General features: G+C 44.4%; 2 protein-coding genes and 1 long non-coding RNA gene across 3 annotated transcripts; 1 reads left to right on the forward strand and 2 right to left on the reverse strand.

Moving 5' to 3' along the window:
- Positions 1 to 1028: 1028 nt before the first annotated feature.
- On the reverse strand, positions 1029 to 3904 carry LOC123380925. Its single transcript, XR_006587351.1, has 2 exons — positions 3584 to 3904; positions 1029 to 1274 (listed from the first exon to the last, which is right to left on the reverse strand). It is a non-coding gene; the product is annotated as an uncharacterized LOC123380925 (long non-coding RNA).
- SLC18A2 (solute carrier family 18 member A2) lies at positions 2962 to 41879 on the forward strand. Its single transcript, XM_023240989.2, has 16 exons — positions 2962 to 3088; positions 3514 to 3649; positions 5321 to 5672; positions 14934 to 14992; positions 15277 to 15360; positions 15694 to 15786; positions 16571 to 16660; positions 16778 to 16821; positions 16894 to 16954; positions 19534 to 19629; positions 30252 to 30330; positions 30569 to 30620; positions 31541 to 31604; positions 33320 to 33439; positions 33581 to 33714; positions 39612 to 41879. Exons 2-16 carry the CDS (start codon positions 3529 to 3531, stop codon positions 39714 to 39716), a joined length of 1554 nt encoding a protein of 517 aa, XP_023096757.2. The 5' UTR covers positions 2962 to 3088; positions 3514 to 3528; the 3' UTR covers positions 39717 to 41879.
- A 540-nt stretch (positions 41880 to 42419) lies between these two features.
- Positions 42420 to 114842, reverse strand: PDZD8 (PDZ domain containing 8). The gene is made up of 5 exons (XM_004001358.6): positions 113784 to 114842; positions 89408 to 89533; positions 74986 to 75088; positions 50904 to 51066; positions 42420 to 47069 (listed from the first exon to the last, which is right to left on the reverse strand). Exons 1-5 carry the CDS (start codon positions 114656 to 114658, stop codon positions 44866 to 44868), a joined length of 3471 nt encoding a protein of 1156 aa, XP_004001407.4. The 5' UTR covers positions 114659 to 114842; the 3' UTR covers positions 42420 to 44865.
- Between the last annotated feature and the right edge of the window lie 29337 nt (positions 114843 to 144179).

Consider the following 144179-nt stretch of genomic DNA (forward strand, 5'->3'; position numbering starts at 1 on the left):
ACATGATATTAAAGGCGATTTGAAAAATGAGAAACTTATGGCCATAAAAATATTTTTAAACTTTTTTAAATTTGAGAGTGCATGCGAGCAGGGGAGAGAGGCAGAAGGGGAGAGAGAGAGAGGGAGAGAGAGAGGGCGAATCTTAAGCAGGCTCCGTGCTCAGCCCCCAGCCTGATGCAGGGCTCGATCCCACGACCCTGGGATCATGATCTGAGCTGAAATCAAGAGTCTGACACTCAACTGACTGAGCGACCCCGGTGCCCCCCCACAAATTTTTTAAAGCTAATGCATATTCATAATTTGTTACAGTTCATTTAATACACAAGGTAGTGAATTAAGACGTTAAGTGATAAAATCATTACAGTTGGATAAAATTCTGTTGAAATGGAATGAGATATTTGAAGGCATAAAGAATATAATGTAAATTTTTTGACTGTTGAAGGAAACTTCATTGTATTTTTAAATTTTTTTTTTTCAACGTTTATTTACTTTTGGGACAGAGAGAGACAGAGCATGAACGGGGGAGGGGCAGAGAGAGAGGGAGACACAGAATCGGAAACAGGCTCCAGGCTCTGAGCCATCAGCCCAGAGCCTGACGCGGGGCTCGAACTCACGGACCGCGAGATCGTGACCTGGCTGAAGTCGGACGCTCAACCAACTGCGCCACCCAGGCGCCCCGTGTATTTTCAAGTATAAAAGGTGGTTTTTGCATCCGTGTACCATTTATGCTTTATCGGGTACATTTAATTTTGTTTAATGTTTGTTTATTTTTGAGAGACAAAGAGAGCATGAGCAGGGGAGGGGCAGAGAGAAAGGGAGACACAGAATCGGAAGCAGACCCGAAGCAGGCTCCAGGCCCTGAGCTGTCAGCCCAGGGCCCGAGGTGGGGCTCAAACCCACGAACTGTGTGTGAGATCGTGACCTGAGCCGAAGTCGGACGCTAGACTGACCGAACCACCCAGGCGCCCCTTCCATCTGGTACATTTAAATGAGAGTTATGACGATTTATAAGGTCAATATACACAATATAACCCAAACCATTTAAATTTATTAAAAAAAAACATTTTAGATTCCAACTCAGATATGTGGTGGGGCATACATATTTTTAGAGGATTCTTTCGTGGGTATGCACAAAAGTTTGGAGACCCTGTTGTGCGCCTTGGTGTTGCAGGTGGGGTGGCTGAGATCGAAGGGAGGAAACACAGTAGCATTTTCCCCGGTTCCAGATGACTCCAGCCAGCTGGGCCGGAGTCGGTGTGCCCTCCTGTGTTCGCCTGTGTGGACGACACCGCCAGCGGAAGGTACAGGCACCCCCAGAACAGCGATTTTCCTCGCTTACACCATTACTGTCTCCCCAGCATCAACCATAGTGCCTGGCACGTAGTAAGTGCTCAATAAATACTTATCGGATGCATGAATGGCAGACGCACCAAGCTCTCCCTTTGTGCGGGGCCCTGCGTTCAGGGATTCCCATTTAATCTTCACCACACCCCTGCACCCGGCCCAGTTAGTGTCCCCATTTTAAAGGTGAGGAAACCGAGGCACAGAGAAGATAAATAACTTGCCCAAGGTCACCTATCAAGGAAGTAGCAGAATGGGAGCCGGGCATCCTTGTAAGAGCCCTTAACCGTGACACCTCAGATTCTCTGGGCTCTGAAACTCCAGGCGCTTTCCTGAGTGTGATACTCCATGAGCGTGATACCCTTCACAGCCCTCTCCGCGGCTCCCTGCCATCTGCTCTCTCCTCCTAAGTGGTTTTCCTTCTCTCTCTGTTTAATATTTAAGGTGACACATCCTGGGACATCCCGGAGTCCCCATGTTACTGACCTACTTACTTATCCAGCCATCTTTCTCACACATCAGGGGCAGCAGTGGGAAGCATGGGGGGGCGCGCGGAAGGGAGGAGGGGAGAGGGCGGGGAGCACCACTCATCACCCTCTGCTGTGAGCAGCCTCCAGCTGACAAGAAGCCAAGATTAATAAAACAAGGCCGGGCTCCGCTGCTAGGAGGCCGCAGCAGGGTAACATCGGTTCGAAGTGGCTTTCCAGGGAAACGGCTCCGGTTCCTCCCACCCCCCAGAAGGACCTCCAAAGGTCCAGCTACTTCAGGGGGACATCTGTTTGTTTCTCAAAGGTGGGTTCTTACCCCTGGCAAGTGAGGATTACAGCTGCCCATCACCCCCCAGCAGGCACCGTGCCTGTCTTGACCAGACTCCGCGGGCACCGTGCACAGTAGAGGACTGCAGCACACAGGGTCTGGGCCAGCTGCCTCCTCAGTCCTTTTACTGAGAGGCCTCGCAATTTCCTGGTCTCTAGTGTCCTCTGTCCAGGGTGACATACTCCTGGTGGCCCCAGAGGCCCAGCCTGCTGCTCCTACTTCCTGAGTCCTAGGCTCCAGGGCCCGGGGTCTTCACATCCTCCCAGTGGGGGGTGGGGTGGGGAGCGGTGACACTGGGAGGTGTCCCCTTTCTCCCTGTTTCCACATCTCCTACTCGAGGGTACCCAAAGGCTCACAGTGACACCCTGCATCCTGCTCCAGGGGTGGGCGAGCGCGGAGCCGCGGGCTGCTGAGTGGCTTCCCTCCCAGAGATCTGTCCCTGGCTCCCAACACCCTCTGACCCCCTTCCCTGGCACTCTCATCCATCAGCCTTCAGGTCCTCACGGCCAAGCTCAGGGGCACGAGGCTCAAAGAGCAGCTGCAGCCAGCCCCTACCTGGGACCAGGTGAAAGCACTCATCCCCGACTCCTCATCTTGGCCCCTGACCTTAACCCCAGGACTCTTGACGTCCCGCTGTGGGGGCCCTGACTTCTTCCCTTGGCGCCCCCCGGGCGGCTCCGGATGGGGCACCGTCGGTGGAGCCGGATGGGGCGCCGTCGGTCGGGGGCGGAGAGCCGGGTAGGCCAGCGCTGGTCCGGGCGGGGGGCTGAGGCCGGGGCTGGAAGGTGACGCCCTCCCGCCCCCGTCGGCCGTGACGTCAGAGCCGGACCGGCTAAAGCGAGCGGCGGCGGCGCGGGGCGCTGGGGTGGAGACCGCTACCCGGAGCCGCGCGGACGGACGGAGCCCACGGCGCAGGGCAGGCGACCCCGAGGTAACGCGGGACCCGGCGCGGGGACAGCGGGGCCCGGCGGAGGGCGGGGAAGAACCCCAGGGGCGGGAGGGTCTCCGTCTCCGGGGCGGCCGGGGGGGGGCGCCGGGGCGCAGGACGCACGGGGCGCGGGGGCCCGCGGCGCCTTCGGAGCGCTCGGTGGCAGGAGTGGGACCTCGAGGGCGGCGGAGAGCGGGACCGCCCCCCGCCGGCCCCGGGTTGGGGGGGCCCCGACGCCGCTCGCGGGCGGCCAGGATCCGGAGCGCAGGTGCCCCCCGAGAACGCGCCCGCCGCAGGTGAACCGAGGCTGGGACGCCCGTGCGCGCGGCCCCGGGACCGTTCCTTCCGCCCCGGTGAGGTCGGGGCGTTGCGGGCGCCGGGAGCCCCCGACGCCCGCCGCGGCCCCTCACCGCGCGCCGCGCCCGCAGCCCGGCCTCGGAGCCATGGCCCTGAGCGAGCTGGCGCTGCTCCGCCGGCTGCTGGAGAGCCGCCACTCACGGAAGCTCATCCTGTTCATCGTGTTCCTCGCGCTGCTGCTGGACAACATGCTGCTCACGGTCGTGGGTACGTTCGCACCGGCCGGCCCCGCTCCCCGGGTGCCCCTTCCCTGGGGGCTCCACCTACCCGAGCGCGCCCCCCGCGAAAGTTGCAGAACACGCTTTGCAAAAAAAAAATTCATCCCCTTCCACCCCCGAGTCTGCCGCGCTGGGCGACTCGCAGCCGCGTTTTGTGGCTTCGTTTTCCTGGTGGTCAGGTCAAAAAATGTGACATCTGTTAAGACCCAGAACTTGTGTTTCCTCCCGATAATTTCCTGCTTCCCGCCCCCCCCCCGCCCCCGCCCCCGCCCCCGCCCCCGCCCCCGCCTGCTTTGACCGCGATGAAAAAGATTTCTACTACGAACTGGCAATTCCCAGGGTTCCAGATCACGTTACAATAGTTACTATGCTAACCAGCAAGGTGGGCTGACAGTTTGGCTTAACATTTAAAGGAGCAAGTCAACCTCTCTCCCCGGAAAAAAGGAAGTGACATTTAAATATATTGTATCGGTGCATGGCTCGAGATGGAAACATTGTAGGACCTTTTCCAGAACAGTTTGAACGGTGTTGGTTTTAGTCTTTTTCCTGTAATGGATTTTTGAGAGGCGAATTAAAATCCAGGTCTCTTAATTAGCCCTCTTAACAGCAAAGCATTTGGTATGCTTTTCCTTAAAAATGCCCACAGTTTTAGGGGTGCCTGGGTGGCTCAGTCGGTTAAACATCTGACTTCAGCTCAGGTCATGATCTCATGGTGTATGAGTTCAAGCCCCCACATCGGGCTCTGTGCTGACAGCTCGAGCCTGGAGCCTGCTTGGGATTCTGTGTCTCCTCTCTCTCTGCCCCTACCCTGCTTGTGCTCTCTGTCTCTCATAAATGAATAAATGTTAAAAAAAAAAAAAATTAAATGCCCGCAGTTTTAATGAGTAATTCTTTTTTTAGTTTGTATTCTCTGGGTGGGTTATTTCCCTTCTCTCCTCTCATGGATTCCCACCTGCAGGATTATCGGGATTATCAGAGTGATAGGGCTCATCTGACTTCAGAACAGCCTTGCTTCTCCTTTGTGTTGAGTGCTCTGTCAGCAGGTGCCCACAGGTGCTTTAACATCCGTTTTTCTTTGCCTGGGTGGAAGTCTCCGGAATTTCTACATCTTCCGGGTTGGCCGAAAAATCGCAGACTCCCACTCAGGTAACAGAAAGATGAAGTGGGCCTGTCGCAGAATCTCCATATCGTTCCTTCTCCTGTGGGTTTGTTTTTCCCTGAGACACATAATGAAATTTAGGTTTCTGTTTCCTCGATTCATTCGTTTGAAGGTCTGAGTCCCTCCCTGAGGAGCTCTCGTTGATCCCAGGTCGGCCCTGAGCAGAATTCAGACCACATTTTCCTTTCCTAAAATATTCCTGTAAGGGAGCCCTGTCATGAGAAACCCCACAAAGGACAAGAATCCGGGGCAGGTCACTTCTGCACAGTCACCGGCCCTGAGGGCAGACGGAGCGCTCCCAGCCTCCCGGGGCTCTGCTCTCTCTGGCCAGAGCTCAGCGCTGTGAGATTATCCCGGGGTCCAGGCAGGGGTGTCGTCACAGGGGCAGACCTCTCTGGGCCTCGTTTGGCATTTGATGCGACTGTAGTTTTGCTGTCGTTTGTCCTGATGACAGGTGGTTTCCGTGCAGCCCTGACCTTCTTGTTCTGCTTTTGTCCCCAGTCCCTATCATCCCGAGTTACTTGTACAGCATTAATCACGAGAAAAATGCCTCAGAAGTCCAGACCGCCAAGCCAGTGCTCATGGCGTCTACCTCGGGCCGCTTCCAGAACATCTTCTCTTATTACGACAACACCACCGTGGTCACCGGGAATAGCACCGGAGAGCTACAGCGGGGGCCACCGCCTGCGGCCAGCACCCAGCACACGGTGACGAACACGTCCGCCGCGCCTTCTGACTGTCCCAGCGAAAACAAAGACCTCCTGAATGAAAACGTTCAAGTTGGCCTGCTGTTTGCCTCTAAAGCCACCATCCAGCTCCTCACCAACCCCTTCATAGGACTGTTGACCAACAGGTGGGTTGTTTTGGCCAAGGAGGCTTCTATTCACGTCCTTCCCAGGTCATTGCTCTTTGGGATTCTGTTGCTCCTTCATTTATCAGAGTGCGGAAAACCAGTGGTGGGCGAGCTGGGGGAAACCCGATCTCCTTCTTTGGGGTTTCTTTCCTTCATCGTGATTTCCCACGTGTTCAGCCTTTTTTGTTGCCCCCTCTCTTGCTCAGAAAGTAAGGAAATACTAAAACAGAATAAAGAGGCCCTCCCCGGGTGGGAGCACGTTGATTCCGTCCAAATGCCGTGTCGCGTTAGTACATTTGTCAGACTTGCCCTTGGGCGGCAGGAACTGACTCTGCAGCCGCCGTGGCATCGTCGTTGGGCTCCGTGTGTCACCCGCCTTCGTGTTTTCTTCTTCCTCTGGCCGTCCGCTTCCTTCTCGAAAGCCAAGGTGGTTTGCTCTAGTGCTGGTGTGGGGAAGGGTCAAGACGGCCAGGGAGAGAGTGGGGAAGACCAGTAATCCTGCTGCAAAGATGGACCCCTAAGCTCACGCCGAGGCCACAGCATGTAATGAGCCCCTTGCCGGTTACTCAGCTGTGTCCACACGCACAAAGAGGAGCGTATCGAGCCTGTTTTCTGGATCAGTCAAACCAGCCGCTAATGCCCCCAGATAATGCCCAAACTAGCTTTATTTTAATCTGGATGCTCTGGATGTTTTGGGGGGGGGGGGGACCCACCTCCTCTTGAATAATTGTTCCCGTCTCCACTGTCGGTGGCCATCCAGCAAGTATCCTTCCGCAGCCCAGCTGGCCTAGCTCTGCCTGGTACGGCAGGGGCTGGAAAGCACAGGGCAGGGCACTTGCAGAGAAAGGGAGAGGGCAATCCCTGAAGGGGTCAGCTGCGAAGAGGTGGTACAGTATGAGTGGTGGGGGCAGACCGCCATATAAACGTTGTAGCCTGAAAGGCAGAAATGCGAACCAACCAAGAAACAGTAGAGAGGGGAGTGCCTGGAATCCTACTTGTGACCCAGGCCCAGACGCATGAGCAGAGACCAAGGTGACAGCCGAAAAGAGAACGTAGAAGGGTGGGCTGAATAAGGAAGGCGGGGCAAGTGGGGGTGGGGCCGGGCAAGGCTGTAAGAGGCCCTGAGTGCCAGGCAGAGAGGAGGGGGTTTTGTTGGTGTGTGTGTGTGGGGGGGGGGGTGCACTTGAGAGCCACTAGAGGTTCCAAAGCCACGTTGGAGTCCGTGAACCCAGCACGGTTTTCAGTAGGTCAACCTGTGCAAGTGGGAATCAGGGCCATCCTTACGTTTCCTGGGCCTGGATTAGGGGGTGCGGGCCCAGTTCAGATACAAAGTGTTTCGAGATTGTAACAACAGAGCGTTAAAGCAAGCACGGGGCCCTTGGGAGAGCAGGGGCCAGCTCTGGGGCGGGGCAGAGGAGGTCTGCGGTGGTGCAGAGGCTTAGACAGCTCTGACCTCCCCCGCCCCACCTGCCGCCCCACCTGCCGCCCCCCCCCCCCCCCCCCCCCCCCCGGCACAGGCCACCCTCGGACACACACACAGGGTGCTGGTCACATACCCACGGCCATTTGGAAGGAAACACATTTTAAGCTTCCGTGGTTTGTTTCTCTGGACTGGGTAGTGCCATTGAATAAATTTGAACAGTCCCAAGCTGTGTCCAGCCCTCCTGTGTCCAGCAATAGTATGAATTTGCCACATAAAACATGCTGGGCAAATCCGCCTCCCAAGGACAGGTGCTCTGCGAGGCCACCCAGAAACACTGTCCGCCAGGTGCTGTTTCCCTCTGTTCTTCGGCAGGAAAACCAAACAGACCTCGGTAGTCGTGGGGTTGTTTTTCTTTCTTTCCTCAGCCCTTAAGAGTGCTTCTTTAACATGCATCCTGTGTAATTATAGAAAATGTCTCCGGGTTTTGTATTCCGAGAGAGCAAACAGCTCAAATCCTATATGAGGAAAATTGAGGACATGACTGTCATAATGTCTTGCCAATCACTTGGGCACGAATATTCTTAGCTGTACGGTGTAATGCAGTACTTAGAAACTCAGCCGAAATGGTGTGTTCCAGTCTTCCAAATGCAAATGTGAAAAGCTTTTTTAAAAACCCTATTCTTGTTCTTAATGCTTTGCTTATGCCATGGGGAAGAAGCTTGTTTAAAGCCGGTGAGACCGTTTGCCTATTAAATATTCCAAATGCTTTGATGTTGTAGCTACCCAAGACTCCTGTTTCAGGCTTTAAAAAAAAAAAAAGCCAAGAGAAACCTAATTGTGTTTTGTGATCTGTGAAATTCAGTCTATTCTTGTTTTTTATTTTATTTTATTTTTTCAATCTTTTAAAAAAATTTTTTTACATTTATTTTTGAGAAACAGCAAGACAAAGTGTGAGCGGGGGAGGGGCAGAGGGAGCAGGAGACACAGAATCAGAAGCAGGCTCCAGGCTCCCAGCTGTCAGCACAGAGCCCGACGCGGGGCTCGAACCCAGGAATCGTGAGATCATGACTCGAGCCGAAGTTGGACGCTCAACTGACTGACCCACCCAGGCATCCCATATTTCATTTTAGAGAGCAGGGGGGAGAGAGAATGTGCATGTTGTGAGCAGGGGAGTGCAGATGGAGAGACAGAATCTGAAGCAGGCTCCAGACCCAGTGTGGAGCCCGATGTGGAGTTTGCTCACACAACTGTGAGATCCTGACCTGAGAGGAAAGCCAGAGTTGGACACTCAACTGACTGAGCCTCCCAGGTGCCCCAGAGCGTGAGATGAGGAGAGGAGCAGAGGGAGACCGAGAGAGAGAGAGAGAGAGAGAGAGAGAGAGAGAGAGAGAGAGAGAGAGAGAATTTTAAGCAGGTTCCACGCTCAGTGCGGAGCCCAAGTGTGGGGCTCTATCTCATGACCCTGGGATCATGACCTGAGCCAAAATCAAGAGTCAGACCGTCAACTGACTGAGCCACCCAGGCGCCCCAATTCTATTCTTATGATGGGTAATCCACTTTGCAATTGAGCTAGACCAAAATTTTAATCCCTACCTGGTTCCCCGCCGCTACCCGGCAGATTTAAAATCCCTCCTGTAGCACTGCCTTGTAATGTGGAAATGCAGACAAATTGTCACATTGGTGTTGTAGCATGAACTCTGTTGTCCCTCCACAATGATCATGATTTGTGTATTTTCCAAGGATTTAGGGGACTTGCAGCAGTCTGGGCTCTCGGCAGCTCTGCTCAGGGGAGTGATGCATCCCGCTTTCCTTTACAGAACTTGCCCTTCTGAGCCGCCGCAAATAGTCTTTTGATGTAATTTGTGCCAATCGCATCTTCAATGACGAACGAGATGTGTGTGACTCACATTTTCGGCGTTGCAAACAAGTGTTTTTAAAACGGCACTTTACAGTTGGTTGATGTGTTTCTGATTAAAGAAGGAGGAGTTAAAAAGACGGGGCATCAGAGCCTGAAGAGGAGGCTGAGTGAGGGCTTTGGGGCCAGTCCTGCCACCTTCTAGGCGGAGGAGTTTGCCGCATGGGAAGAGAAAGGGACTGCCCCTGGCGACAGACAGCAGGACTAAAGCCAGTGTCCAGACTCTGTCTGGGTGACTTCCTTCCTCCCTATTCTTTCCACCTGCTTAAGTGTTGTAGTTTTGACATGGAGCTACTCAGAATCAACAGTGCAAGTCAAAAATCTGTTCTTCTTGTATCCGTTTGGGCTCTCTCTGATTGTACCAGGCCGAGCTAGTGAAAGCCCAAATAGTTGTTGATTGCTACTTTGAATCAGCAGGCAGGGAGTTTAGAAACAGACCAGCCTGCTTTTTTGGACGGGCACCCTCCCTCATGTCTCCAGCCCCAGAAAAATATCTTTTTCCAGCCCCTGGTATGATCTGGCCCAGCTTGCCACCCTCTGCAGCGCTTCTGACAGAGGGGAAAAGACGTCCCCAAAGACTGGGGGAGCTACCGAGAGGCTCGGCTGAAGGCCACTCCTCTCTAGAGCCTCGTGCTGCAAGCGGGACCCCCTCATCACATGCGTCCCAGCCCGGACCCTCCTATTCGTGGTCAAGAGGCCGTTGCACGAGTGGCTTTTATGGGTGGGTGATGCAAGAAGCAAGCTGCCGGTCTGTTGTTTGACATACTGGGTAAGAGCTCTCGTTCCAAACCCTGCAAGTAAGAAATGACAATCCGTGAGAGATGTTTTGAGTGTTCATTGGGCTGCCTGTATGGACACAGGCAATTCTTGATTTCACTTGGTCTCAGGTACCGCGGTTTTACTCTAAAACACGTGACCAGAGACGGAGCCAACTTGATTTTGGCGAGTGTAGCGATCCCATATCCAACAACACACTTTGCAAAGCCTGCAGGTGCCTTGGTTGACTTGATTTTTATTTAATTAATTCATTAATTTAGAGGCTCATGTGACTTATTTTATAATTCCGGTCTACTCATTTCACGATTGCCGCTGTGTGTTAAGAGATCTCTTACCGTCTGTCCCGCGAGTGGATTTCAGGGGTACGCAGACCTAGGCGGGGATTCAGGCAGGTCAACGATGTTAAAAGCACCTTTACGTATCTCTCCGTAAACCTGCCTAAGAATGTGGCCCTGTGGTCTTCACTTGTTTAACATGGGGCTTCTACAGTAGTTGCCTTTTGAGAACCAAAAGCTATTCCGGACGCGCTGGCCCCAGGGCTGGGGAAAGAGTTAACCGCGGGTGCTGGGGGACAGCTCCCTCGGCTTCCTCCTTAGCTTGTCATTGTCTCCGCGGTCTGCTTTTTATCAAGCGAGCATCAGTGGCTTAATTTATTTCCATAGTTACCTAGTATATTTGAGAGCCCGTTATTTCTCGTCACAAATCTTAGCTAACATCTGAATGACAAGAAGGAAGCCACAGGGCATGAAGTCTCTACAGAACGTTCGGTGTAATGGTTTTTTTTTTTTTTTTTTTTTTCTTTAGCCTCAGCCAGTTGGTCTGAAGTGAGCTTTGTGGGAATGAGCAGTGACCTTTTCAGTTTCTCCGTGGACGGGGAAACCAGCCCTTCTGGAAAGGGCTCTCCCATCCTAGATGTTGTTAGGATGGTGTTGTTAGGATATCTTGGCGTCTCCAGCTCAGAGAAGCAGCCAGTGGAATCAGGTGTTTCTAACGGGAGCAGAGCCGCCCCCCCCTCCCCAACTTGTTCCCTGTGTCAGGGAACAGGGGTCCTACCCACGGAAGTAAGAAGTCCGTGGCTCACGTAACTCCCTGCCTGCACCCAATAGCTGAAAAAGACAGACCTAAGGACTAAACCTAAGAATGTTGTTTAACTTACGAATGACAGTCAGCTTCCTGGTACATCTTAGCACATGAATCATTCCATTTACTAACGTTCACCTCCTGTACCGCCTCTCAGAAGGTAATCAAGAAGGGAGATGCCTCCTCTCGTCCCTTCTGGATCCCCCACTTTGTGTCCTTGCTGTTGTCCTTTCCCAGGGCAGAGGGAGCCTGGGTTTTAACAGGCCTGAGAATGGAGCTCTGCAGTAGGCTCTATGGCAAAGATAAACTAATTATTAAAGACAAAAGTATTGATTTTCGGTGACGATTTAGGGAATATGGAGTTTCTCCACTGGTGTGTAGGTATATATAACGATCATAACTTTTATCGCTTGGCACTTTTGTCTAGGGATTCGATACCTGACTTTTTGTCTTGTTCCAATTAGATTAACTGCTCCCTGATGCTCTATCGAGGATGACCGTGGGCTGGGATGACGCATAAGGGGATAGTAACGGGATATTTCGTTAAAGGTTTGCTGCCTCAGATCTAGCTCTGCTTAGCACGGGGACGACAGGCTGACTCAGATGTTTATGACTAATGTCAGCCGAGTCTCTGTCCACTTAGGAGACATCGTGGGGGAAGAGAAAGGGCGCTGGTGATCTGCCCATCTCTCAGGGACCCTGGGGCATTAGACAACTTTCCTTCGGAGGTGGGTGTTCAGGGAGCCAGAAGAATTTGAGGGTGGGGGAGTCCGGGATCTGCCCGTTGCACCGTCTTGCCTTGAGGCTGAGCCCCGGGGAAAGGTGCTTCCGGCGGCATGCACAGCGGTCGGCTTGCGCTGCGACCGTGGCCGAACCACTGGATCTCTGAACCTCTGCTTTCTCATCCAGCATGAGGGTTTGGACTGGCCAGCCTTTGAGTTTGCCATCTGGTTATTCCATACATGCTTTATTAAAATCCGCCCCCCCCACAACAGTAGCTGTGGTGTTTTTATTTATTTTTAATTTTTATTTTATTAAATTTTTTTTAACGTTTATTTATTTTTGAGACAGAGAGAGACAGAGCATGAGCAGGGGAGGGTCAGAGAGAGAGGGAGACACAGAATCTGAAACAGGCTCCGGGTTCTGAGCAGTCAGCACAGAGCCCGACGCGGGGCTTGAACTCGTGAACCGCGAGATCATGACCTGAGCCGAAGTCGGACCCTTAACCCACTGAGCCACCCAGGCACCCCAGCTGCGGTGTTTTTAAAGAAAACACAGCACCTAGGCTTGGTAGAAAGAATCCTAAGTAAGCACATGTCTCTGTGGGTACAGAGCCAGCTGGTGTTAAATGAAACGTGGACCATCCATTCTCACTGGGTGGGGAGCCTGTGCTCTTGTATCGGGCACCCCCACCAAAGCGTGTGCTGGCAGGAGCCGGCACACCCTAGGCACTCAAGATATGCCCATTACCCTGAATCGGGGGGGCACGTTACATAAGTTTCCTAGCCCTCATTGTAGCCATCCAAAAAATGGGGATAATGCCACGACCTCACGGAGCTGCGGTGGGAATCACGAGTGACCCGCTCACTAGCCCCCTACTTACGGTCTTGGGGAATGCCAGAGTCTCCTGGTAAGAGGAAGCTACTCCAGATGTGTCCTGCCAGGTGACCTTGGCCAGTTGATCAGGCTGCAGACTGAGCATAGTTTCACTGGTATTCCAACAGCTTTGACAAAATACTGTTTTCCAAGTAGTATGTTGGAAGGGGGTGAGAAGCCTTTTATTCCAGGGCCGCTACAAATATTGCCATATTCCAGTCCCCCACCCGCACCCCCAAGATGTGCAGGAGCTGTGGAGAAGAATAAACTGCTCGTGGGTTCTCCTCGCTGAGTCGCCTGGAAGTTTCTTTGTTCAGCCCCCGGTAGCGCTGTGGAGGACGTGGTGTTGTGAATGGGGTTCTTTTGCCCGACTGAATAAAGAGCACAGACCAGTCGGCTGCAGGTTAGTCCAGATTAGAGAAGCTACCGTTTGAAGGCGATCTGAACTGCGGTTCAACCCTGGTATCTTTCCTGGTTTGCCTGATGGGCTCCGAGCCCCGACTGGTGAATTACAAGTTCACCTCAGGTCATTGTGGGGGAATTTATGCAGGGGATTGTGAAGGGAGAGCTGTCTGGGAATCTGGCATGATTTCCATTTGCTACTTGTATTTTTGCTACTTAGTTTCTGAAGTGCAGGGAGCAGGACTAGGATCTTTTAGAAAGGTTCTATTTAAAGCCGTATTTGTCCTTCTGGGGAGGGGCGGTGAAGTGTGTAGGAAAGAGCCCTGGACTGTGCAGGATGACCGCAAGTGAAATTAGCCCTAGGACATTTGACAAGTCCCTTTTTTGTGCCTCAGTTTTCTCATCTGTAAAGTGGGGAGGTGGTCGTCTGCCCTTACCAAAATCCTTGAGCTGAAGGGTGTAAGTACTTGGAGAATTGAATGTAACTTTATTTTTTGAAAAACGTTTTTAAAGTTTATTTGAGAGAGAGAGAGCGGGTGAGCGCCTGAGCAGGGGAAGGGAAGAGAGAGAATCCCAAGCAGGCTCCATGCTGTCAGTGTAGAGCCTGATGTGGGGCTTGATCTCACGAACCTTGAGATCACGACCTGAGCTGAAACCAAGAGTCGGACGCTTCACCAACTGAGCCGCCCAGGCGCCCGCAGTGCGATTTTAAAAGAAGGTATTGTCTCCGTGATTTTTCAGTTGAGCCTGGAATGCAAGAGCCCTTCCAGGCTGAGTGACTGGGACTCAAGACTTCCTTGGTCCTCATTTGGTTCCTTCCGTGACCCACAGGGTCTGGGGCTGGAGGAAAATGAAGCCTGGAGAGGCTCTGGGTTGACACGCACCAGCTGGAAGGCGGTAACTCAGCTGGTGTCCGCCCCCTCCCTCCCAGGGTCCTAGGGGCCAGGAGGCCGCCTTCGCTCTCCTGTCCCGTCTGTACGTCAGGAGCCAAGCAGCCCGCCTATTGTGCGGGAACAGAGAGGAAAGAAGGAAGAGCAGAGGGAAGGGAGGAAACAGTTTCTGAAGCACCTTCTGTGTCCCAGGTGCCTGGTAGCAGTTTATCATCCACATCTCCTTGTTCCCTCACTCCGGTGCTGGGAGGTGGCCAGTGGTCTCTCCATGGGGCTGAGGGAGGCTTGCTTGGCTTATGTGTCCGGCCAGGGGTACGACGCCCAGAAGGCCAGGGTCTCCCCATCAACCCCGTCCACCTGATGGCCGAGCCCTGTACGCACAGCGGCTCTTTTTTTTTTTTTTCAATTTTTTTTTTATTTTTTTATTTTTTTGGGACAGAGAGAGACAGAGCATGAACGGGGGAGGGGCAGAGAGAGAGGGAGACACAGAATCGGAAACAGGCTCCAGGCTCTGAGCCATCAGCCCAGAGCCTGACGTGGGGTTCGAACTCACGGACCACGAGATCGTGACCTGGCCGAAGTCGGACGCTCAACCGACTGCGCCACCCAGGCGCCCCACACAGCGGCTCTTTCAGAGCGGTTGCGATGTTGAATTTTTGCGCTGGCCGCAAGGCCCATTTTTCTAGGCTGGCCTCGTTGGGGTCAGAGTGAAGACAGACTTGAAGACTTCCTTGCACCCTGATGCTCTCCAATATAGTGGAGATCATCCCTGCTGCCATTTGAATCATTTGATGACCTTTTACCAGAATCATTTGATTGCCTTTGTCCCTTTGGAGAAGTGCTAGCAAGGACCGTAATGAAAGATTAAAAAAAAAAAAAAATGATGGAAATGGGGACTGTGTATTTTAGACGTGTTCTGGATTACTTGCCAATACTGTGTTAACATTTATCCCAGAGAAACCTCTGTGCAGACTGGCAGTGCTTGAATGGATTCACGTTGCTCCAAGACAGTCAAACACAAAAAGGTCACACAGGAAGCCCCGAGTACATGAATTTTTAGAAAAGTCTACCAAGCCCTTATCCGCCTGACCCCAAAGGGTAGGCAGGAGAGGCTCCGCCTAAAGCCTTAAAAAAATACAAAGCCGTCACCAAATGCTCCCCGTGGTTCTGTTTTGCAGAATTGGCTACCCAATTCCAATGTTTGCGGGATTCTGCATCATGTTCGTGTCCACCATTAGTAAGTGTCTGATGTTTGCCTTTGGCCTGGGGGTCATGGGATGGGCTCTGAGGACCACACACGGGGAATTGAGGACACAGCCCTGGGGTGGGGGGTTTGTGCGTTGGTAAAGGTTGCAGAAGGGTGGGGGGGGGGCGATAGAGCTGTTGGTGGTACAGAAGCACGGTGTGGTTAGCGTGGAGATGCGCCGTCGGGGTAAGGGATGGCTTCCGAGGGCCCACGTGAGCAGGGCGGCCACGGCCCCAGGCTGGCACTGATGCGTGGCCGGGCCCGTCCCTCGGCAGTGTTCGCCTTCTCCAGCAGCTACGCCTTCCTGCTGATCGCCAGGTCGCTGCAGGGCATCGGGTCCTCCTGCTCGTCTGTAGCCGGTAGGTTGCAAATACCTGAGGCAGCCGTTCCCTGGGGGGGGGGGGGGGTCAGTCCATTGAGGAGGCCGCCAACCTTGCCCTGGCTGGCCAGCCCCTTGTAGAATTAGCTGGAATAATGTGGGGAATCGAGGTGTCAGTCGTGGTGCCTGGGGAGGGGTTCTTAGGAAGGGCACTGCTTTTTTCCTTTGGGTTCTGCTTGGTCTGACCTTTCTGTGAATCTGACGGGTTTGGGAGATCACAAGTCTGGGCCAGAGAGGGCAGGCGAGTCACAGGTTATTCTTTTTTTGTGCTCCCTTGAGAGCTTCGCTATTGAACGTTTCTTTTCCTGTTTAGGGATGGGCATGCTGGCCAGCGTGTACACGGATGACGAAGAGAGAGGCAACGCCATGGGCATCGCCCTGGGAGGCCTGGCCATGGGGGTCCTAGGTGGGCAGGGGGCACCTGGAGGCAGCCTGTGGGGAGGGGCTGGCGGGCATCGGAGGGCGACAGTGCTCCCTGAGCACTCTGGGTCTGCTCGTGTTGACAGACTCCCCCAGCTGTCCCCGTTTTCATTCCCTACTTTCATGGAGCCTTGGAAAACTGGTGGGACCCTCCTGACCCAGGAGGACGTGGGCTTCCCTGCTCTGCATCTGCGTCTCAACCTGCTGGGTGACCCTGGGTCCAGATGTAAAACGAAGGAATGGGATGGTCTGCCAAGATCCTTCCTCTCTCGCATCCTCTGAGTTACCATCCCACCTGAGGACTTCCCACCTTCCAAGTCCGCTTTCCTCACCTGCCCTGGCTGACACCCCCGGCCAGGGGACACCTATCCTCCCTGAGAGGAGCTTTGGGTCCTCTCCCTTCTCGGTCACATTTCCGGCCTTCATTTGGGAGCCCAAAGTTCCGCTGTGCTGGTTTATAAGGAGCCAAGTCCCCGCGGACCCATGTTCCTGTGCTCCGTAAGCAGCACAGCCGGGTGTGGCCTGGGTCTGGCTTCTCTCTGGTCTTTACTTTGGGGGTGACCCTTCTACACTCTTGCCCGTGTCTTGGGTGTAAACCAGCTTGGAGGAAGTCCCCAGGACAACTTGAAACTACTGAAAAGAATGTAGGGCAGTCACCCCAAGTAGGTGTTGGAACAAAGTACAAACTCGAGAAACAAACGGATGGTTACGGTGGAGGGGGGACATCAGTCGCGGGGCCTGGCACCAGCCCCTCTTTCTCTTCCTTGCAGTGGGCCCCCCCTTCGGGAGCGTGCTCTACGAGTTTGTGGGGAAGACGGCTCCGTTCCTGGTGCTGGCCGCCTTGGTGCTCTTGGATGGAGGTGAGTCCACGCGGGCACCTCTGCCGTGATCTCGCTGGTCGTGACCCGTGTCGGGTGACCCATGTCAGTAGGTGCTTGGAGCCACACGTTTTTATCCTTTTTCTCCCTCTGTCGTAGCTATTCAGCTTTTTGTGCTCCAGCCGTCCCGGGTGCAGCCAGAGGTAAGCCCCCCGGGGAAGGAGGGCGCTGCGATGGTCACATCAACTTTGTTAACCCTTGATTTTTGTTGACAGAGCCAGAAGGGGACGCCGCTGACCACCCTGCTCAAGGACCCCTACATCCTCATTGCCGCAGGTGGGGCTTCCCCCCCCGCCCCCGTCTCCCTGGTTCTTCTCAGCCAAAGGGTGGTGGGGAGGGGTGGATGGCGAGAACCAGGGTTCACTTGGCTGCTGGAAACGTCGCGACGTGAAACGTGAAAGGCAAAGAGGTTACATCCACGTCACAAGGAATAGCTTTCTTCCATCGTTAATTTCTGACCCTCAGCCAAGTTCCTTTGCTGGTTTTCATTTGGGGCAAAGATGTCTGGGTCACGGAGATGCCCCGTCACAGAGGTTTGTTTGTGTCAGCGGCCATCACTGTTTGGCCTTGAACCTCCGGGAGGAGTCTCTGGCCTCACTGTGGGCACTGTCAGTGGTCAGTCTGATTCACCAGGCGGGTATGAATAGAGGCTGACAGCGGAGCCCCCAGAGGGCCCAGGGGACAAGTCCCTTCTTGCGCAGAGGGCACGCTGTGCAGCAGGGAGGCCAGTCGGGAAACCCCCTTTGGCTACAGAAGGTCCCGTGTTTGGGTTCTTGGCCTCGATGGGCTCAAAGGAAGCCCTGGGGTCCTGTGACTGGTCGGGAGGATAGTGGGCCTCATTGATGCAAGAGACTGTTCACCCAGGACCGTCTATCTCAGGGGCACAGGCCTTGGGCTGCCTCACAGGGGACCAACCTTACGTTGCCTGGGCCCGGACACCAGTCAGCAGAGGCCCTTGGGGACAGGCCAGGAGACGGCAGCCCTGAAGTGTGGCATCAGACCCAGTTAGGGTTTATTTGTCTAAGCGGTGGTCATGGACACTGGTAGGGCTGGGGGAGTCTGGGTGAACAGGTTGCATGCCCTATCTAAGAGCATTCCAGGTTAGCCTTTTTCAAACGCCAGGCTGGCTTTGTTTAAACCTTCTGCTGCTGGATTGGGGTGGGGGGTGCCTGTATAACCCTGGTCTAGACCCCCATCATCATGCCTGCTGGTAAACCTCGTGGCTCTGCACCCCTCCTAATGCAGGGCACCTCTCTGTGCCCCCATCAAGATGCAGGGATGGTTCCAGAGCCCAGATGCCCATGGAGCCCGGGCTGTCCGGGGTGGGGTGAGGAGGTGTGTGGGGAGAGCGGGGCTCTCTGCCGCCCGCCGCCCCCTGCCCCCTGCCTCAGGCTTTCTTTGACCCTCACTGTCCCACCCCGACTCAGGGAGGAAAGATACCCAGCATTGAATGACAGGCTACCACACTTCCAGCAGCCTCGACTCGGGGAGCCGGGGGCCAGGTGGCATCTTATTTGTTCTGGCAGGATTTTAACCTGAGGATGACCGAGTGGTGACAGAGGTCTGGGATGTTGAAAGAAGATTGTATTTCTTACGTTTTCCTGAGGAAAGGAGGCATACCGTGCCAATCAGGGCCACGTAGGGAAGCGCCAGGTTTTGTGGGGGGTGTGGGGGAGAAAAGGGCCAGGGGAAGGCCTAGGCCAGAGCCTTTATTGGGGTTTGCATGGGAAAGTGAAGGCAGGGCTGGGGAAACAGCTTAGGGTCGGTGGGCTTTGAAGGTCTGGAGGCTGTCCCTGCTTGCTGGGATTTAGAGCAGGGGTATCAGTTTGCTGTGTGAGAGGTAGACAAGGAGGGGTTCAGGGTTATGGGCCCTGGGTTGTAGGGGAGACAGAACGACCGCGCCAATTTGGCCCTAATTAATAGATGGGAAAGAGAGAAACCGCGAATCCAGGAAAACAGCGGGAGGGTGAGGGGACCATTTCAGTATCCTCTCTCTGTTCCACCTGTCACGTCCCAAAGCATGAAAAAAAACCTTTCTGCATTACGTGAGCACCTTAATTACACTACACAGTGTTCTTTGAATCAGGATTCTAGCAAATTAGAGGTTCATGGGGACACAGCACAGGAAGCTCCCAGCACGGTGGGGAACGGCTCTGTGCATCTTTTCCCCGATGGTTCTACATCTACAAAGGGTTCTGGTTAACAGATAGTGGATATTTGCAAAAATAGCATATGTGTATAGTTGATTAAAAAAAATCCCTCAACGGCACATCTGTGCCGAACGCACCAGATTTGGGGGCATCCCAGGGCATCTTTAGAAATGTCTGTATTCCTCGCACAGTAAAACTTAGGTGCAGAAACCTCCAGTTGCTGGAGTCTGTGTGTCGTCTGGCAGTGGCCCACGTGGCTGGGTGGCCTCAGGCAAGTTCCTTCGTTAATACATTAGAAGTCCTTCTTCATTAATAAGTTGGGACGGTTAACCTAATGACCTCCGAGTCTCCTTCCAATTCCTTTATGACTCTGGGGTGCTATTTTGAAAAAAAAAAATTAATACTTTGTTTAAACTTAATGTTTAATTTTAATTAGTATTTAATCTATTTAATATTCTTTCACGATAAAAATGATGATGACAGTAGTAATAAATCCAGCCTCCTCACTATTCCTTTTTTTATCTTTTCCTTATTTATCTTTTATTTATTTTTAATTATCTTTTCCTTACAGAAGTAGATGTTCTGGGTATCTCAGTGGATTGTTCTGGCTGTGGGTATGTGGCGTTTGACTGTGTTTGGAAATAGTAGGTAGGGGACACTCAAGACCCAAAACAGAAGCCCACTAACCCTCTTCCTCCCTTAAAGGGTCCATCTGCTTTGCAAACATGGGGATTGCCATGCTGGAGCCAGCCCTGCCCATCTGGATGATGGAGACCATGTGTTCCCGCAAGTGGCAGCTGGGTGAGGACTGGTGTGGGTGCTTCTGATTCTAGAACTTTTGTCCTCGGGGTGGGTCCTGTCATTGTAGCCCTGACAAGCTGCAGGTGCCAGCATGATAAAGTGATTGTTTCTGTTTGATACTTAATGGGGTCCGTGCTTAGGGTAGCAGTGAGCTTTGGGGCCTTTTTCAGCTCCGGGTTTTTAAATCAGAATTAGCAACGAGGCATGAGACCTGGGCAGAAACAAGACGCAAAATACATTCAGTGTCTGCCCGTGTTTCTGAACTAGACGTGAGTAGTTATATTAAACGTACGTGGGTAGCAGTAAGATTTATGTGAAACAGGCTGACAACAAACAGTACGTAAGAGGATTACTCTTTTAGAAATATTTTTGACTTAGCAATACATACTTGATTATTTAAAAAAAACCAAAGTACACAGATCAAAGAAGTAAATTTTAAAATCTCATGTTCATCTTTTTCCTTCCAGGCCAGTCCCCTGTAATAGTCATTGTTAACAGTTTTGTGTCTCTTTCCAGATGGTTCTGCATGTATCACCATGTGTGAGATGCTTAAAAACCCAACCCGAATGGAACATTGCCATTTATATCATTGTGTGAACTCTGGTTGGGCCATGTTTCCGTGTCAGAATGGGTAGATTTAATTTTCAAAATTAATTAGATTTTTTCAGAGTTACACATGTACTTAATGTTTAAGTTAAATAGCATTATTAGAATTATAATGAAAAAGCCAGAAGTCTTTGCCCCATGCCTCCCCATCTCTAATCCCCTTTCTCAGATTTAATCACGTCAACTCTTTTAGTTGTTTCTTCTGCTAATTTATGTCTCTAAATAATATGTGTAACCCCTGTTTCTTAAATTCCCCCATTTCTGATACTACCAGCTCCCTAACGTAGTAGATGAAGATTTAATGCTGCTATTACACCTGAAAATATCAAACAACCAACTTACCTGTTTTCTCAATTTCTGTTTTCCTAGAACAGTTATATTTGTTGGTCAGTTTGGCACTCAGTGTTGGCTTTATTGTGACTATGTAAAAATTGTTCAAAGATGAACTATATAGGGCTTTATGATTATTTCTTCTTACAAACTTTTGTTTTTCCTGGAGTTAATCATTGCCATCTCTTTCCATTTTCTCAGCTTTCCATGTAGCATTTCTGAATGTATTCTCAAACTCTCTGGCAAAAGTGAGAGGCCCTGTAAATACGGCCAAGTACATCAGCAAACCTAACCTATTTGTGTTTTTGCTTGTTTATGGGTATTTGTCCTACATTACTCTGTCTTGCTCCAGTCTAGATTTGTTCACTAGGTCATCCTAGGACTTTCCTCTTCCAATATCTGGGCGTCTTTGCTTCTCTACTGTTTCTTGTATCCTTCCCTTCTATATTCCTTTCTCTTGGTTTACTCTATCATTATGATGGAACACATCCTCTAGCTTCTTCCTGAGAGTTGGTGCATGGTAGATAAAGTTCTCTGAGATCCTACATATCTGCAGACATCTTTATTCTCATGTTTGGTTGACTTAGTCTACTTGGGTATATAATTCTTGGTTGGAAATTATTTTCCTTCAGTTTTTTGTGCTTATTTTTGAGAGAGAGAGCATGAGTGGGGGAGGAGCAGAGAGAGGGAGACACAGAATCCAAAGCAGGCTCCACGCTCCAAGCTGTCAGCACAGAGGACAGCGTGGGGCTCGAACCCATGAACCCTGAACCAAAGTTGGACACTTAACTGACTGGGTCACCCAGGTGCCCCTTTTCTTCAGTTTTGAGACAACTGTCCCATTGTGCTCTAGCCTCCAGGGTTGCTATTGAGGAGGCCAGTGTCCTTCTCATTCCCCGTCCTCTGTAGGAGCTAGAAGGATCTCTTCCTCTCTGGTTATGAGTGTCCGTGACGTTTTTTGCAGTGGGGTCTGTTTTCTTCTGTACTGGGAACTTTCTTGGTTAGTCTGTTCATTTGGGAAGCTGTTTCTTTTACTTCTGGGAAACCATTTTGTATTATTTCTTTAATTAATCCTGTCCCCTACTCCATTTTATCTGTTTTACTGTTACTTTTATTGGTTCGGTATTGGACCCTTGGTGTTTCATGCTTGTAATTTCTTACTTTGCCTTTTCTTCTTCCCATTGATTTCTTCATCTTCATTGTCTAAACTGTCTATTGAATTGTTATAATTGGTGTCATCATATTTTAAATTTCAAGAGCCCTTTCATATTCACTCTGAGTGGTTTTGTGTGTGTGTGGAAAGGTTGTTGAAATTACAACCTCTTACTACTTGGTAGGAAGACTTCCACTCACTCCCCATTTCATCGTCTTATGTAATCCCTGTTCTCCATGTTGCCTGGGGTCCCTGGGCCATTTTTGTCTTCTTTCTCTAAAGAAACTGTCTCCTGAGAGGGTGAGTGTGTGAGAGAGAGGGCTGGGGGTCCAACTGGTCTTTTTTTTTTTAAATGTTTATTTATTTTTGAAAGAGCACAAGCAGGCGAGGGGCAGAGAAAGGCGGGGGCAGAGGATCTGAAGCTGGCTCCGCACTGACAGCAGAGAACCTGATGTGGGACTCGAATTCACAAACTGTGAGATGTCAGGAACCTTGAGATCGAGGCCTGAGCCGATGACGCTTAACCGACTGAGCCGCCCAGGTGCCCTGGGGGGGGGGGGGTCCAACTGCTCTTGAAACAACCTTTCAACCCTCTTTCCAGTTGACCGCCTCAGCCTTACATTCACAGTACTCGGAGCCTTCAGTTCCGGAGTGTCCTGTGTTTTGAGGCAAAAAAGGTTGTTGCTTCTTTTTGGCTGCTCCGTGTGCAGATGGAAGATTCCAGTGTTCTCTGTCGTGTCCATCACTGCTGCCCCTCTGCTGCTGCTTCCCTCTCTGACTGCATTTTCTCCTATCTCATTTTGTCTGGCCTTGGGCATAGAGGAGAGAGCATGGGGCCTCCTTTACTAAAACTTGAACGGACTTTGGGATGGGAATGGCAAATGGGATAGAAAATGGGACAAGAAAACCTATAGATTTACTCTGCCCTATTAACTGGAAGCCCATTGTTCATTTTAATGGTTGGATTTTTCTATTGTAAAGTTAGGCCATAAATTTTCAACCGGTTCCTTTGGTTGGGCATTTGGGTTAGTTCCAGTTTTTGTCAATTAGAAACCATAGTGCGGCAAAGTATTCTTACCTGTGTTCCTGTTCATGTTTGGAAATGTATCTGTAGGGAAAATTCCTGAAAGTCCAGTGGGTGTTTGACGTTTGGTAACCTTGCACTAATATCAGTATTCTCAGTCTTTCCCCAGCTGCATATGTGAGAAAGGGGTGGGCGGGGGACTCTCATTTTGGTTTATTTTTACAAGTTTTTTGAACGCAATTGAGCATCTTTTCATCTATTAGCCATGTCTATTTCCTTTATTGTGGATTTCTTATGAAGTCAATGAATAACATACTTTGCCCATTTTTTATGTGGAGATGTTTGTCTTCTAATTGATTTTAATTGTTCTTTGTATATTGACATTATTCCTTTATCAGATATTTCACAAATATTGCCTTTGTTGTATTGTCTTTTGACTTTATAGGTGGACTTTTGTTTTTCTTTTCTTTTTTTCTCTTTCTTTCTTTCTTTCTTTCTTTCTTTCTTTCTTTCTTTCTTTCTTTCCTCCCTCCCTCCCTCCCCTCCCCTCCCCTCCCCTCCCCTCCCCTCCCCTCCCCTCCCCTCCCCTCCCCTCCCCTCCCCTCCCCTCTCCTCGCCACTCGGATCATTTAAGATGCCAAGGGTTAGCCCCTTGACCCTTCATGTCTTTGTCATTTCATCTGAAGCTCAGATGAGACCTTTCCCATGCTATTATTTTTTTCATGCATGTTTCCCCCTAACTTATGATTTGTTTTTCACATGAAACTTGGATTTACACAGACTTAGTTTAGGTATGCAGTGTGTGATACAGGTCTGGTGTTATTGTTTGCTGTATGACCGGCCAGTTGCCCCTAGGAGTCCGCCTGAATTTTCCCACCTTTGTCATACTTGAAACAGCTGTGTGTTCTTGAGTCTGTTTCTGGATTCTTCCTTCTGTTCCACTTGTCGGCACGCATTCCCGCGCCGATACCCTCCTATTTGATTACTGGAGCTTTAGAACATTTTTAATATCTGCAAGGCTAGTCCCTGCACGCACACCTCTTAAGGAAAGAGTTTATTGATTATCCTTCCTGGGGATTTATTTTCTTTGCAGAGTTCTTTCAGCTTACAAATTGCCACTTTGGGTGGAGACTCTCCGTTCTGAATGAAGCTGCCGTTTTTTAGTGCCTAAAACCTTCCCTTAGGCAACCTTCTCTTCCCTCTGCAGCGGGGGTCCTGTCACATGCTGCTTCCTGGTTCAGACTTGTCCCTACCCCAGTCCTTATGGGCTCTGCACGGATTCGCCACTGATCCGTGTTCTTTCATCAAATGATCCTTCAGCAAAAAGTCCCAAATGGCTTGGGGTGGGGCAGGATGGGGAGGGACTGATAGTGGGTGTGGGGTTTCTCTCTGGGGTGAAGAAAGTGTTTTGGAATCCGATAATGCCCACGGTTGTACCACCCTGTGACTCTAGTATAAGCCACTGAACTGTGTGCTTCAAAAGGGGGGACGTTATGGTACATAAATGACGTCACCAAACCAAAACCAAGCCCCAAGCAACAAGAGTCCTTCGGTGAAGGAGGAAAAAGCGTGGGCGCAAAACTGAAAGGCTAGTTGTGAAGCAGAAACTCGGCTCTGAACCTCCTGGCGGTGGAGACCACGCAAGGACTCCAAACTCCCAGAGCGGGCACCCCACTTTGCAGAGGGAAGGCCCTCTCCTGACCCCCAGTTAATTGCAGTTTTGCAAAAGATGGGAGACGCTCCTCAGGTCTTGCTGCTGCTGTTAGCATCATGATGCCTTCCTCTGCGGTGCTTTGGGCCTCCCGTGTGTTTTCGGGAGGCGCCCGTGGCCCTGGGGCACCGAGTCCGTGGAGCTCCTGCGTCCCTTTACAAGTGCTCTTTCCCGCCCGACTACTGACTTATCTTCCCGACTGAATGCGTCCTTGGCCGTGTGCAGGGCACCTCCGCTCACCTGCCCGCTCCCTCTCCAGACACAGCCTGAGGCTTTCTTTATAAAGTCATGAAAGGCCCTCAGCGGCCTGGGCCTTCCGGGTTAGATAGCAGGCTGCGGGCCTTCTAGATTTCGTCAGGATCCTCTGAGGGGCTTATCTCCCAGGCCAGATGGTCACCAGCCCCTCGGCTCGCTGCACCTGTCCACCGTGAGGTCATTTCCTTCCGGTCTCAGAGATGGGCTCAGAGATGTTTTCTGTACCTGCTTTGCCGTATCGCCCCCAGTGTGAGGGGAGCACAGCACGTGTGAGGGGAGCACCACTCCCGTGTGGGCTCTGCAGCTTGGGGCCCGCCTCCCCGGAGCCCCGCAGGCCCCCCTCTGAGCCTCGTGAGGAGGGCGCCGTGGGCGACGGGGTGCGAGGACCGAGGGTGGAAGTGAGGACCCAGCGCCAGCACGGGGCACGGCCGTCCTCTGGAGGAGGCCCCGGGGCAGCTCGGGCCCCTGCTGTGCTGCAGGGTCGTGTGTGGGCTCCCTCCCGCCCTTCTGCTTCCCTTGTCATTTCTGGAGAAAGACCGTAAGATTTGAAGCCAAGGCAAAACAGGCTTATGCAGCCGCGTGGGCGGCCCGTGATTGCTCTTGTTGAACGCTGCGTGTCTGGCCATGATTTTTAGAGGAGGTAGATGGGAGCCCACCCATGTTCCAGAGGGTGGCCGGGTGAGCCCATCCCCCCGGCCCCTTGTGCTGCCATTTGGGGGTGGCCCTGAGTTTGGGTCGGTGGAAAGAGAATCATTTCGTGGCGTCTCCCTTTATGTCAAGTCTGGGTCAAATGACACCCCCTGCCCCCCGCACCCTGCCCCAGCACCCGGAGGCTCAGTGACCCTGTTCCTGGTGACACCTACAGGCCCCAAGGGGAAACTTAAGCTCTAAGGAATGGGCCCCAGAGAAGAGTGGAGCCAAACTCTTTCTTCTGGCTCTTTAAGGAGACGTGGTGGTGCAGTGTGGGATGGAGGCTCGGATACTCTCGTGCTCGGCTGGGGACCCGCTCTGCTCCCAGGCAGCCATGACCTTGGGGCACGTCCTGTGCCGGCCTGGCTGGGTACTCAAGGACAGGATGATTGCCAGCATGCTCTGGCTCCAGGATGTGAGGACTTCAGCCTCCTGAGCCTCCCTTGGCATAGGGCAAACTGGGACTATTGCCCCATCCTGGTTCCAGACGGAGCCCTTGGGGACATCAGGAAGGGCTCGGGAGAAGTCCAAGGACTCCTTCCTACAGTCACTTCTGGGGCTGCAGGTCCAGCATTGGCTCCTTGCAAGCTCCGTTGTGGTTTGAGCCTTTTCCTCTCGAGCCCGTCGAGCCTGTGGTCAAAGCCAGGCTGACCATGAAAGCGCGGGGGTGGGCAGACGATCCCCGTGGGTGAACTTTGTGGTACGCGCAGAGGTGACTGAGGGGGGTGCAGGCACCCCGCAGGGAGAGCAACGGCCCAGCGGAAGGACAGGCTCGCTCACACGTGTGGCCCCAGGCACTGTGTGCGGCCCGGCCCGTCCCGGCCACACTTCTCTCTTTGAGTCAGGAAAGGGCCGACACAGACTTCTTGTTGGCTTTGCAGGTGATACAGGCTTTGGAGGGACAAAGTTGCCCAGTTGATGACAGTTCAAAAAGATCCCCCCACAGGTACCAACGAAGTTCTGAAGGGACATGAAGGAATCCCTCCGGTGAGAATGTGGGGTCGGGCCGTAGGGTTGAAGACACCCGTGGAGACGAGGCAGGGCCCTGGTGGGGGCACAGGTCGGTGCACTATGAGCCCTGTGAGGGCTGTGTGAGCTGGGGCTCTCGGGGTGCAGAGCAGGGGCCGGCCCCGTGATGCACTCGGTCCCTCTTCCCTTCCTGGAGCCCCGAGCGCTCAGGTGCTGTGCGCCGGCACGGAGCTGGGCCGGGGCGATTCTGCGCACCGTGTTTCAAGGTGGAGAAGTGGCTTGAACTTGGACGGAGGAGTGGCAGGAGATGGCCAGTCCTTGGGAGCCACCGGAGCCCCGGTGGGGTTTCACTGGGGAAGCCAAGGAGAGGGTCGGCTGCATTTTCTTGCTGTGGTGGCCGGCCGGGGGCGGAGGTCGAAGGCAGTTTCTCTTGGCTCCAGGATGCACCCCAGGACCAGTGGGTGGAAGTGATGGGAAGCTCAGGGCCTGGCGTTAGGACACTCGCCCCTAGTTGGAGCCATCTTTAAAGAGCTGTCTGGGAGGGCACTGGGCTCCCAGCCCGGGTCCCTGAGCACAGCTAGACGGTCTCCTGTTGAGTCGCCAGGCGGGGTGCCGTGAGGGGCGCACCGAGGGCCGAGTTCTCAGAGCTGGTTCTGTGGGTTGCGTGATGTGGCGGGGGCCCCGGCGGCACGGGGGATGCTGAAGCCGTGTCGCAACGGCGATCGGGAGCTTAGAGCCGGAGGTCCAGAGAGCACGTGGCCCTGCCCCCAGTTTGGAAGCTCCAGAAAGGAGGAGGACTCCGGCTCCAGACCACAGTGCAGGCTTTTACCCCCGGGAGGCCGGCGGCTGGACACATGGTGCCTGCCTTCAAGGGACGGCAGCCTCCCTCGAGACTGTCGGTCGTGGGAAGCAAATGTCCTCGCGCGGGAGCTTCTCCTCTAAGCGGTCAGCCGTGTTCTGAGCGCCTCCCCTGGGCCGCCACGGAGCTGGGCTGTGGAACAGATGAAGGGGTCCCTGCCCACCAGGAGCTCACCGATGTGGGGAAGGCCAGCCGGCCAGGGTCAGGTACAAGGAAGGTGGAGCTCTCGCGGAGGACAGGGCAGAGGGATCGGACAGGGAGGGCCATTTGCCGTCTGCTCCTCAGAGCCTTCCTATGAGATGCGCTGCATTTTGGGCCCCGTGAGGTCACGGGGACCCCCTGGAGCCTCAGCCGGTGTGTTTCAAGCTGAAACGAACCTCTTGTTTCATGGCTTACCCCCAGTGCTTTTTGCTTGAGGATCTTGAAACTGGAGTTTGCAGCCTGAGGCTGTTTTGCCATCTATGGAAAATGGGGGTGGGGGGTGCACCCACTCCCAGGTCTCATGCGTGAGCTCAGCACCCCCCTCGTGGGTCGGGACGATGGAGCTCATCTGTGCCCCCACCCCCCCGGAGCATGTTGGCGACCCTGCTTTGAAGCTGTGCCTTCAGAGATGCATCATCCCGTGCCTTGCTCCCGGCGTCAGGATTGACCCGAAATGGGGCCCCTGGCTGGGTTGTTCACAGTCCACTTCCTTGGGCCCCGGTTTACAGCAGGTGGCCCTCAGTCCGTGGACTGAGTTCCGCGCGTAGGTAGGTTTTGGTTGAATAGTATGGTGTCAGCCTGCGAGCACTTTATGTTCGTAAAAATTAGTTGCCAGAATTTGAAAAGCTCAAGAGACTTCCTGTAAGAATCTAGGGTTCAATCTCTCCTGGAAAAATTGGATCTTCCAGTCTGGGACCTCAATCTTCCCGAGCAGCAGTCGCCTCTTTAGATGGGGTCTGGGCCCTCCCCCGCCACTTCCCTTCTGTTTCCCCAACACTGAGGCCCGATGTTGGTGTCTCTTTATCATGGTGCCCGTGCTGTTATTTACCTTTTCCTTTGCTTTCTTTGTTCGTTTATCCGTCCCTGAACCCCATAGATACTCATCTTGACACAAAGGCCCTCGTGACTTCTTAACGTCTCCACACTAAGCCTACTACCTGGCGTGCAAGGTTAGGCTTAATCACCAGCTGCTTTGGGGAGCTTCTGGGTCCCCAGAGCACGGGGTATGTACCTTTATTCCGTCCCCAGCGTAGCCGCGTTCCAGCTCAGACATCGTCTGGCTCCTTCCTTTGAAGCTCTCGTGGTGGCCAGAGCCACACTGTGGTCAGTGTCTTTGCCCTGAGCCAGACCCGTGCTATCAGTAACGTTCGCTGAATCCAATTACATCCCACAATTATTTGGCCGCCGATATTGCCAAGCGTGACAGAAATGGTTTCCTGGAACACGAAATGAGATTGCTCTTTGTTACTGTTTCCCAGATCACCAAGCCTGGAGTGGCTTGGTTTTGGATTTAGCTCCTGGACCTAATCGTTTTGAAGTCGCTACTGTGCTGGAAGGCTCAGCCTCTCTGGAGAGTTTGGTGGCTTGCATTAGTGCTTATGGAGGTGCAGGGAAGGGCCACTGCATCCCTGAAGAGACAAGGTCACACGTGTGTGTGCATGCATGCACGTGCATGTGCTGCTGAGCCGTGGGGCCGAGAAAGGCCCTGGGCCCCGTGCGTTTTGAGCACAGTGCATCCCAGCTGGTGGCATTTAACCTTCTGGGCACGTCTAGCTCGCGTGTGGCTGTGTGACTGAGAACGAAGCGGTGTTCGCCATTTGTGGGCGAGGCTTAGAATCAAATCTGGTGTAAGTGAGTTCAGGAAAAACGCTGAAAGCAGTAGTAGTTTGAAACGCCATCTTTTGGGAGGAGACCATCCTGTTGTCCTGATAACAGATGGGGACCACACGGAGCTGGTGTGGACAGATCCCTAGCGGCCAGGCTGGTCTGACTCGCGTCGGGCTTTCTGTTCAACACAGAGACTCCTTCCAAAGCAACCACTGCCACCAGCAGCCGGATATTGGCACAGGCTTGGCGGGGGACGCCAAGTCCCCGGGAGAGCATTGAACCTTAGACATGAAAACGTCAGTCGCGTGACTTGGCCACACACACAAAAAATGACTGCGTAGACGTTCATTTTTTTTAGGCCTGCCAAGATGTTCATAAAGCTAATTGAAAGAAGCAGGATGGAGGGGCGCCTGGGTAGCTCGATCGGTTAAGCGTCCGACTCTTGGTTTCTGCTCAGGTCACGATCTCTTGGTTCGTGAGTTTGAGCCCCACCTTGGGCTCTGTGCTGACAGTGCAGAGCCTGCTAGGGATTCTCTCTCTCTGCCCCTCCTCTGCTTGCGCTCTCTCAAAATGCATAAATAAACATTAAAAAAAATAAAAAGGATGTAGAACTGCAGCACAAGAGTATAATCCCACGTCTTGTTTTGTTCTTAAAAACCCGAATCCTGCACGCACCCGTGTATCTGTGTGCGTGTAAACTCGTGTGTGTAAGATTACGGAGCGGGAATCACCGTGCTCAGTACCCGAGCGATGGACTTTGGGGTGACTTTAACTTTTTCTTTGTCCTTCTCTTCACATTCCCTGATCTTTCTCAATGCCCGTGTCTCCTGTGGCAAAGTGACGAAGGGGTGAGGACGGGGGCGGTGCCACCGCCGCTCACCTCACGTGTGGGAGCACAGTGGCCGGGCTCCCGCGGCGGAAGCTGCCCGTGTGCGTCCGTGGGTGAAGCCGCCACCAGGCAGACACGGAGGCAAGATGAAGCCGTTGATAGAGGGACGCATCTCCTTTCTGGAGCGTCTGGCAGCTTTGTGAGGACGGAGAAGCCGCGTGGGGTCCCGTCTGGCTCCGTCAGCCGCCGGATATTAGCTGCCTGGGTGCAGGCCTCAGGCCTTCTTTCATCCGCTCTGATCGCCATTGTGATGTCTGACAATTATTACTTTTTCTAACACTTGACTGATATCAGTACTGATAAGGTGTCCTTTCCATAAATTTACAGGCATTGCTTTCTTGCCGGCTAGTATCTCTTATCTCCTTGGAACCAATATTTTTGGGATGCTCGCACACAAAATGGGGAGGTAAGATGAGTACCGCATGCTCTCGCTCTGTCGGAATAATGTCGTTCTGTTAAGCCAGTTCTGGGTGTTTCGACCTGAGTTTTCGTAAGTATAATGTCGTTCTGTTAAGCCAGTTCTGGGTGTTGCTGCCTGAGTTTTCATCAGTAATTGTCCTGATTTCTGTTGAAAATTTGGCAGGGGTGGGGGGTGGGAATGGGAGCGGTCGTTTATGGAAGGTGCTTTTTTGTTCTATTGATAGGTGGCTTTGTGCTCTTCTGGGAATGATAATTGTTGGAATCAGCATTTTATGTGTGAGTAAAAGACCTTTCTTGACAAGTGGTAGTGGTCTGGAAAGAAAACTTTTGCTTTGGGCAAGAATCACCAGGAAGCATTTTAGAGCAGAGTGAAGTTTGTTGTCTGTTTTTTATTTTTATTTTTATGTTTTCAGTGTTTTTTTGTTTTGAGAGAGAAAGTGCACCTAAGCAGGGGGAGGGGTGGAGAGAGAGAGAAAGAGAGAGAGAGAGAGAGGAAGAGAGAGAGAGAATCCCAAGCAGGCTCCACACTGCCAGCGCAGAGCCTGACGCGGAGCTCGAACCCACAAACCGGGGAGATCATGACCTGAGCCGAAATGCAGAGCCGGTCGCGTAACTGACTGAGCCACCCGGGCACCCCAATATTTGGTTTTATTACATTTTCAATTTTCCTCCAATTTTTTATCCTCTGAAACATATTGGACAAGGTTCTCCAAGGGATACATTTACATTCTAGGTCAGCTGCAGGTTATTTAGGACGGTTGGTTGCATAGTTATATTTCACTTCCCCAACCCCCCATCATCGTCAATATTACAGTGTCTTTAAACACTTTGAGCCGACTAGCCTGAAACAGTAGCAAGATTTTTTTTTCTAGAACAACACATCTTCTACCAACAGCCGGTATCTACCCCCAAGTGAGGCCTTCTGGCCCTTGTCAGGAATGGAGCGTGGTCCGGGCTGGTCTTAACTACAGCAGTTGATGAGGCTGTTCTTGGTGGTCACAAAACCCATTTCAGGTTCGACTTCTGAGATCTTGGAGGACCCAGTTCTCCCCAGACCCCATCCTCCTCCTTCCCCCTAGTTCCTACTTCAGAAGGGAACAGACAAACCAGGCCAGAGAAGACCCATCTTTAGGCTTTTCCCAGAAGGTGTACGTTGGATGTCATGATTTTAGTGTGACGGGTATTTCCTCTTACAGATTCCTTTCGCAAAAAACATTTACGGACTCATAGCTCCTAACTTTGGAGTTGGTTTTGCAATTGGTAAGTCACCTGTAGAACTTTCTTTTCCCCATTAGTCAGAAAGATTTCCTCTTATTGGGGCAGACTATCTATCGTTCCTCAACCTAAAATTTCTAGAGCTCGGAAGGAGGCTGTGGGCTGCCAAACTCAAGTACTGCCTCAGTTGTCTACAGATAGATACCTGCTTTCACATACTAGTCATTTATTTTCTGAAAGCCAGTATTTGTATAAACCCTGCTATTTACAGAAGCAAACGGATACTCTGTTGCTGCCCTTGGGCAAACAAGAGAACCCCCTCACTCAGAGCACCTTTGTTTGGGCTCAGATCTGTGCACAGATGAGAACCCGGGGGACAGAGACTTCATGTATATTTTTATAAGGTCTGGTACAGAAAAGGTGGCCTGGTGTATCGACGGCCACCTGTGCTGCGGGAATTTTCACCGGCAAAGGGGACGGGGTCTCTGGATGTGAAGAACCATGTATGCTGGAAACAATCTTGTTAATATTTTGCACGAATAGGATACCTTTGTTTCTCATTTATAATATACAGATTGGTCGTCATAAAAGTAAGGGCTAAATCTGTCACAATTGCCAAAGGCAAGAACTGAAGCTTTGAGTGGTGCAGTGGAAAAGACAGAAGGGAGCCTTTGGGGACTCCCCGGGCGGGTTAGGTTTGCCCTCCCACAGCACCTCATGGCTTCAGTGAAAACTGGAATTCATTTTTGAGCTCTCGGGGGCCCGTCCACCTCTCCTGTCCAGTTTGTTCACCCCGTCCCCGTCCCCAGCACGCGGCACATATTAGGTGATCAACAAATACCGATTGAATGAAGGAACGTCCCTCCTCTTCCAGCCTCTAGTAGTAGGTGGAGGTGAGGGAATGGACGTTTGACTGGTCTCGTGGTGCCCACAGATGGGGTCTCATTTTAGCTGATTGTTATCAGCCCCATTTTATGGATGGGGAAACCAGTGTTCAGCTAGATGAGGAATGGCCGTGCCCATCCCGCCAGGGACGTGAGCCCAGGACTCTGAACACACATGCTTTTTTCCTTTACTCTTTCTTTATTCTGCCTGTCCCTGACTGTTCACGAGCTAGGAGATTCTGATCCCGGCCTTAGTGGTGGTGATTGTTTGTTTAAGCCCCCGGGTTGGCGGACCTCTTTCAGTCTGTTCTCTGAGCAGGGCACGGTGACCCCTCAGACGCCCTCGTGTTCTGATTCCTTCCCATCTTCCCTGATACTTTCCAACTTATTCTCAGAGTCCGAGTGTGAGGCTGAGGTGTAGATGGGGAGGGGAGTGTGTGAGGCTTGTAGGTGTGCCCCCTGGGGGAAGGTGAGGGGCTGTGGAACCCGGAGAGAGTTAATCTGGAAAGCACCAGCTGGAGGAAGGCGAGGGGCCACACAGCCAGTAGCCAGCACCCCACTGGATGTGAAGCCTGGTCTGTGAGTCACCAGAGGACGGGGTGCCCTCTGCTGGAAGGAAGGTGGGCCCTTCAGACGGTGGGGGCCAGGTGGGGCCAGGGGGAGAACAGGCACAGGTGGCCTGGGTTCCAGTCCCAGCCCCAGTGACCTGCAGCCTGTCTTCAGTGAAGGGTATGCCTTGGGGAGCCTGCCTTGAGACTCACAGGTGGTGATGACAGAAGGGGAGCCGCTGGCGGGGTGGGGGGTCAGGACACTGAGATCCCCGCATTTTCGGGCTACGTCGGTTTTCTATAGACCGTGTTCCCTGCCCGTCCACAGGAATGGTGGACTCCTCAATGATGCCCATCATGGGCTACCTGGTAGACCTGCGGCACGTGTCTGTCTACGGGAGCGTGTATGCCATTGCGGACGTGGCCTTCTGTATGGGATATGCTATAGGTAAGGAAGGACACTGACCTTTCAAAACAAGCTTTTGTCTTGATGCATGATAATGCCGACCGGAAACTGTTTAAACTTTGGTGTCTTTCTATCTGGGAGGCATTTGGAGAGAGCTTTATCTCCTTCTCTGTTTCCTGAAAGGTCCTTCGGCTGGTGGGGCTATCGCAAAGGCGATCGGATTTCCGTGGCTCATGACGATTATTGGAATAATTGATATTCTTTTTGCTCCTCTCTGCTTTTTCCTTCGAAGTCCACCTGCCAAGGAAGAAAAAATGGTAAGAGAATTTTAGGACGCAACTCTAGCGTTTCTTGATCATGTTGGCATGGTCTTCTGGATGGTTCCTTCATGGCTCAGTTAGAAAGTATATTTCTGCTCCTTTGGGGCAGAACTCCCCAAACATAAAGGGTCAGAGTTCCTTTGGCATTTATACCGCATAGGCCATGCTTCTTTTACTGTATCAAACATTATGTTTATAAATGTGAAGAATGAGGTGATGTTTTGGTACATAGATGAGCAGTCTGTATAGCTCTTTTGTCAACCAGACGTGGAGTAGTTAAATGTAATTGCCTTTAGTTCTTGAAAATCTTGAACGTAACTTTTTTTGCTTCCTGCACCGAGTCCTGAGATGAGCCATTTTGGGTGCCGTTTGCTTTTCTCCTAAGCCTTACGGCTTTCAGTAATAGTGTTTTCGTTCTTACTGCGTAGGATTCTGGAGATGGTTTTGGTGTAGGTAACAGAGCGTTTTGGGAAACTATCGTATATGTACCTTTGGGCACACGTGAGCATGTGCAACCTTTAAATTCACAGTTTCATAACCAGAATCATAACTCAATGATATGGTATCGAGGATAAAGTGTTTAGAACTTACTGGTTCTAAACTTGAGTTTCAGAATGCATTAGTCGTTTTAACCTGATGAGCGTTCATCCCTGGTGGTGGTGTTGCTGGGTTTTAAAACCTCCCGTGGTGGCAGACCCTCGTCTAGCAGGATGAGAGTGGCAGGTTAAGTTAAGAATGAAGGAGATAACGGAGGCGAGGGGAGATGGTGTTTTTGTGATGAGGAGTGGATATGAGGTTCACTTGTGATGTTCTCTTGGGGGCACATCAGAAGTTCTTTCTGACGGTTGAACGGAAATGGGTCTGACGCTTTGGCATTTCTTGAACTTCCCTGTTACGATTTTCCCCAAAGAGTGGGTCTAAAAACAGACACAGACTCTAAAGTTAGGTTACGTGCAGCCTTTATTTGTCTGGGGTGTTCTTTGTATTCATTAATTTGTTCAATATATTTTGAAAATATTTTCAGAAAAAGAGTATATTCAGCACTGATCACTCTATCGTGTGCCCTTTATTATATAGGATTTAACTGGATAATTTGGTATTACTCATGACCCATTTGAAAGAAGAGGAGTGGAAGGTGTGGAAATATTCCGACGGAAATCACCTCTTCTTTCCTTCCTCTTGCTTACATGGCCCCACTTCTGAGCAACCGTAGCACTTTACTGTTCATCCTACCCGTCTCCTCACCTGAGCCCCGCATGGTAGCTTGCCCAAATCGGTGTCGGAAAAGGGGGTTACTCCCAACCCTTTTTGGACCAAAAAACACAAAGACAAAATCGCCTACAAGTTCTTTCACCCAGGAGACTATTTAATAAGATTCTTGGGAAGTAATGAAGGGCTAGTGGCGGCCTTGGAGCCACACTGTCATGTGGGGACAGGATAGCATCTCCCTTACTGGGTTGTCGTAAGGATTCAGCCAAGAATCCCAGAGTGCTTAGCCCTGTGCTTAGTACACAGTGGATGCTCAATAAGTGCGTTACTATTTCCAGCGCCACCTCATGCTGCTTTCCTGCTTCTGCCTAACGCCCTGATCTACTGTTGGCCCAGAGGCCCCCTGGTGTCCTCCCTTTCTCCCTCCTGTGAGGCGAGAGCTTCCTTTTGCTCCTGAGACCTCCGAACTGCTGAATGGGCTTCCTTAGCCAAGCAGCAGACGTTAGTGGCCCCTGTGCCGTGTGTCGGCGTCTGCGTGGTGGCTTATCTGAGGTGTTGGAAGAAATAAGTGAGGTCAGGGGATGGGGGGTAGAGGGGGACAACCCCCCTGGGCCAGCTGCTGCCCTGGAGTCCACGTGATGACTGGCAGAAGGCCGACCTCAGCACCCCTTCTCTTCCCTCGTGTTAAATCAGCGCTTTCGTTCATTTAAAAAGCGAAGGGAACGGAAGAGACAATCTTGAATGGCAAGGCAGCAAAAATTGTAGGCTTCCCGAAAGGCACTTTCGCTGCAAAATGTCAAAAATCCGTAATAAGTGCCTAGCAAGATGAATCATTAAAAACCTGAGAAAATGTGCATCTCGCTGCCTGCCACTGATGCCCATAATTGAAGGCATCACATTGGATTCCATTTGACTCGCGTAATGGTAACATTTGAGGGTGGCCAACAGCAGCTGCCTATTCCCTGAGCAAGCAGGGCAGGAAGACACCTAATGATAAGGGGGAGTGAGGCCGGGACAGCATTGTGCCAGGGAGGAGACAGAATTGATTATTGCTCACTTGAGAGAATCCAATACCAACAAGTGCGGGCGTTCAGGATCAGCAGTTACCAAAGGCAGGTGGGCAGCCAGAATAAGGCATATAAGCCTGAGCAAATCATTCTTTCATTAGGCGGCCTTCTGAATAGCCTTCAGCTATTTTATATTGAAAGATCTAAAGCTGTTTTCATGGGTCCCAAATCACACAATCGTGAACTAGCGTGAGAGCGCTTGAGTTTTTCTTCCATTTGGTATCCTCGACTTCTGGCTTTTTTTGTTTTGTTTTTTGTTTTTTTGTTGTTCCTCCGCAAGTATAAGAAATTCCACTCTGCCGTTTGAGGACAACTGTGTTCTAGTTCTACGACAGTGACATGCAGCCCGTGATTCTCAGAATACCCAGTTGAGGATGGCTGTGTGCTGGAATGGATATTTTTTCCAGGTTAAAGAATTATTTTTAAAGATAGGGCACATTTCTTACAACTTACTCTTGAAGTTTCTAGTGGTGGCCCAGACAGGAAAGTAGGGGTTTGGGATTGCAGCTTGCTTTTCCTGGGTGGCTCCGGGCTTTCTCCTCATTGTTCCAGGGTCCTTCCAGCCACCCTGTTTTCTGAATGCAGGGGCCAGGCGAGGACCTGAATATTATCATCTATTTATAGAAATGGGTCCTTCTGTGGGGCATTTATGTAGTTGATGTGCAAAACCCTCACCATTTTTTTTTTTTTTTAAGATACAGTAAATAAAACTTTCTAGCATTCAGGCCTGGTAGCTCTCAAAATCTCGAAGCCTGGAGGGTTTACTGTTCAGCTTTTATTGTCTCAATATTCCAGCTGTGTATTTGCTTCATTTATATACTTCATTTAGTCCAACAAGGCTTTTACCACTTTGGAGATCCTCACTCTGTGTCTGATAAGAAACCAGGCATCTGGCAGGGGCTGGGGTTCAGCTCTCAGTGACTGGGCTCTGCTCTGAGTTCAAAGAACTTCCTCCTTTCTCTTTTCAGTCCGGAGTCAGACACGCCTCTGTTGCCCAGCAGTGGCACGGAGAGCTGGCTTAAATTACCAGGCGGCCCTCCTGGCCCCCCATGCACTTGACTTACCAGCTGCATCCTGTTCACTCCTCTCTCTTCCTGGCCCTTTGGGAATACTACGTATGCTGCCTGGCTTCTTTGGTCATGTAGACGTTATTATAAAAATAGAACTGCCATACAGTCGTGCCCAGCGTTAGGTTTCGGGGGTCCTTAAGTCTGCATATATGCAGAGTCAGGTCTAATGATGGTTGAACCAAGAGAGAGAAGGTGGTTATGAAGAGGGTCGAACGATGGCCATCCGTCCCAAGGCTGTCTTACTGCCTGTGGGCCAGAGGTCAAGGTCCCTTGCCTGGCATTCAAGGCCCTGCAGTCTGGTGCCGGGTGGGCCTTCTCATTAACGTCTCGCTGTGTGTACCTCATCGTCAGACCTCTGTGGTGGCCAGGCCGGCTTCCTTAGTGTCCCTGTTTTACATAGTGTCTCATTTAGTAGATGATCTATGCTGTGCTCACGTCCAGCTCCTTTGCTGTGCACACCCTTTCCGCCCTTCGAGGTTCAGCTGGTATCCCGTCTCTTGTACAGCTTTCCCTGAGCACTTCATCCACAGCAAGCGTTTCCCCTGTGAGCGCTGTGGGACTTGCCCTTCCTATGCAGTAAGGTCACTGACCTGCTGGTATAGGACCTTGGGGGCATGCAAGCAGGTGCCCAGCGAGCTGTCGTCAGCCGTAGGGCCCTCTGTAGTTCTAGATGATGCCACATCACTGAGACAGTGCTTCTCCTAGCGTGTCGACACCATTGTCATGAAGGGTTAGGGACCCGACTGGAATTTCATGTTTAACTCTCCCTTCCCCTCGCCCCCCTGGTGATTCTCTGTATTTCTTTGAGGATCACTAACCTGGGGAGATGAGATGTGCTCTTTGGGGGTTAAACGCTGGGAGAATGGTCCTGGGGTACCATGTCTGTTGCCTCAGTTACTTAGTTTTAGACTTTGAGCTCCTTATTAAATACATGTATCAGTTCACTTGGCAAAAAGTATAAAAACAGTGTTAAATTTTGCAGCTGACAGTTTGAGCTGGCGGCCTGACTTATAGGGTCACGGAAGTCCTTTATCTTAACATGTCACCCAGGCAGATCACTGTAGATTCTCTCAGGAAATGATACACGGGTTAGCACTGAGGGGAGTTACAGAAGGTCTCAAATGTGTGGAGTGGGACCTGGGGGGTGGGGGGCGGGGAGTAGTGGACAAACACAAAGATAGGTTTCATTGGGCTCATATCAACAGAGAAATGTCTCCATGTAGATTTTCACACCGCACAACAAGGTCTTGGGGGAATTATTTACTTGGAAGAAAAGTCCAGAAAACACACCTGATGGGAGCATCTCCTTCAGTTGCACGCAGCGTCCCCTTGCTGTGCTCTGGCCCTTTTCTGCCTCTGCCCCGGAGCCCTGCGAGAGTAGACCGCGGCATAAGGCTGCCTGGCACGCATCTGTCCCCTCCCAGCAGTGCATCCCTGGTCACGTTCTTTGATCTCTGTGCCCGCACAGGGTTACCCGCCTACCAGGTGGGGCTCTGTGAAGCCGTGGTGTTGTGGCAGGAATGCTCTGCATGGTCCCGGTCCGATAAGGGACGGCTGTCTTCTCAGACTACATGCTTGGTCTGCACACTTTCAAGAGAATAATGACTGCATGGGTTTATCGATTGAGGATCAATGGACTGTTTTTACATTTTTAGTGACAGTGAGAAGGCATAAGATTTTTATGGGCATCAGAGGGCTTTTTTTTTTTAAATCCTACATTTGGACAAGAGGAAGACCTCTAGGATTTGGAGGAGAGGTGCTCTGGAAATGCCATTTATGAAAACGTACGGGCCCTGTGATGTCTAGTGCAGCGAAATCTAAGGGACCGTGGCTGTGGTCTGAAAATACCGGAAGGGCAGCCTGCGAAGATGGCTGCAATCGGAACCAGATCCACATACACACACAGTGGAGGTACATTTCCAGCGTGGGAGTTTGCCTCGTTAAGGACAGAGCGTGCCGATTAAGGGTGTTGCCACAGTGAACAGCTGGCGCCGTGTGACTCCAGCATCCCCCAATTCCGAGATTCCAAATAGAATTCCTAAACGGGGGCGCCCGGGTGGCTCAGTCGGTTAAGCGTAGAGCTTCGGCTCAGGTCATGATCTAGCGGTCTAGGAGTTCGAGCCCCACCTCGGGCTCTGTGCTGACAGCTAAGGGCCTGGAACCTGCTTTGGATTCCGTGTCTCCCTCTCTCTCAGCCCCTCCCCCACTCATGCTGTCTCTTTCTCTGAAAAAGAAACATTAAAAAAAAAAAAAAAAAAAAGAACTCTTCCTAAATGTAACCCGCATAAGCCCTTGCTGCATGGCTTTAGGGTGCCCGTGGCCCAGGCGGAAACCACTTCTGCAGTCTCTCCTGTTGCCTGGGATCCTCCTGGAGCGTCCAACCCTGCAGCTTCCGGGCCAGGCAAGCTGGCAGTTGCACCCAAGGACTGGTTCCCACGGGGTGGTGCCATCTACAGCCTTCAAACTAGTGATCCTCAAAAATGGTAGGTTGAAACCATCTTATCTTTGTGAAACAAGGTCACCGTATGTGCGCTCTGCTGTCTTTCAGGCTATTCTCATGGATCACAACTGCCCCATTAAGACAAAGATGTACACCCAGAATAACATCCAGTCGTATCCGATAGGTGAGGATGAAGAATCTGAAAGTGACTGAGATCCTCAAAAGTCGTCAAAGTATTTATTTGTGCAAAACAGTGTTACCAGTGAAATGACTCCTCCAGAACTTAGTCGCACCATCGTCCCTGGCGAAAGCCAAGCAACCAAAGGTTATTCATTCTTCTCCGTGGTTGTGATCGATTGCCAACAGCCTTATAAAGAAAAAGCAGCTTTTCTAGGGGTTTGTATAAATAGTGTTGAAAACTTTATTTTATGTATTTGATTTTATTCAATATTATACAATATATTTTGACGAAATATAGTGTAAATTATAAATATTTGAATCCAAATCAAATATAATTTTTAAAAAACTTACATTCATAAACACTTGGGCAAAAGAATCGTATATTTTTTCTGAATATTGGTAATGGGTGTTTAAAATTAAAGCACACATTATCTCCGAGACACTTCCAACACTGAGAAACCAGAAGGAAGTCTGAAAAACAGAATCAAGTAAGACAGCATATTATGTAGTGACGCTGCGTGTGGTTAACTTGTAATTACTATCAACATATTTATGAGTTAAAAGCTAGTTACCTCAAATGCAGAGGACAGGAACTTGGGTCCGTCATCTTATGGACTTACCCATAAATCGTAGCTGGCATTAGTTTTCTGTGTAACCATCTACCTGGAAACAGATGGTTTCAAATTACACGTTTACAATTACGTAATTTGGTAATTTGGCACTAGAGCCAGAAGGAGAAAACTAGAAAATAGTCCAAAAGCGGAGAAAAGCACCCAAAGTATAGTTGTAGAACTAGCTTTCCCTTTAAGATATATACTGGATTGTCTTACTGGATGAAAGAAAAGTGAGGGTAGAGATCCCTTATACAGACAAGATTAAGCAGGATCGCTATATTAACGTCTCGTTCAAGTTTTAGACATTTAAAAGGCTAATCGCTGCTATGATGTGAAAAAATCAGACCACGTACCTTTGACCTGTTAAGAGGCCATCCAAGTGTTTTCTAGGTATCTGTTAAATTTTCAACTGTAACTATTATTTTTTAGACTTCTGACAGTTCGACAAATTTTAAAGGAAGATGGAGGAAAGAAATCTTGAATCACATTAGGGAAAACAGGTTAAAAAAAAAAAAAAAAGTGGTCAGGACACATCCCCTTTCAAAGACAGAAAAACCCCAAACATCTAGAAAGGCGTATGTATTCTCGTGTCTAGTGTTGTGCAACGTGGTTTTTCTAAGCATGACGACATTGATGTGCCTTTTCAACAGCAAATAACTGTGTTAATAGTATCGTCAGTTGACGTCAGTTGACATCAGGTTTTGTAGGAGATGTGATTGGAGTGCGCAGATAGTGTAGAATGTCGCAAATACTTGTGAACTCTGTAGCTCTGTAATCAGAAATTACCTAATGTCTGTTCTTTGTTAAGCTAATACTGTGTTCCTGTTAACTTGGACAAGGAGCCAAGAACTTGAGAACGAGGACTCCTCAACCTCAACCTCGTAATTCTCTAGAAGTAGCTAATCCATTTGCTTTAGGAAGCTTTTCTGTGGGGTTTTGAATGATTTGAAATCTGGTTTTCAAGGGCAGCGATGGAAGCAAATGAACTTCACATACTTGCCTTGGGCAACTTAAAACAAATCTGTGACTCTGTAAAGATGGATGGGGAGGTGCTCTCCTATGGCGAACCTAAAACCCTAAAACCGCGGGATTGTTTTCTCCCACAGGGGAGACCCCCTTGGGGAACGTGCTACGGGTTTGTGGCTCTCCCTGACCACAATGCTTTATTCCAGTTTTAGTCTTGCCTCTAAGGCTTCAGTCTCTTCAAGAATGACTGGCAGAGGCATGCCCACTGTTGATCTCCAGAGAGAAGACAAAAGAGACGGGAGTTTTTCAAAACTGTTTTAGCAGCAAAGGTATCCATTATATCTGAGGGGGTAAAATTGCAAGGTCTTTTATAGGACTGATATCCTGGGGTTAGCAAGACTATGAAGTGACGCTTTTTTTTTCTTTTAATGTGTGTATCAGAACAAAGAACATACAGCTCCCTGAACGTTTTATTTTTTTGAGCAGAGGTGGGTCATGTTTGTACCTGGCAAACAGATACAAAACCACTAATGAGGTAGCAAAGAATATTCAGTTCTTTCGACTAAGTGTATGTGCCTGTTTTAGCTCGTTTCCTTAATAAATCTTCTGAACACTACTGTGCCTGTTTGTATTTCTTTATAAACCAGACATTATCGTTGGAATAAAATACACTTTAAGGTATTGTCTTGACTGTAAATACCTAATTAGGAACTATTCTTCTCTGCTTACAGGCATCAGGTAAATTTCACTCCAGGTTAGTCTGAAACCCTACTTTTTGGCTTTGGAAACAAAATTTGCTTTCAACTGAAATCTGTAACTAGTCACATAATAATCCTTGTGGAAAAGCCCAGTAAGTTATCCCTGCATTTCTAAGGTTAGATTGTTTTCCTGACTGCTGTGAACAAGTACATCTGATGAAAGTAACTATAATTCACAGCATAATTCTGATTCCCAAATAATGCTAACACGTTGTTCAGCTTGTCTAACCTAATCCTCCATCTAAATACCAGAAATGCAGAAAACAGTCTAATTCCTAATAGGGTTAAGAAAAAAAAAAAAAACCAAAACACCGGAACTTAATGCTTTTAGGCTGATTTCAAACTAGCAATTTTGTTCACCAAGAGGACTTTGTGAAGACACTGTTTGCGTGGCCGAATTCTACCCGGCGATGATTCCAGAGAGATGTAGCCAATCCCCTCGTTCAGAGGTTAGCAAATGAAGATATTCTTGTTTTCTGTGGTAGTTCTTTTTATTATTTTTAGCTATTGATAACATAGCATGGCAGCAAGATTACATCAGGAATGTAATAGAATACAATTATTTCAGAAGCCTTACCCCTCACTACCCCTAGGCTGCTTGTAGTGACCCCCCCTCCCCTGCACTCAAGTACAGCCGTGATGCCACTACCTCAGTAGATATAAAAATATTGCACTACATTAAAGGTAGATTTTACAAATATAATCAGCAGCATTACCGAGCTTTTCGTAATTGTGGTTCTACAGAGTTAAATACTTTTGAAACAGGAGATTTTTAGGAAACCAAGATTTTGCGTTATTCCTGCAGCTCTTTTCAAACGCACCAGCTTCAGCAGCATGCCTGGCTGTCACTAAAGCTTCTGTGGTGTCATCCGTCCATCAACACCAGCCACTTACAGACACTGACCTTCCAGGTTATCACCGGTAAGTTATTTCTTTATAAAAGTTGGTTATTACGTTGGGCACACTGTTTCAAGCATATGTTACAGAACCATTTTTAGCTTTCAGAGAAGTTGGTGTATAAAGACTTCTACAGCAGCGTTCATTTAAAATGCGAGCATGCTTAACTAAACAAAACGGGATACACAGACTTCTGTTCTATAAACTTGGCCAATAAACGTATTTCCTAATATTTCACTTCATAAAAAACAGCAAGAATGAGAACTGGCCATTGATTCTAAAAGTGGAATAACTTTTCTACCCTCAAACATGTTCCTGTGCTCCGTAAGAGTTGTACTCTTTTTGAATAGCTTTTTACTGTTCGGAGCACTTTTGCCGTTCTGTTCTCCTCACGATCCTGTGAGGTAGTTAGTATTGTCTGTTCCTACTTCAGAGCGGGGGAGACTGGCACAGAACACTCTTGTGCTTAGTTCACTCGTGGCCACTGGAAGAGTTTGAACTTAAACTTTCATCTGGAGTCCTAGGCTGGAGACCTGGACCAGAACCCTTACTAATTTACTATGCCATCAAAACTGTCCCATCTAGATTCAAAATTATCATGCCAGTTTCTACTATGGATCAATTATCAGAGTAGTTCCCTACAGAAGGAAAACAGACCTATCAAAGGCCAGAACTTCTATGGTATAACTGATAATGGCCACGCGTTAACTGGGGTCTACACGACGGACTGAGTATCCAAATAGATCCTTGTCATCAGAGAACTGACCCCAAGTCCTATGTACTATACTGTTCATTTTTGTTTTCATTTTTTAAACGAAGACAGCACTGCAGAAGCACCTGGAGGAATCACTACTCCTTTAACCTCAGCAGGTCAGAGAAGCGATAAATAAATCTATCTTGCGTGATTCCTCTCCTTCACAACATCCTCCCGCACAAAAAGGTTTCTACAACAAAACAGCCAAAGTCAGTTATCAACACGGTCATTTTAAGAACAGGCCTCTGAAACTTCATCCTTGACATGCTTTATTTCCCATGGGAGAACTAAAGATGGAAAAAAAAAAAATCATAAATGTTCAGAACTTCCATTTAAAAGGGGAAAGCATCAATCAACCTTTTAAAAGATTAGATTTCAAAATCCTACCAGTTACTGTTTAGTGATCTTGTCTAAAAAATTCTTGCCCAACTGCATTCTTTATTCCCTATTACATTTTGTTTTGCAATGCAACCTCTTCAAATTAATAACTATATTCTCACTAAAACTGCACAAAAACTAGAAAAAAATTCACAGGATAGAAAGCAAGCAATATATGTAATTGTTTTTTCTTTTTTTCTTTTTTTAATACTAAATCAGTGTAACTGACTAAAGCCACAGCATCGGCTTTTGTTACATTTGGCAAAAACAACCCCCCCCCCGCCCCCCAAGCCCCAAAACAACAAAAATCTCGAGCAAGTGGAGATGAGAAACTTCCTAACACAAAGATTCAAAACCTGTTCCCTCAGTGATTGCCGTTGTCAATCTGGGCAGCAAACTCGTTAGAACCGTGATGGAAATGAAAACAGTTCAAGAATTTGGACAGTATCCTACATAACACTAATTCAGAAACTAAGATGAAGAAAAATAACACGAGACATCACACATACATAAACATGAAAAGTTAGCTTACATAATTACATAATTAGAAAAAGTTAAAAATAAATTAGTAAAAATAAATTCCCAGTATAAACCCAAAAAAGCATAGCTATAAATGCAATCCGAAACAACCATTTTAGTGAGCTGGTCATGTTTTCGCTGGAAAACCACCTTTTTCACTCTTGTTCCTACGCAAGCAAATGACTGTGGAGCAGTGGGCCGAAGTGCTTTGTAGAGGGTTTAAAACGTGGTTTATCTGTGGTACTTTAGATGCGACTTTTCCCCAATCACTTGAGAGTATTTAAGCGGGCTGTCTGTTAAACAGACTCGGATGGGCCAAACAAGCCCTCTGATATGCTGCTGAATGGCTGGGAGTCGATCAGCTGGGTTATTTCATTATCAAGATCTTCTTCTGTATCATCTGTGTACTTGCTTATTTTTTTGGAGGGCTGGTCTAAAGACAGACTTTCTAAAGATTCCAGATCTTCAATGCCTGCTCTGTAGTGGATCATGAGAAGTGTCAGGGCTTGTAGTCTTTCACCTGATTTCGCCAGAGCGGCAGAAAGAAGTGATTTTTTCCTTGTATCGGTTGTTTCCTTTTCTTCTCTAACAAGGGAATTATTGTGTTCCAGCTCCTGGTCAATTTCATTCTGCAGTTTATCCAGCATGAACTCAAGTTTCTGGATCCTCTCCTCCGTAGGCAAACCCCTGTACAGATCGCGGCCGATTTCTTTAACTGCAATGAAAACGCTGTCGTCCAGACCACCCTCCTTTCTCACCAACTTTATTCCTGTGTTGTTTCCCCGTTTAGAAGGACTGTTCGGACCACACACCTCTGTGTCGCTGCCTTCGTTGTCGGATGTGTTGGGTGTGTGTTTCGGTGAAGGCTCTACCAGCTCAGTTCCTGGTTCGGAAAGGCGAGTTTTAGAGACCTGGCGCAGATTTAGCAAACGGGAGCTCGTATTGATAATATGTCTTGTCAAACCTGTTGTTTTGTTGACTGACTTGCTAGCTTCAGCATCGACACGAGGAGGCAGGCCTAAGAAGCCTTCCTGTCCTTCCAGCCTGAGGTTTTTCAGGGTCCGGTCTATCCGCCTATCAGCTGCTCCGCAGAGAGGAGTCTCGGCTAGACACTTTTCCTGACATTTTTTATGGCAGACGTAAGCACAGAACATACACTGGGAGGCAGCTTTAGTCCACACTTTTTTCTTACAGTAATCACACCAAGTTGGGTTCTGGAACTGAGTATCCTGGAAACTATGTTTGTTTTCTGTCAAGCCCATCTGTCCAACGAGATGCTCCTCTTTGGGTAGGGCAGGAACCTCTTCGATCAAATGGAGGTCTTTCTCTTTCTCTAAGTTAGGGACTACAGGGTGGTCTGGCTCTCCTTCTTTCAAGTATTTGAAGTGAATAGTAATGTCACCAAAGCAAAATTTGTCATTGAATCCCTTCTGCACACTCAGACTGCGCAGGGCGGTTCTCGTGACCATCGCCTTAGGTGAGGGGGCTTCCAGTCGGAACTTTGAAAAGTACTCCATGTTTGATGTCGCCAGACATCCCAGAGCCACGTCTTCAAGTTTCAAGCTAACGTGCCCCAGACAGATAAGACCCCCTAACTTGAAGGGATCCCTGCACCACAGGGCAACGTTTAAGTACCTGTGGCAGGCTTCTATGTCAAAGAGACAGGTTGCTCTGCTTCTGGTCCATTTTCCTAGCTTATTTCGGTAAGGGATTTCTGACGATTCCCATGTCTGGGGGTCATCTGAACTGTCCTTGGGAGGGCAGGAACTTTCTGATGGAAAATCTCTCACCACGTCTTGCTTTGCTAAAAACTGCTTCGATGCAGCCGCGTCTTCCGTGTGATCTGTAGTTTTTGCTTGCTTCTCAGCAGGTTTATCTGCAGGAGGAGGAGGCAGCACCTTTTCTGGCTTTTCAGCGGGCACATCTGGTTCTGTCTGACTCGGGGCGTCGGCAGAAGGCAAAGGGACTTTCACCTGTGGTCGTGGTGGGACGGGTGGTTTGAAAGTGGATCCTTGGGTGGGTTTTGACACTTGCGTCGGATCTGTTACCTCAGAAGCTTTTAGGGCTGAGGGTTTATTTCCTTCTTTGCATGGAGGTTTTGGTGGGGGAGGGTGACTTCCTACAGCTAATTTACGGTTTAAAACCGGTGATATTGTTCCAAGGGGTTTAACAGAAAGTGTTGTTGGAGTACGTTTGGGACTGTGACTTAATGACGGTGCCTCATCTTTGAGCTCAGTTTGTGCTCGGACATCACCTGCCAGGTCTTCAAATTCAGAGTCCAAATCTCTGTTCTCAGCATCCGCTGCCAAGGCAGGTGTCTCCTCCTCATAGTTCGGTGGGCATGAGGCCGACAGGAAGTGTTCCTCCAGCTGTCCGAAATGATCCTGCAGGGCCGTGCCCTGGCCGCCCTGGCCGACGGGCCTTTCGTAATACACCAGGACCCGGTCGCCGGCCTGCTTGATCAGCTTCAACACTTGCAGGGTAGAGGTGATTTTCACACCTGTTGAAAGATTTTAAAAGGGAAAATATGTAAATTACTGCAAGGAAAATCACCTAACTCTGCTGAAGCGAACTGCCATCAGTTCAGGATTATGGAAAAGCAATACGTAACTGTGCCACACGATCAAATTCTGAGACCAATGCCTGAAGTAAATTTAGCAAAAATACTTTATCATGAACAGCGGGCCCTTTCACATATTTTTATTAACCCTACCCATCGAACTAAGCTTTTTGTCAGGACCAGAAAGAACAGGGAAGGCACAAATTGCTTTAAAGTTAAACAAGCTGGTTACTATCTGCATCAATAGTATGAGCTTAAATTTTCCTTTTATTATGTTCTAATAGGTGCCGCATTAACAGTTTGGAATTCAAAAGGTATAGAAAGACTTAGAGTGAAAAATCTCCCTTTTGCCTCTGTTTTGCAACCATACTGTCCCATCCCTGAGACAATCAAAGCTAGTAGCTTCTCTAGTCTTCTCATCTAGGTTATCTTTAAGGCTCTCTGTTTCCCGCCCTCTTCCCACCCTGCCCCAAACGGTACTTATTCAAGCTACCCCTTTCTGTAGGGCTTAGAAAAGGGGAGAAGGGGTCTTTGCTTTCCAAAGGTCTTAGGGCCACCCTAAATACATCAGAGTAACATCACCCCATCTAACAACCTGACCACAGAGTTCCTCATCAGCTCCTCTCCTACATCAGCTGCCCAGGCAAGACCATGCTTTAGACCTGGTTGTCACTTGGAATTTTCCACACAGCGGTCTTCACCTGCAGTTAATCCCTACCCACAATCTCCTATTTCCCACCTCTTACGATCCTGTCTGCTCACTGCATGTTTTGAGGTGATTTCCAGGCCCAGTCATTTCTCCTTTGCTCTCCTGATTCAGCTGGTCTCCTGACACCACTTGCTTTTCTCCCCAGTACTAGTCTCAAGAGTTCCCTGAGGTTCACATCAAGATTTCGGATTCTTTTGCCCTGCCCCTTTCCTCTTCTGTCACCTGGTGTTGAGCCAGCTTGCCAGCTCCATCTCCCTAGCACCAGCCAGCCCCCCCGAGCCCCCCGCCAAGATCTTTTATTTGGTAGGTGACCTCTCCTTATTTCCTGAAGAGATCAACAAGCAGCCACGTTTTCTCGCTCCCATTTTTACTAAGAACCCATCTGTGAGGACGGAGCAGACTTGCACTCTGGACCCTACTCCCCATCTCCTTCAGAACTTTGCTCCAGCAGCTATCCTGGCTCGTAGTTTTCTTTTCCTTCTCCTTTAAAACTTTTTTTGGGGCACCTGGGTGGCTCAGGTCATGATCTCACGGCTCGTGGGTTCGAGCCCCGCATCGGGCTCTGTGCTGACAGCTCTGAGCCTGGAGCCTGCTTCGGGTTCTGTGTCTCCCTCCCTCTCTGCTCCTCCCCCAACTCGTGTTCTGTCTCTCCCTCAAAAATAAACATTAAAAAAATAAAACCTTTTTCTTGGTTTTCCCAATTCGGTTCTGACCATCTCTGCTTTCTTTTTCTCCACCTGTATCTGCTCCTTGTGCGCAAACGTCCTCATGGTTTCGTCTGACACAGTTCCCTTCCTTCTCGCTGTCTTCCTGGATCACGTTCACCTCAGTGGTTTCTCGGGTTGCTCTCCCCTCTTCTTCACTCTAGTCCTACATCCCTCACTACTTCTGGAGATCAGCACCTGGATGTCGATTGACACGACAACTGCAGCATAGTTAGAAGCCCTCTATGACCTTCTCATTCTCCCGTCTTATGGGAATCAACCTGCCAGCCTCCCCGTTAACCCAATTTGCACCCCACAGACCTTCCCTGTCTTAATCACCAAACATAGTGCTCCCCACTTTTCCTAAAGCTTTGGCTCAAAAATCTTTAGCATATGAACTCATCCACTGAAACCCAAAGCTTTCTAATGTGGCTCTTCATGATTCATCCAGGCTGCTCTATCCCTCTAACCACACTAAGTTCCAGCAAAATCGTAGTCGGAAATGAAACACAGGTCCACCTGGTGAGCTGCAGTAGGGAAAACTTCAATCTAAACTTGTTCTTTGTGACTTAACACCTGCCCTCATCTCTGCCCCAACCACCGGGACCTTTGTGGAGACAACCACTGTTCCTCCAGGACTAATTGGCCAAATCTGGATTCCTTTTGTTTTGCTATGTTTCAAATATACACAAAAGCAGAGAAAAAAGAAAAACAGAGAAACAAGAAAAATGAACTCCATCATCATACTTCAAATATAATAAGCATCTTGCCAATCTTATTTCAACTACGCCAATCCCATTACTAAATATTTAAAAAAATTATATACCCATATAAGCAAAGTATCACTATAAACCATAAATGTGTATTATACCTGCCCCTTACCTCAGTAAATATTTTGTTTTTACAAATGTTAGCTATAAAGGGTGACCTCTATTTTTCACTCTGTATACATTTATATTGCTTGGATTTATCTATTTTTGATAATATTTACTACGTATGTAACTGAAAACCTTTCATAATAGGACACAGAGGAAAAAAATATATATCCTGTAGGTAAAACCAGAACAAGTATGTGTGGATATAAAAAAATTATACTGAATTACAGTTTTTAGCTGAGGGAGAATAAGCTGCTATGTTTCTGTTAAACAACTATTTAACAGAGGAGGTCTGTTTTATGGCTTTGCTACCCTAAGTGCCGATGACCCAGCAGTGGCATCCGGGGACTTGTCAGAAATGCAGAATCTTGGGGCCCCCTCCAGGTCCACTGAAGCAGAATCCATATTTTAACACCATGTCTGGGTGACTGGAATACACAAGAAGGTTGAGAAGTGCTGTTTATGACATGATCAGAGGATCTCCATGTGAAAACACTGACTTAGTTGGGCTTCTAGGTGTGCAACTAAATGATTTTCATTATTTTACTGTCATGGTGGATTTGAATCAAAGGCAGAGTTTCGTTGACATGTAACTAAGAAAAACTTGCTTTAGGAACCGATCTACCTTGTTTATTATCTTAGCTGTCAGAGAAAGATACCACATTGCCTTTAGAAGCTCAGCTGTGACCAACCACGTGTTTAAGAAATCTCTTGACAAGCCTAGAATGGGGCGGCGGTAGGGGAGAGGTACTACAAAGGTCGGAAAAGGTTTGGACTTTTTCCCCGTTGGTCTGTACAGTGAGTCCTACTACTTATTCATAAATGTGTATTATATATGTATTACATAAATACCCAAATAATCTGCCTATCAACAGAGTTTATGCAGTGACCAGTCCAACTGACAGGAAGGCATGCAGGTGACACATTCTTCCACCAGCAATAGTGATTTAGGCTGTACTCTAATGACAGCACATTAACAAATGGCTGGCCATGGCTGGCCCATCAGGGACAATATAGAGCCATCAATATGGGGCCATAGGATAGTTCAAGTGTGCCCTCTTGGACAAGGACTATTAGTCTCTCTCCTGTTCATTATCTAGTCCTAAGTGATGAGGGTCATAGTGCTAAGACTGTCAGTCTTAGCCCTACAGTAGTTAAGGTGGAGATGATACAGAAGTAATTGTTGACCCGCCCTTTCTTTCATATTCAATAAACGTTAGAGGAGTAGAAGGTGGGAAAGAAAGGAAAATTAGAGAAGTTTACAGATGAGTGGTCTAAAGATGAAGTCTTTTAAAGATTTATACACTAGGACTAAAATGTATAATTAGGACTAAAATGTCATATGTGCTCCCTTCAGATTTTTATGAATGGAGTCCTTCTCTTTCCAATATAAAAGTAACAGGCTCATAGAATGAAGATAGGGAAAACTCCCACATTTCCTAATTTCTCTGTGAATGTAAAGTGTGTTGCATATCAGCACAGTTACCTCCAATAGCAATGAGTCGGTCTCCTCGTTGAAGGTCTGCGAGTGCAGCAGGTGAGTTTGGGGCCACAGTCTCAATTATGACATGCCCAGCATACCCGTCAGTTGACTGGACAAGACGAAGCGTAAGTCCGACACTCTGTAAATTCCCCTTTATTAATTCAACCTTTGATAAAGAGAAAAAAATGAAAACAGTCAATAAGCTCACGGAAGGGGAGTGAGAAAACATTAACCCACACTTAACGATACCATCCAGAACTGCTACCTATGTTGTACTTAATCTTAATAAAAAATTGAGATCCCGTTGTGAATGTAACTCTAAATCTTGTGTTTTTAAAAATTTTTTTAAAGTAGGCTCCATACCCAGTGTGAGGCTCGAACTGATGACCCTGAGATCAAGAGTCATATGCTCCACCAACTGAGCCAGCCAGGCGCCTCTAAATCTTGTTGTGAAACATAATGGGAAATATCGTCTATGTCATTAGATATTTTTATGATGTATTGTTAAATTATCTTTGGGAGGGCAAAAGAAAAGAGTTTACATTTGTTTTATTAAGAGGTATCTTATTAATGAGATATCCTTTTCTAACTCATCAAGATCATTTTGTTTTCTAAACAAATGTCACCCAATTTATCAGTGTGTCCCAGATTCACATTATCTGTGAACTAAAAAGACAACACCACATGTTATCTATCCTCATTCAAATTACTGATTAAAAAAAAAAAAATTGAATGCCGCATCCTTTCAAGATGACAAGAATTCAATCTGTGTTTATTAAATAAATTACAAATCAGTCTAATTGTATTGTTATTTAGCCTGTGTTTCTCAGTTCTGGTCTTCAAGATATCTCATGAGGGTCTTTGCCAAATAACCTGCTGATATCCAAATATAACACTGTCTGTATTGCTTTAATAAATAAATTCCACTTAAAAGCTAGAAATTTAATTCTCCTACCTAATGGTGTTGGCCAATAAGAGAGACCTTACTGGAACTGTTTGGGTTTTTTGGTTTGTTTGTTTATTTTTGAGAGAGTGAGTGCAAGCAGGGGAGGGGCAGAGACAGAGGAGGATAGAGGATCCAGGGCAGGTTCTGTGCTAACAGCGGACAGCCCTCTGCGCGGCTTGAACTCCTGAAACTCATGAACCGTGAGATCCTGACCTGAGCCCAAGCTGGACACTTAACCAATTGAGCCACCCAGGTGTCCCTGGAAATTGTTTTTTAATATGGATGTTAACAGATTTTGCGGAGTTGCTTTTAGATTAAGGAGAATCTTTTTTTTTTTTTTAAATTTAAAAAAAAATTTTTTTTTTTCAACGTTTATTTATTTTTGGGACAGAGAGAGACAGAGCATGAACGGGGGAGGGGCAGAGAGAGAGGGAGACACAGAATCGGAAACAGGCTCCAGGCTCTGAGCCATCATCAGCACAGAGCCCGACGCGGGGCTCGAACTCCCGGACCGCGAGATCGTGACCTGGCTGAAGTCGGACGCTTAAGCGACTGCGCCACCCAGGCGCCCCAGATTAAGGAGAATCTTAATCACATTATCCTCAAGAACTGGGAAATGAAGTTTTTGATTATCTAAAGGTTTACAAACAAAAAACAACCCTTCCAAAAAATGTATGTATTAGAATCTCCAAAAAACATTTGTCCAACCAATTTTTGCCTTATGATATAATAAATGATTACCTTATAATGTTAATAGTGTTTTTTCACTTAAGCCCTTAAGAATGCATTCTTTCAAATCCACAAACATAAATATATTTTTAATATACAGAGTGCCGAAGCTAAAGCTTACAATGTAATTTTTTTTTCTAATATCAGAAAGTTAACAGTACCAAATGGGCAAGAAACTAAATTGTATGAGTCTGAGAACTGTAAATTTTAAAAACCATCACTTGGAATGTGTATTTTTTTTTTTTTTTTTTTGTGATTTACTCTTTGTTCTTAACATGGAACTTAAGGTTGATTTAAACAGCCGGAATCAACCAATATAATTTAACATATTAAGAAAACAAAGGAGAAAACCATATAAATAATTCAACAGGATTATTTATAAATAATAAAACAAACAAACAAACAAAAAAACCCAAAAAAAACCCCCCAACATCCACTCATGATAAAAGTCCTGAACTAGAAAAGGGAACCTTAAACCTGATTGTGGGTACCTACAAAAATCTGCAAGTAACATAATACTGAAGGTTTTCTACCTAAGATCAGGAACAAAGAAGGATTTCTGCTCGTATTATACCAGAGGATACAGGCAAGGTGATAACATAAGGAAAGGCATAAAGACTGGAAAGAAGAAAGAAATGGTCTTTATTTGCAGATAACATGATCTTATACATGAGTAATCCCAAGAAATCTACAAAACAACTATTAGAACTAATAAGTGAAATTAGGTCACAGACTACAATGTCAATATAGAAAAGACAAATGAGTGTCTATTAGTAACAAACAATTAGAAAATAAAAAAAAAATAGGCCAAATTTGTTTACAACAGCATAAAAAATATTTAGGGTTAAATTTAATGAAAGGTGTGCAGGACTTGTATACTAAAAACTATAAAACACTGCAAAGGAAAATTAAAGAAGACCAAAATAAATGGAGAAAGATACCACATTCACAAATTGGAAAACTCATTACTGTTAAGATGCCAATTCTTCCCAAATTTATCTACAGATTCAAATGGAAATCTCTACAGGCCTTTGGAAAGGCAAAGTCAAAGAGAGGTAAAGAACCTAAATCAACCAAACCCGTCCTTAAATAGAACAAGGATGCAGGTTGTACACTCTCTGATTTCAAGGCTTACTACATACAGCACACATGACATAAATAAATCTCAAAGATGTGGAGTGAAAGGAGTCAAACCCCAAAAAACCATATGCTCTTATGATTCAATTTGTATGAAATTCTAGGGAAGACAAAAGTATAGTGACAGAAAGCAGATTACTACTTGTCGGGGACTGGAGACTGCAGACTGAGGGCCTACAGTAGCACAAATAAAATTTTCAAGGTAATGGGGATATTCTACATCTTGATTAGGGTGGAGGTTATATGACTGCATACAATGACCAAAATTCACCAACTGTATACCTGGTGAATTTACTGCATTTAAAGTACACCTTAATAAAGCTATTAAAAATAAAGCAAAAATGAATAAAACCAATATACCATTTTTGTCTTAAGATACTTATATGTCTTTTTAAAGATATTATTAGATTACTGGTAATTCATTCGGATAGCCCTTAGTTTTCCAATTTAGTTAATTTAATAGGAACAACTTGGGATGAATATAGATGGTCCTAAAGTCAATCAGGAAGGAGAGCAACATTTAGATAGTTTTTCCATTTAACTTAGTCAATCAAATGAATACTGACTCTTAAGTACAGATAGCTGGAAATACTACATTCTAGATACAAGATTAAACCAGACATAAATGTAAGAAGCAAGAACAAAATGTGTCTGGAAAAAAAAAAACCACTTAAAAATGTAACTCGGGGCGCCTGGGTGGCTCAGTTGGTTAAGCGTCCAACTTCGGCTCAGGTCATGATGAGTTCGAGCCCTGAGTCAGGTTCTGTGCTGACAGCTCAGAGCCTGGAGCCTGCTTCAGATTCTGTGTCTCCCTCTCTCTCTCTGCCCCTTCCCCACTCATGGTCTCTCTCTCTCTCTCGCTCTCTCTCTCTCTCTCTCTCTCTCTCAAAAATAAACATTAAAAAAAAAAGTAACCCAAATTTTAGTTTTATGTACTGTTATATCAAAAAAGAATATGAATAAACTTTCAAGTTTTATCAAATACATGCATATGGTTAAAAAAAATCAAATACACAAAATAACTTCTACCAAAATGCAACAGTCCTCTCTTTCCAAGCCCCTCACTCCCACACCATAGCAACCACCTTCCAACTCTTTTAGTTGTTTAGGGATTACTTTTTGTTCTCTAGATAACACATCATTATTTCCTAATGTATCAAATTTTAGACAATCTGCTGACTTCTTCCTGTAACAGACAAGGATGCAGCCCCATATTCCTTTCCCCAAATTATAGTAGTGTTACATCATTTTTAGTTCTATGTAACCTCTTTATAATTTTAATCAGTATACGTCTATTTATTTCATCTTTCTGACACTAAGACTTCTATCTTTCTCCTCACCTCTCCTCTTTACACATTTTACCTTCTAAAACTCTACCATCAAAATTGAATAGCTATTATATTAATTTTCAAACTATAATGAAGCTATCAAGTTTGATTGTAAAAGCTAAAAATTAGTGGTATTTACAATTATTATAATATAAATATTGTTTATTGTAAAGCTGAGCATTATCCCATTTTCTGTCTTGTATAGACTTTTTACCTGGGGTTTTTTTTTTTCAACAACACAGCTTTCACTTTAAATGTAGAATTTATGTTAAGTATGGCTTCTATGATTAGCTCTTAAATTCATCTATCCATTTGTTTATAAATTATTTAATGCTCAGTTGAAGGGAAGTTTTTCTTTTTTTAAGTTTTTTAATGTTTATTTATTTTGAGAGAGAGAGGGAGAGGGAGAGAGAGAGAGAGAGAGGGAGGGAGGGAGGGAGGGAGAGGGGGAGGGAGAGGGAGAGGGAGAGAGAAGTCTGACAGTGGTTTAGTTTCTGGTTCCAATTTGTCTCTAAGGCAGAGCTGCTCTCCTGCTAAAATCTAAGCAGGGCTTAACCCACAAAACCACGAACAGTGGCCCTCACACCTGCCTATGGCACCCATGCAACACCACGGTATCCCCAGAACAAGTACCTCTTTTTTGCTTCAGCTAGTTGTAGTAGGCATCGGTTCCAAACCAGTTCTAGCTTCCCAGGCACTGTGTTAGAGACTATCATAGACAGTATCTCATTAAACTCAAAGTGCTGTATCTATTAACCTGGAAAGCTACAAATACATCATAAAAGTAGGAAATCGTGTTTTCTCTGTGGCTTAGCCTGTGTCAATCGGCCTGAATTTTGTTAAAACCAAAAAAGTAGATTTCATCTGGAGTAGAGATATTATTTCTCATATTTTCTGAATTATATACAAAAATAAGTGTATCAACTGTCAAGAACTGCTGATGCATACTAACCAAAGAGCAATTACATGAGCTGAATCACAAGTCAATACACACAAGATTGCAGAGAGCCTGCATTTAACTTTACCAATAATGTCAAGACACAGGTTAAAAAATGCTAGCTGTATGTGCATCTATCTTGTGGAGAGCAATTTAGTAAAAACACCAAGATAGCCTTTAAGAGCTCTCATACTCTGACATCCTTCTAGCCTTTCTTGGACCCAACTGGGATGCTGTATTTTCACCTGAGGGGAAAACAACATATTGATTTTTTAATCCCTTCCTAACATGCACATAATTTCATACAATAGCTAAGAAGAAGATATATTTTAATAACATATCAATACAGCTCGTTTACAAACTCTTCTCTCCTACACAAGCTTTCAACATTGAGCAAAAAAACCCCCCAAAAATAAAACAAAACCCCCCCCAAAAACAGAAGTACAAGAAAGGATCTCTAAGTGAAAGATCCTAATTTACTGTGACCAGGTATACTTTTGGGTATTCTTTCAGCAAATAAATTTCCGAAAAAGACACTGTAGGAACTATTTCCCAGCTTTTTTAGTAGAGTAGCAAGCGGGGCAGGGATGGGAGAAATGACACAACAATGTGCACACATATGGACACAACGCCAGTACGTAATGAAACTTCTGTCAGCAGGCTTTTAAATGCAAATGACCATTCTCAGTCTTCCTGGTCCATAATGTAACCAATACCTTTTCTATCAGAATTCTTCTCATATTACAATTTTAAAAGATGCTAATGGTCTTCACATTGGTGTATTCTGTAACTCCTCTTTGCAAGATGAAATGCAAGTAACATTTCCAGAAAAATCGATGTTGACCTAAAAAAAAACCACATTTAACAAAACCTATAGCAAAGCTACTGAGAAAGAAAGGTAATGGGAAGAAACATACCAACTGATTCACTTACTCATTCAAATGCTTAGGCACCTGGCCTAGATGTACAGCCCTGAACAACACAGATGAGCTTCCCTGGCTTCAAGGAAACAGAATAGGTAGGTATGAACAAATAATTACCATCATACATGTGTGATTTAACAGGAATCACTTAACTAACATTTAGAGAGCAAGGAAGGCATTCCTAAAAAATTTGACACTTGCAGGATTAGTAGTTTATCAGGCCGGGTCAGGACTGGAGGCAATGAATGTACCTAACAAGGAGAGCAGCGGGTCTGAAGGGAGGAGGTGCGAGCTGGCAAGCATGTTTGAAGAAACCAAAGTTTAGTATTCCAGTTCTTTGACAAGTTCAGTCTATGTAAAGAGGGAAGGAATCTTGGTTCATTCAACTAAAAGACCTTTCAAAAGAAAGAGGCATAGTATCAATTCAACCACCAATTTTATGCCCAAGATACTCAAAGTTAACAAACGGAAACTATGGTTTAAGGAGCATTTGGATGAACAATGTGACTGCAGTCTTGAATATGAATAATATTTAATCCACACTGATCCATTCAAACCCGTTAAAAAAACACCCAGTTTCACGAATACCAGCCCAAAGAGGAAGGTTTTTTCCTGTAAAAAAAAAAAAAAAAATCTAAAAAGTCAAATGTTTAAAAATGTTTCAAATTGCTTCAACGTTTATTTGCTGTAAAACAGACCATTCACAAAAAAAGTTTCATAAAGATCATATATTTGTAAACCATTCAGTAAGTGCTCTACCTTTTTATAGGTCACTGATGTAGATGATCCAAATCTCCAAAGCTCAAGTACTCTAAACGTAAAACCCAAGGCCATAAAATGGCCGACGGAGTCTGAAGGAGTCTGAAAATAGAATTCTCCCATGGATACATTTTATTTACCTAACCAAAATGTGAATGCGGAGAAAGATGCACTTCGTAAGTTGCTAAATGAAGACTGAGGCCCTAAAAAGAAAATCGTACAGTTCTTGCTTTTCTCAGAGAAATCTGCCGTGGAGGTGAGCAACTGGCGCCGTAACGGGTGGCTGTGAAAGACGATGCCTACGTATGATGGACAACGTGGTGAGAAGGGCAGAAACAGGTCTGAGGTGGGCAACACAAGTGTTAGCTGCAAGTCTCCAGGCTGGATCAGCCTCGCGGTGCTGCTCGCCCGGCTGCAGGGCCACGACCCGGCGGGAAAGCTCCGTGGACTACTTCCTCCCCACCTCTCCGGGCGGACTGAAACTTACTGCCCGTGTCTCCCTTCCTTCCCCTTCCCGTGCAGTGGGTAAGGTCCACCGAGGACCCAGGACCACAGGGTTTAACGACGAAGGGACACTCGACTCAGCACGGCTCCGTTCAGGTGGCCAGAGCAGAAGTGGCCCACTTCGGGCGGTGATGGTCTGAAACAACAGAAGAGCTTCCTACGGGAGCCTTCTTTTTTGAGAAGCATGGCGATGGGAGACAGCTAGGGGACAAAGGGCATCTGACTCTACAAGAGGAAGCCTTTGAAGAAGGAGCCGTCTACACAGTGCGGTTCCCATCATGAAACGCTCTTTGGAAGGGCATTTTCTACTCACTGCCGCACTCTACTGCTGCTGCGTTGATCTGCAGTGGTTTTGCTGCCCACATTTTTTAAAAATGGAAGACATACACTCTTTCGACTGTGAGTTTCCGCAGACTGGCTCAGGGCCTCCACAGCACAGCTTATGTGGGATACTCCACATTTCTGTCAACACCCCTACCCTGTCTTACTCTGTCTACACCTTTTCTGCACCAGGCCAGCTCTCTGGCTTCCCCCGCTTCCTCACAGGTTACGGAGATTTGACCTGCTTTCTCCTGCCACCGCGTACGGTTTGGCCTGGCTTCCTCATTCCTATTACCCCAGAAAGTGCACGATTCTTCTTGAAGGGCCCTCGTGTTCCCTCTTGGGTACACATCCTAAGCAGGGATAGAATTAGAATAACAAGTACAGAGATGCTAAAAACAATTAGCTTATACACTGAAGTTTTTGAAATTACATGCCTGAAAGTAGAATTATTTGTTTACGCCAACTGAATACCCTAGATATTCTGGGATTATCTAAATTTTAAAAATTGTCGTCAGAAACTCTTCTACTAATGCAGCAATAATTTCTGTCAGAAAGCCACTGGTGTTTACAAAATTTAAAGTCACCGTGTTTGAGACTATACTACAGATGCTTTGGTCAGAGTAGCCCCAACTCTCCATGCTAAGATTCTCAGAGGGTGACTAAAAATCCCCATTTTTGACGGGCCATTGTATAGATCACTTTTACGTGGCTTGCTCTGGAGCTTGGCAATTGAATTCTGCATTTCAGGGACCCAGACGGTTAGGATTATTGAAGATTTATCCCTAAACTCTGAATTACAATAGAAAGGTCAAGATTTTTAAAACCAGAACAACTTTTATATTAAGTCACTGAGCTGTTTGCGAGGGCAACTTCTGTACAACATGCTCAGCACAGAATGTGGCAGCATTGGGTTTGAACTTCGGCTCTAACGTTGACTAGTTCTGTGAGCTCAGACAACTGATTTAGCCTCGGTGGGTCTTAAGTGCATAAAGGGGATACCAGTATCTACCACACCGGTTGTGGTCAAAATTAAATGAAACTACAGGAATAAAGGACTAGCACAATCCAGGCACTTCCATGATCTCTCCTCAGGTGGAAGAGGAAGACTCTTTTCTGGAGCAAAACTGTAAGTGAGGCCCCTCAATCTTCAAAACAGAAAGCCAGCTTGGCCACCTCTCTGATAACCTGGTCTCTAAAGCAACGAGATGATAAATCAGGACGGCATCCTTTGGTCATCTCATCTAAAAGACAACAAAGATCTAGAAATACGCTGAAACAGTAAAGTCCATCATACAAATACAACTGACCAAAGAGATCTAAGGAACAAAAATGAAAAATGATCTTCTGCCTACGTTCAAAGGCTGTTAGGAAAGTAATAACATCCAAATGACTACCTTGCAAAACACTTAGGTTTCTTTTCTCTTTTAAATCTGACTGAAGTCTCCATTAATGAATGTTTTGATTCAAAACTAATTTAAATTTTATACAACCACTCCAGTAAAATAAAAACCTCTGAAAAGTCTGAGGTTATTATGGAAGCAACAGAATGGAACACTGTTGCCCTTTTAACTTTCTTTGCCAAATAGCTCTGATTCTGAATCACCAAGTCAACGCTCAGCTTCATAAGCTATCACTGTACTTCTGCAAGGGGGGTGGGGGGTGGGGGTGGAATTTACATCTTACTAAGGGACTATTAGAGTCTCAGAGACATTTTTTTTTTTTACCCTTTTATCTTGAAGTTTCAAACTTATGGTAAAGATGCAAAAATAGGACAAAGGGTTTCCATTTTATCCTGAATCCAGACTTCCCAACTGTTAACATTTTGCCACATTTGGTTCTCCCTCTCTCTGCATATTTTTTTTGAACCATCTGAAAGTAAGTTGCACACATAGTGCCTCCTTTACTCCCTACTCCCTAAATGTGTGTATTTCCTAATAAGCACATTTTATTGAAACCACAGCATGATTACCAAAGTCAGAAAATTAACATTGATAAAATACTATTATCTAATCTAAGGACTTTATTCTAGCTGGAATGCAATTTTTGAAATATGTGCCACTAGCCTTTTATTTTCGCAGTCTCTGACCAAAGAATTATTTAGATTAGGGTTCAGCAAACCCATATATTCTTCAATATATGAAATTTATTGTCAAATTGGTTTCCATACAACACCCAGTGCTCATCCCAAAAGGTGCCCTCCTCAATACCCATCACCCACCCCCTCCCTCCCACCCCCCATCAACCCTCAGTTTGTTCTCAGTTTTTAAGAGTCTCTTATGCTTTGGCTCTCTCCTACTCTAACCTCTTTTTTTTTTTTTTTCTTCCCCTCCCCCATGGGTTTCTGTTAAGTTTCTCAGGATCCACAGAAGAGTGAAAACATATGGTATCTGTCTTTCTCTGTATGGCTTATTTCACTTAGCATCACACTCTCCAGTTCTGTGGACTGTTTTTAAAGAGGTTTTACTGGAGGGGTGCTGGGTGGCTCAGTTGGTTAAGGGTCTAACTCTTGATCTCGGCTCAGGTCATGATCTCAGGGTTTGAGCTGGAGCCCCATGTTGGGCTCTGTGCTGATAGCATGGAGCCTACTCGGGATTCTGTCTCTCTCTCTCCCTGCCCCCTTCCGGCCTGCACTCTCTCTCTCTCAAAAATAAATAAACTTAAAAGAATGGGTGTGTGTGAATATACTTGCAGAGACATTACAGACTTCTTTACAACATAAAAAAACTGGAAAAGTCTACATGTTCATCAATAAGCAATCGGTTAAATAAATTTTGGCACACAGTGCGGTATCATGCAGAAATAAAAACAGTTACACACGTATATGGAAATAAAAATTGGCTCTCAGTATACTGTTAAGTAGAAAAGAAGGCAGGTTATAAAACACATGATCTCCTTTTATTCTTAAAAAAGAAATACCACAGACATAACCTGTGAATACAGTGTGTGTTTGTGTTTATAAACGTTTTTTTTTTCCTTAATGTTTACTTATTTTTGAGAGAGAGAGCTAGAGGGAGGGGCAGAGAGGGGGACAGAGGATGTGGAAGCGGGCTCTGCGCTGACAGCGGTGAGCCCCATGTGGGGCTCAAACTCACGAAATGGGAGATCATGACCTGAGCCAAAACTGGCCATTCAACCGGCTGAGCCACCCATGCGCCTCGATAAAGTTCTCCTAAAAAGTTAACAGCAGTCTCCCTAGGTGGTGGGATTATGGTTGATTTTTGCAGTTTTCTTTATAGCTTTCTGAATGTCTTCTTATAGGGGCAAAAATATATAGCTCCTACCAATTTCCAAACATACCACTTTTATCTTATGGAAACTGCTGACTTTATTGTTAAATATGCATTTCCTCAAATTTCACAAATGAGTGTATCACACAGAAATTAAAATTCTACTTCATGACACCTACACTTCCTTATGCTCCACAGTTTCCCACTTAGGCTTATGTGACATTCTCAGTGTTGATCAGTTTATACTATATATGAATGAAAGATCATTCACACATCATTCATTTAGAAAATGAGCCATCTGTCCATATGCTACGAGTCACTTGATAACCTTTAGAGAAATATAATGAATTACCCAGAAGTAGTCTTATTTACAATGATTAATAAAACATTCTTATCTCTTCTAGTATAGAGCATACTGTTTATATATAAGCAACTTTCAAATATAACCACCTATTTGTCTAGTATGATTCAATATCAGTGTAAATTAACATGCTTACAAATGAGAAACACAGCTGTCCCAAAGCCACTTTGAACCACTCATGCTCAGTATTTATGTGGAGAAATACACAGCACCTTATGGAAATATTAAAAAGACTGACTTCATAGGACACAGGAGTTAAGTGTGGTCATTGCTGTCCTTTCCCCTGGGCCCGTGTAAGATAAAAACTTCAACCTAGTTTGACTTTCAGCCTATACATTTTTAAAGTATCTTCAATTAGTAAATGACAGAACTTCACATTTATAGTAAAATACAAAAGTGAGTGTTAGAGATCTCAGTTTAGTCCCCTACACTACTACTCCTTAAATGTTCTAAAACTGTATTATTAATTACAGACTATCTAGGCTTTTTTCTATGCTATGACATTCACACTCTTTAGTCCTAAGAAGTTCTTTTTTCTTTTTTTTTAATATTTTTATTAAAAAACATGTTTAATTTTTTTTACATTTATTTTTGATAGAGACAGAGCACAGTGGGGGAGGGGCAGAGAGAGAGGGAGACACAGAATCCAAAGCAGGCTCTAGGCTCTGAGCTGTCAGCACAGAGCCCGACACAGGGCTCAAACTCACAAACTGTGAGATCATGACCTGAGCCGAAGTCAGATGCTTAACCGACTGAGCCACCCAGACGCCCCCTAAAAAACTTCTTTTTTAACATTTTTGAGAGAGAGAGAGAGAGAGAGAGAGAGAGAGAGAGAGAGAGAGAGGGAGAGAGAGAGAGACAACACGAGTGGGGAAGGGGCAGAGAGAGAGGGAGACAGAATCCGAAGCAGGCTCTAGGCTCTGAGCTGTCGGTAGAGCCTGATATGGGGCTCAAACCCACATACTGCAAGATCACGACCTGAGTTGAAGTTGGATGCTTAACCGACTGAGCCACCCAGGTGCCCCTGATGTTTGTTTATTTTTGAGAGACAGAAAGAGACAGAACACAAGCAGTGGAGGGCAAGAGAGAGGGAGAGAGAATCCCAAGAAGGCTCTGTGCCGTCAGCCAGAGCCCGATATGGGGCTCAAACTCACACACCTCGAGATCAAGACCCAAGCTGAAACCAAGAATCAGAAGCTTAACCGACTGAGCCACCCTGTCGCCCTCAACTGGCTGATATTCTTAAAAAATCACTACTGGGCCCTTAAGTCTTTTTTTTTTTTTTTTTTTAATTTTTTTTTTTTCAACGTTTATTTATTTTTGGGACAGAGAAAGACAGAGCATGAACAGGGGAGGGGCAGAGAGAGAGGGAGACACAGAATCGGAAACAGGCTCCAGGCTCTGAGCCATCAGCCCAGAGCCCGACGCGGGGCTCGAACTCCCGGACCGCGAGATCGTGACCTGGCTGAAGTCGGACGCTTAACCGACTACGCCACCCAGGCGCCCCTGGGCCCTTAAGTCTTAAACAAACAGACGTTATGCCATGACTGAAGAAGCTATTCCCTCATCCCTCATGAGCTATGTCTTTATCTTATTACATGAAGGATTTAAAAGGATATATAAAATATCAGCACTAAAATTATAGCAGCAAAGCAGGTGGCATTTAGGTCAAATTCAATAACAGTTGCTATTATAGTTATTATGTGCCAAGTGTTTTACGGGTATTTTACCCTTATACTGTTACCATTACCTCTTTTAGAGATGAATGAACTTGTTCCACAGGCACAGAACTAGAGTGAAAAGAACTCCGATCTGCACCCACCACCGGTGGGGATGATGCAGTAATTAAGAGTAGCAGTTCTGGGGTCACAGTGCCTGGGTCTGCACACTATCTTTACCACTTGCAAACTGGGGGATCTCAGTAAGCTACTTTCTCTGTGTTTCCTCATATATGAAATGGAGATGATGGTGCCTATTCTCATGGAGTGGCTATGAGAATTAAATGGTTCTGCATATAGGGTCTTAAAATGACTGACACAAGAAATGGCTCAGCTCTTGTTACTGCTCTTAACTACCACCAGACTGGACATGTGTGGGCAGGGAAATGTATACTATGCAGGATCTCTGGTAACACCCAACACTTTCCTAATTGTTTATTTCTTTGTTCTGCATCCCGTATCTGGGTATATGATTCAGGAAATGAGCTAGTTGGCTAAGTGGGTTTCTATGGGGAGGTGCTACTGTGCCTTGAACAGGATGCTTTAGTTCATGACAAGGTATGGACTGAATCAATCAGTTTTATTTGGATCACAGTAGACTGGAGGGTCCCTAGGAATAGACTTCAAAAACAATGTTTCAGTTTCATTATTTTCTTAACTTGTTCTCAAAAGCTATTCCAAAAAATATTTAGATTCATACTATTTTTTGTGTGAAATGATTCTGGTTCTCTTTATCCTATTTGAAAAAGAGATCCAGGGGCGCCTGGGTGGTTTAGTTCATTAAGTGTCCAACTCTCGATTTCAGCTCAGGTCAAGATCTTATAGTTGTGAGATCAAGCCCTGCGTCGGGCTCTGTGCTGGCCATGAAGCCTGCTTAAGATTCTCTGTCTCCCTTTCCCTTTGCCCCTCCCCTGCTCACATTCACTCTCTCAAAAACAAAAACAAAAACAAAACAAAAACAAAAAAAAACAAAAAACACACACACAAAAAAAAAAAAACAAAGAAAAGAAAGAGAAAGAAAAAGAAAAAGAGAGACCTCTAAAAACAATTCCAAATAAAGTGTTCAACTTCCTAGATGTTAAAACCTTAAGTGACAGCACTGAAAATATAAAAAGAACAAACGGTAGATCAAAGTGGCACATGACAAAAATTCCATCTCTAGACTGACCTTTGATAAACTCTGGACTTCAATGAGATCTTCTCTCTCCTCCTCCTCAAGGCTCCAGTCTTTATGGCTTCCTCCCTCCCTCTCCAAAAACCCCTTACTTCCGGTGGTATCCAAGCCACATTGATTCTCTTTTCCATTCTTATTGCCACTATTCTGGTCAGACTTTCATCACCCCTCCTCTCTACGATTTCTCATCTTTCTTTGTCAGATCATCCTGGACTTACCCATTTGCTGCCAGATTTAGTAAAGCAATTATTTACTGTATACTATACGCCAGGTACTAAACTAGACATCTCACTACAGAGAATTTCCTTTACCCCTCCTACAACCGTGTGAAGCACTCTCAGTCCCTTTTATAGAGGAAAAAAGTACTTGTGGATGAGATGGGTTTCGGGACTTTGACTAAGATCATGCTGCCAATAAGTGACCCAACTAAGACTCAAATTCAGAGCCAAGACTGCCTTAAAGCAGGATTCTGATGAGACCACTTTCGTTCTAAAAGCTTCCGTAACTCCTACCGTCTTACACAGTAAGAACCAAACTTCTTAGTCTGGTATTTAAAGCACTTCTGTAATACGGTCCAACCCTTTTACTGTCTTGTATAGTCTACCTACACTACCATATTCTTTGGTCAACCTGGGCAACACGTATTCTTTGTCTGGGTTTACCCCATGTCCTCCACCTTGAAATGCCCTCCCTACCATCTTGAAATACTACATGTACCTGGGACGCTTGGCTCACATATCACCTCCAATTCTTTCTTGGTTTTCCTAGAAGAACGCTATCTCCCCTCCAGCGGAACCTCCTAGTATTTTGCTCTGAAACGCCCTTAGAGCGTTCAAATGCTAATAGTAATACTCATGCTCACCAAACTGTTGTCTCATTTCCTCACTGCTTATCTTCCTTGAAGGAAAAGACCATACTCTCACTGCTTACACCTCATATTCAGCTTCTTTTTCATATTCACACAGTGCCTTGCATTCATTTGGAGAGTTGATATTTCTTTTTTTTTTTTTAATTTTTTTTTAACGTTTATTTATTTTTGAGACAGAGAGAGACAGAGCATGAACGGGGGAGGGTCAGAGAGAGGGAGACACAGAATCTGAAACAGGCTCCAGGCTCTGAGCTGTCGGCACAGAGCCCGACGCGGGGCTCGAACTCACGAACTGCGAGATCATGACCTGAGCCGAAGTCGGCCACTTAACAGACTGAGCCACCCAGGCACCCCGGAGAGTTGATATTTCTATATTGCAACCCAAGTTCCTACTCTTTTCACACCATTTCACAATCATATTAAACACACTAAGAAAATATGAGACAGGGAACCGCATCCCTCATTTTTAACCGAGATGAACTTTAAAGAGTGGAAATGCCACATAGGATTTACTACTAAAGCTTCAAAGGCCGGTAGTTTACTTAAGAAGCCAAATTATAGAACATTACATATGGTTAAAATTCCACGGAGTCCCTACTGTATTCATAAATGCTATCAAACTGAACTAAACCAGAGTTTTCATAAAAACTGGTATTTTCAAAAAAGCTTCATTTGCTTTAATCTTTTTCTTCCTTTCGATAAGATTAAGATTGTAAATGGCAAATGGTTAAATAGGAACACCAAATTGCTATCTGCAAGGCATCTGGCCTTAAGCAAACACACCAAAATGCCAACTCTGAAGCTTCTAGCCTAATGTGTTTACAAATTTGTCTGTTTCAGATATTCTTACTTGAAATCACTTCTTTACGGAACTCATTTTTTACTTTTTCTATATATATTCAACAAATTGTGGATAGACCTGGATAGCTATCATTCAGCAAGACTTCTGAAGCTCTCCAAAACCAAAAGGGAAGTGAGGCAAGTAAAATTTTAGATCACACAGTCATTTTATCTATGCTACGCTGAACTGTATACATAGAGTAAGAGGTTCTTTTAATGTTTTAAATAATACCGTTATACCATTATGTACCATATTTGTAAACTAAAACCCTCACTGTAAAAACCAGGCTTTTCCCAGAAGGAATGTTGAGCAGTAAACTCAACACAATGACTTTGTGACTAAGTCATGCTGAAACCTAGAATCTAGAAGAGAAAGGGGTGAGGGTAAATGGAGGCTCTCATGGCTAGTCAGTCATCTTCAGTATTCGCAGAAACATTTACTGAATACCCCACTGAATGCAATGCTGTAAGCAAAAACAATCATGCTGTCTGCTGTAAAGAAAGATCCTGGCAGAGATAACGCCAATCAAATTATCATACAATATAAGTATCAGTTCTCAACTATGAGAAATATTCCCAAGGACTTTCAGGCTCATTAGGCTACGTTTCTTTCCTGAGGAATGACGACTGACTGATAGATCAGTCAGGGTCTGATAAGGAAAGAGAAAACACCTAAGTATTCGAAACAGAGGGACTTCACAACAGGGCAATGGCTACTCAGTGACAGAACCAAAAGCCAAACAGGAGACAGTCAAGGGACTCCGATACTATCAAAAGTCACAAGTCACTACCAACCTTTGGCTGGAAGGACAGAGGGAGGAAGTGGTATTAGTAGACGCCAGCAGCTAGGACCCCCCACATAAGCAGGAAACATAACGGTGCTGTCCTAGGAGGAGCACGGAGCCCTGGAGGAGAGACAGCAGCTTGCCAAACATGTCTGTTGTCCAAGGCAGACGGGAAGAGGAAGAATACCGTGGCTTCCCCAGTCTACTCCCATCTCCCATCAGAGCTTCCCATTGGTCAAACCCAGCTGAGAGTCAATGGACACTAAGGCCTTCGAAATACTGCCAGCAGCGGTCAGCCCTGTCACGACGCGGTGTAGGGAAAGGCCCCAATAAGCTAAGGGCTGCCACAGAGATCTGAAGAATGGGGACAGGCACACGGGTACACGTGGAAAAGGTGTTGGCGGAAGCGCGCACATGTTCAAAGGCTGTGCGGTAGACGGAGAATGTGTGAAGGAGTGAAAGGTGGGCAGCACGGCTAGAGCTGGATGGAGAGGAGAAGGGAAGACTGGAGATAGAGGCCAGACCAGAGAGTATTTTGGGGAGCACATCAAGGAGGCAACTGAAGGATCAGATTTGTATTTCAGAATGGTCACTCACCCTACCCTCGCCCTCCTAGGACACTGAACTGGAACATACCAGGGATTCTACTACGTGCAGTACACACAGCACAAAAAGAATACAGCATCTTTGTGTCCTGTGAAGTCTACCGGCAAGTGTGGTGTGCAGAACGGTCAAAGACCTTTTAAGTATCTTTCTTTTAACATTTATATCACCTGATCATCATCAGGGACACAGATTTATCTTCACTGCCCCACAGACCTAGTTCCTTACTCAGTATATCTGTCAATCATCCTACTGCTTACTGTTTGTATTTACATGCTTCTATTAATTGTTTACCCACCTTTGTATTTTCAGCTGAAGAACACTTTTTCCCATTCATTTTTCTATGGCTCTGCCATATTAATTTTGCTTCTTTCGCCCCACATTATCTAGCTCTCATAGATTTCTTATATTATAGAAACCAGAAATGTGCAAATAATTAGTTCTATGAGAATTTCATGGTTTTTAAATAAGTGTCCTGATTTCGTGACACCCAGTCTTATGAAAGGCTGAATTTGTTTTGGAGGCACAAAGACATACGTATTTCTTTAAGGATCCTAGATCTCATATATTTTAGGCATAGTTTGGAATTCTTTCTTATGTAATTGTCCTAAGAGCTTTTTCTTCACTTTGTTCCTCTTAGCTTGGAGCATCTTAGAAAAGTCTAGTGCCATACGCAAATCTCAGTATTACATCGTACATCCTTCTTCTTGGTCTGTGCTGTCCAATGTGGTAGCCACTAGCTATCCGTGGCTACTGGGCACTTGAAGTGTGGTTAGGCTGAATTGTGATGTGCTGTAATTATAAAATATGCACCAGATTTCAAATACTTTTAAATTAAAACAAAAAAACCCTCATTTTTTTTAATGTTGATCATATGTTGAAATAATATTTTGGGGACATGGGATAATATAAAACATTACTAAAATTAAGTTCACGTTTATTTATTTATTTAGAGAGAAAGCATGCATGGAAATGGGGGAGGGGCAGAGAGAGACAGGGGAGGGAGGGAGGGAGGGAGGGAGAGAGAGAGAGAGAGAATCCCAAGTAAAGGCTCTGCACTGTCAGCGTAGGGCCCAATGCAGGGCTTGAACTCACAAACCATGAAATCATGACCTGAGTTGAAGTTGGACACTTAACCAACTGAGCCACCCAGGTGCCCCTATATTTACTTTTTAAAATGTGGCTATAAGAAAATTTAAAATCACTTAAATGGTGTACATTTCTATTGGATAGCGCGGTTTCAGATCATTGGTGAAAACTGACCAAAGTTCTGGACTCAACCATTCAGGGTATTACACCTGGTCATCCCTACTCATAAGGCAGCTCTGTGACAAAATATTCTCCTACTAATAAAATTATATGGGAACCTTCTGTATGGCTCTTCATCAAAAAAATTCTGAAGGGTCCCCTGGGTGGCTCAGTTGGTTGGTTACACATCCGACTCTTGGTTTTGGCTCACAGGTCAGGATCTCACATTTCCTGTGTTCAAGCCCTGCATCGGGCTCTGCACTGGCAGTATGGAGCCTGCTTGGGATTCTCTCTCTCCTCCTCTTCCTCCTCCTCCTCCTTCTTCTTCTCTCTCTCTCTCCACCCCTCCCTCACTTGTGCTGTCTCTCTCTCAAAATAAATAAATAAATAAATAAATAATTTCTGGAAGTTGAAATGCATTTACTGTTTCCATTTCTTCTATTTATTTTTGGGACAGAGAGAGACAGAGCATGAACGGGGGAGGGGCAGAGAGAGAGGGAGACACAGAATCGGAAACAGGCTCCAGGCTCCGAGCCATCAGCCCAGAGCCTGACGCGGGGCTCGAACTCACGGACCGCGAGATCGTGACCTGGCTGAAGTCGGACGCTTAACCGACTGCGCCACCCAAGCGCCCCTCCATTTCTTCTATATGCTTGTTTAGCATTGTAATATTAGACTCTAATCTAATCCCTATCTCTAGGGAATGAGTTCCTTACATATATTATCACACTTTCTTCTGACTGATTACCTGCCTTCCACCATGTGTTTCCTGTATTCAGTTGCCCTAACCTTTACTCTGGAAGTATAAGGAGACTCACTGGGCTCTAAAAGAGATTGCCTCTGGGTCAGGTTCAGTTCTTAGGCAGCAACTAAGCATGGCTGATCTTATTAGGAAAGTCCTTTCATTCAAATCCCATCTCCCTACAGTTTCAGAGCTCTCCTTCTCTGTTCTAAACTGATTCCACTACCGCCACTCCCAAACTGTCTTCTAGTTATTAGACTATCACCCGGTTCAGTTATTGTTAGGGGCAGTGGGATTTAACACAACAAGTATAGATCCTACAGGCAAAAAGCTTTGGCTCTTTGTGTATGAGAAAAGTATTTCATACACTCATGTTACATATTTGGTTCCTATGCCTCCTTTCTTACACTGACAGTTTTTTGAAAGCAGGAATCATTTCCTCAAATGTCAGATCCTTTAAAATCAGATCCTTTAAAAAAATGAGGTTTTGATTGGGAAGTAGCAGTGGAGCAGAGGAAAGGTACCACCCAAGTCAAACAGAGAGATAAAGCCTAGAATCTAGGAGGCGAAATCCTCTTTCATAACCTGGGGTGGGGCTGACCCGGTCTAAGGCCCTCCTCACAGCAGCCACCGAATACAAGCTGCCCGTTGACAGCACATTGCTCCAAAGGGAACATACTCACTGTGATTAGGAGTTCCAAATGATCATTTACGGATTCTCCCCAACTGTCAGCTGAATGCTCTTTAGGGACTTCTTACTTCTTATTTTTCAGGCAGATCTAAAATATCACGACATCTCCTAATGCCTTCAACCGCAGTTCCCTGTTACCTGCATACTGCGCCATAGAAGACATGAAGTGCTTCTATTTATGCTGAACATGTGACCATTCCAATATCTCTCTTCTGTCCATCCTATTGTACCTTCAGGGACCCAGAAGGTTCTTTTCTAATTCCCTGCCCCTATCAAAACAGGAAGAGACCCATATTCTTTTTAATTATGCACTTCTATCCCAATATAAGAAAAACTCCCTTAAAAAAAAAGTCCTCAGACAGATGTGAATATTTTTCATGGTAAGACTGTGGACTGGGCACATAAAATACATTCATAACCCTTTACCCTGGACTTCTACTTCTAAAAGGCTAAAAAACAATGATTGGCCATACTTCCCTGCTGCTGGGGACAACACGTGACTCAGTTCTAGCAATGAGATTTAAGTGGAAGTCCTTGGGAGGAGCTTCCAGGAAAGCATTTAAAAAGGGCAAAACGTGGCTGATATGTACCTTCGGCAGGCTGATATGTACCTTCGGCAGGAAAAGGCCTCACCCTTTTCCTTGAAGGGTGGATCCCTAGGGGTGCGCTAGACATCTTACAGCCATGAGGACAAAAATCTCACGCCAAGCCTGATGGGGGAGGAAGCCAGGTAAGAGCTGGGCTCTGTTCTTACAGCCTGGCACACGAGGCAAGTCTTGTTCTTGCTTAAGCCACTATTCGTTTGCTTTCGCTAATACTTGCAGCTAATACATTAAAACTGTTCGTCTGTACCTCCCAACACTTGTGCAAACACTACAAATCTAAAGAATTCGTGTAGCATTATTAATGATCTGCCACTATCAGCAACATGATAAGGTACATATAATGCTTTAAAGACTCACAGACACGTTTAAAATATGGAAAGAATTAGTTCTTCTTTCTACATTTTCACTCAAACTAGTGGATCACTTCACTGAACCCATTTCAACATTTAAAAAACGAATTTAGGGGTACGTGGGTGGCTCAGCTGGTTAAGCGTCTGACTTCGGCTCAGGTCATGACCTCACGGTTCGTTGAGTTCAAGCTCCGCGTCAGGCTCTGTGCTGACGGCTCGGAGCCTGAAGCCTGCTTGGGATTTTGTGTCTCCCTCTCTCTCCGTCCTTCCCTTACTCTCGTTGTCTCTGTCTCTCAAAAATAATGAATAAATGTTAAAAAAAATTTTTTTGTAACTAATTTAAACCTGAAAACTGTATTTATACAAAAATAGCTTCCAAACTCATCAAATACTTTCACATACTTATTTTTTACTGATATTCTTTTCTCTATCCCAATTTGCAATATATTGCCAATTATCTAATCCTATTCTGCAATGTTTTATGAAGAACACAATAAATTCTCCTCCCCAGAGTTATTAAATTCAGACATATGTAATTTAATGCCTGGAGACACTTAACTGCTGCTGACACTTTCAACACCAGATGTAATTAGTAACCTGGAATTCTTTCTCCAAAACTACCTATGACATATATAAAGACCTAAAATTATAACTCAAGATTAAAGTCTCACTAACCTTTGCTGTAAAATATTAAAGATGTCTAATCTCATATCTTTGCAAATATAATAAAGGAAACTGAAAATGCCAACAGCAATGGCAAATTATGACCATTTCATACCTGTATAAAACAATAATGCTTTTCCATGTATTCATGTAATTCAGAACTGGTTATTTTATTCCTCTGAGGAGTTGCTTCACATTGTTTGAGATGTAACTTAGAAGAAAGCGAGGGTATTAACAACCATCAAAGAAATGGGAGACTTTCTTCAAAACCACTATTTTGACCATGTAATTCCCAGGCTCAGAATCTTCAATAGGTCCCTACCACTTTCATAAATTCACACTCTGTGGCCCATCCTCCTCTTCCAGATTTACTCCTCCCTATTTTCCCACCCTGACCAAAATCACTCTAGTTATTCCAAAAGGATTTCATACTACTCAATTTTTATGTAAGGACATTCACAACAGTTATTACAGAAAGAAATGAGAAACAATTTAAGGTCAAAAGAACGTCCAAAGAATATCACATTACCACTAAAAGCCACATTCTTCAAGAGCATGAAAATATGCTTATAGATCTATTTAAAAAATTGAGAACTGTGACTATTTTTTAAAATGCTACAAAGAATAACATTATTCTAGGAAAACCAAAACCCATTACTACTATTATAAAAGTTAGGTAGCATAGTTCAAAAGTATTTCTTCACCATAATGAAGACGTAGTAGAGAAATCGTTTTCCCAAATACTGGCTACAAAAAATAATCACAGGATTGTCTATATTGCCACCAAGAGTTAAATTTAATAGAAACAACTAAATATATAAGCACACCTTTAAAGAACAGAACTATAATTTATTCCTGCAAAAAACTATTGATGTGCTAAATGGATCTTGGCTTTCAAAACACTAGAAGTAATTCCAGAGAGGTTTGGGGTTTCAAGCAGCACTCTTGGAATTTTATTATTACCAAGCCCATAATATTTCAATATATGCTTAGTAAATTAAATAAACTGCTTAAAAAAAAAAAAAACATAAATAAAGGCTGTGGTTCCCTTAGGGAAGAGACTCGCCCGCCCCAACAACCCTGCCCCGATTACAGCCATAACATTCTGGAATTCTGTTTCCATCGTGTAACTTCAGGGGCTTAATAAAGAAATTCTGTAGACAACATTTTGATAAATGCTTTAAATCTTTAATAGACTAGATTTATGCAAATTGCAAGCAGCACATAATAATTGCTATTAAAACTGCTATTCAGAATATCAGAAAATACCAACTCATTTTAGAAACAAATTAACCAATAACTAGTGACAATTTTTATTCATTTAAGAACCCAAAGAATCTAACACGTCCAATTAAAACATGTTGAGAGTAAAGCACTATTTTTGTTTATCTTTAATTCTAACATTTAAAATATTTTAAAAGCCTTTTCAGTCTTGCAATTTAGGTAACTTTTTTTTTTAATAAAAAAAGAAACCAGAACTCTAAGTCCTTCATACGCCAAAAGTATATCAAATCCACTCTCTTCTATCTCCTCAGCTACCACCTGGTTAAAGTAAACATCACTTCCCTAGACACCTCCTAACGGATCTCTCTTTAGGTGCACTCTTATCCTCCTCCAATCCTTGGTCTACACAAGCAGAACATTTTGTACAAAATGTACACAAGATCACGTCACTTGTCATCTGAAAACTCTCCCACCACAAATAACGAAATTCAAACTCCTTACAAGATGACGCACGACTCTTTACCTCACGTACCACGCTCCAGAGACACTGGCTTCTGTCCTCACACACACCAAGCGTGTCCCACCTGCCTTCACACACTGGCTGTTCCCTTTGCTGGAAATGCCTTCCACTCCCTCAACCCCCAAACTCCACGTGGCTTGCTCCTCTTCATGATTCGGGCCCCATCTCCAGTGTCGGGTTGTCAGATTTAGCATATAAAAACTGGGGGAATACTTTTAACAACAACAAAAATTATTCACTGTTTATCTGAAATTCTATCTGAATGGATGAACATCCTGTGTCAGTGTCATCTTTTTAGAGGTTTTCCCTAAAGAATCTCCTTTGTCACAACCCCATTTTCTTCATAGTATCTGTCCATCTCTGGAAGTTACCTTGTTCATGTCTTCGGTCTACCCATTTATTGTCATTTCTACCTCCTTCCTAAACACGTAGTTCACCTCTCCCCTCTTCTAACCATCCTGCCAAACCTCTACTCCATATTAGCACCACAAAACAGGGTCTTTTCTTAATTTGAACTGTTTCCTCAGCACACAGTGCCTAGTAGAAAGTAAGCATTCATAGAGCATCTATTGAATGAAAGAATGCTCTAAATTTACTGCTAAGAGGCTTAGAATTATTCTAATTCCATCCCTGTGAAACAATTTGAAAGTTCTAGAAGTAAAATCAGCCTAGGTTTCTTATGCGAGCAAGTGGTCTGAGTACTACAGTTTTATGTGATTCATTTTATCACTGATGTGTATTGCAACAAGACAAATACGAGCTGTTCATACTTATTTGCACATAACCAAAAATAACTCTAGGGACAGAGAAACATTATTAAAAGCATACTTAGAAAACACAAACTTTATGAAGATGTAAAACTATGCAAATCCACTTTACCGTCTTAATCGAACTCCTCTGTTTTTCTTCCCAAACACCACTGCTCAACTCAAGCGTACAGTGAATGTTTGCCTCTCTGTCATAGGATCCAAAAATGAGTAACCTGCAGGATAAAAATAAAACAAGGAGACTATTACACCAGTTCTAGGAGATAAAATTTTCCTTCTGATTATACCAAGAAGTAGCAAGTTACTCCATTACTACTTATAATTTTGGTAACAGAAAAAAAATTAAGTCAAACACTTAGCACACCCTCTAGTGGAAAAGGGAAGTAAAGCTAAAACTAGGTGAAATTCAGGACAAGCTTTTCTCAGCAGCTAGATCAAACAGAAAAATCGCAGATATTCACGAGGTGAACAAACTGACCAGACATCTATACATAGTAGCAGAAGCTACAGACCTTCAAATCTGACCGCTGAATTTAAAAAACAAGTTAGGGAGTGACTCATATAGTACGATACCACCTCTGTAAAAATGACACACACATAAAACAGTACAACATAGTTGTTTATGAACATACCCACACACTTCTCCGTCTACTAACATGACTTTAGGCAAATTATTTACCTTCTCAAAACCCGTTGCTTTCTCTGAAAAATTCAGGGCAAAAATAATACCACTTAGAGCTGTCGTGAGAACAAAAGAAGACAACTCATGCCAAAGCATTCAGTACAGCACCTAGCAAACAGTAAGTGTTCAATGAAGTGTTTGCTATTTCTATCATCTTGAAAATAATTGTCAAGGAATAAGTGAATTGCCTAATTTTACTGTTTAATATTCATATCTAAAAAGGAAATCTCAGGTCCAACCTTGAGATGACATAAAGCAGTTTTACCACTAAAGGAAAAAAATATTACCCAGATGTCTAGCTTCCATATTACCTATCTTCTAAAGCAGAACATAAGTCTGCCAATGTGTTTCAGGAGTAAGCTTCAGAATAGCTTTAGAATTAATCAACATTTGACTGCTACTCTGTTACTTTATGTCTACACAAAGATCACGGGGGTAGAAGTGAGATAATCATTTTTTTTTAAAATTTTTTCAACGTTTTTTATTTATTTTTGGGACAGAGAGAGACAGAGCATGAACGGGGGAGGGGCAGAGAGAGAGGGAGACACAGAATCGGAAACAGGCTCCAGGCTCCGAGCCATCAGCCCAGAGCCTGACGCGGGGCTCGAACTCACGGACCGCGAGATCGTGACCTGGCTGAAGTCGGACGCTTAACCGACTGCGCCACCCAGGCGCCCCTGAGATAATCATTTTTAAAAGTAGATAAAACACATTAGATGGGCACTCAGTTGGTTGAGTGTCTGACTCTTGATTTCGGCTCAGGGTCATTATCTCACAGTCATGAGATCAAGCCCTGCATTGGGCTCTGAGCTGGCAGTGCGGAGCCTGCTTGGGATTCATTCTCTCTCCCTCCCTCTCTATCTTTCTATCTCTTTCCCCCACTCCCCACCTCCACCCCTGCCCTGCTTATGTGTGCATGTGCATGCACGTGCTCTCTCTTAAAATAAACTTTAAACAGGGGCACCTGGGTGGCTCAGTGAGTTAAGTGTCCGACTTCAGCTCAGGTCATGATCTCACAGCTCGTGAGTTCGAGCCCCGTGTTGGGCTCTGTGCTGACAACTCAGAGCCTGGAGCCTGATTCGGATTCTGTGTGTGTGTGTGTGTGTGTGTGTGTGTGTGTGTGTGTGTGTGTGTCTCAAAAATAAGATTAAAAAAGTTTTTTTCAATTAACTTACAAAAAACCCACATTAGAGTAATAGGAGAAAACTGTGTCCTAAGGCTGGAGACTTTGAGCAAATCATGTCCATACCTCACAAACCGGCTTCATAAACTAAAAAGTCCGAATACACTCATGGGAAAAGAAATCTCTACACTCAAATAGTTTTTAATCTTAAAAGGATATTTAATGGTGCTTAACAACCTACTGCCAAAACATCACGAAGATTCATAATTATAAAATACTGAGTTTATAAAAAGCAGCTCTGCTGCCACCATCTGTTCAAAAGAGTCAACTACCTACGGGCCTTTCTGGTCACGCAGAGAAGGCTTATGCACCAGCTAATGCTCCCAAATTCCCAAAAGATACTAATCTTCAGGATTCGGGAATGATAAAGCAATTCTCAGAATCCATCCCTGAAAGCATAGAACTTTTTTCCTATTGTTATGTTTTTCATAACACCTTTTTAACATTAAAAAAAAAAACAACACAAAACGTATTAATTCAAAATGAGTTATGGACTTAAATGTAAGAGAAGAAAACATAAAAACAAATCTTTGTGACCTCGATTTGGACAACGGTTTCTTAAGATGGGACAGCAAAAGCACAAGTACCAAAAAAAAAAAAAAAAAAAAAAGATAAATGGGACTTCAATGAAATTAAAATTTTTGTACTTCAAAGGACATGACCAAGTAAGTGAGAAGACAGTTCACAGAATGGGAGAAAATATCTGCAAACTGTGTATCTCATATGGGTCTAGTATAACCCAATTTAAAATTGGACATTTCTCCAAACAAGATATGCAAAGAGCCAATAAGCACATGAAAATAGGCTCGACCGCATTAGCCACCAGGGAAATGCAAATCATAGCCACGGAGAAATGCCACTTCGCACTCATAGATGGCTAATAAAAAAAGGAGACAACAAATACTGGTGAGGATGTAGAGAAATGAATCTTTATACTTTGCTGGAGGGAATGTAAAATGGTGCAGCCACTTTGAAAAACAGTTTGTCAGCTCCTTAAAAAGTTAACAGATGACCCAATAATTCCATTCCTGGGAAATGAAATCAGACATTCACACAAAAACTTAACACGTATGTTCACAGCAGCTTCATTCATAATAATCAAACCATGAAAACAACCCTTCAGGCCCATCAACTAAGGAGAGGTAAATAAAACGTGGCATATACACACAATGAAATATTATTTGGCAATAAGAGGAAATTAAGTAATGATACATGCTCCGATACGCATGAACCTTGAAAAGATGCTACATGAACGAAGCCAGTCACAAAAGACCGTATACTGTATGATTCCACATTTATATGGAATGTTTGGAGTAGGCAAATGAAGAGACAAAGTAAATTAGTGGTTACTTGGGGCTGGGGGAGGAGGACTAGTGGGGAACGGGGACTGGCTCCTACTGTGTATGGGGTTTCTGTAGGAGGGACAAAAATATTCTAAAATCGGATCATGGATCATGATGACGGTTGCACAACCCTGTGAATGTACTAGAACACAACAAATCGTATACCCTGCATGGATGGATCGTATGGTATGTGAATTATGTCTTAAATAAACTGATTAAAGAAAAAAAGAATAACGCGTGATCATAACGATAGTAAATCAGTAGGGTTACACTAAAAGTTTTACATATTTGTTTCAAAAAGATGTAATAAATACTTGGTTTATCATTACTATGAGTCAACATGTTGTGACAAGATTACGTATTTCAATAAAATGTAAGGGTGATTTTTACCTGATATTCAAGAACAGAAAATATTAAAAGGGTACCTTGAAACAAAATATATTCCAAATGAAAATCGTTCCAAATACTGAAATACCACAAATATTTAACATTTAATAGTTTTTCTTAACAATGACATTTGAAGGTACACAAAGCATTAACTGCCCTGACAATGTTTTTTTTTAAGGTATTCATTCATTCATTCATTCATTCATTCATTCATTCATTCATTCACTTATTTTGAGGGAGAGAGAAGGAAAGAGAAAGCAGGAGGCAGGCTCCAGCCATGCTGTCAGTGCAGAGCCTGCTGTGAGGCTCGAACTCACAAACTGCCAGATCACACCCTGAGCTGAGATCAAGAACTGGATGCTTAACTGACTGAGCCACTCAGGCACCCCAAATTGCCCTGATAACCTTGATCTTTGATTTGTGACAAATATTCCAGGCACAGAAAACTTTCATTTTGCATTGCTGTCAACTGGTCCAACTGTTAAAAGTACTTCCAAAAACACTTTCAGGTTGGATGTTAGGGTACATTTTGCTTCAGATAACTTTCTCTTTTTAATAATGGAAATATTTTGATTGCCCAGAATCTGGTTTTGCCATTGAAATGGATACAGCTTTTATTAATCCTGATTTTAGATCAATTTCTGATTCTGTGTCAGAGCATCCTACATTCACGTCTTATTCCATTAAAGCACTTTACAAAGAACTGTAGCCTATGGTCAATATTCAAATATTGGAAAAAGCCAGCAAACATAAGTACTCTAACAAAGTAACTTTAGTTTCTCCCAGAAAAGTTAACAGAACACGTCATACTGTCAATTTAAGGATTTATTTTGTTTAGAAAACTTGTTATTTCTTGAAACAAAAAAGATATTATTTCTTACAGTTTGTATAAAGTATAGTATGTACACAAATTTATTAATATTTGTTTGCAAGAACACTCCCAGTTACAAGACAAGGCAAAAGCTACACCCAAGACTGCCTGCTTGGACCATGATGTTTCCTCTCTAAAGCTCCATATCTGGTCCCCAGGACACAGTTCCTACGTCAGTGTTGCCTGTGCCTGCTTGTGATGTGTAATCTGGATTCCTTCAATCTGTAATGACTCTATGTTGAATGTTAAGCTTAACGTTTTCCCCCATTTTCCTGATTTCTTGACTGGTATCTCTTGAGATTTGGAAAAACTTGTAAATTTCTGGAGCAATGCCAGGAAGGATTTCCTAGAAATCCTGGAAATTTTCCTGGAAATTACTGGAAACACAAGTACCAGCCAAGTTAGGTGAATGTAGAAAGCATTTGCTTTCGTTTAAGCAGAACATTTAAAAAACACTAAAACAATTTTCATTCTACATCCCTATGCATATACAATTCAATCTTGAGTTAAACAAAGGCTTTCCATTCAAATTATATAATCACCAGAAATAAGTAGTAACAATCACTGGCTAATGCATATTTTGAGTCAAATGAACACTCAATAGATGCTGAATAAGGAATAAACGGTACAAAAACTTTTTACTATACTACTTGGAAAGGGGGAAGGAAGAGTCCATATTGCTGAACAAAATGGCAAAGGAAACTGCCTCTAGACCCCTCTGTCCCCTTAAAGAACTATTATTAGCTCTATGAAAGCTCTTTCCAAGTTCAAAATGTTTATTTTTTTTTAAAGGCAAAGGTATACTGCAACCTCATGTTAAATATAAACACAAACACCACCTATCGAAAAAGAGAATTTACAGCACTCAAAACCAAAAGAAAAGTAATTCCTAATGCGTCCTTCTATAAGAACCTCATTTTTACAGCAAAAGTGAAAAACAAACAAAAATTTTTTTTAATTTTTTTTTTTTTACTGTTTATTCAGTTTTGAGAGAGAGAGAGAGAGAGAGAGAGAGAGAGAGAGAGAGAGAGCGCGCGCACGCGAGCGTGAGCGGGGGAGGGGCAGAGAGCTAGGGAGACACAGGATCTGCAGCAGGCTCCAGGCTCTGAGCTGTCAGCACAGAGCCTGATGTGGGGCTCGAACTCATAAACCATGAGATCATGACCTGAGCTGAAGTCAGACGCTTAACTGACTGAGCCACCCAGGCACCCCCCCCCCATTTTTTTTTTTAAATGATTAAGCTTAATTTGAAAAGAGTCTTGCACTGATAGGGAGTCAAATATGAACTCACAGGTTGTGAAAAGAATCAAACTTAGCTGACCTCCTCCTATATGTGCTTACCTGCCTTTACTACCTCCTCACTTCCCGACAAAACCATCCTACTTAGAACTCAACTCTCCTGTCTGTGACAAAGACTTCCAAATCTAATGTCTAGTCCTTGTTCTTCTCCTGTTTTGCTTCTACAACCCCAAGTTTACAGGACACTTTTCTACAGGGAAATCTAACCATGCCCTACTGCTAAAGATATATAAAGTCGCATTCATCACCCTCTGAAACAAACACATCGATTACTCCCACTTGTCCTGAAAGGCAGAAGCTAGGTCTTGTTGTTTATAACCTCCGATGTCCAAAAAATAATCAATACTTGATGACCAAATCAAAGTCAATGATACCATAATCCTTAACAGTCCTTTGCCTCCCCCGCCTGAATCCACATATTCAGCCACTCAAGAAACCCTGTCCTAGTTATTCTATTTGTGCTTCTCTTTCTGTCCCTACAGATACAGATCTTTCAAGTGTGTACCTCATCACCTTTAACCTAGAACACTACTTAGTCTCTGGGGCTTCAACCTCCCTCTTTCTCTCTGCAATCTGCCTTATAAACAGCAATCTTCTTAACACAGCACTTCTTTTTTTTTTTTTTTTAATTTTTTTTTTCAACGTTTATTTATTTTTGGGACAGAGAGAGACAGAACATGAACGGGGGAGGGGCAGAGAGAGAGGGAGACACAGAATCGGAAACAGGCTCCAGGCTCCGAGCCATCAGCCCAGAGCCCGACGCGGGGCTCGAACTCACGGACCGCGAGATCGTGACCTGGCTGAAGTCGGACGCTTAACCGACTGCGCCACCCAGGCGCCCCAACACAGCACTTCTTAATGTCACTTTCAGACACCTTCCGTAACTGCCCTCTGATTAAAGGATAACTGCCTTGGACTTACTCTGCTAGTGAATCTGGCTCTGATTTTTCACGTAAACATCTGTATTTCACTCAGGTCCTGAAAATACTTTACAAATTCTCACTTTTGTCGTATTGGCTCTTTTTCTGCCTACATTATCATATTAGCTGCTACTCAAATCCACCACCGGTCTGTCTGCCCATCTTGGAAGACACACCTCTTATCCACGAAGTTTTCCATAGCACTTTCAGCTCCAAAATACTTTCTCCTTGCACTAAATTTCTATAGTACTTATTCGCTAAGCCTCCTTTCAAGTAAGACAGCCTTGTGCAGTTGGCTTGTTTATGTATTTGTCTGCTAGCCCCACCTACATTTCAAGTTTCAAGAGTTCGGGGGCACTGGACTTCCCACTTTTCTGTATTCACCGCAGTGTGGACACAAAGTGAAGGCATCAGCGACAGAAGAACTGGGAGCAGTGGTGGCAGCTAACGATTACTGCCGGGCAGGGCTAAAAGCTTCTACATTTATTATTTCACTCCGTTTTCACAATTACTCTATGAAACAGGCACTATTATTACCCTAATTTACAGATTAAAAAACTGAGGCACAGAGAAGTTGGGTAATTTACCCGAGATCACACAGCGAGTGAAAGTCTGGGCCACATAAATGTGAGATTAATGAATTCAAGAAATTTTGACAGAAAAAAGGGGGAAAATGTTTTTCTCTAAATAAAAAAATATTAGAAGCAGTGATTGACAGTTATGGCATAATGGTACAAAGAGAGGGAAAATTCAAAGACATGATCTTGTTTTGAATTCTGTTTTCTGACCACAGTTCATTTCACAGTTCACTTCAGTTTTGATGACGGTATCATATATAAGTAAAGAGCATACCCAACATCACATTTAAAGCATTCTGGAGTTTGGCCTTTGAAACCAGAGTTTTGGTTTTAGGTCAGCTAGTTCCTATTTAATTTTCTTAAATTCCTTTATAATTCAGACATCAGAGGAAATAAAATAGCTATGTTTGCTGTATGAAACAGCAGCAAATATATACAGTTACAAAAGAAACAGTACTATTTTCTGATACAATAACCTTAGGGAAGAGGAGGTGGGGGAAGAAAAGAAACACAGGACAGATAAATTCCAAATCTGGAATCTTCTGGAAAGTCTGCTTCTAGTTAAAAGCAACCTAATTATAGGGAGGATTATTTAACTCTACCCTAGAGAAATGTACAGAAACTAAGATTTTTTTTCTTTTCTCCCTAGAGGAACTTTAGCAGCTAATAAACACAGGGATAGTCTCAAGATCTCTATAGGAATCGGATTCATTTGGTGGGGTTATGTCAAATTCACAGACCTTTATAGTTACAGACGTATACAGCTTTAAAGACCTCTAGGAATCATATTCAGCAACAGTTCCAAGAAATTCTTTCCATTTTTCAACAGCCACTTACACAAATTTAAATTCTCATATTTGAGCTAATTTCTTCTGATCTCTCCTCCCATGAAGGAAAAGATTTCAGCCTTCATCTAAATGATACGTCATTATTAGTACACAATTCTGTCCCACCATCTTCTTAAAAAGGTAACATTTAAAAAATAATGACTTGCCCTCAAATCGAAACTTTGTATACTTCTAACATAACATGAAGAATTTCAGAACCAGTTTTCCTTGGTAAGATTTTTTTTTTTTTTAAGTTATAAAGAAAATAGAAAGAATGAGGGATTTTGGAGTCAGACAAACTTAGATTCCAATTCTAGCCAGGATGTGATGGGCAAGTAACCTATAGATCTTAATCATCTAGAAAGTAGATAGAATAATAGTACTCCTGTAAAGATATCCGAGAGTTGGAAATAATGAATGCAAAGTGTCTACTATATATATTACAGATAATAAATGCTATTAATAAGTATTTGCAGAGTCATGTTCCAAAAAGTATCTTCAAATTTAGCTACATATTTTCCCTTTTTAAAAGAGATAAAATGTCAAACAAGTAAATGCAGATAATATAACAACACCCATTTATCAACTACTTAGGAAATAAAGTTAATACTTAGACTTATCTGTTTCAGAAAGATTTTTTTTCAAGAGAGAATCTTTATTTTGAGAGAGAGAAAGAGAGAGCATGAGTGGGGCAGAGGCAGAGAGAGAGAGAGGGAGAGAGAGAGAGAGAGAGAGAGAGAGAGAGAGAGAGAGAATAAATCCAAAGCAGGCTCCAGACTCTGAGCTGTCAGCACAGAGCCTGACACGAGGCTCGAATCCACAAACCATGAGATCATGACCTGAGCCAAAGTAGGAAGCTTAACTGACTAAGCCACCCAGCCGCCCTAGAAAGATTTTAAAAAACCAAAAACCAAGAAACAGTTTTAACACTTGGCGTACCTGGGTGGCTCAGGTCATGATCTCACTGCTCATGAGTTCGAGCCCCACATCAGGCTCTGTGCTGACAGCTGGCAGTTCAGACCCTGGAGCCTACTTCAGATTTTGTCTCTGTCTCTCTGCCCCTTCCCCACTCACATGCTCTTTCTCTCTCAAATATAAATAAATATTAAAAAATTAAAACAAACAAAAACCAGTTAACACTAGAGTAAAAAATAACCAAGTGAACAGAATCAAACAATACTAACCTAAATGAAAAGATTGACAATCAATGCAAGCTAGAAATACTTTGTGGTTGTAACTTCTCAAACAGACTGAATTTCAAATTCCATAATGTTAACAGCCTTCTCTACAGAAGAACTAAACATTTTACTATACAACATGGACATCAAAATGTCACCTTGAAGCTGCCTCCCCTAATACAAGCATATCTCCTTTCATAATAATGCTTCACTTTATTGTGCTTTCTATAGATACTGTGTTTTTTGACAACTGAAGGTCTACGTCAAGTCTAAATTCTAAAAATATGTGATTCATAAAACAGGAAAAATAGAAAGAAGGGGCAGAGGAGCAAAAAAAGCCAAAAAACAAAAAACCAAAAGAAACCAACCAAACCAACAGATGAGAGAAAAACTAAAGGACAAAATGACAGACCGAAATACAACTTATTACATTAAGCAAAAATGAACTAAATACTCCAAAGAAAAGGCAGAGATGGTCAGACTACACATAAAAGAACCGTTTGTAATATATATTTAAATATAAAGACACAAAAAGACTTAAAGTAAAAGATTATAGAAAAAAACATAGAAACCATGCAAACAATAAACATAAGAAAACTGTAGCAGGTTTATCAGTATTAAACAAAGTAAGTATCAAGACAAGAAATACTGTGAGACAAAAAGGGGCCCTTCACAATGGTAAAAGGGTCAATATATCAAGAAGACTTATGCATCTAATAATGAAACTACAAAAAAGAGAGAAATTCATAGTCATGGTTGAAAATTTAAATACACTTTTCACTCAGTAATTGATAGAACTAGACCAAAAAAATCAGGAAAGATACAGAAGATCTGAATGACTATACACACAGGCAGTCCTTACTTTGAGTTACTGCATGTGAGAACAGTGTCCCCACTTTCCACTGTTCTGATATGCAAGGTTTTGGTTAATACAGTTCCATGCTGAGTAAGGACTATCTGTATATGTTTTTGTATAGTTTTGAATTTTGGAAGCATGTGAATGCTATACGTATTAAAATGAGAATCAATAAGGATGGAAAGGCAGCGGTGTGAGGGAGGGAGACTGAAACCGAAAGCAAACAACAACAAAATAAGCCCAACCATATTTCAAATGAATAACATAATACATTGAAGGGGGAAAACTAACCTAATTTATGAATACAGTACTTGACCAGATGCCCTTAATCTTGGGTAAAGTAGGGGAGAACTGCAAATAAATCCTGAATTCTTTTTGTACGGACAAAGCAATTCTGAAACTATCTCAGATGCATTAAAGAATTAAGCAAATGAGTAAATTGTTGATGTTATTGGGAGCCAGGGCTCAAGGGACAAAAATACGAAAGGGATAAGAACTAATACAAGGAAAGCCCTGTGAGAATGAACTGGAATTGGAAGTACTAGAACTGGGTGAATTCATGATTTCTAAATTACGTATGTGTTGTATGTATTATATACGTGTAAGTGTCTACACACATATGTATTTCCTAACTGTCTGCTAAAGGGGCTTCTGGTTATATATGAGTAGCAATGAATACATCCAACACCCAGATCTTGATTTTTTAGTTATCATTTTCTACTAAAGGAAACTAGGGCTCTTTGGAAAAACAGCTGATTCCAGGACTGTGACAGAGAAGAAACAAAATGAACCTAGAAGAGCTGTTATACCACAAAGTGATAAAGGCCTTAAAAAAAAAAAGAAGAGGAAGAAGAAAAAAGACAGGATTATGTTATAGGCAGCATACAGCAGTCAGTCTGAGGGGCTCCTAGAGGCCACAGAGGACAATTTAAGCACCAAAATAATGAAGGACAGTAAAGAAAGAAACAGGAATCCATGAATCCATGCTGGTAATAGTTAATTGGGAAATAAGGGAAGACTCTTGGTATAGAGCAGAATGTCAACTGCTGTGGTTTTCTTTGTGTTAACACTTGAAAAAATTTTAAATGATGTATTTTTGGAACCCAGTAAACCAAAACAACACTTTAGAAGCTGCTGACAAAACACAGACTCAGTGTGACTCAGTGAAGAACTGACCTTAATTAGAATCTCCTTCGATCTATAATTAGGGACAGGTTATCCTAAATATACTACTTTGGAGTACAGAGCTCTCACACACCAAAACTTCATAGTTTTGCCTTCACCAACTATAATCTTAGTTTGTTTAAAATGTGACTAACTGGTTGATAAAACCAGCCAAAGAAAAGAAAATGTATCCATTACATCATTGTCTTAACACAAAGATGTATATGACAAATCCCTCCAGACTTGAGTGCCAGAATTTCTTTTCCCCCGAAAAACATGCACAGTATACCACGAAATAAGAGCTAAGTAGTCCATCAAGTTTCCTTTGCTGCCGGAAACCTGAGCTTTTCTTCTCTATACAGTTGTTTTAGATATAATTTATCTTCTATTTAAATGCACATGGGCCTATATTTTGTTTGCAAAATATCTCAAATCCTTTAAGATGGAATTTATAAAATAAATTATAAACCTAAAAATTCGTAATATGACTGCAACACTAACTGGAAATAATTTAGTCTTCCAATAGTGCTACGAATACAGCAATTTAGTTCATCTGTGGTTTGAAAGTCAGCGTTAGTGCAAAAAAATTCAGAATGACTGTTTTTTTTAAACTCTGACAAAAAGTGTTAGAACCAATTTTTACAAAGTTGTGTTTCTGCCCCCAACGTTTTACCTGGGAAATTCAAAACTGTGTTTCAGATAATTTGAAAAGAACTTCCCTTTACAGTGTGAGACCTAAAACTTTTAAAGTAATAAAATTCAGGGGTGCCAGTGTGGCTCAGTCAGTTAAGTATCAGGCTCCTGACTTCAGCTCAGGTCTTAATCTCCTGGTTTGTGAGTTCGAATCCCGTGTCAGGGATTCTCTCTCTCCATTTCTTTCTGCCCACCCCCCCCCCCCCCCCACGCAGGCGCGTGCCCTCTGTCTGTCTCAACAATAAAAACATTAAAAAAGAGAATTTACAGGACTCTCTCTGCCCCTCCTTGGCTTGCACTGTCTCTCTCAAAACAAACTTTAAAAATAAATATATACATAAAAATTCCTAGCACAGTATCTCTTTATTACACCTCATCTACATCATATTAAACAAATGTATGTTGAATAAACGAATAATAAATCTTCTTCGAGGCTATCTTTGCAGGTCTGGGGATGGGTAGATGAGTAGGCAGATACAGGAGAAGCACGAAATTTTGTCCAAAACTGCTCTTCAAATGTTTGAAAGTTGCTATGATTATTTTGGAAAAAGTAATCCAATGTTATGATTCTGAATCTATAAGAAATGTAAATGTACAAGAAAATTCACTGAAAGAAAAAAAGGAACGTCAGGCCAAAACTTCTTTAGACACAGACCACTTGAAAAATGTCCTTCCAGACGTTAGAAGAAGCCCAAATCTTAATTAGGTATTTAATATTCACAGGTATTTAGTATTTAATATACTATACCATATTAGTTTAGCCACTTAAAACTCAGACTTGTGCAGAGCTGTGTTTTTATGTACGTGTCATTTTACCACACGATGCAGTCCCTTTTATAAAATCGACAGCATATTTATAGTCCTTCTATGATTAAAAAAAATCCTCTGCAACCAGACTTTCTGACATAATGACGTACAATACTGAATCATTCCAAGGTAAAAAAAACACAAAGTTTAGCATATTACTAGTATATTAAAAATTAACCTATCAGCAAGGACACAAATACACTGGGTACAAAACAGAACTGTGTACTCAGGCATTTGTTTTTATTATGGGCTGGAAATAAAAATAGAAGTGATAAGTACCCAATAAGTAGTACAAACAAGTGTCACAGAAATGCAGCAAGGAAGACTGGTTTCCGGGAGCAGAACATGGGGTAAGGCCATCGGCCTGGAATAGAGTGGGCTGTGAACACAGGAAGCTTGGTTCTTTAAAATATCTATGGCAGGGAATAGTGAACTATGATCCATGGGCCAAATCCAGCCCCCTGCTTGTTTTTGTGTTGCCTATAAACTACCAACGGTTTTCACATTTTTAAATGATTGGAAAAAAAAAAAATCAAAAGAGGAGTAGGTCATGATACACGAAAATTATGAAATTCCTATGTAGACCTTTATGGAGACACAGCCATACCACGTCCATCCGTTTACCTGTTTTCTATGATTGCTTTCATATTACAAGGCCGAGCTGAGTAGATGCCACACAGACCACGTGAATCATAAAGCCTAAACTATTTACTATGTGGCCCTTGAGAGAAAACATTTGCCAAACTCTTTCCTGAGAAAGGCCTATGTGGCTGAGGCACTAGGAGTGAGGGGCTGGGAGGAAAAAGAAGCTAGAGAGGCAAGAGGGGCACGTGGGCCATAGCGAGGATTTGCGTCTACATTCTAAGAGTAACAGGGAAGCCCTTAAACAATTTGAAGTAGAAAAGTGACAGGAAGATTTGCATTTTAAAAAGCTCATTCTGGTGGTTACACAGGTAACCAGCATGAGGAAAAAAGTAAGGATGTTAGCGTAGTAAGTAGTTTAAGCAGGATATGAACATAGCTAAGACTTATGGGGCTGGGAAAGTAAAAAAAAAAAAAAAAAGGCTGGGCAAGATTATTTCCGAGATGCCTTTCAGCTCTAAAATTTTAAGAATCACAGGGGTTTCGGGGCGCCTGGATGGCGCAGTCGGTTAAGGATCCGACTTCAGCCAGGTCACCATCTCGCGGTGCGGGAGTTCGAGCCCCGCGTCGGGCTCTGGGCTGATGGCTCAGAGCCTGGAGCCTGTTTCCGATTCTGTGTCTCCCTCTCTCTCTGCCCCTCCCCCGTTCATGCTCTGTCTCTCTCTGTCCCAAAAATAAATAAACGTTGAAAAAAAAAAAATTAAAAAAAAAAAAAAAGAATCACAGGGGTTTCTAAGTCTGGTTTTGCAACTTTTCAGGGTATTTCCAATGATCACAAACAAATCTCAAAAATGTTATACTATGTAACATTTACTATATATGTTATACATATAACAACTCTCCAATAGGAAGTTAGAAATATGCCAACAGAGCATCAAGCATCTAAAGTTTACTGAAGAATAAATGATCCTCTCCATTAGAATACTTTCTAAAATATGGTTTAAATTTTTTGCAAGCTGGAAAGGACTAGTTTTATGAAATTCATGGTCAAAGAATTACAGTTCATACATAAATGAACACAATGGGGGAACAAACACAAATGTGCTTGCATAAATTTTCACCGCACTTTCCCATAATGTAGCAATGAGGGAACAAAGAACATACCTGCTACATTCTAACAATGTAACTTTGAGACGGCCTTCGGTAAGCGCCCACTGTTGTATATGGATATGTTCTTCTTCATCTTCTTCAAATCCTTGCAAGGTTTGGAATGGAAAAAACGGCTTAAACCTGAGAAAAGTAAAGAGAAGTCTAAATTTTTGAACAAGAAACACCACAGCTTAACGCATAATAACAAAACCTATCTGCAGGAAAACAACACAAAACGAGAACCTAAACTGCACGTTCCCCATAAATCCAAAGCTTATCACACTCAACTGGCAGCAGATGGTACCTTCTCTGTGGCACCCAGACCCCCTGGGTTTTTGGCACGCTCTCGGTGACAAGGCAGGACACTTAGAAAAAAGAACGGGAAAATCTGAAGATCCCCATTAGGCCCTAAAACTTGGGTGGGGCAGGAGAGCGATTCTTTCTGGACTAGATGGAAGAGTGTCCCTACGGCACAAGATCAAAATTCAGAATGCATTTTTCATGGAAACAATACAATTGATAGTAATTAGCACATGATAATGATTACTCATCACAACGACATCAACAACAATCAGTGACGGCAAGGATAGCATCAGAATCGTTTACTATTTGCCAGACAGTGTGCTAAAGCTTTCCAAGCTCACAACACTGAGAGGCCTGATAGACTAGCTTCCCTCCCCAGATGAGAACAGCGAGCCTCACAGGTTAAAGGATTTGTTCAATGTCACATGGTGGGTGGCAGTACCAGGATTCAAGCTAGCATGATTCCATCAAAGCCCAAATTACATAACACTTCGGTTACCTATGAATAATTCAGGCTTGTCCTATGTGCTTATTGTTTAACACTTTGGTTTTCACGGAGAAGCTTGTGCTGAGTTATGAACTGTAGCCTTTGAAATCTTTAATTTGAAACACAATTCATACTCTTCCATTAAAGCAAAGGACAAAGAAAATGAGAGAAAATTGGGCTCGGGAGTGTATAGTTTTCAATTCCCCTTATACACTGTTACTGGACCCAGCATTTGTCTGCTTCAAACTTCAGTGCTTCTCACTAACCTCACACAAAAAAGACAGTCAAAAGTCCTTGGTTTCTCACATTCAGGGTCCACCACAATTCATTTTCCCAGTGGCATTTTTCGCTATTAGAAACCTTCCTTTCTAGGAAGTGCAGTCACCTCAAGTACCCAGAAGATACCATGCATATTCCAGCTCTCAGGTCTTTCGAACCAACTGGATGTTTTCCCTACTTCTGCAAGCCTAGACAAATCCTAAACACTTTCCATAATCGGCTTCAGGTCCTAGATCACAGCAGAGCACACGCACTGCTTTCACTCTTTATTTTGCAGTCACTTAAATTGCTGTGCATTTATGCTTTGAAATCTCAAATGTGACACGCTCACGACTGTTTGTACCCTTCATGCACACCATCAGGACTCAAGTATGTGTTGAGCTTATTTATAAAAATCCAATGCTAAAAATGAAATAAACATTTAGAAAATAATAGCCTACTATAGTTCATACGGGAAGATATTGACATAGGGGGAGAAACACTGTTTTATGGTTTCCCCGTGAAAAGGATTAAAGGAAAATCTTTTTAGGGACAGATAGATACACAATGTCCTGAGTTTTTCTCCTGCTTCTGAACTAGATGGGAAACAGAAAGTCCTCTTCAGCTCCTTAATTTGCATTTGAAGTCATTTGGTTCAAACTCGCACCAAATTTTTGAAAGGAAAAAAAAAATTAGGAACTAAATTCATCATGCTAATACAATGTTGTAGCTGAGTGCTTTTAACACATAAACCTCACGGCTCCTGTAGAACATGTGACTGTCACTCTGTGAAACATTACAAAGATCACTATACTATATACACAACCAACTTTGAATATAATAATGCAGCTAAATCAAAGCTGCTCTACGAATCAACTTTTCTTGTCATGTATAAACTTACAATTCAGCAAGAATATTTTCCCACAGGTGTGTGACTTCAATGTTCTATGGAATAAAATCTAATTTGGTTTATTAATGCTTCTAGCAGCATTTGCTAAAAGTATTTATGCACAAAAGGACATTAAAATCAGAAAAAATGTATTCCATTTAAAAATAATACACTAAACACTGGGATAAAGCTATTTGTTCACCAAGCTAATAAATCCACACATTTGCATTCTCTAAGGACACTGTTTTCAAAAATTTGAAGTCTAAGCCTTTAAGTATCTCAAACCAATAAAGAAATCCAAACAGCAAAGCAGGCTACTTCTACCCCTTAGTTTTATCTTCCCATCCAACCGCACTATCCTTCCTCAGGATTCATTAGCCTTTCTTCTGTTAGCCTATCAAACATGTCACTGTTTTCTCACTCAAGTTCCCTGAACAAGCTACCTGTACTTCCTCCTGTAGAAGCCTTAAAAAACCAACCCAGAAAGATCAACTTCTAAGATGACAGCACGGGTGGGGGTGGGGGGGTACCTGGGTGACTCAGTCGGTTAAGCATTGGCCTCTAGATTTCGAGTCAGGTGGTGATCTCACTCTGCGTCAGTCATGAGATCAAGCCCACCCCCCACCCCCTGCCCCTGCCCCCACCAGAGCCTGCTTAAGATTCTCTCTCCCTCTCCTTCTGCCCCTTCCCTGCTTGTGTGCACACACACGCTCTCTCTCAAACATTACATTAAATTAATTAAATTAAAAAAATAAAATGACAGCAAAAGAGATCCACTGACCCACTCTGCAATAAAACTGATGCAAGTCATTAACATAGACACAGAAACAAAACACTTCAAGCCTCGGAAATGGCCCTAATGGTAAACAGCAAAGGGAAGAACTTCTATTCATCAATTTTCTTGACTAGAAAATTTGGTTAAGAAAAGTGAGAGTGTGTGGTGTCTAAACCAAGACGGGCCACCCCACCCCCACCCCAGCAGGCTGAGCAAGGAAGAGATGCGTCTCCAGACCTCCAGACCGCTTGTAGCTGGGCACATGCGGTCTCACTTCCACTCCTGAGGCCTTTCTCCGGGGGGGGGGGGGGGAGGAGAGGGGGAGAGGGAGGGAGGGAGAGGGAGAGGGAGAGGGAGAGGAGGGCGGCAGTGTTTCGCATCCAGTCCCCCGCTGCCCTGCACTGAGGCTAAGTGCCAGGCCAGTCGAGAGATGGGAGCTCCCTTCCTTGAAAGGCCCCGATCTGTGGGCCGGAGACTTCACCCTGGGCACGGAGCGCACCGGAGCCCTCATCGTCCTCGCTCTGCCCCAGGACACAATGGTTCTGTGCCCAGAGGGGACAGGCTGCTGCCACCCCTGAGCCCCCTCGCACCCAGCTTCTGGAGTGGGAGTGGCACTCAGGGAGAAGCCGGCCGTTGTCCCCAGCCCCAGCGCCAGTGCCCTGGCTCAAAAGATTTTGCTAAGGGGTAGGAAAGGGAAAGGCGGGCTTTAAAAAAGCTCCTAACCTCTTCCCGAGGTGCTAACTTCATACACCAAAGAATATGGAGAAGCTCAAACCCTACGTGTGCTCTCAAGAACGAGGGAGGTGGTGACGAAAGGCAGCCGGGAGATTCACGGATTTAACGAAGACGCAGCCTAAATAAAGGCTGCCCTGGTCACAGGAAATAAGACAGGGGGGAGGATCTCTTCTGAGGTCAGAACAAGTACCAAACGCTGATCTCAAAAATTATTCCTTGAAAGAAGCCACAATGTGACTGGATTCGTTGGTGGAACAATATGTGCCCCCGGGGCGCTGTTGAAAACGGCAGGGTGAGGGGTAGATGGCACTAAAAGAACCCAGGCAATCACTAAAAAAACAAACAATAAGCCCTGGGAGAGGGGGACCGGTGCTCAAAGCTGCTACAATAGATTATCTAAATATCTGATTTCCAACCAAAATTGTGAAGCTTGCAAAGAATCGAGAAAGCATGACCCCTGAAGCAGAACAGGCAACACAAACCGCCAGGAAGAATGACCAGGTGCTGGACTGAACAGAAAGACTTCAAAAGAGCCATTAGAAATATGTTCACAAGACATTTTTAACAGCATGATTAAAGCAGTAAAGGGAGGTATTATGACAATGTCACACCAAATAGAGACTATCAATAAAAAATATAGGAGTTACATTAAAAAAAGAACTAAGTGGGAATTCTGGGGTTGAAAACTAAAAATGGAAATAAAAAATTTCAGGGCACCTGAAATGTAACTGCAGAGCCTGGTCTGTAGCCCCTGAGGTTGATTTGATTACCACCCAGTTTTCTGCTGGAGTAACGCACTAAACCTGGGTGGCCTAGTTGGTCGAGCATCTGACTCTTGATTTTGGCTCTGGTCATGATCCCAACCAAGGGCTGTGGGATGGAACCCTACAGCATGGAGCCTGCTTGAGATTCTTGCTCTCTCACTAAAAGAAAAAAAAGGAAAAGAACAAAAAGAAAGAAAAAGAAAAAGAAAAAAAAGATTTCACCACCAAAAGGGTTCTCAACCATAAATATGAACTGACAGAAGAAAAGACTTAATGAATTTGAAGATAGAGCAACAGAAGCTACACAAGCCAAAGAACAGCCAGGAAAAATAACAACAATGAACTCAGTCTTAGAGAAATCTAGGAGACCATTAAGCACACCAACACACGTAATGGGAGTGACAAAGGAAGGGAAAGAGAGAAGAGAGGAGGAAAGAGGGGAATGGAAAAAAACAAACAAATAACAGAGGCAGCCAGTAAGCCCCAAAGCCACAAATTATATGATTCCATTCATATAAAAATCCAGAACAGGGAAATCTATAGAGGCAGAAAGTACATTCATATTTAGGGTTGGGGTGGTAGGGGGGTTAGGAGAAGGATAGCTGAAGGGTACGGGGTTTTCTTTTTTGTGGTGATAAAACTTCTAAAATGGACTGTGGTGATGGTCGTACATATCTGTGAATATACTAAAAGTCACTGGAATGGAAGCTTTAAAAACGTAAGTTTATGGAATATGAATTATATCTGAATAAAGCTGTTAAGAAAAATCCCAACCCAGGAGGCGCCTGGGTGGCTCAGTCGGTTGAATGTCCGACTTTGGCTCAGGTCATGATCTCGTGGTTTGTGAGTTTGAGCCCCGTGTCGGGCTCTGTGCTGACAGCTCGGAGCCTGGAGCCTGCTTCGGATTCTGTGTCCCCCTCTCTCTCCGCCCCACGCCTGCTTGTGCTCTGTCTCTGTCTTTGAAAAATGAACAAACATAAAACAAAAAATTAAAAAAAGAAAAAAGAAAAAGAAAAATCCCAACCCAGTTTACCCAGAAATAATTTCTTTTGTCATTGCTTTGATATGTAAATGTTTGGTGTTTAAATAAGAAATAAAACCATAAACGACACACCTCTGTTAAAAAAACTTAGAGCCACTTTTAAGGCTTATGAAAAACAAAGATTTATTGAATAGTCACTATATCAGGTACTGACTCAAAGCATTTATTTGCTCACCTAATACTTACAACAGCCCCCAAACAAGGCATTAGCACACTGTACATAAAGCAACAGCCGTAGAGGCCTCATACATCCTACACACTGAAGCCAAAACCGGCATTAGCCTGCTAGGGCTGCCCAAACAGAATACCACATGGGTGGCTTAAAAACAGAAATGTATTTTCTCCTAGTTCTGGAGGCTGAAGTCCACCACTAAGGCGACAGGAGGTTTGGTTTCTAGTGAGCCTCTCTCCTTGGCTTGCAGACAGGCACCTTCTTGCTGTAATCTCTCATGGCTTTTCTCTCTGCACACCCACTCCTGACGTTCATTCCTTTTCTTATAAAGACACTGGTCCTACTGGATTAGAGTTCCATCCTTATGACCTCACTTAAGGACCTTAATTACCTCCTTAAGGGCCCCACCTCAAATACCGCTGCGCTGAGGGTTAGGGCTTCAACATACCAATTCTGGGGGAAACAATTCAGTCCACAACAGAATGCAAATGTTAACTCCAGAGCCTGGTCTGTAGTCCCTGAGGTTGATCTGATTACCACCCAGTTTTCTGCTGGAATAACACACTAAACCTGGCCTGAAGGTACCCGGCAAGGACGCTCACGGTTTCACGTATATTACTGTGCTTGATCCACAAAGTAACACGGGGAAGCACAGTCTGCAAATCATTTCTGCATTTCACACAGATGAGGAAACAGGTACAGAAGAAAACAAAGAGACTGCTGGAGACTGCATCCTTTATTAAAAAGTTACATGAAGGGGCGCCTGGGTGGCGCAGTCGGTTGAGCGTCCGACTTCAGCCAGGTCACGATCTCGCGGTCCGGGAGTTCGAGCCCCGTGTCAGGCTCTGGGCTGATGGCTCGGAGCCTGGAGCCTGTTTCCGATTCTGTGTCTCCCTCTCTCTGTGCCCCTACCCCATTCATGCTCTGTCTCTCTCTGTCCCAAAAATAAATAAAAACGTTAAAAAAAAAATAAAAAAAAAAAATAAAAAGTTACATGAAAATAAATGCCAGCAAAATGAGGGCATAAACCAAGAAAGAAGCGATCCAGAGAAGAGTTGATCCAAGGCCAGAAAGCAATGATCTCCTAAACCCAGATGACAGGTGTGTGGCAAGCCAAGAGACAAGCCTGGTTTGAAATGGGTGATGAAGGCTCCGAGAAGATCTCTAGGAAATAAGGGGAATGAATAAGATAGGCAGAAGGAAGGAGAAGGGAGAGGTTAATTTTTCAGTTAAATCTTGAAAATTTGGTTAAGGCAATTAGGTAAAAAAAAAAAATTCAAACTTGACTGTAGGGACATATTGTTTTGAATGGCACAAAGATTTTGAAATTGGAATACAGAGAAGGAAACATAAAGCTGCATATCAGGTAGCTCTACAATAAAGAAAAATTATGCAGACGTAGTAACAACGTAATAGACCGGTCAAGGAAGAGAATTCTGAACAGAACATAAATGTTATTGATTATGTACAAATAAGGATGCAGTTCAATGCATGAACTGCAAAGAGTGATATAGCTAAATCAGGAAAAGGCAGAAGGGAAGATGCAAGAGGCCGTCACCTAGGTAAATCCTCACCTACCTCAGAAGGAAGTCAATCAACAGACAGTGTCTGACGTTGTTAAATCAAGAACAGCAATGGGACATTGCTGAGCAATAAAGAGGTAACGCCATGATTAATTAGCATAGCTAACTTTACCAAGTGCTTACTGTATCACAAGCATTACAATGATTAATTCTTAATAATTCTATGAGATCTAATGAATTCTCATTTTGTAGATGAGGAAACGGAGACACAGAAGTTATACAGCTAGTAAGCAGTAAGAATCAAGATAAGAATCAAAGCAGTCAGGCTCCCAAATCTGTGTTCTTAATCAGCACCTCTTAAAACTTGTTAAAGAAACAGTTACAAATGGTTGATTCTGAAGAGTCTGACTTCTGTTAGGAAAGTAGAGGATTTAGGGAAGTGACTGCTGACTTTCATACTAAGTCCTGTCATATGTGATTTTTTTATTTGATTTTTAAATTATGTACATTAACTTGGGGCGCCTGGGTGGCTCCGTCGGTTAAGCGTCCGACTTCGGCTCAGGTCATGATCTCCTGGTTTGTGGGCTCGAGCCCCGCGTCAGGCTCTGTGCCGACAGCTCAGAGCCTGGAGCCTGCTTCGGATTCTGTGTCTCCCTCTCTCTCTGCCTCTCCCCTGCTTATGTTCTGTCTCTCTCTGTCTCAAAAATAAATAAAAAATTAAAAAAAATTGTTTTAATAAATTATGTACTTTAACTAAAATGAAAAGACAATACCAAATGTTGAAGATGTGAAACTGCTAGTGTAGACTATCGTAACTACTTTGAAAACTCTGTGGCAATATTTATTAAACCTGAACAGATGCATAACCCATGACCCAGCAAACCTACTCCGAGATACATCCAACAGAAATGTGCACAAACGGTCACCACAAGACATGTGTAAGAATATTCATAACAGGGCTATCCAATGGTCCCTCACGAGTAGAAGGGATAAACTGAGTACAATCACACAGTGGAATACTCCACAGCAAATATAATGAACAAACTACATCCGTGCACAGTAACATGGATTAATTTCACAAACATACTGTTGAGCTAAATAAAGAAGCTAGAAAAACGATGAGTGCACCCAGCATGGTTCAATTTATATAAAGTTCAAAAACAGATTTAAAAAAAAAAAGAAAGAAAGAAAACCAACCCAAAAGCAATGGTGACAGAAGTCAAGAGAGCTACGCTGAGAGAGGGGAGGGTAGTGACTGGGTGGCATTCAAGGGACTTCCTGGTTGCTGGTAATATTCTATTGCTTGTTCTGAATGCTGTTCTGTTCACTTTGTAAAAATGCATTGAAATGAATTTTATAATAGTGCACATTTTAAGTGGTGAGTTGTATTTTAGTAAAAGTTAAAAAAAAACATGTTTAATTTAAAAATGTACATTACTTTGGTAACATTTTAAAAATATACAGTATTTAAATTTTACACCTACAAGAGAAGCCAAGCCTTCTTCTCATATGTGGATCCGAATCTTTTTTAATGTCTAAAATATGTTTTTTCTCTAAGATGTTTCTTCAAGAATGCTCTATAAGCACCCTGAATGCCAGCTGGTGACATCTCTGTCACATGGCAGCAATAAAACTGTTTGCAAACACTGTGATCTTTAGAGAAAAAGGGTTTACTACAAACCCAATATAAAAATAGTCTGAGGTCTAAATCTACTCTTGACTTCAGCATGGGCTCTGTGTCTTTGCCAAAGTAATAAATCTGCTCAAGTCTTCAACTCAATAAAAGGGAAAACTTCCTAACAATTAGAGCTAGTTAAAAAAAAAAAAAAAAAAAAAAAAAAAAAAAAGGCACAGCTATCTCAATGCACTGCATACCTTCTATCTCTAGAAATACTCAGGTAAAGGTTGGACGAGGCTTTGTCAAGGAGGGAAGGTGTCACGAAAAGAAACACAAAAATAAGAATCATGCAAGGCCAACTCCAAGAGATTTTTTTCAAAATAATCAGGGGAGAGCAGTGATGCCCCAAAGTGGCCATAAGTTAATGACTGTCTGCTACAAACTATGGGGGTTTACTGAACTACTCTCTTAACTTCTGAGTAAGTTTTAAATCTTCCCTAATGAAGAATTAGAAGAGGTCTGTTCAGTATACTAAAACAATTTCAGTTCTCTCTTCTTTCTCCTTTCTCTTCTATACTTTCTTTAGCAACATCATTTGTTCTCACTGCTTCTACAAGTTCTATATATTGATGCCGAAAAGTAAATTAGACACCTTTTCTTGAAACTGGCTCCTTCTCTCCTGTTTTCTCTTACTGGCACCACCGACTTCATAGACACTTGGAAACTTGATGTTACCTTTTACTCTTTCCCTTCTCGCAACCCATCCGTTCCACCTCCATTCCCTTCTATGTACTGGTGAGATGTCTCTTCCACTCTTGTTCGGTGTTCCCCATTGGCCTGGTTCGGGTTTTCACTAGTGACTTACAAGGCTAGGATTTCTGAAGTCAGGTTTCCTCTTCTTTAAAAAAAGTATTTTTAAATCCAAAACAAAAGCCTTCTGCTTCTTTAAGTAAAAAGCTACTTCATAGGACAATTACAAAGACTTAGAGAGTTCACACGTGAAATAGTGGGGCTCCCAACATGTAACAGGCACACAAAGCCTGGTTTTCTTCCTTCTCCATGCTCAAGTCTCATCAAACTGGCTTCCTCAGGGAATCCTTAAAGATACCATCCAATGTCCTGATTCAGTTCCTTCTGCTATTTCTTCCACGAAACCATACCTCCATCCCATCACCCCGTGTCTAAAGATAAACTATCCTTTACTGGTCAGCCCAAACGTCATCTCATCCCTTTCCACCAATGTGCTTACAGACTCAAAAGACCACAGTCTTGTTTCAGGCTTGGGAATATAAACAACACTACATCCTGCCTAAGGAAGAGAGTAGAACGAGCAGTTCTCAAGAGGCAACTGGGAATTGTGTGGTTTTTGCCTTTCAGTCTGACAGTCTTGGCTCTCTTGCATTAGGAACCAGAAAACCTAAGTGTGCTTTAAATTCTCCTAAACCAAATACGTAAACTAGATAAAGCAGGGGTGATCATCTTCAAAACGTTTCTCTACTTACCCTTCTTCAGAGGTAGCACAGTATTCCTTTAAAAAATGACTATTTAAGTATCACAAAACCTCAGCTGCCCGTAACTTCCCTGGTGCGCATTATTGTGCAAACTATGGCACACTAACACAAAACTCCATGTAAGCTAGAGGGAAAACAAAGCACGTGTGGCTCAAAATACTCTTACTTTTCTATACCTACATTTCAAAGTTCCAATTTTACTTGGACAATTCGATCGATACTACATCAAAGGCCATTCGCACACCGAGCTCCCCCAAGCTTACTGAGGTCAGGACTGCCACATCATTTCTCCCGAGAGACTGCCTGCTAAGCGCTGTGATTCCCGAGGTAGTCCTGCGTGGTGAGCCCCTTTCCACCACTCACCTCCTCTCTGTAAAGGGCAGGCTCCACCTGCTGTTGCTTCCTCGCCTGTGTTCCAAAAGCACTTTCTACACGCTTCTATTATGCCCCTAATCACCCTGTTTACGTGTCTGTTTCTCTCTGGTTCTCCCTCACACCACCCCCTCCTCCCAACTAAATCGCCAGCTGCCAGAAGGAAAGAAACATAGGCGACAGCTATTGGAGAACAGGGTCAGGAGCAGACTCTGGAGCTTGAACAGCTTGGCTTGGGCTTCTGTTCTGCCACTTCCCAGTAACATAACCTTGAGCACAGTGTGACTTTAAGCCTCAGTTTCCTCATATGAAAAAGGATAATAATTATACCTACCTCAGAGCTGTTACAAGGACTACGTGAAATAATAAAAAGCACTGTTCATCCCTCACTCCTCAGCTTCTTTTTGACGAGGCAGTTTAAAGCAGTGTTAGGCACACAGGTTTTAGAGCCGGTGCTTGGTTTTGAATTTTGGTTGTTACATTTACTAGCTTTAAGACCTTGGACAAGCTACTTCAACTCTCAAAGCCTCAGTTTCTTCATCTGCAAAAGTAAGATAATAATTATCACCTATCTTAATAAGGTTATTTTAAGGATGAGATGAGAAAGTTCACATAAAGCAGTAGGCACAGCGAGGGGCTCTAGAAATACTACCTATCAAATTTTCTATTTATCTATTTTAAGGCTGATCTCCTAGAGACTTAACACAGGGCCAACTCCTTCCCTTCCACAAAGAACCATTTCGGGAGTGTGCGTTCACCAAGTCTGATGTTCAAAGTCACAGCTGTTTGTCTTCCTTGGATTTTAGATTCCACACGGCCATGACTTCAGTCGTGATACCAGTTGGTTTTTTAAAAATTGTGCTCTTTGAGAGGATATCAACTTGCAAGTGCAGGGAAACAAATTAACAATAGCCAGTAGGGCCTCCCTACCCTAGGTGTTCCCTTTCTACCTCTGCATCATTAAACTTCATAACTTATATAACTAAAGCATATATGAAAACTGAACATAATCAGACACCGACTGAAGGAAACCTATGGAGAATTGTTCCATTTATGGAATTCCTGCATGTGCACCACGCTGACAAATCTACACTTTGGAAAAGGACTGCAATTCCTGTACTCCCAAGGAGAAAAAAGTAGTGAACAGTTATGAAACTAACAAGGACAACAAACCCAGTTATCAAAACTTCCCCCCGAGGATCTATATACCCTCAACTTCATACAAAATGTTCACTTTTATCCCAAACTCCTAATTCTGCATAGAAGAATCAAGATCTAAAATGCTTCACAACTCTCTGATGTAGTTTTACATATACACTGAACAAAAAGAGTGGTGACAGAGGCCACAGGTCCCTCACAAGAGAACTCAATAGGTGGTGACTCAAAGGTGAGTCAATGTTAACCGATATCCTACGCACCAGAGAGACAAAGTATCAAATGAGAGGAGTCGCTCAGGGAACCAAAGCAATCCTCTTGACCACGTCTGATAAATCTCGTATGTTTTTGTGTTCACCACAACTCACAAAGTGAGGGTCCCTTACCATAGCCTGTGATGAATAAAATTGAAATCCTCAGCTTTCACAAAGCTGGGGGGGGGGGGGGGCGGGGGGAGGCAGAACCATGAGAAGAGCTGTCCTCAAATTCAAATCCCCACTCCTCTCTGCCAGCTCCCCCAACACACACTTTAGAGTAAGAGAATATAAAAATTACTATTTTATTGGTTTCTAGCATGTCTATAAATTATATAATACCTTCACATCTGTGATTCTCATGATTCATAACAACATACGGCATTGTAAGTCTTAGTTTATAGATGAAGAAATTAAGGATGAGGAAGTTCAAGTGGCTTTCTGTGATCGGTCGGTGATCACAATGGTACAATCATAACTGCAACAGATCCACTCAAATCTGTGCTCCTTACAACACCAAGATGTAAATACTATAAATCAAATGAAAATGTATGTTTGAAATGTTCATTCAAGCTGACTCAGGAAGCGAGGCAACAGAGGTTCCTCCTTTATAAACGGTAAAAATAAACACATTTGAGATTATATCATCAGTTCTCAAATACCTGGTTCATAGGACCCCTACACATTTTAAAAATTATTAAGGACTCCAAAGACCCATTGTTTATGGGTTATATAGACATCTACCACGTTAGAAATTAAAAATAACACTTTTAAACGTAAGAATCCACAAGCTCACATTCCATCAACTGTCTGGGTGATGATGTCCTCACACATCATATAACTCTTGGAAAACGCCACTGTACCTTGTAAGAGAATGGCACTGAAAAAGGCAAATAGCATTTCTGTATTACCATGAGAATCGTTTTGACATGGTAGACTCCTCCTGTAAGGGTCGTGGAGATCCAAAGCGGTCCTCAAACCACACTTTGAAAACCACTCACTGAGTGGGGCGCCTGGGTGGCTCAGTCGGTTACGAGTCCAACTCTTGGTTTCAGCTCAGCTCATGATCTCACGGTTCGTGAGCTCAAACCCATGTTGGGCTCCTTCACTGTCAGCTCAGAGCTTGCTTGGGATTCACTCTCTCTCCCTTTCTTTCTGCCCCTCACCAGCTCATGCTCTCATCTCTCTCTCAAATAAAGAAATACACTTAAGAAAAGAAAAAAGAAAACTACAGAGTTAAAAAGTTAACAGAAAAAGTTAACAGCTATCATGGCAATTCTTCTTCAATTCTAAGTTCTAACCTGTTATCTTACTTTAAGTACACTGTTTCTCACTACTGGATTAAAAAAAAAATTAAGGAAGGAGTGTTTTATTTATTCCCTCCTACCACTAATTCTCTTTGCAATGTATAGTGCCCTGGACAAAGATGGTACCACACATTTATGGGGTAAATTGAATCTCTTCTAAACTCTAGTGGAGAGAGGAAGAGAAAACATCTTAAAGCAAAATTATCACCTCCCTACTATGATAAAGACATGAAAAATGAAGTAAATAATACAGAGGTCAGATCTTCTTAAGCCAGTTAGATGCATCAAACGGACAAAAACTCCATTCAAGACATGGAGGGAAAGATCTAAACGAGAAACGAGGAGAAAGTTAATGCTTTAAGGTTATAACTGTCCAGCTTTCTCCTAAGTTTTCTCTATCCAAAAAAGTAGCAAAGCATATTCTGAAGTATAAATGGTTTTAATATTATCTGTATCTCTGCTTCTCTTACCTCAAGTTGGAACTTATTAAATATTTCTTTAACTTAGTAAATATTTTTAAGAAGAATTGTACCTGTATATTTGAGAGAAATCCAGACACGAGACCTTTGCAGAAATAACAGATAAGTGAATAATAATGCCACCTCATAATTACATAATTTTTTCTAAAAATTTTAAAAACTTTAATTTTCATTCAGTCTTAAAAATAACACGTTGCAAGACTTACCCAAGGATACACTAAATCAACAAATCAACAGTAATGTCAGAAATACAAAAGTAATTCCCAGTCATCTAATCCTACTGTTTCAGGGCAAAGAGGCTAAGCTACTTTCCAGAGAAACCGTAAGAGCACAGAGCATCCCCAAGACACCCCAACAGTTAACAGCACAGACTGTGGTCTAATAAATGCTGTTGACTAGCATGATTCTCAGAATAATGGAGTCCAAATCTTAAATTGATAGCATTAAGAATTCCAAACATTTTGGGGCGCCTGGGTGGCTCCGTCGGTTGAGCGTCTGACTTCGGCTCAGGTCACGATCTCACGGTCAGTGAGTTCGAGCCCTGCATCGGGCTCTGGGCTGATGGCTCAGAGCCTGGAGCCTGCTTCCCATTCTGTGTCTCCCTCTCTCTCTGACCCTCCCCGTTCATGCTCTGTCTCTCTCTGTCTCAAAAATAAATAAACGTTAAAAAAAAAATTAAAAAAAAAAAAAAAAGAATTCCAAACATTTTGAGTAACTTACTCAAATATTTAAAAAAAAAAAAATAGTTTACTAAAAAATGGCTTAAAATTTAGATAAATTGTATTCATGGGCTTTATTACAGACTAAGACTGTCAGGAATTTTCTCCTTATACGTCACTAATTTCAGAATACCTGAACTAAATTCAATCTGTACTATCTGCCACTCCAGTATTAGTAAATGAAGGACACACAGTTTGCTACAAACATTTCAATTCTTCCTATGTCAAAAGTTTGCAATGGAGTCCTGACTGAAACCCAAAGTTAAATACTGAGAACTAATAACCTTTCCAAATATTAGAATAGACCAAACATCACCTGTCCTAAATCTTACAGATTATACTTAATGGTAAGAACAAAATAAGGCTTTTAGTGCATTATAAAAATGATTATCATACAGTGAAATTGGCTATAATAGAATGACTCTTACTTCAGCCACAGCAAGTTTCACAGAACTCAAAGCTCTGAATTATTCACTTGCTTGACCAAATAACTAAGGTAGCAGAGACTGCGTAGTCAGCAACCACAATCATCCTTAGTGATGAGTATGAGCATAATCCAGTACACATGAAATACTATCGCGTGAAAAGGAGAGTAAGCACATAACACAAACACCAGAGGCATTATTTGGTAGATATTGATGCCTAAATGAAATAGCTGTATCTAAGAACAGAGCACAGTTATTTTTTCAAATATAGATTCTTACAGCCAGCTACTAAATAAAATTATGTCATTATCACTATTTAAGATTTTACAGCAAAAATCGCTTACAATTGCAGATTACAATTAGGAAGGATGTGGGAGCTGATCCTATGAGAAATGGCTTCTAAACATCTGAGGTCACAAATACCTGTTTCACTGGCATGTACCTTGCCAGTGAACCAAGTACGCATACAGGTACTTAATACAAAGGAAAATACTCAACCAAAACATTTTTATTGTGCTAATCATAGCATTCTTGTTTTTAAGTGCATGCCAACAAGAACTAATTATGCTGGGCAGTGGGCCATTTTCTATCTCTTTTCTCAAAGATATGCAAACCAAAGCACAGACATCTCAATACTCTACTCACCATATCATCACCTCCATTCTCCAGACAATACACGAAGAATTCATGGGCATAAATACCCAATGTACTGATTAAAGAAGAAAGAAATACATGTTCTAAAGCAGTCTGCTGGTTTCATGAAAAAATTATGCACCAGACCAGCGAAAATCAGTTGTTTTTCTTTATCAGTCCAAGGAAAGGATCATCTACAGTTTATCTATACTGACCTTTCCTAAGAATACGAAATTGAAAGCCACAGCTTCTGGAGGGTCAGAGAAGGTTGCAAACACATGCAGGTTTTGTTTTTGTTTGCGTGTGGAAATAGAGCTGGTGCCCATAAGGTGCCCAACAGACCTTAACTCAGAACTGTGAACTGCTGGAGATTTTCATCAGCATTATTTGTGTTATGTGTGGTGTGATGTAGTATGGTGTGTGTGTGTGTGTGTGTGTGTATGTGTGCGCGCGCGCGGCGCTCCTCTTCAATACTGACTTTACAGTCAGAATTTAGGTTACAAACTAGCAGCCTGTGTTTATAATGACAACCTTACACCATTTTTTTTAAAAAAAAGGTTAAAATGTTTTGTACATCTGTTGATGAAATTCAAAGGATACAGAATTCTTTAGACTGAACTCAAAATTCCAGCACTTCAGTTACATAGCTGAGGTCACTTTGTGAAAATCTATCAAGCATACTCTCAGGATCTGGGCAACTTCTATCTACACACACACACACACACACACACACACACACACGTCAGTAAGTTCATACACACACAAAAAAGTTCTGCATTTAAAGGGCTAACGTGCTTTTTTCTATAGGATGATGAAAAGACGATATTTAGGCAGGGACAAGAAAAGTGATGTTGTGAGCTCTTCGGCTGTTTGTGGGAAAAACATTCCTGAAGAAAAACCAGGAAGGCCCTTGTGATGGGCGCATGCTTGGAGTGTGAGGACAGCCAGGAGGCCAGAACAGACTAAGTGAAAGAAGAGTTATAGAAGATAAGGTCAGAGCTGGAGACATGGCCAGGAGTGAAGTAAAGTGGTGAATGAGTTAGACCCACACATATACCTTTGAAAGGGGAAACAAGTTTAATGTGTCACCTAGCAAATATCTGACATATCTCTAGTAAAATGTCTGACAGATATAGGATAATCAATAAACGTGTATTCACTTAGTTACTAAACCAAAGATACGGAAGTTTATTCAGTAGGTGTCCTATATGTGACATTTAATATCTCCAATTAGATAGATACTATTTGTTTCCATTTTACAGATATGCAAACTGAAACTAGGGAAGAGAAAGCCCTTTGTTCAAGGGTTCTTGCTTGGGAGAGTGAAGTCAGGTACATATTATCCCCAAAGCTCTATGGACTGAGACAGACAACTAAGTACTTCTCTCTGGCCTCAACCCAAAAGAATAAAATAATTCCATAGTAGTGGCAGTCTCTACTTAGCACCTGCATTTCTACTCATCTGAAGGTAAGTAATTAACACCTATACCTCCTTCTTCCCTACTACAACTACAATAAGTATGTGGTTTTATCCGAGTCTTAGCAATTTGGCAAGGAACATTTTCAAACTAAACTTCTGTAAAACTTCTACTAATAACTAGGTAGTTGCTTTATGACTCTCCAGTGAAGTATGATGTGCTCTGATGCCATGCCAAAAGTGCTGGTAGGTCCTAGGACTCCAGAAACAGAACAAAGGGATTTAACTGCACTTGTTTCCTGGTGACATTGTTCTGAGAAAATGGAGAATACGATAGGAAGAAATGTAAGGGCAATATTTAACTTCTAAACATGGTATTGAGTGGTAGAAATTCTAACTTGAGATGTCAGATATTCTTACTGAACAACTGATTCAAAAAGGCTCAGCCTGCTGTATGGAATTTTACTAAGAGGAGAAAAAAAAAAAAGAGAGACTGGTCACACTTTCTTGAATAGAGGTTTTTTAGGAATGTCTGAGCCATGTGAATCCTGTATACCTTCTAAGAAGGCCAACAAAATTATTAAAGTGCTTAATATTTAAGCACATTAGTTTTGTTATACTTACAGCAACAAAGTTGTACCTGTCTGTCTGTACTTACTACTCAACCTGGAGTCTAAGGACTCCAGGCAGGTTTGGAGGGGACTATAAATTTCATGAAATTAAACAAAAATCTGTGTATACATTTTTCTGCAGAGAGCCACAGTTCTTATTAGCTTTCCAAAAAGATAAAACCCTCAAAAAAAGGCTTAAAAGTACTTTCAACATATATGTACATCTGCTCCTTTTCTGTAGACATTTAAAGCATAGCTTTTGTCCTGTTTTTTAGTTTCTTCTTTTTTTAAGAGTTTAGAGCAAACTTTTTTTTATAAAGAGCCAGATAGTTTATATTCTAGAATCTGTGGGTGCATATGGTCTGTTTCATATTGTTCTCTTAACAACTTTAAATGTAAAGTTTAGAATGTAAAAACCATTCTTAACTCATGGGCCTAATACCAGCTTGTTTTAGAGATCTCTGCCGAAACAACACAGCACGGGCTTTGGGAGTCCAGACTTCTTTTTCTTTTTTCTTCTTTTTTCCTGAGGATTTCAAGAAAGTCACTAACCCCCTCTTAAGTCTCAAGTGTCCACATCTTTAAAAATGAGATACTCAACTCTCCGGTAAAGTAGTTTTAAATATTAAGTGAGGCAGCAAGTATGTTGAACCGCCCACACAATGCCTGGCATATAGTTTAGGAAACTGATTTTATGATTCTTGCCCCTGCCTCATATGATAATCATTAGTAGTACTTGTAAGTCAATATGAAGTGCTGATCAGCAGGCATGCTCCTCCCATACAATCTACTTTATAATGATCTGTTTTGGCTATTTCCAGGAACAAACTGGAGTTTTCCTGGACAACCAGCAAACCTGCACGTTACTGATGAGAATCTAACAGTCTCCTCGTCATTACTCTTCTCCCTTCAATGTGTAAATCAAATTTCTAGAGCAAAGATTTATCAATACATTATTTTCCATCTAAATAGTTATAAGTGCCCAGATCATAATAATTCAAAGAAGCTTAAGAAAACCCAACTTGCAAGAAGTAAAACCAGCATCAGCTGAAGTGTACTTAGGTGTACCAGGGACCCTAAGGTTACAAAATACTGCACAGCCCAAAGTCATCAGCACAGATACTGATCTCCTCTTCCTATTCCTCACAAAACTGAAGGTTTCAAATACATCCAAAATGCCATTATGTTGAGCTTCCATTGTTCTTTGTTTTCTCCAGAAAGACTAACCAGCTAACTATGTTATAACCATTTTTATCCTTCACCATACCTATCACAACACTAGCTAGGTATGACAGTCTTCAGGAAACAGTTATTGAAAATAAATATTTTAATTTTTTTAATGTTTACATAGTTAAAAAAATTTTTTTTAATGTTTATTCATTTTTGAGAGAGCACAAGTGGGGGTGGGGCAGAGAGAGAGGGAGACAGAATCCAGAGCAGGCTCCAAGCTGTCAGCACAGAGCCTGATGCGGGGCTTGAACCCACGAACCATGAGATCATGACCTGAGCCAAAGTCGGATGCTTAACCAACTGAGCCACCCGGGCGCCCCAATGTTTATTTATTTTTGGTGGGGGGGAGGGAGGGAGGGGCATAGAGGGAGGGAGACACAGAATCCAAAGCTGACTCCAGGCTCTGAGCTGTCAGCACAGAGCACCACGCAGGGCTCGAACTCATGGACCACGAGATCATGACCTGAGCCGAAGTCACACACTTAACCTACTGAGCAACCTACTGAGCAGGCATCCCTGAAAATAAGTATTTTAGAAATGATTTTATTTATCTAAGACAATAGTCCTTCAATTCTATTTATATAAAAATATTCATCTGAGCAGCAATAAAAGAAAAAGCACAACAATTAAAAAATTAGCTACTACATCATTATTCCAGAACAGCTAGAGTGATACAATAATGTCCTTGTCTGTACTTTCCCCAAGAATCAAAGGCTGTATTCCTGCTAATTGTTATTAAAACTATGATTCCTATAATCACTAAGGATTTTAGAGGCTATTTTCAAGTATTTTCTAGCCTAAGACACCTTTTAAAAGTTGTCCATATATAGAAAGAGTATGAAACAGAAAGTGAATAAATATAGGATATTACACCTTACAAATGATTTTGACAGCTTTCAGTGAATTTACTTTGAAAATTTTTAAGACATAACTCAAAGCCATGTTTACTTCAAATAATCAGTAAAATGAAAATGCTATAATTAACAGAGTAAATGTTTTTCTTCATCATCTCAGAAGACAAAAGAGAAAGGAATTCAATTACAAACCACATTACAGAGTATGAGGCTTTTCAGACCAAGCCTAATTTAGTCCTCTGAAATTAATGGTATATTTAGAGAAGATATAGGTAAATACCAACATGCTAAAAAGCTCTACCTCACTAAACACACCCGGTCTTTTGGGCTCTAGTCTGTAGGAGTATTTGAAAAATTTCCACAAATACAGAGCAGAATGCTTTTCAGGAGTAAAAGAACAGAACAGTAAGGACAAAAACAGTCACGTTCAGAAGATATTCTATGAATTTGAAGAGTGAAGTTTTCTCCCAAATAACTGTTCCATATGCATTCGTTAAATTCAAATCTCATTAAGTAGATATCCCCTTATTTGTCAATCAGAGAAGTATATGCTTACATAGTTAATGACTTATTTCACACTAAAGCAAAATGCCACCAAACTTAAGTGAAAAGCAGCCACTATGTACTTACTATCACTGTACTGCAGAAACGGAAAATGTTTCATGAGATTTTTTAAAAATTTCTGGTAGAATGATTTTTTTAATTCAACATATCAATACTTTTTGTAAAATAAAATTGCTTAATGAAAGTCCCTTGAAAGATAATAATGCTTAAAGAAGGGTAAAAATAATCACCTTTTACTATCCAGCTATTAACTCTTCCCATTTTCACTGATTATGGACGGTATTGCTCCCTTTAGGGACGGTCTCAAATTCATACAATGTGGGGCCAGACAAGTACCATTAGCAAGTAGGCGGGGACTAAAACCTAAGCCTAAGAACTTCCTGCAGCTGCTACTAGACCTCCCTCTCCATCCTGTTATTGCTAGAAGGAATGCAGGCCATTCCTTCCAATGTTTCCTAAGAGAACCCAGGATTCCATTTTTATTTTGATTTTGATTCAATGTTTATTTATTTTTGAGAGCGGGGGAGGGACAGAAAGAGGGAGAGAGAGGGGGACGGAGGATCCGAAGCTGGCTGTGCTGACAGCAGAGGGTCCAACATGGGGCTCGAACTCATGACTTGGGCCAAAGTTGGAAGCTTAACCAACTGAGCCACCCAGGTGCCCCCAAGATCTCCCGTTTTTAGATACTGGCAATTAAGAAACAAAAAAATACAGTGAGGTTAAATAAAAAGTACCTGCAAACTGAATCTGGCCTTTCTACATGCAACTAGTGCTAAGACACTGCAATAATACTCTAGGAACAAAAACATCGTGAAGAATCTCAAGTATGTGACTCCCAAATTCTAAACTCCCCCGGACTATTACTCAGATTGCACACTGAAGGTGGATTCTCCATGTAGTCAAAAATATTAGTGGTAATCTTTCTCTCCTGAAGACTAATTTTTGGACTCATTTTTTAAAAAGTACTACTTTAATTTACTATTTTAAAGTGTACATTTTAGGAAAAAATGAACATTTGAGGGAAATTAATTTAGAATTGTATCAGTAAAACTAGAATACGCAGAAACTATATACATGTTACAACTCATTTCTTAAAAAGTGTTATAATGTTTTACAAACTGTGTTAGTTGGGTAAAATGAAGTGCTAATCATAGCAATCCTTAGAAAGCAACCATTTGAACTTTGAATCTCTAGACTGAGACATCAGGAACTGGCATTCCTGATGGGCCACCTTCACTTCAGCAACATGAAATGGAAAAACAAATAAAGGAGGGGAGAAGTGACCATAATGTTAATTGTCAAGGGTGAATATTACATAAGTGCCAACGGACCCTAAGACCCATACAATTTTCTTTACCGCTTTAGCTCTAAGTAGATTAGACGGCTCTAAAGGATAAAATAGACCTTCCATTTGGAAACAAAATAGATTAAACATTTAAATGGATTAAAATAGAAATACTATGTATGGTAGCACCCAAAGATTTAACCCTTCAAGGATCTGCTCTCAAATGTCCAATTTAAGAGGGGTGCCTGGGTGGCTCGGTCAGCATCTGACTCTTGATTTCGGCCCAGATCATGATCACCAGGAGCCTGCTTGGGATTCTCACTGTCCCTCTGTTTGCCCCACCAGCATGTGCACGCGTTGTCTCTGTCTCTCTGTCTCTCTCTCAAAAGTAAACTTAAAAAAAAAATTCCAATTTAAGAAAAGAACTCTGTAGTTACACTCTTCTCAGAGTTCTCAGTTAATTTGTAAATGTACTTCCACATGTCATATTGATAGCACACTTAAAAAAAAACACAAAACACAAAACCTTAAGAACAAGATGACAGAGTTGAAGGAAAAAAGGCAGCTCTGGCTTTATCAGGGCTGGATTTCCCTGCAGGACAGCGGTGTGACCTTAAGCAAGTTTAACTACTTTGAGCACCACTCCCTCAGCCATATAAAAGGGTAAACACTAGCTACTTTAATTCTCGTTATGAGAATTGTGATACATCTTAAATGTATTTTAATTCATTCTCTTAACTGAAATTTGAATCCGTTCCACAACCTCAGTAGTTTAAAATACTTCTGGCAGAAGAGCTACACAGACAAGAGAACTTAACACTTTCTGAAGCAGCCCTTTTCATCCTCACACTTCTATTATTTTCTTTTACTAAACTAAAATCAGCTGCCTTGTTACTTCAAACCCCAGCCCCTGCCGATCACATTCTAGTTAAGTCATAGTAAGTATGGCTAATTCAGTTCTCATTAAACTTTAAGCTCCACCAGGGTTGAGGCTGCTCAGTACTGAAGCCCTGACACTAAGCAATAATAAGCACATAGTAGGTGTACAACGAATATTTGCAGTGCGAGATTTGTTCTGTGCAGTATTTACTGACTGACCACTGAAATGCCTTCTGATATAAAGAGCACAAATGTGTACATTTCTAGAGGTGATCATTTAATGTGTAAGGTTTAAAACTGGAACTGTCATATATAACCAAACACATGCCATATTTTTAAAAAATCCCGTAAGATACAGTAAATGAAAGCAATTTTGCTGTACCTTAGATGGTGATTCTATTCAATGATACAGATGATAAAGTGTCTTCAAAGCAATAACCCTACTAATGTCTCCATAATGCTATTCATAATTTCCTTGAGATTTAACTGCATTCCAAGTCTACATTAAAAAAACAAAACAAAACAAAACAAAACCTCAAAATGATATCCAACCTTATTGCCACTGGCTAATCTGCACACAACCCCAAATTATAACTGAGCCAAATTTTATTATCCGAAAGTTACCCCAAAACCATCAGAGTTGAAGTTGAGACAGAATACCAAAATCTGTGACTTTTTCTTAAGACTTTCTTAGCAACACACTGCTATAAATAAACATCTCACTGGCTAAACACTAGAACTCATTTATAATTTAGTCACTTACATTCCAGAGTTAAAGAGTCGGTTTCATAAAGTATGTTCTACTTCACAGAATAGGAAATCAAACACAGCGAACATCCAGTTCGCCACCGTCTGCAAATCTATGGAAATATTTCCATTACAAGGTAAATTTCTCCTGCCAGTCAACAGTTTTAAGCTGTCACTCTGTGCCACAAGCCTAAACAAAACATAATTGGTGAGGTATCTCTGCCACACACACAAGTCAATAATCCATATCAAACTGAAACATAAAATATCTCTGGATTCCCTGGGTCGCTGTTACTTGACATCAGTGAACCAGAAATACGCAACTTCCACTAAAAGGCCCTAGGTAAGGCAAGTACCAGATGGACACAGTTTTATAAGAAAGGACAAAATCCAAGAGTCAAACATTTTAATGAACAGAAAAGCAGAGGACAGAAAGCGAGATAAAAAAAATTCAGCTGATGCAGAATTGCCATGTATGACCCTTTCCGCTCCAACAAACCAGACCAAAGTAGATGAATCCCCTATCCCTACAAAACGCCTTGCCCATTTCATCAGAACAGGATACTACGTAAAATTAAGCCACCAGATGCAGGAGAGTTTCAAAAAGTTAAAATCACTACCACTAAAATTCCTTCTGCAGGGTGATCCGGGTACTGTTTGAGAAACTTGCACCCGGAACTGCCGTTAAGAGGCGCCGGGTCTAGGTCTGCGTTAGGGAACCCACCGCAAAGGGGCAGAAGACATTAACACCACGTCTGCGGCGAATTACGCTCCGCACTGGGTCCCAACTGGCTTTCGAGTTGCTGCGGGAAAGTAATCCTTCGCAGCAGATACCACACCTCCGCCCTGAAAGTTGCCAAAGCGCCATTGCAAAAGTGGCCCGCAGTTGCCAAATGGGAGAGCCTCCGGCTAGCGGCACGCTTCTCTCGCCCGTACTTTGTGTCCAGGAACAATTTCTCAACGTGGCCAAGGTGATGCTGCAAAACTGCCTCGATGCAGCAGCCACAAAAGGAACAGCCTCTGCACAGTCCCAGAGCCGCCTCCTGGGGATCAGGGGGACTGCCCTTCCACTTTCAATACGCTGCTTCTGCCCACGCCGTCAGCACCCTGAGGGCCCACGGACACGCGGAAAGGGCTCGGGCTCACATTCCTGCACTCTGGGAGCAAGCGATGTGCACCCTACTCGCCTTCATCTAGGGTCCCGTCCTGCCAGGCTCGGGGAGCTCCCCGGAAAAGCAGGAGCTGGGGATAAGCCCTTGCCCTTGCCCTTCCCACGCAGGCGGCAGCCTCCCGCCCAGGCCCGGATCCCCGGCAGCTAGGCATCCCCCCTCCCCCTCCCCCCCGACGTGGCTGCGGGGCGTCCTTCCCCTACCCCCCTCTCACCTGATCTTGTAACTCGGCAGAGTGTGCTTGCGCTTGATGATCTTCTTGAGCTGGTTGACGATGATGGAGGTGAGCTGGGGCATAGGCCGCCCTTCAAACTGGGAGCGCACCTCGAAGTCGATCAGCGGGTCCTCCACGAAGGAGAAGAACCAGTGGGTGAAGGGCACGCGAGTGAAGACGAAGCGCAGCCTCCCCACCACTCGGGACAGCTTGACGAACAGGTAGGCCGACTTGCCGAACACCAAGTCCACGTCGATGGCCAGGTGGAAGCCGCCGTTGTACTCCACCTCCGCCTCGAAGGCCAGCTCCTCCGGGGAGGTGGCGGGCAGCGCCTCCCCCTCGGGGCCGTCCGGCTCTCCGCCGGCCGAGGGCACCACCGGCCGGAGGAGCCGGATGGTCTTGATGAAGGGCACGGTCTCGCCCAGGAACACGTCCCGCAGGCTCAGCCCCTCCAGCAGGCGCCCGGCCGTCTTGGTCTGCAGCAGCTCCTCGAACTCCACCTTGATCTTCTTGGTGACCCAGCGGCGGGCCAGCGCGGTGTCCCGCAGCTCCCGGAACAGGAACAGGATGGTGGCGTTGAGGAAGTAGCAGGTCTCCCGCGTCGGCGGGGCGGGGGTCTCGGGGGCCGGGGTCGCGCCGCCCTCGGGGGGCCCGCCGGAGGGCTCCTCAGCCCCGCCGCCGCCGCCGCCGCCATAAAGGTACTCCCTCAGGGACAGGCCCGGCACCGGCTTGAGGTAGCGGAAGCCGTCGCCCGCGCGGGCCGCCTCGTCCGGCGGCGGCTCGGGCTGCTTGCGGTACAGCAGCAAGAACTGGGTGAGGAGCGTGAGGAAGGAGCCCAGCACGGCCGACGCCAGAATCATGAGCAGCAGCCCCATCCCGGCACCGCCTCCGCCCGGGCCGCCCGGGCCCCCGCTCCCGCGCCCACAGCGCCGCTCTCTTCACGTCGCCGCCCCCGCTGCCTCCATCTTGAGGACATCGGGCGGCGGGGTCGGCGCGAGCGGCTCCCCGGGCCTCGTCCGGCGGCTCCGGTCGGCGCGGTGCGGCGCCCGAGCCTGCGGCGGCCCGCGACTCCTCAAACGCTCCCGGAGGCAGCTGCTGTGGCGGCGGCGGCGGCCGCGGCGGCGGCGGGGCGGAGGGGGCGGCGCGGCACTCCCTCCGGCCCGCGCTCATTGGCCGAACGGCGCGTGTCGTCAGGAGCGTGCTCGCTCCCGGCGGTGTCGCCTGGCAGCCGGCGCCCGGGCGCGCGTGCTCGGGTGCCTCTTCACCTCCCGGGCGCCCTTCCAGCCCCGCCCCCCCCGGCCAACATTCCATTCCTCCTCGAGCCACGTGGCTGTCACTTCTGGAGCCGCGGACCGGATCCGGGGGGATGCCTGGGGCCACCCGTTGAAGGCTAAGGAGGCCGGGCGTAGGTGGCGTGGCGTGTTCCTGATCTCCGTCCTCCCGATGAGCCCCTCCCCCGCTCTTTGGCCGCGGTCCCTGCCTGTTACCTCTGCTGCAGTGTGGTTCTTCCACTCGCGCCCCTGAGAGATGGGCTGGCGGCGGCTTTCCCTGCAGGGCAGCGCCGCAGAGGATCTGAGCTGGCCGTTCGGAGACCTCCCAAGACGAGCAGAAGACTGAACGGCTTCAGAGCCCGCCGTCGCTGACCGTCAATGCGACCAGCGGACGCTCTGCGTCTGCGAAGGGTGGGCCTGGGAAGGAGGGACGGAGAAAAAACGGCGTAAGATGCAAACTAACTTTACCGGCAAGGTGGACGCTCGAGATTCAAATGAGAACGAAGTAAAAGAGCCGGGACGAGCAGGGATGATGAGTGAGAGGAGTTTGCCGGATGATCGGAAGACGAATAGTGGCTCACTGTCAAACTCTTGCAGTGTGTTAAGCCCTAGTGCGTTTTAGCGCATTTAGCCCTTCCAAGAGGAAGTTATTTAGCCCCCATCCATTTTACAGACGCAAACACTGGCACAGAGAGGCAAAGAAAGTTGCCTAGGGTCACGCAGTAGAGGCTGGTTTGCCTAAAATTAATCCCTAACCCCCCCTCCCCCCCCCCCCCCCCCCCGGTCACCGTGACCACCAAATTGCTACTAGAGTTGTAAGGGGGTTTACTGGTTACCTGCTGCACAGAAAGGGGGAGGTGGGGAGGAGGGGCAGGAAAGACTTGGAATTTTGCACAAGGTAGCACCTTGACCAAAGCCATAGAGTTAATGAAGCCAGGTTACCCGGAACAGTATCACTCCATATGTCCTCTGGCTGCTTGGTCCTTACATCGTAAATGCTTATGTGGCTCCAGCCACATGGATACCACAACAGTTCTACCCCCTAGTCCTACAGGGGTCAGATATGCCATACCTGAAAGTCAGGAAGACTCTGGGTGGCCCTAAGGGCCAGGGCACAGCCTCTCTCTAGCCCAGGAAGATCTCCAGCCTAGTGACTGTCTTGGATCTGGGTGATTCTAGAACAAAACCAGAGTTCCACCCCATCTTGACCCAGCTGGAGCAGCTACCGAACTCCAGGCCTAGCTTACTTAGTCATGCCCAGGTGTGAGACCAGCAGGGCTCTTTTACTGGGAGAATGGAAGACAGGTGCTGCTGGTTTCAGCCAGGCTTAAACCCCGTATTCCACATCCTATGGAAGTCCAAAGCCCTGCCAGGATTTCTGGGAACTCGGGCGACTTTTTTTCTCGTGGTCACCTTTGACTCCTGGCCTCTTGCTTCTGCACTGCCGTCTCAGTTCTACATGGTTTCAACTCAAATGGCAAGCGTGGGCCCTTCCTCAGTTTCAACTAAAAACCTTACTCAGAACCCACGCCCTATTGTAAGAATGTCACAGAAGCTGGCGGTGGGGTTGGAGCAAAGGAGTAGCTCATATACGTTAACTGAGATCCAGAATCCTCCAACTGTGTCGTGACCCATTCTGCATCTTAAAGTATTCCTTGGCCGCCTCCACCAAGAAAAGTTGGTGATCCTTCTAGGAGTGACTTAGTCCACAGTGTCGCACTCCATCGCACCAGCTCCTCCCTTTTCTCCCCTCCTCCTACCTCCTCCTCGCTCCTTAGATTACCTCTGGGAATCCTGAACCTTCTCAATCCATTACAGAGTCACTGGGTTCCCCAGCAAAACTTGTCCCCTGAGGGGTATGCTCCAAACCCACGAAGGAGTGAGCTCAACACACCTTTTGGGGAGATAAGCTTTTCCCCTTTAAAAATGGCTAACATTTGGGGCACCTGGGTGGCTCGGTGGGTGAAGCATCTGACTTTGGCTCAGGTCATGGTCTCTTGGTTTATGAGTTCGAGCCCCACGTAGGGTGAGCTTGAACCGCTTCAGGCTCCACACTCTCCCTGCCTCCTGTGGGATTTTCTGTCTCTCCCTTTCTCTGGCCCTTGTGCGCTCTCTCTCTCTCTCTCTCTCTCTCTCTCTCTCTCAAAAATAAACAAATAAATATGGCTACCATTTATTGAACACTTATAATAATTTTTCATCATTATATTATCATAATAATATTTTTAGACAACTGACTGTGCCAGGCACAGTGTTAAACATCTTATGTGCCTTATTCCATTTAAAAATCAAAATGTCTGGGCATTGAGGAGGACACCTGTTGGGATGAGCACTGGGTGTTGTATGGAAACCAATTTGACAATAAATTCTATTTAATATAAAAAAAATAATAAAAATGTCCGGGGCACCTGGGTGACTCAGTCGGTTGAGCATCTGACTTTTGATTTTGACTTAGGTCATGATCCCAGGGTGGTGGGATCAAGCCCCGGGTAGAGCTCCACACTGAGCATGGAACCTGCTTGAGATTCTCTCTCCCTCCCTTTGCCCCTCTCCCACACCCACACTCTCTTTCTCTCTAAAACAATTTGTTAATTAAAAAAAATCAAACTGTAAGTGTAGGCTCTGTCCCTCCATACCATCCAGGCCTGTGGGGTAATGTGTCCAACCCCTGACTGGCGGACCCCATTACAACCCACCTGGCCACCCCACTCCATGTTGCAACCTGCAAATGTTCACCAACTTGGGACCTTTGTTCCTTTTGCCTTTCACTGAGTCATTCAGCCAACACAAGGTTTCTTAACCTCTGCACTATTGCCATTTGAAGCTAGAAGGTTCTATGTTAAGGTACCTGCTTTGCAGGAGGTGATGTTGTGTTAATAGAAGCTTATTATTTGTAATGGCATTCCTTAGAAGAATGTAAATGCAGCAACCTTAAAAAAAAAAAAATCAATCCTAGTTCATAGAAACTCAAAAAGTCTAAGAACCTTTGGCCCCAGCTCTGAAAACCTATGATTTTCAAAGGAAGAAGTTGCATTTAGCCTGCCTGCTGACCTTTTAATGAGTTTCAAATGACATCATTGAAATTAAACTGCCCCAACAGCCTTTAAGGGAAGTATCCATTTCGTGGGTAAAGGCGGGGGATTGCGGCAAGGTGGGGTGCTGATAAGACCAGCGTTCTCCCCAACTAGAGAGAGGCATGGGCCACTTTTGCTGTTAAAGTCTGAATCCTTTCTGGTGACCACTAAATGGGATGAGAAAAGCAAAGCATGCGAATATGGAGAGTTGCGAGTGGCATGAAAACCAGTTTGGTAGAAATGGTCTAAAATAACACAAGGATCACAAAAGGGGGGAAAGCATGAAGGAATCTAGAATGATCGTCCAGCAGATAATACATCACAGGATTTTGTGAACTGTCAGAATCCAAGTTCAATGACTTGTTCAGCATCCAGTGCGTTGCAGGCAGGAATAGGACAGAGTTCCTGCCCTCAGGGCTGCCAGGCCCGGGCGAGGCAGACACACACCTACATAACTGATGTTACGAGATAGTACCCGACGTACTATCGGAAGAGAGCTTTACTGGCTCAGGGGTAGGGACGGTAGATCGCAAGGAACAGAAACTGCTTCAAGCTAACTGAACCGAAAGTAGATTCATGTTAAAGATACTGGGTCATCTCCAGGGACTCAGCTGCAAGACGTTCAGCTGAGGCCATGGGCAGCTTTGGAAGGCACCAACTCTGCACACAAGTCCAGAGGGTCCTATGTTCCTGATGCCTAATGTGACCCACGATTTCAATTTCAATTGCTGGGAGAGAAACCCAGGATGGGCTCGACTAACCTAATCATTTATGCCCAAGGAACTTGCTGCTTCTGGTTGCTGATGTATGGAGCAACTTGGCCAAGGATGGGGGAAAGGGTTGAGAATGAGCATAGATGGATGATTCTAATCCAATAGGGGACGAAAACTTAATGTTGGCTGAGGAAGGTGAGGAACTTCTTGGGGAAAATGGAATTTTTGTTGGATTTTGATGATTAGAAGGGCATTCAATTAGAAGGAGGCCAAAGCTCAGAAGTTGGAAATCCAACCATTTAGGGAAGTTGAAACCAGGATGGCTGGAGGGTGATATAAATAGCTTCGGCTCGAGGAGGCCGGAGGAGAAATGGAGATAAGATGGTAAAGTGGGCTTGAGCTGAATTAAGGAGGGTTTGAATGTCAAGGCAAGTTTAGATTCTGTTTTGCAGTGTGTAAAGTCTCCAAAGGTTTTTAAGCCAAGACCACTTCCCCTTTCCTTCCATTATCTCTACCTGCAAAACCCAAGCCAGTTCAGCTATCTACTTCCTCCCCTCCGCGTCTATAAATTCATGGTCTTTGTTCTCGTTTGGACCCTCAAAGCAACTGGGCATTTTTCTGCATCACCCTCGCCGGTATCTACTTGTTACCAATGCTCATTCTTAGTCGATTCAGAATTCAGGTGGGGAAGAGGAGTGTTACTGGTTGACCTCTAAAAATCTCTACATCATGTTGGACCCCAAGTAACTCAACAGTACTAAAATGACTTCTTGTGCGTCCCTTTCTCTGTTTGTTCGGATTTGGTTTTTATGGCTCCTCCACTCGCCCATAGAATTCTGATTCCACAATTCTCTAGTTGGCCCTCTTCTTTTTTTATTCCACATCCTTTACTTGGATGATGACCTTGATTCCAAAGCCATCAACTCACACATCTCTAGCTACACTTTTCTCCTGCCTATTCTCAAGACATCTTCAACTAAACTTGACCAAAACTGAACGTCCCCCTTCTGGTAGACACTGCTGGTGGCCTGCCCACTGTCCATTCTCCCCTTCTTCCTCAACAAAAGAACTCCCATTTTATCACAAATGGGAATGCACCCATAAAAGACTCTTATCTCCCTTGAATTAGATGCGTCCACATAACTGATTTCTGATCTGTATGAACGATTGTGTAGGACCTTCCCAAAGTCTCTCAAAGGGAATTGATTCAGCTGTAAGCTACACCATTTTGCTCTCCCCTCTTGTTCCTTCTTCCAGCTGTCAAGATTTTTTGGAGCTCCAGCAGTTATTTTGGACCTTGAGGTAACCTTGATGATGGAAGCCATATGCTAAAGATGACAAAGCAGATACATGCCTGCGTCCTTGATGGCTTCTTGGAGCTACCGTAGCAGCCTGGATTTTCTGTTATATTTAGTTGAGTCTGATCCTAATTGTTTCACCTTACAACCAGTCTTCTCAAGCCAGCTCTTCCTTTGTGTTCCCTACCCACCTATCCAAACTTTGCTCGCCCCCCTCACTCCCCCACATTCTTTGTACTCCTTACTGTATCTCGAATGTGTCCCCACTTCTCTCTCCCTATCACCAGAGTCTATTTCAGACCCTCTTCCACTTGAAATGACTTTACTTCTTCAGTTACCTCCTCCCTAGTCACTTTGCCTGTCTTGCCTCCTATATCCATTCTTCACACTGTTGCTAGAGTGATCTTTTCCAGTGCAAATCTGATCCTGTCACTTCATTGCTAAAATTTCTTCAATGGCTCCCCACAGCCATATTTATAATAATGTCTCTCATACATCAAGAGCATTATAAATGGGAAGCCTTGTGCTAAGCACTTTGGAAGCATTTACATTCTCTCAATTGCCCTTTGGGGTAGGTACTGTCATCTCCAGTTTAAGGGTGAGAAAACAGACCCTTAATTGCAGATAAACAACGTGCCAAAAGTCGCTAACTTCATAAGTGGAGGAGCAGAGATTTGGACAAGCTGTCTAACCCACCACCTTGCGTTTTAGGGCCGCGTTCCTTTAGGAGACCCTCCAAACTCATTACGAATGCAAACCATGGTCTTTGTGATCTGGCCTTTGCTTACACTTCAGCTTTTTCCTCACTATTCCAGAAGTAGATTTCAAAGATATTATTGATAAATCTGGTGCCATTAAATCCCAGAAAGTAAAATTTTGATAAACTCTGTTTGGGGTACGAAATATTTGGACTTCATGTGAACTTTAACGTACCTACTTTCCAAACTTTCAACCTATCTTCAACTACGAGGTGTTCTGGGATAAATTAGCCATTCGACATACATACAGATGTACATATAGGGATTCACATTTTTCCTTTTGTCTTAGGCTCCAATATTTCTTGGGGGTGGCGCGGTCAGAACCTGTCTTTATTTAAAATCTTGATATTTTTCTTATTGTAGATTTCGTGTTAATTTTTACCTTTTAGATGTTGTATTAAATGTTACTTACCTCCATGATTGGGTTTTTTGGCACCTCCTTAAATTTTGTGCCCCAGGGGAGTGCCTCGCTCATCTCACCCTAATTGCGGCCCTGCTCATTAGCCACATGAAATCCCATTTGTGGGCTCCTTTATTTTTGTCATTCTTGCCTCGCACATAGTAGTTACTCAGTAAATATTTGTGGATATGTAAGTGAATGCTTTTCCTTCTGACCTTGACACCCTTTGGTCCACCTGCCCATTGCCTGAATAACTCTTACTCGGACTCTTTTTAGACCTGAGTGTCACCTCTACCAGGAAGCTTTCCCTGGCTGTTCATGCCCCCTCCCTCCTGACCTTGTCCAAATCTGGTTAGGAGATCCTCCATTGCCCTCAGTGCACTTGGAGGTCACCATGGAAACAGCATTTCTCACCATGTTCTGAGATTCCCTGTTATTGGCTCTGAATTGAAGTCGACTTGTGAGCTTCTCAACGGCAAAGACCATAGCTTTTTTGTTTCTGTATCCCTGGCCCCCAAAGCACCTATGAGGGAATATGTTCATAGGATGGATGGCTAGATGGAGGGAGGGAGGGGTAGATGGAGGGATGGATGGAGGGAGGGAGGCATGGAGGGATGGAGGGATAGAATAGGGATGAGTTAATATGGTCCTTTTTAAGACATAACTGCTAAGAGACTGCAAGAGGGTTTGTATTGAAGGAGAGCAAGACTTATGAGGACCTTTTGTCTGAATCCAAGCAAGAGTTGATCAGGGACTAGACTAAGGCAATCATAGTAGGTTGGTTTTAAGAGACATTTTAGAGGAAGAGTAAATGGAATTTGGTTGGAAATTATGTAAATGAGGAAGTACTCAAAAACAACTGAGGTTATACAGTTGAGTGAGTGGAATATGGGGGGGTTCCATGAATAGACAGGTAATACAGGAGGAGCAAACTATAGGCTACTCAAACTCATTGACCCAGAGAATGGAGAGATCACTTATAATCAGATTCTTATGAGATAATGAGGCCTTAATCAGCATTTATATCCCCTATGGATTGTTCTCTAAGCCATTCCACTTCTCTCTATCACCTGATGCTTCTCCACTCTGGACCACTGTCATCTCTCACCTAAATTCCTGCCACTGCCTCCTAATTGGTCTACCCACCTTCAACTTTCCTCTCATTTCATTCACCACTCTGCAGCCAAGCCAAGTTAAGCTCCTCCCTGCTTAAAATTTTTCCAACAGCTCTCCATAGGCTTCTGGATAAAGTGCTAAATTCCTGAGTGCAGTCCCTCAAGACCGTCTCGATTTAGTCCTTGCTTTGAGATTCCACTCCATCCCTAACAGTCTCCCTGCTCATGGCTGTGTGCCAGGCTTTCTGCACTTCTTGTGATTCCTCCTTGAGCCTTACTATGACTCTTGTCTCCCGGCCTTTGCACATGCCATTTCTTCCACCTGAAGCTCTCTCCCTCTTCTCTTTGCAGACGACCACTGCCTCTCAAGTCTAGACTTAAACATTCCTCCGAGGAGAGTTTCTCTGCCTCTTTCTAGCCTAGATTGGGCCCCTTGCTGTCTGCTCACATAACACCCTGTTCTTGCTTTATGCTGATCCTTGGAACAGACACTGCTAGCTGCCCCTCTAATATCCATTCATTCCTCCTTTCATTTCTTTTTTAAAAAATTTTTTTAAATGTTTATTTATTTTTGAGACAGAGAGAGACAGAGCATGGCTGGGGGAGGGGCAGAGAGAGAGGGAGACACAGAATCGGAAACAGGCTCCAGGCTCTGAGCCATCAGCCCAGAGCCTGACACGGGGCTCAAACTCACGAACCATGAGATCGTGACCTGAGCTGAAGTCGGACGCTCAACCAACTGAGCCACCCAGGCGCCCCCCCCTCCTTTCATTTCAAAGAAGAATTTGAGGGGCACCTGGCTGGCTAAGAGCATTTCTTTCTTTTCTTTTTTTTTTTTTTTTTTAGAGGGGGGGGTTGAGGGAGAACAAGAGAGGGAATCTCAAGCAGGCTCCACAGCCAGCGTACAGCCTGGCATGGGGCTTGATCTCACAATCCTGAGATCATGACCTGAGCCGAAATCAAGAGTTGGATGCTCAGCCGACTGGGCCGCCCATGCACCCCAAGCATGCAACTCTTGATCTCAGGGTCATGAGTTTGAACCCCACGCTGGGTGTAGAGATTACTTAAATAAATACCAAGAAGCAAAATGAAGAGTCTGAGAGCAGCAAGTTGTTCAGCTTAAAAACATGACATTTCCCAACCAGCCTTGCAAATGAGAGCTGCTGGCCTTGCTTCTCTGCCAAAACAGGAAAAGGTAACCATGGGAGAAAATACACAGGTTGCAGCCGCAAGAGGTTCAAAGATGGTAAGACCTTGAGATCTGCCATTAGATCCAGATTCAGTGTTTGGAGACCATTGTGACTGCTGGGGCCCCAGGGCACCCTCCCCTCTTCCCTTCTGTTTACATTCATCCCTTAGGTGATTTCATGAGCCCCACAGCTTTAAATATTATCCACATGCTTATGCCTCCAGATGTATTGATTCAATCCGGACCTCCTCATCAAACTCCTTTAGGAAACCCACGTATCCAACAGCTTAGCAGAGATCTCCACTCGGGTGTGGAACGACTCACTGCCTATAAAACTGAGCCGATGTCCAGTCCACACTGGTTCCTTGGACGGTCCTCCCCATCTTCCCTAATGGCACCTCCGTTCCTCCAGTGGCTCAGACCAAAAGCCCTATGTCATCCTCAACACCTTTCCTTCTCTTGCAAATACATGTGCTCTGTTAACAAAATCCGTTCGTTCTGCTTTCAAAATATATCTGGAATTTAGCCACTTCTTACCACATTTGCCATCCTGGTTCAAGCACCATCTGGGGCCTGGATTATTGGAGTGATCTCTGTTTTATTTATTTATTTATTTATTTATTTATTTATTTATTTTACTGTTCATTTTTTTATTTTTGAGACAGAGACAGAGCATAAACAGGGGAGGGGTAGAGAGAGAGAGAGAGAGGGAGACACAGAATCTGAAACAGGCTCCAGGCTCTGAGCTGTCAGCACAGAGCCCGACGCGGGGCTCAAACCCACGAACTGTGAGATCAGGACCTGAGCTGAAGTCGGACGCTTAACCGACAGAGCCACCCAGGTGCCCCTGGAGTGATCTCTTAACTGGCCTGTCTGCTTCTGCCCTTGCCAACCCACTGTCTCTGCAAACAACGACGTCAAAGTGACTGTGGTAAAGCCCAAGCCTGATCATGCAACTCATCTGCTCAAAACCACGAGTGGTTCCAGTGGTGGCAGAATAACGCCCCCCACCCGAGACGTCTGTATCCTAATCCCCAGAACCTGTGAGTATGTTGCGTTACGTAGCAAAGAGGAAGTCATGTTGCAGCTGAAATTAAGATCGCTGAGCAGCTGACCTTCAAATAGGGAGATTATTCTGGATTATCTAGTTGTGCTCAGCGTAATCACAAGAGTTTTCCAAAGTGGAAGAGGGAGGCAGAAGGGAAATTGAAGGCATGTAATATGAGAAAGACCCCACCACCATTACTAGCTTGGAAGGCGGAGGGGGAGTAGGAGCAAGGAATGTGGACAGCCTCTAGAAGCTGGAAAAGCCAAAAAAAAAAAAAAAAAAAGGTTCTCCTCTAGAGTTTCCAGAAAGAAGCACAGCCCTGCCAACAGCTTAATTTCAGGCCAATGAGATCATCTGGAAGTCAGGTTTTGACCTCCAGAACTCTAGTACAAGAAATGTGTGCTGTTTTGATACATAAATCCTTGGAAATTTGTTATAGCAGCCATAAGAAACTAATACAGTTCCCTCCCTTGTGCGAGGTAAAGCCAAAGTCCAAGGCTCCAAATGACCTGTTACCTGCCAGCCCTCATCTTCTACTTTCTACCTGATTCACTCTTCAGCCACACTTCCCTCTGGCTCCAGTCACACAGCTTTGTAGAATGAATGAATGATTTTGAAATTTTTCACTTTCCAGAAGGAAGTGGAGAGGAGCTTGGCCACGGCACCCCAGCAGGGACTTGAACCCGGACGCCTGCCCGACTACCAGCAGGCGTGTGAGCTTTCACTTTGGCTTCCTCTCCCCCCAAGAAAGTCTTGTGGTTAAATCTCCCCTGGCCACCTACCAAAGTGTTTAAAATTCCCTTCCAACGAGGGAAGCTTTATGTTGGCCATATTGTTCCTTGCCGGAAGAGTGGCTCATTTTTGGCTGTGTGAAATTCAGTGATAGAAACATTTCCCTTTAAAAGGTGGAGGAAGAAAGGTCCGGGCCATCAGATCGTACTGATCAATGCGGGCAAATTTCTCAGGACAGAAAGACAGGCCTGGCTTTCCTCCGGCCAACTCGGTTCACTGTGTGGAGTCCTGTTTATACCCAGGGATGTAGGATGAGCTAGATGGAAACCTGGACGAATTGTTAAGTGTTATTGGCAATCTCAGTCTGAGAGCAAAATGGCCTTCTTTTTTTGCATGTGTATTTCTAAACGAGAAAGTTTGACTGTTGCGCGTTGCAGCCACCGAGTGAAGGGCCCCCGCTGGCCAGCTGTGCTGAGTCACCTCAGAGCTGATAAGGTTCCCTGTGTGTAGGCTGCTGTGGGACTGATGTCTGATCTAGACAGCTCTGACCACGAGAGCGATGCAGTTTCCCCTACAAAGCTTGTGGGCACCACTCAGGCAGATATAACAGGCCAATTATGTTGTTTGGGGTTTTGTTTTTGTCTGCCCAGCACTCCTGTCTTTGGGGAACTCCTACTTTTAGTTTCTTTTCCTCGAGTTCTCACTTCCTAACCTCTGGCCTCGAGAACAGGCCCATGACCCACGCCTGGCCAATTAGTAGCCTCTAATCCCTTTGACAACAGTGATTGTTCTAGAAAGGGTGGACATGAATTTAAGCAGGGCCCATAGAGCCCAATCCCAAAGAATATACAGACTGTAGAAAGTACATTCTTTTTTCCTGTTGGGGTTGCTAACCTTGGAGGAAGGTGAATGTGGGGTTGGCCGGTAGAGAAGAGTTGTTTGTATAACCAAGCAAAGGTGGGAAGGAAACGGAGAGGTGGTGCTTGGGATGATGAGTCCTGAATTCGAGTGCTGCCGAAGCTTAAAATATTGGGGGACGGGACTAGAGCACAAATGGTCTACATGTTTAAAGATTATAAATCATGCTGTCAAATAGAATTTCTCTTCTTTCTCTTGCTGGAGAAATAGAGCCTCATAATGGCAATTTGTTTTTAAATTGGAAAACCATAGGAAAAAATGGAAAACTTTTGTATGACTAAAAGTTGGCAAAATATCAAGATAACTGAATTTTATTATATTGTTCATGTGCTATTTGAAGGCCCAGAAACATCTGGATGTGTGATAAAATAAAGCCCTATTTTATGGATTATCGTACATTCCATAAAACCTATTTTTGTGTTTTCATGACAGAAAAAAATCACTAGTTACATAAATAATTGTATCAAAATATACACATAATTCATATGCCATTGACAATAATAATCTAAAGGATTAAAAAGAACACGTCATTATTTTCCAAGAGTATCAAACTTGAATATATTTCCATTAAAAATGTAAATGAAAATAAGTGTAAAAATAAGAATTGAATAATTTTTTATTTAAAAATTTTTTTACTGTTTATTTATTTTAGAGAGAGAGAGAGAGAAACACACCGCACAAGTGGGGGAGGGGCAGAGAGAGGGAGACACAGAATCAAAAGCAGGCTCCACACGGAGTCGTCAGTACAGAGCACGACATGGGGCTCAAACTCACAAACTGCACGTGATCATGACCTGGGCCAAAGTCAGACACTTAACTGACTGAGCCTCCCAGGCACCCCAGAATTGAATATTTTAAAAGAAAATTTCTTTCCTTTTTTTTTTTGAAGTTTGTTTATTTATTTTGAGAGGGAGACAGAGTGCGTGAGGGAGGGGCAGAGAGAGAGGGAGAGAGAGAATCCCAAGCAGGCTCCACGCTGTCAGCTGAGAGCTTGACGTGGGGCTCAAACTCACCAACCGTGAGATCATGACCTGTGCTGAAACCAAGAGTTGGACACTTCACTGACTGAGCCATCCAGGTGCCCCAAGAAAATTTATTTCTTAAAACACAAACATAATAACATTAAAAGGCAAAGTAGAAATTATAATAACAAAGAATTATAAATAAAGTTGTTTAAATAAAGTTGCAGTTTTTATTTGAAATTTCAAAAATGGAATAAAATCTTAATAAATATTTTTACAAAAATAAAACTATTCACAATTCTAATATTTATTCTCCTAATTTAGTTGCTGATGTAAGTAATCATTATCACACTTCTTTCATGTTATGCCTAGACTTAGAAATATATTTAAGACTAATATAAATTAGGGGCGCCTGGGTGGCTCAGTCAGTTAAGCGTCCGATTTTGGCTCAGGTCATGATCTCACGGTTTGTGGGTTCAAGCCCTGCATCAGGTTCTGTGCTGACAGCTCAGAGCCTGGAGCCTGCTTTGGATTCTGTGTCTCCCTCTCTTGCCTCTTCCCTGGTCGTGCTCTGTCTCTCGGTCTCTCTCAAAAATAAACATTAAAAAAAAATTAGGAGTAATATAAATTAATATTATAGTATGTTTCTCAGCTGCCCATGTGTGCTTCTGTTGTGATTATGTTAATTCATGAGTAGTTTAGGGACAGCAAACAAGACACAAACAAAAGAAAAAGAGATGCCCACCATTAAGAGGAATGACACTGTGCTATATAAAAATCTACTTAATTCATGCTGAGAGGAAGAAATTGACAAATTCATTAATTTGCCTTTTCTATTACTGAAGGCTCATACCATTTTAATCCTGTCCACATGCTGAAGCAGTGTCCATTTCTAAAGCCGGCAGCAGCCACTTACAGACCTTTGTGGCATTCAGACCCAGTAGCTTTTGTTTTGAGGACAAAGGCAAAAAATGTAAAAAATTTTTCCCTGGGACCTGAGCGGTGTTTGTCCCAAGAGTAGATATTTAGAATTAGAGGTAGTGATAGGCTTGTGTTGAGCACCAGATTCCAAGTGATAGAGGCACACGTATGCTCTTTAAGTGTGTGTGTGTGTGTGTGTGTGTGTGTGTGTACGCGCGCGCGCGCGTGTGTGTGTGATAATGTGGGGTCTTCTAGGTCGGGGACCTTTCTTTTCCTGTCCAGATCTAAGAGCAGTATGGAAAGGAATTCCCTGGATGGTTGACTGATAGGTCAGTTAGGGGGCATTTGCATTGTAACAAAGACTTTGCTTAACCACCAAAGGATCCCTGGGATGAATGGTGCCTTAGAAGGCAATTTTGAGCCAAGGACAGGTATAGCACCTCTTGCCTACACTGACCCTTTACTACCTGCCACACGTGAGAAGAATGGGGTTCTTAGGCATGCTCAATCTGTCTCTGCACTCTATATGCTCTTGCTAAATAGTAGTGCAGCCTTAACAGTTGAGTAACAAAATGCTTAGAAATCAAATGTTTCAGTTCTTTATTTCCTGATTGATAGTTGAGTTTCAGGCAAATACTTTTCCAAGTAACTAGAGGAGTCAAGGGCAGACTGACGCAAAATGTGCCACTTTGGCATGCTGACTATTTTAAATAAAAATTAAGAGGCAGTCTGTGCAAGAAAGACTCTCGGACCCACATCTGTCCCTCTGAAAGTGGGAAATAAATCTTTCATGTGAAAGTTGCCCTCCCCGTACAAGGTGATATGGGATAGGGAATAGGGAATAGGGAATAGGGACTAGGGAACAGGGATAGGGAATAGGGAATAGTGATAGGGAATTTAGAGCTGAGAAGGCTGTAGAAAAAAACCTTGTTACTTTTTACTAATTTACTACCTCAACCCAAATTCTGCTTAAAGTTCCTTACTAACTGAAGCTCCCCAAGTTAAGTGTTTGTTTTTTTTTTTTTTTTTGCCCTGTCAATTTCTCACAGATATGTTATCTCTTTGTCTAAAAAACAGAAAAACTGCCTGTCTTAGTCATTTCTTTATGTCTCAATTTCATTATTGGACTTCTGTGCACTTGTAATAAAACTGTTTTTTTTTCTCCTGTTAATGTTTCATGTAAATTTAATTCTCAGTTCAGCAAGAAGACCTTGAAGGGTAGAGGAAGAATTTTTTCTTGCCTACGTAATAATAAACACATCAGAATAAAACAGAACTAATGAATGGATAAGATACTGATCTACAAAAAAAATGACACTTTTTTTTTTATTATTCAGGAAAAAATTGCCAAGAAGTATTGCTCGTAAGTGCCTACTAAGAGCTTTTTATTTATTTATTTATTTATTTATTTATTTATTTATTTATTTCAACGTTTATTTATTTTTGGGACAGAGAGAGACAGAGCATGAACGGGGGAGGGGCAGAGAGAGTGGGAGACACAGAATCAGAAACAGGCTCCAGGCTCCGAGCCATCAGCCCAGAGCCTGACGCGGGGCTCGAACTCATGGACCGCGAGATCGTGACCTGGCTGAAGTTGGACGCTTAACCGACTGCGCCACCCAGGCGCCCCAAAGAGCTTTTTAAAATAAAGGTACTAAGGGATGCCTCGGTGGCTCAGTTCGTTAAGCATTCAACTCTTGGTTTCAGCTCAGGTCATGATCTCATGGTTCCCGGGGGATCAAACCCCACATCAGGCTCTGTGCTGATAGCGTGGAACCTGCTTGGCATTGTCTCTCTCCCCCTCTGTCTGCGCCTTCTATGCTTGCGCACATCCTCTCTCTCTCTCTCTCTCTCTCTCTCTCTCTCAGAAATTAAACTTAAAGGGGTGCCTGGATGCCTCTGACGGTTGAGTGTCTGACTGTGGCTTAGGTCATGATCTCACAGCTTGTGAGTTTGAACCCTGCATTGGGCTCTGTGCTGACAGCTCAGAGCCTGGAGCCTGCTTCCAATTCTGTCTCTATCTCTCTCACTCTCTGCCCCTGCCCCATACTGTGTCTCTTGAAAATAAATAAACATTAAGAAAATAAACTTTAAAATAAATAAATAAAATAAATACAATACAATACAATAAAATAAAATAAAATAAAATAAAATAAAATAAAATAAAATAATGGTACTGTTACTGGGTACCTTACAATAGGATAAGCCTTCAAATAAAAACAGAGGTAAATATAGAATTCCCATTTTACAAGGGAGGAAATGGAGGCACAGAGAGGCTAAGCGTCTTGCATAAGGTCGCACAGCTACTAAGTGGCAGGGACGGTATTCCAAGCCAGGTTCATCTATGTCCAGATTCTGATCTGGTGACCACCACGGCATATTGGCTCTCTGCTCCCTTTCACCTCACATCCAGAAGAATCAAATAATCAACCTTAGCAGAAAAAACTTCAGTAGGACCCCTGGCTAAACATCTTCTGCTTACTCTTCAGTTTCCCCACAAAGACAAGTCTTGTTATGATGATGCAGTTAAGCACGTGTTAAAGTGTTAGGTTGTAAGATGTGAAACTTGCTGACCTACCCTTTCCTATTAAGTAAAACCTGACCACTGAATTCTGGAGTACGTCTTCCCTCAGATTACAGAATGTTGACTTATTTTATCTCACTGTTGAAGACCAGTGAAATGTACAAGGTCACTGCAAGTTGAAAAAGTACTAACAGAGCCTTGAGTAGTAAGATGGGGAAACATGTTGTAGTGCTGTGAAGATATTTACAGTATGTTGATGTTTTGTCAGTATCTTTAATGGGATTTTAATGGCTTTATTGCGATGTTTTTCACATACTCTAAGATTCACCTGTTGAAAGTGTACGGCTGATGAGTTTTTAATGTATTCAGAGTTGTGTTACCATAGCAATAATATAATTTTGGGACATTTCAATATCCTGAAAAGAAACCCCATACCCACTAGCAATCACTCTCCATTTCCTCCCACCTTTGCCCCAGGCAACCACTCAGCCCTTTCTGTCTCTGTTTGCTTAATCTGAGCATTTCATGTAAAATGTGTGTGTGTGTTTTTTTTGTTACTGGCTTCCTGCATTTGGCATAATGTCTTCAAGGTTCATCTAAGTTATAGCATGTACCAGTATTTCATTCTTTTTTATGGCCAAATAACATTCCATTGTATGGATATACAGTTTGTTTAATGCATTGTTCAGCTGTTAGACATTTAGATCATTTCCACTTTTGGGTATGATGAATAATGCTGCTATGAACATTTGTGTGAACATATGTTTTCACTTCTCTTAGATATATGCCTATGAGTCCAATAGCTGGGTCATATGGTAGCTCTATGTTTAACCTTTTGAGGAAGTGCTAGACTCTTTTAAGGAAGTTGTTCCATTTTTACATTCCCAACAGCAGTGTATGAGGCTTCCAATTTCTCTACCTGTTCACTATTACTTGTCTTGATTTCAGCCCTTTTAATGGGTATAACGTAGTATCTCATTATGGTTTTTATGTGCATTTCCTTAATGTATAATGATGATCTTCTTTGGAGAAATGTCAATACAATTTTTTTTTGCCTATTTTTAAATTGGGCTACTTGTCTTTTTTTTTATTAAGTTATAGGAGTTTTATATATATATATATATATATATATATATATATATATTCTGGATACCAGTCTTTTCCCAGATATATGATTTGCAAATATTTTCTCTCATTCCATGAGTTTTCTTTTCACTTAAAATTTTTTTTCTTTAATGTTTATTTACTTTTGAGAGGGAGCACAGGCGGGAGAGGGGCAGAGAGAGAGGGAAACACAGAATCTGAAGCAGGTTCCAGGCTCTGAGCTGTCACCACAGAGCCCAACATAGGACTTGAACTCACGAACTGTGAGATCATGACCTGAGTCGAAGTTAGACACTCAACCGACTGAGCCACCTAGGCACCCATCTTTTTGCTTTCTTGATGGTGTCCTTTGAAGCACAGAAGTTTTAAATTCTGATGAAGTCGTATTTATCCATGTTTTCTTTGGTGCTTGTGCTTTTGGTGTCATATTGAAAAAAATCACTGCCTAACCCACGGTTATGAAGATTGACTTCTATGTTTTCTTCTAGGAATTTTATAGTTTTAGCTCTTATATTTAGGTCTATAATCCATCTTGAATTGATTTTTGCATAAGGTGTGAGTTGCATAAGGTGCAACTTCATTTTTTTGCATGCAGATATCCAGTCGTCCCAGACTATTTTTTGAAAAGACTGTTCTTTGCCCACTGAATTGTCTCATATTCTTTTTAAAAAAGTCAGTTGACCATAAATGTGGGAGTTTATTTCTGGACACTCAGTTCTAGTCCATTGATCTATATGTCTATCCTTATGCAAGTACCACACTGTCTTGACTGTAGTTTTCCTGATTTTGAAATCAGAAGATATGAGTTCTCCAACTGATCTCTTTCAAGATCATTTTGGCCATTCCACGTCCCTTGCATTTTCATATGAATTTTAGGATCAACTTGTCAATTTTCTGCCCAAAAGCAACTGGGATTTTGGTAGGGATTGCATTGAGTTTGTAGATCAATTTTGGGAGAATTGCCACCTTAAAAATGTTAAAACTATTGTTCCATGGAGATGGGCTGTCTTCCCATTTATTTATTTATTTATTTATTTAAAAAAAATTTTTTTTTCAACATTTATTTATTTTTGGGACAGAGAGAGACAGAGCATGAACGGGGGAGGGGCAGAGAGAGAGGGAGACACAGAATCGGAAACAGGCTCCAGGCTCTGAGCCATCAGCCCAGAGCCCGACGCGGGGCTCGAACTCCCGGACCGCAAGATCGTGACCTGGCTGAAGTCGGACGCTTAACCGACTGCGCCACCCAGGCGCCCCTATTTATTTATTTTTAATATGAAATTTATTGTCAGATTGGTTTCCATACAACACCCGGTGCTCATCCCAACAGGTGCCCTCCTCAGTGCCCATCACCCACCCTCCCCTCCCTCCCATCCCCCCATCAACCCTCAGTTTATTCTGTTTTTAAGAGTCTCTTACGGCTTGTCTTCCCATTTATTTAGATTTTCTTTGATTTCTTTCAGTAAAGCTTTGTACTTTTCAGTGTTGCTGTCTTGGACTTTTTTGTTCAGTTTATCCCTAAGTATCTTATTCTTTCGGTGTTGTTATAAATGAGATTGTTTTCTTTATCTCGTTTTTAAGTTATTCATTGCTAGCGTATAGAGATACAACTAGTTCTGTATACTGACCTTATATCCAAGTTGCTGAACTTGTTCATTAATTCAAATGTTTTTTTTTTTTTAGTGGATTCCTTATTTTCTATGTACACAATCATGTCATCTGTAGATACAGTTTTACTTTTTACTTTCTAATCTCAATTTCTTTTATTTCTTTTTGTTACCTAATTGGCTAGGCTGAAATATCTAGGACAGTGTTGAATAGGTCTGACAAGAGCAGACAACTTTTTCTTCTTCCTGACTGTAGGGGGAAAGCATTTAGTCTTTCCTCATTAAGTATGATATTAGTTGTGGGTCTTTGGTAGACATCCTTTATCAGACTAATGAAGTTCTTTTCTATTCTTAGCGTGTTGATACTTTTATTTTTTTATTTATTTATTTTTTAACATTTATTTATTTTTGAGACAGAGAGAGACAGAGCATGAACGGGGGAGAGTCAGAGAGAGAGGGAGACACAGAGTCGGAAACAAGCTCCAGGCTCCGAGCCATCAGCCCAGAGCCCGACGTGGGGCTCGAACTCATGGACCGCGAGATCGTGACCTGGCTGAAGTCGGACGCTTAACCGACTGCACCACCCAGGCGCCCAGCGTGTTGATACTTTTAGTATTTACTTCCATCTCTCTAAGAATGTGTTTGCACTACTTTATGTGTTTTTTTTTTGTTGTTGTTGTTGTTTTTCAGTTTTAGGCACTATCTGTTAGGGTCTTCGTGTAGAAGAAGAAGATTTCACTCTTCTCTTCTCCCACAGTCCTATTCACACATTAAAATTACAATCCACTTGGGTTAGGTCAATATTTCAGCTTTAATATTATTATGATCATATACAATTGTTTGTAGTCGACCCATGTAATAATATAAGTATTTTTCCTTTTTTTGTGTGTAACTTAAAAAAATTTTTTTTAATGTTTATCTTTATTTTTGAGACAGAGAAAGACAGAGCAGGAGTGGGGGAGGGGCAGAGAGAGAGAGGGAGACACAGAATCAGAAGCAGGCTCCACATTCTGAGCTGTCAGCACAAAGCCCGACGCGGGGCTCGAACTCGTCAACTGCGAGATCATGACCTGAGCTGAAGTCGGACGCTCAACCGACGGTGCCACCCAGGCACCTCTTGTGTAACTTTTTATATTCATTGGAGGCAACTGTTTTTACCATATCCTTAGTCTTCTAAGTGTGATACTAATTCAACCGTTATCTCTCTGCCGGTTCTCGCCACTGCCTCTCAGTACTTTCATTCACATCATCTTGAAAGTATCCCTCCCAGAGCCTTCTGATGGGCTCTGATCTGAACGCATCCTCTATATGCAGTCATGTCACCCAGGATCTTCCCTTGATCACCTTCTTGGACTCCCTCCACCTCTCTCCTACTTTGGATCTTCTTTTTCTCATCTCTCATGTCTTTCTCTCCTCCCTCATTTTGATGAAATGCATTCTCTAGGCCCTTCCACGGTAACTGTGTGGGAGATAAAATTTTGAGAACTTCCATATATGAAAATGTCTCTATTTTGTCCTTATACTTGATTACTATTTTGACTGGGTAGATAAATAATTTTTTTCTTCAGAATTTTGAAGACTGTTCCCCTGCCTTATGGTGTTGTGAAGTCTGAGGCTATCTTTATTCTGTTTCTTTGCATGGGACCTGTTTTTGCCCCCTGAGAGCCCATAGGATCTTCTCTTTGTTCCTGGAGTTCTCAAATGTTACGCTGATGTGTCTCAGTAAGAGTGTATTTCACCTTTGTGCTCAGTACTCATAGGCTTTCAACCAAAAGCATATCCTTCAGATGATGGCTTCCTTCCTTCAGGTTTCTTGGTTGTCTCTTCCCGGAACCCGAGTTATTCAGAGATGGGAGCTCCTTGTTTGGTCTACTAATTTTCTCCCCCTTTCTCTGTAACTTTTCAATTCTTTTCACTTCTTCTCCCTAGGAATGTCTCTCAACTTTATCTTCCATCCTTTTGCTGAGTTTTAAATTTCTGACTCGATGCTTTTAATTTCTCAGAGATTTTTTTCCCAGTGTTCTCTGAATGCTTCTCCTCCTCCATTTTAACAGAATCCAGCTTTTGTATCACGGATGCAATATCTTCTCACTCTCTGAGTTAGGGTCATTTTTGAAGTTGTCTTCTGTCTTCATAGTTTCCTCTAGGTTGTGCTTTTACGGTTGGTTTTAGGCTCTAGTTTTATGTTGAAGCTTTTTCTCAGCCGTCAGGTAATCCTTGGTTGTCGGCACATGTTTAAGAGAAGTGGGCAAAAAAGCTGATGGCACCTTTGAGTATGTTGGTGGGCTTCTAGAATTTGAACTTTGCTGTAGGGTGATCTGCGTCAACCATTCTTAGGGCAATTGCTTATGTTGTTTCTTTAGACATTTCCTCTTGGACACGTCAAATTCCTCAGAGAATGCCCTTTGATTCTCTTGCCTTGAAGGTTAAGACCAGAATGTCAGGGTTCTGGGAGCTGAATGAGGGTAGAAATCAGGAGGAATCTCATAAACCGGTATGTATACATTTGTTGATGTTTCATGTTTTTACTCCAGCACGCCTACCCTCTGTTGTTTTCCACTCTTTCCAAGGATGATACCTCCAGTCTCTCTCTCTCTCCCTCTCTCTCTCTCTCTCTCCTCCCCCTCCCTATCTCCCTCTCTTTCAAAATAAGTAAATAAGCTTTAAAAATACCAAGTGAAAAGTGAATAAATGTAGTGGAACATTATCGTCTCTTAATACTCCTTTTTCTCCTTGGATTTCATTGTTCAGTTGCCTCCCAACTTATGTCTTAAATCTTTATTCTTGGCTTTCTTTGCAGCCCCCTCTTCCTCTCTCTGTCCTCTAAATTATAGGGACCTCCAGATTTGGTCCTCAGTACTCACCACTGTGAGTACTTTACATCCTTTATTTTATTTTATTTTTTTTAAATTTTTTTTTCAACGTTTATTTATTTTTGGGACAGAGAGAGACAGAGCATGAACGGGGGAGGGGCAGAGAGAGAGGGAGACACAGAATCGGAAACAGGCTCCAGGCTCTGAGCCATCAGCCCAGAGCCCGACGCGGGGCTCAAACCTACAGACCGCGAGATCATGACCTGGCTGAAGTCGGACGCCCAACTGACTGCGCCACCCAGGCGCCCCAACATCCTTTAAATCTTTAAAAGCCATTGTCTCTAAATGGTCTTCCAAGAAAGACCATGCTTTCCAAGCTGCAAAGACCCTGACCGCATCACTCTGTCTGATCTCCCTGATTGTTTCCTTCATAAACACTCATCACTTTCTGAGGTGGTTTATTAACTTATCTATTGTCTGTGTTTTCCACTAGAATGCAAGAACTATCTCTGTCTCGTTCATTGTTGTAACAAACAGTATCTACCAGATACATAATAGGTACTCAGTAATATTATCTGAATCAATGAGTGAATGATCTGAGCACTCCCTGTATTTCTTCACCTTCATGTTCTTTATCTTCCCTCTCTGTTCCTATACTCATCATGTCTAACCATTGGCAGTTCCCTGAATACTAAGACTTTATACCTCAGGGCCTTTGCATAAGCCATTCTCTCATAATGGAATGCCCTTGCCTTCCTGCCAGACTCCCCCCTTATTCTTGAAGACTCTCTATCCCCTCCCCAGGCATTCTGACACCCCTTCCTTTGGGCCTCACTGTTTTTAGTACATACTTCTGTTCTTGGTTCTGTCATTCCACAGAGTCCTTTAATTTGCTGATACGCTGGTCATTCCAACTAGTCTGTACTTCTTGAGGGCAGGGACTCTATCCTATCTGTCTTTATGACTCCAGACACAGGAATTCAAAGTGTGTTGAATGAATGATTTGCATACATTTAGCATATGTGAACTCTTGTGGGTAAAAGGGTAGCCTCCAATTTTACAACCATTAATCCTGAAAGGTACATATGTGGGCATGTTTTTCTTATACAAACTAAAGAGGAGCTTTGACAATTATTGGTTTCATTGACAAGTATTGGTTTATTAACAGCCTTGTCAAGTTTATACACGCAAATTTAAAGGAAATCCATTTGAGAGCCTGAATGTATTGATCAAATAAACCAAGGTTGTCAAAACCCCTCTTTTCCTGGAACTCTGTAGGAATTGATCTAGACGCTCATTCAAACCCCAGGAAATTCTCTTCTCATTTGTGCTAAAGCTACTTTCTTCAAACCACACTTGGGTTCATTACATCCTCTAATACGTTCGGATCAATAGGTTGAAGATCTTCATGTGTTTCAGATGTTTTTACCCTTACTGTCTCATTTCCTGTCTCAGACCAAAATACCTTTGGACTGAAGACAATTCATGAGCTGGCTGAGAACATCAATCCTGCCCAGTATAGATCACGTGCTTTTTTTTATAGTTATTCCCATCAGAGTGAGAGTAATTAAGACTCTAGACTGATGAGTGTCTGCCTCTTCCCACAAAATCGCTTAGCTAGGCAGATCTTTCTTCTCCCATGTTCTTTGGTTATCTCAAAGGTTTATGGGGGTGGGGGCCCAGGGTAGATCCCTTTCTTAAAGAAGAGAAGCCAATTTGTCTTTGACCAAGAACAGTTTCCTGCCACAACATTTCATTCTCCATTCATGTATTCTAATGAACAAAACCAGCACTTATTTCCAAAGTAACATGGAGGTTAGGAATCTTCTTCTTTGAAACTGTGCCACACATCTCTACTTGCAAAGAACCCTTCCAAGGATTTCATATTTCTTTTAGCCAAGGACCCTTCCAAGGATTTCATATTTCTTTTAGCCAAGGACCCTTCCAAGGATTTCATATTTCTTTTAGCCCCAAAGCCACTCCAAATGGCCTTACATTGCCCTCTTTGTTTCCAAGTTCGGAGGTCATACATAAAGCTTGAACAAACTGCACTCAGTTTGTGAAGTTGAGAATTCTCATACCCTCTATTTCTGCCATAAACTTTTTAATGAAACATTCCTAACTGCTCATTCTACTATCAAAACCACAAAGTTTCAGAAGAGACTTTAGAGCCACAATCTGATAGAAGCCACAAGAATGAACAAAAAGGTTCCCTTAAGAAAACCCTACTTGGAGAGAGGGGAGAAAGACCTGAGTTACACTCCCTCCTCCTCCATTCTTTAACCAGAAAGTCACCTCTTTCTCCTCCCAAGGGGGAGAGGCCAGCAGTCTTACTCTGTTGGAGTTTCTTTCACATGGAAATATAAAAAGGGTCACCACTCTGAAAGGGGTTTTTCATCAGATAATTTCGGGAAACAGTAGGCTAACCTCTGATGAGCAAAATCAGTCTGATTTCCTCACTGCAGATCTGGAAACCTCTAATATGCTCATGTGGACTTGATTCTCAATGGAGAACAAGAAGATTTCTCTAAAGGCATTTGACCATGGAATGCTTTCTTTCCAGATCATCTCTTTTCAAGATTAGCGTTCCATGGGCACACTTAGGGAAATGCTCCCTGACAATTTTTACAAGAGTGTAATTCGGGGTCGGCACATTAATTCATACTCCTTTGTCCCTGTGCGAGAGAACCCTCTTCTCAAAGAAAAATCACTTCTCAAGAAGGAGAGATGTTTGTGCTGCTCAGGGCATCTGTGGTTTAATTCAGGGAAGTGTTGCCATGCTATTTGGCCCAGAGCTAAGCCATATCCTTCAACGTAGCTTTACTGGTAATAAAGGTGATCGTTTCATTTCCATCTGTTGGAATCCTGCACCTGTAAATCTGTTCAAAACCCTGGCAGAATTTCATTTACTGGGCTCACTAAAACTCCACCAAGACCCATCAACCTGGGGTTCCTCCAGACACATTTGGAAAACCATTACTGTGTGTTAATGGGGGACTGTCGCAGAGTCGGAAGCAAAAGAATGACAAGATCAAATCAAGAGCTGATGGAGGCAGGGGGACCTGCCTGAGCCCAGGAAGGAGACGCTGGGGACCTGATCCAGGGCAGTGATGGTTAGGGGAGACAGGAAGTCACGGACGGTGTAGAAAGGCAGATAGGACTCAGTGGCTGGTGGCTCTCGTGGCTCTCTTCAAGTAGCTGCAGATGACATCATGGTGGCCGCCTTGGGTGACTATGTGGGTGGAACTGATTGAAGAGTAGTAATTGGGGGAAGGTTGGCTGCGATCTTTATCTGAGCTGCGTGTCCTCAACTCTGAGGGGTAGAGAAAGGAAAGAAGCCATGGACAGTAAGGAGGAAGAGGGAAATTAGGAGACTAGGGTGAGGCTTTGGAAGGGAAATCCTTTCCTGGGGTTGGGGTGGGAAATTACAAAGACAAAACATGGGCCAAGAGAAGCCTCGTCTTTGGGTCTTGCCCTTGGAGGGCAAGTTCCCATCCAGGCCCAGGGCCTGGGAAGTGATGTTAAGCTGCTTTGCGAGCAAGAAGAGATTCTAATTCAGGAGGTACTTTTTGACCTTATGTTTACACCTGCCCTTCTGGTGTCTACCTGTGTCATATATCCTGAAGTTATTATGAGTGGGCCTGATCCCCCTTGGCCCCGACGAGTAGGAACATCAGGGAACATCTTGTCCCACTGACTCGGCAGGTTACGTCCATGGGAAACCCCGGCCAGTGCGAGCGGCCTTCTGCTAATTTCTGCACCACGTCTCTCACAGAGGAGCTAGAAAGATCGAATGAGATAACAAATGCGAAGCACCAAACATGCTGCTTGGCACAGAGTAGATGCTCATCCTCTCTTTCTGGTGTCTGCAGCCCTCAAATGTGCCAGATCACCAAAAATGTCGTCCTAATGGTGAAAAGACATCAACCCGGGGCCAGACCATCTTGGGTATGAGTCCTGGGGATAATAATTCTACCCTCAGAACACTGTTGTTAAGATTCAATGTGATTCCCCCATAAAGAGCCAAGGACCGGGCCTGGTGCCTAACGAGTGCTCAATACGTTACAGTAACCATTTAATTCTATCATCGTTGATAAAAGTCCAAGAGGCTAGAGAAGACAGTGACTTCAGATGTGACGGACCAAAGCTTAACTCCATCCCAGAATATTAGAAACCAAAATGCCATGAAACACTTTTTACACACGCAAAAAGTAAATGGCTTTTCCTTCATGCATCTGTCCTCTATAATAAACACTCGATAACCCTCTACAAATAGTTTGTGTTGTGGGCCACGCGTCAGCTGGTCACTCACACTCTGCAAGGCTCGTCAGGAATGTCTGGTAAACTCACCTTAGGGCTCAGGGGGCTACAAGGTATAGTGAGGTGAATGGTGGCCCTCCTGAAAGATAGGTCCAAGCCCTGACCCCAGGGGCCTACAAATATGGCCACATCTGGGAAAAAGGGTCTTTGCAGATATAATTAAGGATCTTGGGATGAGTTCATCCTGGAATAAACAGGTGTGCCCTAAATCCAATGACAACTGTCCTTAAGAGAAACAGAAGAGGAGAAGACACAGGGAGAAGGGGAGAAGGCCATGGGAAGGTGGAGGCAGAGGTTGGAGGCCTGCAGCCACAAGCCGAGGAATATCAGGAGCCACTGGAAGCTGGGAGAAGCAAAGATTCTCCTCTAGACGCTTGGTGAGAACGCGGCCCTGCTGATACCTTGATTTTGGCCTTCTGGCGGCTCCCAGGCCCGTGAGAAGAGATTTCTATTGTGCTAAGCCACCCACTTTGTGGTAATTTGTTGCAGCAGCCGCAGAAAACTAACGCACAGAGAACAGAAATGCGGAAATGCGTTCGGACTAACTTTGGCAACAGGAAACGTGGAGAGAGGGCATCTTCCAGGACCACACCGGGGCTATCGTGGGTTCCAAGGACAGGAAGTTCGGGCTGGCTTCATAAAGAACAAGGACCAGAACCTAGAAAGTTGGGAGCAAGGTGGCTCTCTTGTTTGTGATACTTGGCCTCTCCTCTCTTGTCATTCTTCTCTTCTCTGCCTGAAGGCTGGCTCTCTCTGGTTCTTTGTGCCTGTGGCCAAAACAGGCACCGTTTACCCAACCTGCCTTCACATCATGTTCGAAATGCCTAACAGACCAACAGGGGGCTTGATCCTAACTAAATTCCAGGGGACAGAATCTCTCAGCCTGGTTCCAATCAACTCTTGTCCAGGGGTGAGATCCTGTGTCTGGGGGCCTTCGTCTGAGGGTAAGGGGGCTGCTGGCGGATATCTTTGAAGGTTTTTATTTGAATGCCAAAGATAGTTTGAAGGGCAGACAACCTCCATCTATCCACCAACTTGATGAGTCAGGGAGAATCTGACCTTATTTCCAGATCTTTGTTCCTGCAGTAGACACTGTTCTTAGCCTTCTAACCTTCTGTCTCCTCCAACCCCTCTCTCTGGCTTAACGGCATCATTTTACTGAGGGGGGAACAGCAGGAGAAAAGCTGTCCATTAGATTCTCTTCCTGATCTACCCATGAAGTTAATCTATTGGAACAAAGACATTATTGATTTTCATCTATTATAGCCTTCTCCTGAAACAACAAATGGGTGCTACTATCGATAAAATATTTGGCTTGGTTTCGACTCAGATCTCAATTTTTTTTTTTATTTTTTAAATTTTTTTTTCAACGTTTATTTATTTTTGGGACAGAGAGAGACAGAGCATGAACGGGGGAGGGGCAGAGAGAGAGGGAGACACAGAATCGGAAACAGGCTCCAGGCTCTGAGCCATCAGCCCGATGCGGGGCTCGAACTCACGGACCGCGAGATCGTGACCTGGCTGAAGTCGGACGCTTAACCGACTGCGCCACCCAGGCGCCCCAGATCTCAATTTTTTAAAATTCCTGTTTATTATTGTTTTTTTTCATGCTGCCTTCAAAGGGCTCCTTTAGGCCGAGTGGCACAGGAGTTACCTGGAGGTTGAAGGACTTTGCCTATAATGCTTTTTTTGATCACCAAAGCAAAGCTTCAGACCAAATGGAAATCCAAGCCAGGCAGGAGGGCGGCCCAACAGGAGAGACGGGTTCTGGGCAGAGTCCCGTTCCTGAAACTTCATTCGCTGATCAAAGGGAATTGGTTGCGTGCCTACTAAGTGCTGGGCATTGAGCCAGAGCCAGGATCACAGAGGGGAATAAACTGGACATTTTGCTTCTCACGTGGAGCCTACGGCCATGGGAGAGACAGACAGAGATAAAAGAAAATGGTGCAATCAGTGCATAATTGCAAACTGTCAAAGGTCACCTGCCACATGAGAGTGAATAACTCTGGCTATTAGCCTGAGGGGTCGGGGAAGGCTTCTCCGGGGGAGGCACATTTCCTGAGATCTGAAGGGCGAGTAGGTGGTGAACGAGATGAAGGTGACGGGGCCGGGGAGGCGGGGGATATTCCAGGCAAAGAGAACACAGCGCGCAGATATTCATTATGCCGTCCAGGGAGAAACCCATAAAATGTAAATTAGAGGTCCGTGTACACGCGCAGACCCGCAGCCTTGTGAGGAAGGAGACCATCGGGCGGTTATGCTCTAGTCGTGCGTTGGCAGGTGTGAGAGGCTGCGTGAGGTTTCCCACCAGGTCTCTGAGCCCGCGCAGATCTCTCTAGAGGGTCATCAGAGACTCCGGCCTCCCTGGCGACCTTGAGTTCCCTCAGGGCGTCATTTAGAGGGTGTTAAGGAGCTCTCCGTCTAAAGGAGCCTAGACAGGCGGAGCACAGGAGATTCTGTAAGAAAGGAAGTTATGAAAAGGGAGCTGTTTTGCTTTCTTTGATCTTGTCTCTAGAGAGAGAAGATGGAGGGGCGCCTGGGTGGCGCAGTCGGTTAAGCGTCCGACTTCAGCCAGGTCACGATCTCGCGGTCCGTGAGTTCGAGCCCCGCGTCGGGCTCTGGGCTGATGGCTCAGAGCCTGGAGCCTGTTTCCGATTCTGTGTCTCCCTCTCTCTCTGCCCCTCCCCCGTTCATGCTCTGTTTCTCTCTGTCCCAAAAATAAATAGAGAGAGAAGATGGAAATCCCGGGACGTGCCTCCCTGGGATTTACCCACCTGACGCCTGCCAGTCTGCCCGGGAAGGCCACCTGGAGGAGGAAGTTTATCACTCCAGGAGCAGGAATCATGCGGGGGGGGGGGGGGGGGGAAGCAGAGGCCTGAGCCGGGTGCCCTTGGCTTCGCCCCAGGACACTTTCTTGGCCACTCCTCACGGACCACTCCTCCCTGTGGGCGCCAGGAGCCTGGGGTGCTCTTCTGTCCTGGCCGGCTTTCTGGTGCTTTGCCTACCTCTGTGTCCCCCCACTGGCTGCTGGCCTCCTCGAGGGACTGCGTCTTCTTCAGGTTTTATTCTGTGTCTAGCACCTGGCATTTGCACGCTGAGCACTCAGTAAATAGTCACGTCACGAATACACGGACCGTGTTCGTGTGCACTCCGCGTTAGTCCCCAAACGTTTTGAGGCTGAACCATGTTGCTGAGAAGGCGATTCAGTGAGGGCTGTTGTTCACACTGCCTTGGACTTGGTAGGTGCTCAGGAGCTCAGTGGTGACTCCCCCCCGGACAGGTGGTTGTAAAAACCTCCGTGTTACTGCTCCGGTACTTAACACGTAGCATAGTTTCTTTCTTCATGGTGTTGATTTCGTACCACAGCAGCACGTAAGGGTAGCACTCACACGTCCCCAAGCTAGTTATTTCAGTGAGGGCAGAGATCGTCCAATGGCCATTCTCTTGTACACAGGAGTATATACTTCTGTCCTTCGATTAAAGGTGGGACGTAGGTTTTTTTTGGTCCCGTTCCTAACACTCGTAGGTCAGGACAACTGGTTCCTCTACGTGCGTGAGCGCTCGTGAGTGCGTGTGCGTGTGCGTGTTCAGGAAACCAAGTCCACAGGTCATTCAACAGAGGCAGTTGG

This window comes from Felis catus, chromosome D2, assembly GCF_018350175.1.
Source record: "Felis catus isolate Fca126 chromosome D2, F.catus_Fca126_mat1.0, whole genome shotgun sequence".
NCBI classification, from domain to species: domain Eukaryota; kingdom Metazoa; phylum Chordata; class Mammalia; order Carnivora; family Felidae; genus Felis; species Felis catus.

What these genes read in the sequence shown, in the direction of transcription:
- SLC18A2 (XM_023240989.2), top strand. Translation starts at nt 3,529, where the DNA reads ATGGCCCTGAGCGAGCTGGCGCTGCTCCGCCGGCTGCTGGAGAGCCGC. An exon ending in CTACATCCTCATTGCCGCAG is followed by an intron (nt 16,955 to 19,533) that starts GTGGGGCTTCCC and finishes CCTCCCTTAAAG; the next exon opens with GGTCCATCTGCTTTGCAAAC. An exon ending in TGGAGTTGGTTTTGCAATTG is followed by an intron (nt 31,605 to 33,319) that starts GTAAGTCACCTG and finishes GCCCGTCCACAG; the next exon opens with GAATGGTGGACTCCTCAATG.
- PDZD8 (XM_004001358.6), bottom strand. Translation starts at nt 114,658, where the DNA reads ATGGGGCTGCTGCTCATGATTCTGGCGTCGGCCGTGCTGGGCTCCTTC. An exon ending in AGAGGAGTTCGATTAAGACG is followed by an intron (nt 51,067 to 74,985) that starts GTAAAGTGGATT and finishes TCTTTATCAAAG; the next exon opens with GTTGAATTAATAAAGGGGAA. An exon ending in CCGACTCATTGCTATTGGAG is followed by an intron (nt 47,070 to 50,903) that starts GTAACTGTGCTG and finishes ATCTTTCAACAG; the next exon opens with GTGTGAAAATCACCTCTACC.